Here is a 121,896-nt window from a genome sequence, read left to right as displayed (position 1 = left end):
GCCTCACCACAGTCTTAAAAAGCACCTTGGCCTCTCAGAAGAGGACAGGGACTTACTCAGAGGCTTCCCACTACAACCCCCACCCCAATCAGGCCTAACATGTTCTGTTGAAGGTGCCTGGCTAAGTAAAACAAAACCCCCAATGAAAGACTTTCCCAAAAACCAGCATCTGCTCCCAGCTTCCTATGTCAGTGCAGTGGCACGGCTGAGTCCCCGAGAACCCCAGGCCCCGTACGTCCCCATCCTGGCCGGCTGCTGCTCGGCCTCTCCACTTCACATTCACAGAATCACTTCTTGTGCAAAACAAGCAGTCTACGTAGAAAGAATGCCCTCATAGTCTAATAAAAACTGTAGAAAAAGTTTGCGAGAGAGCCTCTGCTCCCTCTTTATCTGCAGAGTGAGGGCATCTGTGCGTGGACAGGGTAGGCGAGCCTGACGTTGAGAGAGTCGTTGTGCTGCACGAGGGACGTCTGCTGGTAGTGGAGCACCAGCTCCTTCAGGGAGCTGTACAGGTTGTAGGGCTCTGCGAAGCCGTAGCCCCGAGCAGTGCTGTAGATGACGCAGTGCTTCACCTCTCCGTCGGCGCTGCAACGACACAACACAGACACCACGGGGAATGAAGGCAGGGGGCAACATAAAGGGCCCCAAAGACCAGAAGTCTGAGAGCAGTTGCTCTGCAAAGCAGCAGCAGCCTTTCGTCCATCGGAGCTTGTATGATATCATACCCTTGTGTCCCCCCGGCCCCTTCCACACTGGTCACAGAGACACCCTTCACTTCTCAAGACTTGGTGGGGCTAAAGTGGCTGGCTGCGTTCAGTCACTCAGCTCTGGACCTAAATTAGGTAAGAATGCACTGGAGAGGGCAAACCAAACCAAAAAAAAAAAATTTCATGTACAAATCAGTTGTTTTTAAAATAGTCACAAGATTGTGCAACAATCACTACTACTTCCAGAATATTTTTATCACCCCAAAAGAGAAACCACGTAGCCATCAGCATTCACTGTTTTCCTCCCTCCCCTTAGACCCTGGTGACCAGTCCACTTCCTGTCACTATGGCTTTGCCTATTCTGGACATTTTATATAAATAGAATCACACAGTATTACTCAATCTTTTGTCTGGCTACTTTCACTTGGCACACCATTTTCAAAGTTCTTTTATGTGGTATCATGTATGGAGACTTGATTTCTCCTCAGGGTTGAGTAATATTCTATTGTATAGATATGCTACAATTTGGTTATCCATTCATCAATTTATGGGTCACTTGGGTTGTTAACATTTTTTGGCTATAATGAATATTTATGTACAAGTTTTTGTATGGACACATGTCTTCAGTCCTCTTAGATGTATACCTAAGAGGGGAACTGTTGAGCCATAAGTGAAACAAACTTTTTGGGAAATCCCTGGTAGTCCAGTGGCAAGGACTCTGCTTTCACGGCTATGGCCCCGGGTTCAATCCCTCGTGGGGGAACTAAGATCCCACAAGCCACATGGGCATGTACCCCCACCCTGCCTGCCAAAGAAAGTTAAACCTTTTGAGGAACTGCCAAACTGTTTTCTGAAGTGTTACACCACTTTAAATTCCTGCCAGCAGCTTTCTCCACATCCCTGTCAACACTTGTTATTGTCCATCTTTTTGATTACAGTTATCCTTGTGGTATCTCATTGTAGTTTTGATTTAAAGCTCCCTAATGACTAATAACAGAGAAGGCAATGCAGCCCACTCCAGTACTCTTGCTGGAAAATCCCATGGGTGGAGGAGCCTGGTAGGCTGCAGTCCATGGGGTCTCTAAGAGTTGGACACGACTTCCCTTTCACTTTTCACTTTCATGCATTGGAGAAGGAAATGGCAACCCATTCCAGTATTCTTGCCCGGAGAATCCCAGGGACGGGGGAGCCCGGTGGGCTGCCGTCTATGAGGTCGCACAGAGTCGGACACGACTGAAGCGACTTAACAGCTTAGCAGCAATGACTAATAATGTTGAGCATCTTTTCATATGTTTATTAACCATCTTTATATCTTCTTTAAAGAAATGTCTATTTGCCATTGCCCATTTTTAAATTGGGGCAGTTGTCTTTTTATTAAGAGTTCTTTATGTATAGATACTAGTTGATTAGATGTATGATTTGCAAATATTTTCTCCCATTCTGTGGGCTGTCTTTCCACTTTCCCGACTGTGTCCTTTGATGCAGACAGTCTTTAATTGTGGGGAAGTCCAACTCATCTTTTTGTCACTCGTGCTTTTGATGTGTAAGAGACCACTGGCCATTCCAAAGTGACAAAGATTTCCGCCTACGTTCTCTAAGTGTTATATCTTTTAGCCTTTACATTTAGTTATATGACACATTTTGAGTCAGATCTTGTATGTGGCATGAACTGGAGGTCCAAATCCATTCTTTTGCATGTGGCTCACTAGCTGTCCCAGCACCATGTGTTGAAATGACTATTTTTTCTCCTTTGAATGGTCTTGAGAACCTTGTTGAAAACAAACTGACCATAACTGTAGGGGATTATCTCTTGGCTGTCATTTCTATTCATTGATTCACATGTTTAATCTTATGTTGTGCTGTGCTTACTTACTCAGTTGTGTCTGACTCTTTGCAACCCCATGGACTGTAGACCGCCAAGGCTCCCCTGTCCATGAAATTCTCCAGGCAGGAATACTGGAGTGGGTTGCCATCTTCTTCTCCAGGTAATCTTCCCTACTCAGGGATTGAACCCGGATCTTCTGCACTGCAGGATTCTTTACCAGCAGAGCTATCAGGGAAGCCCTCAGTTCAGTTCAGTTCAGTCGCTCAGTTCAATTCAGTTCAGTCGCTCCGTTGTGCCCGACTCTCTGCAACCCCATGAACCACACCATGCCAGGCCTTCCTGTCCATCACCAACTCCCAGAGTCCACCTGAACCCATGTCCATTGAGTTGGTGATGTCATCCAACCATCTCATCCTCTGTCGTCCCCTTCTTCTCCTGCCCTCAATCTTTCCCAGCATCAAGGTCTTTTCAAATGAGTCAACTCTTCCCATCAGGTGGCCAAAGTATTCGAGTTTCAGCTTCAACATCACTCTTTCCAATGAACACCCAGGACTGATCTCCTTTAGGATGTACAGGCTGGATCTCCTTGCAGTCCAAGGGACTCTCAAGAGTCTTCTCCAACACCACACTTCAAAAGCATCAGTTCTTCGGCGCTCAGCTTTCTTTATAGTCCAACTCTCACATCCATACATGACCACTGGAAAAACCATAGCCTTGACTAGATGGACCTTAGTTGGCAAAGGAATGTCTCTGCTTTTTAATATGCTGTCTAGGTTGGTCATAACTTTCCTTCCAAGGAGTAAGCATCTTTTAATTTCATGGGTGCAGTCACCATCTGCAGTGATTTTGGAGCCCCAAAAAATAAAGTCTGACACTGTTTCCCTACCTATTTCCCATGAAGTGATGGGACTGCATGCCGCTCAGTCCTGTCCAACTCTTTGCAACCCCATGGACTGCACCACGCCAGGCCTCCCTGTCCATCACCAACTCCTGGAGTTTACTCAAACTCATGTCCATTGAGTCAGTGATACCATCCAACCATCTCATCCTCTGTCGTCCCCCTCTCCTGCCTTCAATCTTTCCCAACATCAGGGTCTTTTCAAATGAGTCAGTTCTTTGCATCAGGGGGCCAAAGTATTGAGTTTCAGCTTCAACATCAGTCTTTCCAATGAATATTCAGGACTGATTTCCTTTAGGATGGACTGGTTGGATCTCCTAGCAGTCCAAGGGACTCTCAAGAGTTTTCTCCAACACCACAGTTCAAAAGCATCAATTCTTCAGTGCTCAGCTTTCTTTACAGTCCAACTCTCACATCTATACATGACCACTGGAAAAACCATAGCCTTGACTAGATGGACCTTTGTTGGCAAAGTAATGTCTCTGCTTTTTAACATGCTGTCTAGGTTGGTCATAACTTTTATCTTATTTTAGTACTTCACAATTTTAATTACTACAACTGTAGTAAGTTTTCAAATTGGGAGATGTACTTCAACTCTTTCCTGTTCCTTCAGATTATTTTAGCTGCTCTGGATCCCTTGTATTATCATATCAATTTTAAGATCAGCTTGTCATTTCTGTACAAAGCCAGCTGGTACTGTTTATGGGCATTATACCAAACACACAGATCAATGTGGAAAGTACTGCCATCTATGAACACGGGATGTTTTCCCACTTATTTAGAATTTTTTTTAAGTTGTTCCAATGATGTTTCATAGTTTTCACTGTACAGCTCTTACACTTTGAACCTAGGCATTTTATCATTTTTATGCTATTACAAATAGTACGTTTTCATTTCATTTTCAGGTTGTTCACTGCTAGTATACAGAAATACGACTAATTTTTGCTTTCTAATCTTTTAACCTGCACCCTGGTGAATGCATGTATTAGTTCTAATAGTTTACTTCTTCCTTTCTCATCTGGATGCCTTTTCTTTTTCCTGCCTAAATGTCTCAGCTAGAATTTTCTGTACAATGATTAGAAGTGGTGAGAAAAGACATCCTTAGTCTCTTCCTGCTCTTAAAAGTACTCACTTTTTTTACCACTAAGTATGATGCCAGCTGTGGGTTTTTCATGTCCTTTATCAGGCTGAGAAATACCTGCCTATCTCTAGTTTTTTCAGTGTGTTTAAATAAGAGTGTAAAAATACTTCTTCTGAATCTACTGAAATAATCAGTAGACTTTTGTCAGTTGATTTTTGTCCTTAATCTAGTTATATGGTTTATTTACACTGATTTTTTTAATGTTGAATCAACTGGCATTCCTAAGATGAATTCTACTTAGTCATGGTTTATAATCCTTCTTATATGTTGCTGGAGTTGCTTTGCTAGTGTTTTGTTAAAGATTTTTATGTCTATATTCATAAGGAATATGCCCTCATTAAACAAACTGCAATGTATTTGCTCCAATTTTTTGGAAAAGTCTGAAAGAATTGTATTAATTCTTTTTATAATGTTTGGTAGAATTCACCAGTAAAACTAACTAGGCCTGGGGTTTTCTTTGTGGATAGTTTTTTAAATTAGTGATTCAATTTCTTTACTTATTATAGTTCTATTCAGATTTTCTACTTCCTGTTAAGTCAGTTTTGGTAGTTTGTGTGCTTCCAGGCATTTGTCTATTTCATTTAGGTTGTTTAATTTGTTAGCATATAATTATTTATAGTATTCCATCATTTTTTTTAAATCTCTGTAAGGACTACAACGAGTGTCCCGTCTTTCACCCTGATTTTACTAATTTGTGTCTTCTCTCTCTCCCGTGTGTGTGTGTGTGTGTGTATGAGTTTAGCTTTGTTGTTGTTCAGTCATTAAGTAATGTCCAACTCTTTGCGACCCTATGGAATGCAGCATGCCAGGTTCCTATGTCCTTCACTATCTCCTGGAGTTTGCTCAAATTCACGTGCATCGAGTTGGTTTGCTCAAACTCGTGTCTACTGAGTCGGTTCATCTCATCATCTGCCACCCCCTTCTTTTGCCTTCAATCTTTCCCAGCATCAGGGTCTTTTCCAATGAGTCAGCTCTTTGCATCAGGTAGCCAGAGTCTTGGAGCTTCAGCTTCAGCATTAGTCCTTCTACTGAATATTGAGGATTGATTTCCTTTAGGACTGACTGGTTTGATCTCCTTGCTGTCCAAGGGACTCTAGAAAGTCTTTTCCAGCACCACAATTCAAAAGCATCAATTCTTTGGTGCTCAGCCTTCTTTACAGTCCAGCTGTCACATCTGTACATGACTACTAGAAAAGAGGTTATCAATTTTATTCATCCCATCATCCCATCTTCCAGTTTCATTGATTTCCTCAATTATTTTCTATTCTTTTATTTACTTTTGTTCTAATCTTTATTATTCCCTTCTTTCTGCTTGTTTGGGTTTAGTTTGCTCTTCTTTTTTTCAGTTTCTTAAGGTGGAAGAAGGTAGGTTATTGATTTGAGAGCTTCAGTTATAAATTTCCCTCTTAGCACTGCTTTAGCTATATTAAGTAAGTTTCACTATTCTGTGTTTCTCTTTTAATCCAAAGTATTTTCTAATTTCCCTTGTTTTCCTTTTTTAATCTATTAGTTATTTAGGAATATGTTATTTATTGTCCACTCTGTGAATTTCCCAAATTTCCTTATTTTTTATTTCTAATTTCTTTCCATTGTGGTTATAGACAACATATTTTATATGATCTCAACCCTATTTATTGAGACTTGTGGCCTAAAGTGTGGTCTAGCCTGGATAATGTTTCATGTGCACTTAAGAAAAATGTGTGTTCTGCTGTTGTTAGGTGGAGTGTTCTAAAGATGTCTCTGTGTGGATGTGGGTTAGTTCAATTGTGCCCAGCTCTTTGTGACCCCATGGACTGTAGTCCACCAGGCTCCTCTGTCCATGGAATTTTCCAGGCAAGAATACTAGAGCAGGTTGCCATTTCTTTCTCCAGGGGATCCTCCCAACCCAGGGATCAAACCTGCATCTCTTACACCTCCTGCATCGGCAGACTGGTTCCTCACCACTAGCACCACCTATGTCTAGTTGTTCTATAAAGTTTTCAGGTCTTCTGTTTCCTTGTTGATCTATATGTTCTATCCCTAATCAAATTTCTTACGCCAAATGGCAATAACAATGGAAGAATCACAACTGCTCACTACCTAACACATTCATAGTTGGCTACAGGTCTCTAGCCTGAGAAGGCTCTGGAGTTAAGCAAGTCCTTAACTTAGTCCTAAGTAAATTGAAAAATCACTATAAGCAGGCTTTCTATAGCTGCAGTGGCTGGCAAACAAGTGGAAGTCTGTGATGCCAGACTCTTTTGCTTCCAATGTCCCCCAAGGTGAACCCCAATATGATATATGACTGAAGCTGGTTTCATAGACAACAGAAATCCACACTACTGGTCAAGTCTATGGCTAAAGGGAAAGGAAAAATAATACAGCTCCCCAAGATACTCAAGCTGTTCTCTGGTCTCTCAGGAATTACCTGAGCTGCTGAGCAGCACTTTCCACCAGCCAAGTCCACAATCCACAAGGCTGCCACCCAGGGACCTGGATAAGGGTGAGGGGCTGATATACTGGGCTTACTGTCTTCTTTTTAACGTTCTTACAGATCTCAGATCCCACAAGAGCCATCTTCTCCTGCCATTTCCACTCAGATAACTTGAGGATCTGAGCTCAGGTCACAAAGAAATGAAATGTTTCAAGTAGCTCTATCCAGGGATAACACTAATCCAATACCTCCCTTACGTTTTGCCCACAGACACCCCACTATTCATCCTTTCCACGTCCAGCTCAACACCATCTCTTCCACAAAATCTCGCAAACCTTTCTCCAGCAAACTCAGTTTTTCATGCACACAGCCTACTGGTGATACCTATATCACGGTGATTTCATTTATCTTGGATATTTAACTGTGAAATGAAGAAAGTGTGGCGCCGAAAAAACAACAACAATGTGGGTTTTGAAACCAGGTAAAGCTGGATTCAAACTCTGCATGACAGAGATAGATAGCTAAGGATAAGATGATCATGTAAAGCACTCTGTTAATACAAGTGTCTTTTGTCTAGCCTCACCACTTTGTCCTCAAATCATCTGTGATCCTTGCTTGCCTCTGGCATGTCCAGCAGAAGCATCATTATCATAATAATATTAGTAAACAACATTTACTTATTATGTTCCAGCACTGATCAAAGCATATTATATCACATATATTAACTCATGTGATAGTTTAGAAATCTACTTAATAGATATTATTAAGATTATTAATATCTATTAAGTAGATATTATTATTATGCTTCTTTTATAGATAAAGAAACTAGGAAAAGAAAAGTTAAATAATTTACCCTAGGTCACATGTATGGTTAAGTAGTAGTATCAGGATTTGAATCCTATGTATCTGATCCCAAAGCTTCTCTCATGACCATCAATATATACCTCCTCTCTAGGTATGGTCATTGTCAATGAAAACATATTAATAGCAAAAAATATATATATATTCTTTAAAAAGGCAACTGTTTTATATATATATGCTATATAATTATATAATATATATATATATATATATATATGAAACAGCAAAATCTGACTGAGGCATAATTAGTTGTCCCTAGAATTTCACTTTCCATTAAAAAGAAAATAAGCTTTTCCAAACAGTCATAAGAAAACATTCAACATTTTCTATCACTAACTCAAAACAATACTATTTAAGTACAAAACTTAGATAGTTTTTCTTCTGAAGTAAAAACAGTTCTGTTTAATCAAGTCTTCATAATCTGACAATGGAAGCCAAGTTAGGCATGCAGGAGACTATTAAGAATTACGTGATCTTTTCAATTGAAAAATCTCCAATTATTTTTCAGATAACCTGAAATCCAACAACAAACAACTGCAGGGCCTAGCCTGCTTACCATTTAAATTAAAATCCCCCAAATAATTTCAGGTTATATATCTCCTAAAGCAACTAACTTTTCTTTGTACAAATATTAAAGGTCTAAGCCATGGTTACTCATTTTACCATACTTCAACTAATTTGATCTGAACTTTATGAGTGGTTGATTTTCTATTAATCAATGTAGAAGTTTTCAAAAGGTCATATCCCCAGAGAAGACTTACACCACAGAGCAAGCATAACATCCTTTCTTGCTACTCTCACGGATTAAGAATGCACCGTCAGGTTTCCCATAAAGCAAGTCCTCTGCTTGTACTCGGTTGATATCCTCAACAAACCAGGTTTTCTCATCATAATGGGGCAGGTTTTCATCTTCCTCATTGATAAAATAGGTCCTAAAAATTAAATGTTAAAATATTATTCTAACAATCAGTTTACTTCTATCTAAAAGCAAATTCATGAATAAAACTCTTCTAAATCTTAACCACAAAATAACAAAGTGGAATTGCAAGTAGTTGGATTTTTTAAAAAGAATTTCCAAAAATAAGATAAAAAAAAATTTCATTATTTGCTATCATGCAGAAAGCACAAGATTCATGTGTCTCACCCAAGACTCTGACTCCTGACTGTCTAAATAAGCGATGCTTAAGTATCCAGGTTTCATATGGCTTGGCAGGTCTGTGAACTCAAGTGCCTATAGCATACTCATGAAGCAAATCAATTTAAAGAGGTGCAAAGGCCTTGATTCAAATGTCCTCAAATAACAGAGAGGACATTTGCTCAAGTAACTCAGGCCTATGTCTTACACTGGGAACAAAGCCCTCTGACGGAAAGGTACAGTGAGAACTTACTCATCAACATCCTCATTCTTGATTCCCAGCCAGGCATTTAGGCGCTTCTGTCTCACTCCTTTGTGATTGAGCCACCTACCAGAAGAAAGACACCAGTGTCAGCATCGGTGCAAAGTAGACACATCCAAGCCAATCAAACATCCAGGCCCAGGAGCTTGCTTTCCCCAGTGCCACTAAGAATGGCCAGAGATTTCCCTAAATTTAATAGTTTCTCTATTACTTTTCCTTCAACTTTCAGCAAAAAGGCAGAAACAGAAAGCTACTTGAAATTAGGCACGTCCCTCATTTTTCACTTTCCTTTTCTAGGAGGTTATATCACCACAAGCACACATATCCTTGCACTCAAACACCACGGGACAGTTGTTTTTGAAATTGTTTGTTAGGTGAGCATGTGTCACCTTTGCAATCTCCACTGAGCCACAGGATGCAATTCCTCCATGACCTACTGTTAATACATTGAGTTTAAAATTCTAAAACAGAATTTCAAGGTCTATTTTTACACGCAAAGCAAGCCACAAGAAATTCAGGGTAGCAATCTGAGTAATTAATGCAAATTTACTTCATCACCAGGAAAATCACAGTATTTTTAAATATACCAACATTTTAGATGTAAAATGATATAAACCATTTCATTTAGCTTCACTGAGATGGACGATGGCCTAAAACTTGAGTATAAAAACTCTTTCATTCATCATCATCCCCCAACCAAGCCCCTGTTCATTCAGATCTCATCATAAACATCTCCTCGGGGAGGACTACCCTAATTGTCCCAACTAAGGCAGTCCACCAGTCACTCTCTACACTTTTCCTTATTTTCCTTATCATGTATAAAACAATACATTCTAGAGATAAAACCTGAACAAAGCATCATCCAACTAGCATTCTATTACTAATTATGTGGTCCTTTTTTGTTTGTTTATTCTAAAAAAGATATAAAGTTGAAGTTATAACATAAATTCAGTGCACATAAGATGAACTTATTCTCTTTATCTTCAGTTTCATTTTGAACTTAAAATCTCCAATCAAACTATAATTGTGTTTACTATCTACTATGTCCAGTGCAAACAGTGTCAGACTTTATTTTTGGGGCTCCAAAATCACTGCAGATGGTGACTGCAGCCATGAAATTAAAAGGTGCTTATTCCTTAGAAGGAAAGTTATGACCAACCTAGATAGCATATTCAAAAGCAGAGACATTACTTTGCCAACAAAGGTCCGTCTAGTCAAGGCTATGGTTTTTCCAGTAGTCAGGTATGGATGTGAGAGTTGGACTGTGAAGAAAGCTGAGCGCCGAAGAACTGATGCTTTTGAACTGTGGCGTTGGAGAAGACTCTTGAGAGTCCCTTGGACTGCAAGGAGATCCAACCAGTCCATTCTCAAGGAGATCAGCCCTGGGTGTTCTTTGGAAGGAATGATGCTAAAGCTGAAACTCCAGTACTTTGGCCACCTCATGTGAAGAGCTGACTCAATGGAAAAGACTCTGATGCTGGGAGGGATTGGGGGCAGGAGGAGAAGGGGATGACAGAGGATGAGATGGCTGGATGGCATCACCGACTCGATGGACATGAGTCTGAGCGAACTCCGGGAGTTGGTGATAGACAGGGAGGCCTGGAGTGCTGCGATTCATGGGGTTGCAAAGAGTCGGCCACGACTGAGCGACTGAACTGAACTGAACTGATGACATTTCACTTAGTTTGTATCAGTTAGGGTCTTAGCTAGAAGGATAAGGCACAGTCAAACTGGCAGCTGAGGAGAGTTCACTATTTACAAAGGCCAGGAGATGTTTTAGAGAAACTCCCTGGGGCTAGCAACAGTGTGAGGCCAAGGTATCCTAGAATTGAAGAATCGGCTGTAGACAGCAGTGACTTGAAGCCAGAGAGTACCATTTGGGGAGTGCTACCTTTGGTAGAAAATGAGGACACAGCCATCTCATAGGGATCACAAGGGGAAGAAGTTAGAATATAAAATATTCTTACTTTCCTTTCCTTCTGCCCTCTCATCTCCCGCCTGTGCCTTCAAATGGCCAAAGCTAATGAGAAGCCAGAGGGCAAAGAGATCCGTTTTCTTATGCACAGAGCAGGGTAGAAAAAGAAGAACAGAAATTGTGAAGGCAAATGGAAAATTCCAGCACACCCAATGAAATGGATTAACTTTAAGCGGACTTTTTTCCCAGAACCTATGATCCTCTGATAAAGAGATGGCGTCCTGAACTCAAGGACTGTTTGCACAGCATAAGAGGATGGCTTATTTAGGATACATTTTAAGGTAAGATTAAACTAACTTTTCTAGTCACAATCTGTATCTTAACTGAACAATTATTGGCATGGTAATATCCTTCAGAATTCCTTCACACTGCTGCCCCATCTCGCCACTCTAATTTTATATTTGGGAAGTTGAATGTGTAAGATGATATTTATTCAAATTAAGTTTTATGATACTCAATCTGGATCATAGTTTCAATCTCCTGAAATCTTTCTAGTCTCTAATATCTTATCATCTATCTGATCAGCTGTTTCTCCCAGCTTTTAAAAATATGATCAACTGCTAATGACCATCTAATTTTTGATAACAATGTTACTTAGGGCATTGCTGTGGATGGACTGATGCACACTACACAGAGCCTATTCTAGGATGGCAGTAAGTCATAGTTTATCAGTCAAGTTAGACTAAGTTGTATTATGGCAAGTTATTCTTTATTTTGAATTTATGAATTTAGGTTTATGAAAACCAGGAAAAGGAAGCAATAATCATGAAAACTAACTCCTAATGGAAAAGAATTGCAAATGAACCCCTTTTATAAAAAAGGAATTTTAAAGGATTTTAGGAAATTCCCTGGTGGTTCAATGGTTAGGACTTGGCACTTTCACTGTCGTGGGCCTGGCTTCAATCCCTGATTGGGGAACCAAGATCCTGCAAGCCACGGATGGCAAGCAAAAAATAAAATTAAAATAAATAAATAAAGGCTTTTATATTTAAGAAATATTTTATTCTAAAGAATAGCAAGGAGAGATAAGAAAGCCTTCCTCAGCGATCAATGCAAAGAAATAGAGGAAAACAACAGAATGAGAAAGACTAGAGATCTCTTCAAGAAACTTAGAGATACCAAGAGCACATTTCATGCAAAGATGGGCTCGATAAAGGACAGAAATAGTATGGACCTGACAGAAGTAGAAGATATTAAGAAGGGGTGGCAAGAATACAAAGAAGAACTATACAAAATGATCTTCACGACCCAGATAATCACGATGGTGTGATCACTCACCTGGAGCCAGATCCTGGAATGTGAAGTCAAGTGGGCCTTAGGAACCATCACTAAGAACAAAGCTAGTGGAGGGGATGGAATTCCAGTTGAGCTATTTCAAATCCTAAAAGATGATGCTGTGAAAGTGCTGCACTCAATATCTCAGCAAATTTGGAAAACACAGCAGTGGCCACCGGACTGGAAAAGGTCAGTTTTCATTCCAATCCCAAAGAAGGGCAATGCCAAAGAATGCTCAAACTACTGCACAACTGCACTCACACACGCTAGTAAAGTAATGCTCAAAATTCTCCAAGCCAGGCTTCAGCAATACATGAACCGTGAACTTCCAGATGTTCAAGTTGGATTTAGAAAAGGCAGAGGAACCAGAGATTGAACTGCCAACATCCACTGGATCATTGAAAAAGCCAGCGAGTTCCAGAAAAACATCTATTTCTGCTTTACTGACTATGCCAAAGCCTTTGACTGTGTGGATCACAATAAACTGTGGAAAATTGTGAAAGAGATAGGAATACCAGACCACCCGACCTGCCTTTTGAGAAATCTGTATGCAGGTCAGGAAGCAACAGTTAGAACTGGACATGGAACAACAGACTGGTTCCAAATAGGAAAAGGAGTACATCAAGGCTGTATATTGTCACCCTGTTTATTTAACTTCTATGCAGAGTACATCATGAGAAACGTTGGGCTGGATGAAGCACAAGGTGGAATCAAGATTTCTGGGAGAAATATCAATAACCTCAGATATGCAGATGACACCACCCTTATGGCAGAAAGTGAAGAACTAAAGAGCCTCCTGATGAAAGTGAAAGAGGAGAGTGAAAAAGTTGGCTTAAAACTCAACATTCAGAGAACTAAAATCATGGCATCCAGTCCCATCACTTCATGGCAAATAGATGGGGAAACAGTGGAAACAGTGGCTGACTTTATTTTTTGGGGTTCCAAAATCACTGCAGATGGTGACTGCAGCCATGAAATTAAAAGACACTTACTCCTTGGAGGGAAAGTTATGACCAACCTAGAGTTATGACCAATCATATTAAAAAGCAGAGACATTACTTTGCCAACAAAGGTCCATCTAGTCAAGGCTATGGTTTTTCCTGTGGTCATGTATGGATGTGCGAGTTGGACTATAAAGAAAGCTGAGCATCAAAGAATTGATGCTTTTGAGCTGTGGTGTTGGAGAAGACTCTTGAGAGTCCCTTGGACTGCAAGGAGGTCCAACCAGTCCATCCTAAAGGATATCAGTCCTGGGTGTTCACTGGAAGGACTGATGTTGAAGCTGAAACTCCAATACTTTGGCCACCTGATGAGAAGAGCTAACCCATTTGAAAAGACCCTGATGCTGGGAAAGATTGAGGGCAGGAGGAGAAGGGGACGACAGAGGATGAGATGGTTGGATGGCATCACTGACTCAATGGACATGAGTTTGTATAGGCTCTGGGAGTTGGTGATGGACAGGGAGGCCTGGTGTGCTGCTGTTAATGGGGTCGCAAAGAGTTGGACACGACTGAGTGACTGAACTGAACTGACTTATTTTATATTTAAGAAATGAAATCCTGATTTAAGCATTCAAGAATATTCTAGAAACAGTACATTGGAATCTCAGCAGAAGAAAAATCTCAAAAAGTCCTTATGGGCTATATATATAGCAAGAAATCAGAGAAATGGCCACATGCAAAGAGGACTTGATGAACTAATGACAATCTCTTCTTAGGTGAGGCAGAATTCCAACCTATTCCAACTTCAAAACAGGACCAAAGAGAGGTCATATTCAGCATCAGGTAGCAGTACAACCAGTCTCTTCCAGGACTGACTATACAGTTTCAGTGTTAGAGCAGATCAAGCCCATCAATCCTAGTGCTGTCTTTGGTAGAAACATCAAAGCATGGAGTATGGACACTGGACTGTTCTCCCTGAAGCAATGGTTCCAAAAGAGGTAATGGTTTCTGTGTCTCCCTAAACATTCTAGCAGGATATAAATAGGTCATGGCTCAGCACCCATGATGGTACCTAAATTCTATTTTATATTTAGCTTACAGAACTTGTTAAAGGAATTTTCAAGGTCTAGTTTGCCATACTTAGTCATGCATCTAGAAATGGTAGGTTTCTCAATATCTCATCACTTTCCAGGGCAAAGAAATGCTTCCATTCATTCCTTTGGTCCATGACACAGCCTTCTGGGGCTTTTCTTTAGCTTCATCATGTGACCAGAACCATATAAATATTCCAAGAGCAGACACACCCTACTTGTACACAAAGCCACCTCCTGGCCTTGCTTCCCAAGCTCTTCTGATGCTATGTGTGCTTGCTTGACTCTCAGTGGCCACAGTAGCAAACTAAAAGATCTCTAGACGAGTGTTATTAAAAACTACTCAGTAATTGTTTGCTTCTGAAACAATCACCTTAAATTTTCCTCTCCTAAAACTCAACAGCCAATGTTCCAACCTTTAAACTTGTATTTTATCCTCTCCCTCCTTCTCACACGAAGAAACCCTGAAGTCTATAGAAAACCCAGTCAGAGGTCTTTACTCTGCCTCCTCCTGCCAAGGAGTGTGAACCGTGTTATATGCACGAAAGTCACCCATAAACATATTACAAAACAGTCTCTTCATTACCTAGAACTAAACCTAATACAATTTTCTTTCTCAGTGATGATCTCCTTCTATGAAGCAGTCATCTGGCCTAAAAATCTAATCCATATATCTTGTTCTGATAATATATCTTTCCATCTATATTTAGATAATATCCCTATATCTAGCTAAATCATATAATATTCCATCACTCTTCAGGTGTGCCATTTTTCATAAGTGTTTTCAAACATTTCTATTACTTAAATATAGAATTTTTTCCTTAAAAATAAAAACTCTTCAGTGGACCATTCTGTATACTTACTTGTAGGTTCCCACTTTTAGTTTCCTTGCCTGTCAGGGGTAATTTCTATTTCTACAGTTTTTCTAGGTAACCAAAGATTCTGGGTTTTGTGTTTTAGGCAAACTTTAATTAATCTGCACTTTTTACGCTCCATCACTGTTCATTTGTATGGATTACAGCCCTACCTCCTAATCCCCACACACTTGACTTTAGTGGACTGTAACACCCTACTACTAACAGGACCACTCTCCTAAATTCTTACAGTCCCACTGGCCAGGTCTCAATTACAAATCTCTTCTTCTACCTCTAATGTCTCTCATGCAGCAGGATCAGGTGTTGCCGGGGTGTCCTCCCCACAGGCCCAGAATACTCACACAAGGTGCTGATCTCTGATCTTGCGCAGCTGGATCAGGTCAGGTTTGATACTATTCATTTTTTTGTCTATTTCTCGGTTATCCAAAGCTTGTTTCTTCAAATCCTGTTCAAGACGCATTTTGCTATCATGAATCTCACCCAGACGTGATTTCAACTTGTCATAATTCATCATAATTCTGTGAAAATATTTGACATATTAAGGCTAAAACAGAAACCAAGCAGAAGCATTCTACAGTGTGCACACGGTCCTAACACCCTCAATGCGGTGGACATCTGCTGTTTTTGCCTGGCACATATTTATTCTCACCCCTCTGGGAAGAGCACTGTCATGTTCCCTGTAGGGAAGGGCTCCTGTTCCCATCTCAGATTCATTGGTGAAGATCCACACAACCTCTCCTGGCCAAGAAGACTGTTCTGTTCCATCCTACCCCTGCCTCAGGCCACAGTGACTTGTTCAGAAAGCAGAATAATACCCAAACTGACCCAATGACAGTCAAATCTAGGGCTCTTGCTAGATATATTGTAGACAGATTCTCTCTTTCCACTGAGATTGTTAAGTTGTTAACATGTGATTCTAGGCCTCCCAACAGTTTATACTACTGCCTTGAAGGGAAAGCCTGCCTGAGGATGAAGCCAACACAGAAGAAAACTGAGCCAACAGACAGAGAACAAGGAGAATCCTGATGATGTTGTTTGGGCCCTGGACCCAGCCATGAATGAACAAGTAAAGCTGGGTTACTGTGTGAACTAAATGTGCTCATAACATGTGAAAGGACCAAACAGTGTCTGGGACATCTTGGTAAGCACTCAGTAGATGATGACCCTAAGCTTTTCCACCACACAAAGTTTTGCCGTGCTCTGAACCCTAAGGCAACAACTGCCCATTGCTCACTTGTCACTCAATAATAAACAGTTTCCTATTACCATTAAAACTTCATCATGATACTTTAACTCCCTATGCAACTAAACTACAAGTTCTTTTCCATTTCTTCACTATTAATAATGGTCACTTATTGGTACTGTAATGTCAAGATACTCACACACACTCACACATATACACAGCTTTCTCTACCATAAAGTGTATGTGTGTATTACTTAGTCCTCAGAGCATTTCAACAAGATTTTATTCACAGTTTTACGGAGAAAGAAACAAGTCCAGAGAGTTAGTAACTCAATGAAGGCAACACAGCCAGGTGGCGCTAATGGTAAAGAACACACCTGTTAATGCAGGAGACAGGGGTTCCATCTCTGGATCAGGAAGATCCCCGGAAGAAGGGCATGACAACCCACTCCAGTATTCTTGCCTGGAGAATCCCATGGACAGAGGAGCCTAGTGGGCTACAGTCCATGGGGTCGCAGAGTTGGACACAACTGAAGTGACTTAGCATGCATGCACAGAATTTAAGCCCATGGTTTAAGCCATTAAACACAAAAAGAAATGTAAAAAGGCAAAATGGTTGTCTGAGGAGGTCTTACAAATAGCTGTGAAAAGAAGAGAAGCAAAAGGCAAAGAAGAAAAGGAAAAAGATACACCCATTTGAATGCAGAGTTCCAAAGAACAGCAATGAGAGATAAGAAAGCCTTCCTCAGTGACCAATGCAAAGAAATAGAGGAAAACAAAAGAATGGAAAAGACTAGAGATCTCTTCAAAATTAGAGATACCAAGGGAACATTTTATGCAAAGATGGGCTTGATAAAGGGCAGAAATGGTATGGACCTAACAGAAGCAGAAAATATTAAGAGAGGTGGCAAGAATACACAGAAGAACTGTACAAAAAAGATCTTCATGACCCAGATAATCATGATGGTGTGATCACTGACCTAGACCCAGACATCCTGGAGTGCAAAGCAGAGCAGGCCTTAGAAAGCATCACTACGGACAAAGCTAGTGGAGGTGATGGAATTCCAGTTGAGCTATTTCAAATCCTAAAAGATGATGCTGTGAAAGTGCTGCACTCAATATCTCAGCAAATTTGGAAAACTCAGTAGTGGCCACAGAACTAGAAATGGTCAGTTTTCGTTCCAGTCCCCAAAAAAGGCAATGCCAAAGAATGCTCAAACTAGCACACAATTGCACTCATCTCACATGCTAGTAAAGTAATGCTCAAAATTCTCCAAGCCAGGCTTCAGCAATACCTGAACCATGAACTTCCAGATGTTCAAGAAAAGACAGAGGAACCAGAGATCAAATTGCCAACATCGGCTGGATGATCAAAAAAGCAGGAGTTCCAGAAAAACATCTATTTCTGCTTTATTGACTATGCCAAAGCCTTTGACTTTGTGGATCACAACAAACTGTGGAAAATTCTTCAAGAGATGGGAATATCACACCACCTGACCTGCCTCTTGAGAAATCTGTATGCAGGTCAAGAAGCAACAAGTAGAACTGGACATGGAACAACAGACTGGTTCCAAATAGGAAAAGGAGTAAGTCAAGGCTGTATATTGTCACCCTGCTTATTTAACTTACATGCAGAGTACATCATGAGAAACGCTGGGCTGGATGAAGCACAAGTTGGGATCAAGATTGCTGGAGAAATATCAATAACCTCAGATATGCAGATGACACCACACTTATAGCAGAAAGCAAAGAACTAAAGAGCCTCTTGATGAACGTGAAAGAGGAGAGTGAAAAAGTTGGCTTAAAATTCAACATTCAGAAAATGAAGATCATGGCATCCAGTCCCATCACTTCATGGCAAATAGATGGGGAAACAGTGGAAACAGTGGCTGACTTTATTTTGGGGGGCTCGAAAATCACTGCAGATGGTGACTGCAGCCATGAAATTAAAAGACCCTTGCTCCCTGGAAGAAAAGCTATGACCAACCTAGACAGCATATTAAAAAGCAGAGACATTACTTTGCCAACAAAGGTCCGTCTAGTCAAAGCTATGGTTTTTCTAGTAGTCATGTATGGATGTTGAGAGCTGGACTATAAAGAAAGCTGAGCACCGAAGAACTGATGCTTTTGAACTGTGGTGCTGGAGAAGATTCTTGAGAGTCCCTTGGAATGCAAGGAGATTCAACCAATCCATCTTAAAGGAAATCAGTCCTGATTGCTCATTGGAAGGATGGATGCTGAAGCTGAAGTTCCAATACTTTGGCCACCTGATGCAAAGAACCGACTCATTTGAAAAGACCCTGACACTTGGAAAGATTGAGGGCAGGAGGAGAAGGGGACGACAGAGGATGAGATGCTTGGATGGCATCACCGACTCTATGCACATGGGTTTGAGTAAACTCTGGGAGTTGGTGATGGACAGGTAGGCCTGGCGTGCTGCAGTCCATGGGGTTGCAAAGAGTTGGACAGGACTGAGTGGCTAAACTGAACTGAACTTAAGCTATTAAGCTATACTGCCTCACAGCACTTAATACTATTCTTAGGCACAAAAGTTCACTAACACTTTGGTGCTAATATGAGCAATAATTTTGCTTTCCCTTCATGATTCAGGTTTATTATCTACTTTTGCACCTCTCAACCTGCTGTTACTTGGCTCATTTTTTAACACTCCACTAAATTTCCTTTGATAAACGTTCCCAGTATTCTTTTAGTTGCCAGATTCAATACTTCTCATGTTTCTCATTCTCTGTGTCATCTCATCCTTATCATCTACTATAATCTACACACTTTTACCCCTCAAATCCTTTCTGTAGAGTTCCAAATCCAAATAATCAACTGCCTACCACTCAGACAATTCCATTTGGGTTTTCATAAGAACCTCAAAACTCACTGGTTCCCACTCCAAACTCCCCTCATGTACTTCCCATTTTGATGAATTACACCATCCCTTAGTCACTAATACCAGAAATCTAGGAATAATCTTTGGCTTCTCCCACACCTGCCATATCTGGTCAGGCATACAGTCTTCAGCATTTCTATTAACTCTATTCACCACTATGTACTCTCAGACACTGTAACACATTCTGAAGCTATCAAGGAAAATAAGCCACCACCCTCACTCAACAAGCTCACAATTCTGTGAGTGTGACTTTCAGTAAATGTTACAGTAAGGATCAGGATCAGATGCTACAGAAATGGGGACAAAAAGCCCCTAAAACAATCTAGGGAATCAGAGAAAATTTTCTAGAAAGTCATGTCTAAGCTGAGTGCTAAAGGGGTCAACAATTTAGGAGGATGGAGAAAGAATGCAGAAGAAAGAAGGTTCAGCTTGGTACCATTAGTGTGAACACCAAGTAACTCCATATGGCAGGACTGTCAAGTCTGAGGAGGTAAAAGCAGACATGACAGAGATGATTAAAGAAGAAAAAAGTCTTGGCTCACTGATGCACTTGGAGATATTAGGTAGATTTACCGTTCAATTTCCTTTTCATTCCCTTCTTTTCGAAATCGCTCAATATATTCTTTGCTATGTTGTTCTTGTGTATGACACTGCTCTTCAAATATTTTAATTGTTTCATTAAAAGCTTCAATTGCAGTCCTCTTCATCTGTATTTCCTATAGGATAAAAAAAGATAAACACGCTTCATTATCTTTGTATTTCTTTTTGTAACCTTAGTCTTAAAACAAATCTTAAAATTCTAGTTATGATTCCATATGAGATCAAATTAAGGGGGCCAAAACAAGACCCTGCTACCATTATTTATATATGAAATATATCATTAAAACCCTAAAATGAAAGAAAAATAACTATTACTTGAAATATAGCTGAGAACCACAGAAAGGCCTCTGAGCTGCTAAGAGATTAACCCTGCATACCCTGAAGACAAGATCAAGTTCCTCCTTTTTAACTGCTGCAGTACTGACCCCTAAAAAGTGCTGATGGACTGAAGAGACAGAACAGAGTTTGTGCACCAGCATGCAAAACCTTATTTTCCAGAAAAGCCTTATAGAGTCTATTTAGTCTTACTTCATTTCTAAAGCATGTCATTTTCCAAATAGATTCATTAGTAGATTCATCTCATTAGAAGAAGAAAATGAGGAAGGGGAAGAAAGCTGCTAAAATCAGATGCAAAATAAGATGAAAAACTAAAAACACCACAAAACAGAAGCCCAGGAGGCTAAGCCCCTCACACTAGGGTAAGTGGTCCTCCATGTTCCAATGAGCTCTGAGCGTATGTGTACACTTTAGCATCTGAATCATGACTCCCCTAAAATTTTCAAAGAGGGCTAAATTTTGTTTACTTTAGAAAGTCAAGAAAATATGTGTAAAGCTCTAGAAAGACTGCGATCCTGAATGTTTATAAGTTTAAAAGTTTCAATGCTTATGGTACAATTCATCAACTATTCAGCACTGATTAATTCCTTTTTAATAATTCTATGTTTTACTTATTATGTAGTTAATTTTGGCTATGCTGGGTCTTTCGTTGCTGCTTGTGGCAAGAGTGGGCTACTCTCTGGTTGCAGTGTGCGGGCTTCTCATTATGGCGGCTTCTCTTCTTGCAGACCACAGGCTCTAGGGCACGCAGGCTTCAGAAGCTGTGGCAAATGGGCACAGTAGTTGCAGTTCCTGGGCTCTAGAGCACAGGCTCAATAGTTGGGGTGCATGGGCTTAGTTGCTCTGAGGCATGTGGGATCTTCCCAGACCAGGGATCAAACCCATGTGTCCTGCATTGGCAGGAGGATTCTTTACCACTGAGCCACCAGGAAAGCTCTGATTAATTTCACTGATTATTTTCAACAAATTATTAATTGATTAATTTGACTGATTAATTTCAACAAATGATCACTGAGAATCCATTACACAGAAAGTACCATCTGGTGTTAAAGAGAGTCACAAAAGGGGCCTGCCCTCCAGGATTTAGAATACACAGGCAAAATAGATTTCTGAACTCTAATAAGGTTTTGTTTCATGTCATGATAGAGGAAATAAAGTGGGGTAAATTAGTTACTTATTGCTTTACAGAGACTTCATGGAGGAGGCGACATCTGAGTTAGGTCTTAAAGAATTGGGGTAGAAGAAGAAAATTCAGCATTGCACACACATGGCATGGCATGACTTACACAAAATGAAAGTGGATATTAGGGATCTGCAATTGCTCAGTAGGGCTGGAACATAAGGGAATTAGCAGACGAGGGACACTAGAACCTTGTGATGCTTCATATAGCTGAGGAGATATATATATATCTCAAGTAGTACTGTAAACTTATTGGAATCCCTGTCTCTAAATATTTAGCTATAAATTCTACAATTCTCAAATATGGTGGAGGGTTTTGGCTCCCTTGCAGGTTAAGAAAAGGTGGCAAGAATACACAGAAGAACTATACAAAAAAGATCTTCATGACCCAGATAATCATGATGGTGTGATCACTGACCTAGAGCCAGACATCCTGGAGTGCAAAGTAGTGTGGGCCTTAGGAAGCATCGCTATGAACAAAGCTAGTGGAGGTGATGGAAATCCTAAAAGATGATGCTGTGAAAGTGCTGCACTCAATATGCCAGCAAAGTAGGAAAACTCAGCAGTGGCCACAGGACTGGAAAAGGTCAGTTTTTCATTCCAATCCCAAAGAAAGGCAATGCCAAAGAATGCTCAAACTACCACACATTTGCACTCATCTCACACACTAGGAAAGTAATATTCAAAATTCTCCAAGGCAGGCTTCAACAGTACATGAACCAGGAACTTCCAGATGTTCAAACTGGATTTAGAAAAGACAGAGGAACCAGAGATCAAATTGCCAACATCTGCTGGATCATCGAAAAAGAGAATTCCAGAAAAACATCTACTTCTGCTTTATTGACTATGCCAAAGCTTTTGACTGTGTGGATCACAACAAACTGGAAAATTCTTCAAGAGATGGGAATATCAAACCACCTGACCTGCCTCCTGAGAAACCTGTATGCAGGTCAAGAAGCAACAGTTAGAACTGGACATGCAACAACAGACGGGTTCCAAACCGGGGAAGAAGTATGTTGAGGCTGTATACTGTCACCCTGCTTATTTAACTTACATGCAGAGTGTATCATGAGAAATGCTGGACCAGATGAAGCACAAGCTAGGATCAAGATTGCTGGGAGAAATATCAATAACCTCAGATATGTAAATGGCATCACCCTTATGGCAGAAAGCAAAGAAGAACTAAAGAGCCTCTTGATGAAAGTGAAAGAGGAGTGTGAAAAAGTTGGCTTAAAACTCAACATTCAGAAAACTAAGATCATGGCCTCTGGTCCCATCACTTCCTGGGAAATAGATGGGGAAACTGAAAACAGTGACAGACTTTATTTTTTGGGCTCAAAAATCACTGCAGATGGTGACTGCAGCCATGAAATTAAAAGGCACTTGCTCCTTGGAAGAAAAGTTATGACCAACCTAGACAGCATATTAAAAAGCAGAGACATTACTTTGCCAACAAAGGTCCGTCTAGTCAAAGCTATGGTTTTTCTAGTAGTTACGTATGGATGTGAGAGCTGGACTATCAAGAAATCTGAGCACCGAAGAGTTGAGGGTTTTGAACTGTGGTGCTGGAGAAGACTCTTGAGAGTCCCTTGGACTGCAAGGAGATCCAACCAGTCCATCCTAAAGGAAATCAGTCCTGATCATTGGAAGGATGGATGCTGAAGCTGAAGTTCCAATACTTTGGCCACCTGATGAGAAGAACTGACTCATTGGAAAAGACCCTGATGCTGGGAAAGATTGAGGGCAGCAGGAGAAGGGGACGACAGAGGATGAGATGCTTGGATGGCATCACCAACTCAATGGACATAAGTTTGAGTAAACTCTGGGAGTTGGTGATGGACAGGTAGGTAGGCCTGGTGTGCTGCAGTCCATGGGGTTGCAAAGAATTGGACATGACTGAACAACTGAACTGAACTAATTAAAGTTCTGGCCCTAGACCCTCAAAGAAAACACCAACAGTCTGACTGTTGTGTGTGTTGGCAGGCAGAGCAGCAAAGGAAATAATATTTGGTGTCACTGCCAAAGCAGCAGCTCCCCAATAAACAATGCGACTATGCCTACCATCAAAACTGTAATCCATCCTACCCCTTCTTCTCTTCTCTGGGCCTTACCTCCTGTCCCTTCCTCTGGTACTTCATATCATATCAACTAGTCCCTCTCACAACATTCACTCTCCCAGTCTAGGGTTCCTTCTCACACAGGTTCTAATTTAACACCACTTTGAAAAAAAATAAAGTTCCTTAACCCTGATTTCTCTTTTCAGCTTCTTGAAAGAATTGTTTATATGGGCCCTCTCTCTTTCCTCATCTCTCATTCATACTCCAACCAACTCTATTCTGGCTTCTGCACTCACCATTCCACAGACACTGCTCTTTCCAAGATCACCAATGATCTCATGGCTGAATTCCGGTGTCTAATCCCAAATCATCACTAAATCCTATCACTTTGCCTCATAATTATATGTAATCCAGATGTAAATATCCCCACATGCAGCCTATTCTCACTCTGTGCCAACTCTAACTCTGGGTATACCATCTCTTCCCATTCTCTGGGAAGAATCTGATTACACCACAGCAAACTAGATTTTATCTAAAATGAAATCTTTCCTTTTATAGAAAAAGAAAACATGGAGAAGGTCTACAACACTTAGAAACACTGTAACACAAATGGAGGAGGTCAGTTCTTTAAGCTCCCTTTAACACTCATTGTTTCTCCTAAACTGCTAATCACTGGATCCCTCTGGATCCCTCCCTCTCTTCTCCTACCTCCCAAAGCTTTAAGCCTCCAAGGCTCTTCTCTGCGTGGCCCATCTCAGGTCACGCTCTCAGTTCTCACAGAAATTAGCCCTCTTCTAGCTTTGGCCTTCTGGCTTTTTTGATTGCCTCCATCCAGCCCCACTCCCAGTTCCCTAAGCAGGGATTCCACTTCCAGAACCCAGTCTCATACCAGCTGCTCAGCACTCATATTCTGCTGTTAAATATGAGGATATTATTGGGCATGTGTGCAACATGTGGAGTTTTCTCAGTTTTCTGCAGTCATGATAAGAAAGAAATGCAGCTCTACACAAGCCAAAGCCATATGCAATGGTGGCTATTTTTTTCTAATCTCCATTCATAGAAGTGTTAACCTTCCCCAAGACTGTAATCCCCAAGACTGTAATCCACACTGAGATCTGATTTCAGGCTCTTGACAAAGATGGAATGCTTTGGTTCATTATCTTGCATAAATTCATTCAACAAAAAATTGAATGGTGGCTCAGTGGTAAAGAATCTGCTTGCCAATGCAAGATACGTGAGTTTGATCCCTAGGTTGGGAAGATCCCCTGGAGAAAGAAATGGCAACCCACTCTGGAATTCTTGCCTAGAAAATCCCATGGACAGAGGAGCCTGGTGGGCTACAGTCCATGGGTTCTCAAAGAGCCAGAAACAACTTAGCGAATAAACAACAACAACTATATGCCAGGCATTATTTGAAGCACTTGGGATACGTAAGTGAACAAATTTGAAAACTTCTGTTCTTCTGGAACCTTACCACTTTATATTCCTAGTCAAAATGAAAATGTTAACATTTGCTTGGTTTTGTACCTTATAGAATATACTCATATATCTTTTGAATCTTTTACTTAATATTTCTGTGAGATTAAACATAGTGTTCTACATTGCCCTTTAAATAAATTCACCCACACGATTATAGTAACCCATCACTGCTTTATTTGATGCAGAGGAAAGGGATTAAAATTAAAGCATGCCATTTTGACTAATGCACAATACAGTTAACAAATATGTCAGAGCACCTTGCACTTCTGAAAAATAAGGCCTCACTGCTCCCTCTGTATAGCTGGAGTCAAATATCGTTTCCTACCTAGACTAGGTATTCAATACATATTTTTGGATGGTTGCACTAATCTTTTGTACCTGATTCTCCCTCTCTCCCCATCCCCCCTTACGCATACACACAGAGATTACCTTTCTTAAAAATATAAAATGAACTAAACTGGAATTTAGGAGAATTATTTTCTAAAACTGGCTATGTTAGAAACTACTGGTGTCCTATGAGAGAGTCTGTCTATGTTTAAGTTCCCACCCTTTACCTGAGGCTACATCGTTTTCATTTCTGAGGCCATAAGGAATTCCTAAGAAGCATTTAATATCAGTAGTTGCCTCTGGGGAATGGGGACTTCCATGCTGTGTGATCTAATTCATAGAATTCAGCAATATTTATATTTAACATACATACTTATATATAACTTTTGTATGTTTAAAAAATCAAGTTTTAAAGTAATTTCTGAAAACTCTTCTAATAGCTATATATATGTATATGTATGATAATTTCACCATCCCCTAACATTGACCACTTATGTTGATTCAATCTGAAGAAACCTCAGTAACTTTTTCTCCATTCTAAATCAAATACTAGTCTCATCACAGATAATTCACTTAGAAGAGGCAAAGGAACACAGAAAACCTGAAATCTGCAGTGTAAAAAACAGCATACACACAGTCACACCACAGACACAGCACAAGTATCAGATAGGAAGGGGACAAAAAGGTTATTACAGTCCTTCTGAACAACTACTTAGCTAATAGAAGAAAACCTGAAAAAAAAATGAAACCAAACACTTCACAAAGAAAAATGGACCATCACAGTAACTCTGACCACTGTAATCCCACACCTTCCCCTAGTCAGCACTGTATTGCACACCTAACCTGCAATTCTCACAGGCCAATATCTCCTAATAAGCTCCTCCAGTCCAGAGGCTCCTGGTGCAGTCTCTTGCATTTACACTGCACACCACAGACACTAGCTTAGAAACAAGATCAAGGGCTTTGGGGCTGAGAATCAAGAACATTAATTCTAGGGTCAAAACAAGGCACCATGAAGCACAGTAATACTGGAAGAGCTCACAGCTGACTAACCCTTAACAGTTAACAAACTATTAGACAAAGATATTTTTTAAAAAACTAAGTATTTCACAACTGTAATCGAATTGTCAAAACACAAAGAGAGAATCTTGAAAGCAGCAAAAAAGAAGTGACTTGTCATATACAAATGGCCTTCAATAAAAAATAATAGCTAATTTGCCATCCAAAATATTCAGGCCATAAGGCAGCGGGTGGGCAATATTTAAAGCCCTGGGGAAAAAAAAAACTGTCAGCCAAGAATTCTGTAACTAGAAGTACTGTCCTTCAAGAATGAAGAAAGAGAAATTATACAAGACAAGCCCAGAAAGACAAAAGTTAAAGGAGTCTGTTACCCCAAGATTTGCCCTACAAGAAATGCTCAAGAGACTCCTTTGGGGTGAAATGAAAGGACACTAGACAGTAACTCAAAGCTACATGAATAAATAAAGAACACTGGTAAAAGCAACTGCATAAGCAAATATAGAAGCCAGTAGTTTTGTACTTTTGGTTGCATGCATGCTAAGTAGCTTCGGTTATGCCTGACTCTTTGTGACCCTACGACTACAGCCTGCAGGCTCCTCTGTCCATGTTCTATATGTTTTAAAGGACAAATGTATAAAACTATAATTATAAATCTATGCTAATGGGCAGACAATGTATAAAGATGTAATCAGTAGTGATAACAATATAAGGGGAAAGGAATAAAGGAGCATATACAGAGTGTTTAAATCCTACTGAAAACTTTTTCAACACTATGTTGGTACTGGACTTCCCTGGTGGTCCAGTGGTTGGGAGTCCACCTGACAATGCAGGGGACACAGATTTGATCCCTGGTCTGGAAAGATTCCACGTGGTGCAGGGCAACTAAGCCTGTGAGCCACAACTGCTAAGTCCACACACCTAGCGTCTGTATTCTGCAACAAGAGATGGTCCTGCTCACCACTGTTAAGAGAAAACCCAAGTGCAGCAATAAAGACCCAGCACAGTCAATAAATAATTTAATTTAGTTTAATTTTTAAAAAGAGATACTAAGATAGCTTAAACAACAAAGTGAAAGTGAAGTCGCTCAGTCATGTCCGATTCTTTGCGACCCCATGGGCTGTAGTCTACCATGGCTCCTCTGTCCATGGGATTTTCCAAGCAAGAGTCCTGGAGTGGGTTGCCATTTCCTTCTCCAGGGGATCTTCCCAACCCAGGAGTCGAACCCACGTCTCCCACATTGCAGGCAGACGCTTTACCTTCTGAGATACCAAGGAAGCCTAAAACAAGGCCTCACTGTATAACACAAGGAACTAGATTCAATATCTTGAAACAACCTATAATGGAAAAGAATCTGAAAAAGAATTCATACATAAGAATTTATATATGTAAATCAACTATACTTCAATAAATTTTTTTAGTTTAAAAAAGATATCAAGGCAGATAAAGACTATCAAGTGAATTAGGGAAAATAATAATATTATAGAAAATCCAAGATAACTATAAGCCTTACTGCCTACTTACTGGCCTAAACAACAAAAATATACTAACCTGGGATGTTCTGGTATATTCTTCATATAGTCTGTCATATTCTTTACTCTTTTCCTGATACTGAGAGTGATACTCCTGCAGTTTTTTACCGACGGCATCAATATTATCTTCTTTTACCAACTGATCCTATATAGGTAAACAAAAGAAATGAAGAATGTCAATATTTCTAAAACATGGGTTCTTCCACAACTATTTATTTTTAAATTGTATTTCTGCTGTAAGTTTAAGCTACTGTATTAGTACCAAGTATGGGAAACCACTAAATCCTTTTGTTAACACTAAGATCAACCTCTTTAGATCACATCAAAATAGGTAATACTTAAAAAATTTTTAATGACATATAAATAGGAAACACAAACACAAAGATTTTATTTTTTTAATATAAATTTATTTATTTTAATTGGAGGCTAATTACTTTACAATATTGTATTGGTTTTGCCATACATAGACATGAATCTGCCACGGGTGTACTTGCGTTCCCCATCCTGAACCCCCCTCCCACTTCCCTCCCTGTACCATCCCTCTGGGTCACCCCAGTGCACCAGCCCCGAGCATCCTGTATCATAAAGTTAACAAACACATGCAACAAGATATTAAGGAATAGTAGTCACAAAATAAGTTCTAAACATATCTTAAATCTTAAGTGGGAAAATTTAAGCATCTAGCATTTCTTTTTTTTTCCTGATAAACCTGGTAAGTTAGAATCAAATGATTTTGTTAAATGACTTGCTGATTAGCTGTTAAGAGCCTGTGTAACCACAGGACTTCCCTGGTGCTCCAGTAGTTGACTTTGTACTTCCACTGCAGGAATATGGGTTCAATTCATGGTCAGGGAAATAAGATCCCGCATGCCACAGAGCACAGCCAAAAAAAAAAAAAAAAAAATCCCAAACTTATGTAATCATACCTACCTGTTGGTATCTGGACACTGGGTACATCAGTTTCACATCAAGTTTGGGATTGTACTGGGCAAGAGATTCATGATGATAGTGGCTAATGAGCTCCACCACAGAATTAAATGTCAGAGGATCAGAAAAGCCATATTTACCATCTCGATGATAAATCTTTATTAGCTTATTATTGCCTCCCTTCCTGTGAACAACAAGACATAACTGTAGATTTTTTTTCCCAAAAAATTCTGTTGAAGTACTCTTTCACTTGGAGATAGTAAAGCTTGGTGTCACATTATAAACAAGTTTTACTATGTTAACAAGACTGGAATGGGTGAAAAGGCATATATTATATGTGTAGAAGCATACATATTATTTTTACAATTATTTCTTCTGTCTGTAAAGTATCATGGTTACTAAAGGTCAACATACACAACTTTCAGTATCAACAAATTTAACAAAAATAATCACTAAAAAAAACTAAAACAAAAGTAAATTGTATCTTTTGTTTATTTTCTGAACAAATTTTTTTAATGTAAATTCTGTATCAAGAAGAACAGAGACAATCTCTTCAGGATCTAAAGATATGTGGTTGTGTGTCTCTGGAGGGACACAGAAGCAATCTCTATACGAAGAGGGTGATAACCATTTGTCACACATACACCAACATAACACTCAAGCACTCAATTATGTGTGTGCATCATTGTTAATGCACACACATAATTAAGCTCCTTGAATGATTTATAACTGAGCAGTTAATCCAGCACCCTACATTACTTTGTCTTTTAGATTCGCTTATAATACTTGGAAAGACTATTTATTTAGGCCATCACAATATGTAAATGATTCAACTGTCATTCAACTGTTTTACAAAGTATAGCTTTTGAAGAGCTGTTTATATCAGATGCTTGAATAGTTTAGACCACTTTTGTTTACTGAGACATATCCAATGGTCCCTTAAAAGATAATTTATAACCAAAGCTTAAAATGGCCATGTTTTCCAAGTCCCCTAAGGTATAACCTAAAAGCAGAATAGACTGATTCATTATATCATAGCAAAATACTGCACAATTCTCACTCAACTGTTCTTATAGCAGCATACAGACTTAATGGGGGGAAAATATGCTTCTTTATCTCTTTATGCCATGCCATTACACATGATAAATGAAGCACTGGGATTTGTAAAAGGTCAAACACAATAGGTTTGAATCTGTGGACGATTTAAATTTAATGCTTAGATGGTCAGTTTAGATGGATGAAGAACTATCCTATAAAAGGTTACCTCAGAAGGACCTAATCATAAGCAGTTTCTATAGGTGTGTATTCCCATGCATATACCCATAGAGGGTATGGATAATGCAAGCTGCTCTTTCTGCTAGAGGAAAACTAGAAGGTACTTATTCATTCAAAAAAACTTTTTGCACGTCTATTATATGTCCAGACTGTATGAGGCACAGTGGACACAGTGATAAACAGGCCACATACAGTCCATGCTCTCACAGAACTTCCAGTTTAGGAGTGGGCGGAACATATCCCCATTTTTTTAAAGAGGATAAAGAATTTTTCAATAAGATAGAACATAAAAATAAACAACTAGATATATCAACTGGTCTTTTTGGAAAAAAAAAAAAGGCAGAGCAAAGGAAAGAGATTATTCTGGGGGTGGAGAAATGGCTACTTCATATATGTTGCACAAGGAAAACCACTCTGTTCAGGCAACATTTAGCGGAGTCCTAAATGATGTGAGCAGTCTGGCACAGCAGATATCTGGGAGAGAAGTTTTCCAGACAGGGAATAGCAAGTACAAAGCCCTGAGATAGAAGCAAGCTGGGCATGTTCCAGGAACAGCAATGAGGTCAGCAATGCTGGAGCTAAAAAAAGCAAACAGGAGAGTAGTAGGAGACAAAGTAAAAGGAACCTGGATCATATAATCGCCTGTAGATCACTGTAATGGCTTTTGCTTTTGCTGACTAAGATGGGGAACACAAGAAAGTCTGAGCAGAATGATATCATCTATTTTGTGTTTTACAAGGCTCATTCTAGCTGCTAAGTTGATAAGACCATTCAAAGTGGGCAGGGGTAGAAGTAGAAAGATCAGCTGGGAGACTTGTAAAATAATCTAGGCAAGACATGATGGCGTCTTGGACAAGGGTAGTAGCTATGGAGATACTGAGAAATGGTGGGATTCTGAATATATGCTGAGGAGAGAGTTGACAGCATGCGCTGTGGCCTAGATATAGGCATGAAAGGAGACAAAAGTAAAGATGATCTCATGGTTTTTATCTTAAGCAGTCAGAATGGAATTGTCATTTATCAGAAAGAAGAAGGATATATATAAAAGGAACATGTTTAAAGAGGAAAAAAGCATTTTAACTTTAGATTTGTTAACATTTGAAATGCCCAGTGAATATCCAAGAGCAGAGGATCCTGCAGCCTACGTAAAGAATCTAAAGTTCAGGAGCAAGTTCTGGGCCAGATGTATAAAATCAGGAGTTGTCAGCCTATAGATGTTATTTGAAGATGAACATAGCTGAATAAGAGAAAAGGTCCGAGGTCTAAGTCCTGGGGTACACCAATGTTTAGTGGTCAGGGAGATGAGAAAGGAAACCAAGATAGAGCAATTAATGAAGTAAAAGGAGAATTACTGAGCAATTACTGAAGTAAATAGTATCTTAAAAACCTGTTTTTTAAAAAAAACATTTTTTCAAAGAGTATATGATCAACTGGGTAAATGATTTTGGGGTTTGGCAAAGTAGAGATCACTAAGGGGTCTTGACAAAATGGCTTCAATAGAATGGTAAGGATGGAAGACCAATTGGAATGGATTAAAGAGAATGAAAGAAGAGGAAGAAGAAATGCCTACAGACAACTGTCTTGAGGAACACTGCTGTAAATGGAAGCAGAGAAATAGGGAAACAGCTGAAAAGAGTCAGAGGAATTTTCTTTATTTATCATTCTTAAATGAGAGATTGTAAAGCATATAATTTATATACTTATGCAAATGGCTCAGCAGAGACAAAAACTGTTGATCCAAAAGAAAGAACAAGGTAATTCCTAGGGTGATTCCTTGAGTAGGTTAGAGGGATGGGATGGGATCTCATCAACAACGGGGTCCTGGACAAGGAAATGAACAGTCATCACTGAAACAGGAGAAAGGCAGAGTATTCACATTCATGTTGATGGCTGTAGCAACAGGAGCATGATGGAATTAGATCTCTTCTAACTGCTTCCACATCCTCAGAGAAACAGGAAGCAACTTCTTTAGTTTAAAGGGGGTTTAACTAAAGAAGATGTGGGCTGTTGATCTGAAGAGAAAAAAAGAACATGTGAAATTATCATCTAGGAAAAGTAAGAGAGCAAACGGATCGTGAAAATGTAAATTCAGCTGGGCAGTACTAAATGCCCACTTAAGATTGTTAAGTCACAAGCCAACTCATTGGAAAAGACCCTGATGCTGGGAAAGACTGAAGACAAAAGGAGAAGAGGGCAGCAGAGGATGAGATGGTTACACAGCATCACCAACTCAATGGATATGAATTTTCGCAAACTCTGGGAGACAGTGGAGGACAGATGAGACTGGCATGCTACAGTTCATAGGGTGGTAGAGTTGGACCCCTGGAGTAGTAAATGGCAACCCACTCCAGTATTCTTGCCTGGAAAATTCCATGGACAGAGGAGCCTGGTGGGCTGCAGTCCATAGGGTCGCAAAGAGTTGGACATGACTGAGCACACACACACTCAATAAAGAGTTGGACAGGACTTAGTGGCTGCACAACAGTCTGCATGATGTATTTTTCTCCACATTCAGCTGCCCGGGTATAGGCAAAAAACAGATGGAGAGTTGAATTTAACAAGTGTTGGAATACATCAATATTTAGACGACTACTATAAGGGAGAGAGGCACAAGTCTGGAGAAAGGATATACTCAACAAGGTTATTTTAATATTAGACTGTTAACTTTAAAGAGAGAAGGAAGTAAAGACATGAAGGAACTGAGGAATAGTGGGTTTTTAATTATGTCTCTCCCATGCTGTAACCTTCTTAACAGAAGAACATAGCTACTCCTTCTTACATCCTAGCACCTGGTCCAATGCCGGCATATATCAGATTCCTAAAGATTTGTTAACTATCCAGATTTTCTACTATAAATACCATTTGCTGACTTTTTAAATGGTAACTGAATTGAAAAAGCTCTACTTCCTCTCACCTATTGTCTGCAGTCTGATCTCATGCTCTTTTCTCTCATTTGAGGGTCACCAGTGACTTTTTACCAAGTTCGGACTCTGCTCTCCCGCTCTGTCCCAGGCTCAGATTCTTTGCAGTGACTGAAATTTCCACGTTCCCTTTCCTTCCTCCACTCCCACTTCCTTCTCAGTCTTCCATGCTTCTCTGGCTTCTGTGGCTTGCTCTTTTCTCTCAACCTCTTAATCGCCCTTTCTCATCCTGCTGCTACACAGTTTATTCCCTAAAAAAAATTTGCCTTCAATCCTCCACCCTTTTTTTTCTATATAAACTCTTTCCTTAAAATTCCAATTATTCTATGTAGATATGTACCTGAATCTTTTTCTGGCCCTATATTCTCCCCTAAGCATTAAACCTAAATTTCTAGCTGTACTCTAGATATATTTTTACCTGGAAGTTCTGAAGCTAAAAGTCAACTGCTCCTGACTCTCCTATTTCTATAAATGGCACATTCATTCTAAGCCCAGCAGGCTCAAACCACAGTCACTTTTAACTCCTCCTTAACCTCATACCTTTTCTATTATCAAATCCCTTTAGCTCTCAGCTCAACATTGCCTCTTACTTTGATTCTCAACTCCTTTCCTAGAGCCACAATCCTAGGTAATAGTGTATTCAATCTTTTGATCACGTTACTGCCCTGCTTAAAACCTTTTATTTTTTTTGCACTTAAAAATAAAGTTCAAATTCCTTACCATGGCTCATTAGGCTCTTTGCATCTGGCTCTTTCCCACTTTCAACTTCATCTCCTACTACTCTGATTCCCACTGAAAGCCAGGAACATCGGTGTCTGCATTTATTGGATTCACAAAATCTTTCCAAAATCAGTGTCTTTGCATTTTCTGTTCCCTCTCCTTGGAACATTTATCTGGCCAGCTCTTTCTAATACTTCAGTTTTCAGAGGTCATATCCTCAGACAGGCTCTCCTCAAAACTGTTATGTATACATTATGTATTCCCTACATAGCCCTTCATATACTGTGAAATTACTTCTTTTCATTTTTTTTTAATTGAACTATAGCCAATTTACAATATTGTGTTAGTTTCAGGTGTACAACAAAGTGATTTGGTATTTCTTTTCTTTTTTGGCTGTGTCACATGGCTTGCAGCATCTTATTTCCCAACCCCACAGTGAATGCTAGAGTCCTAACCACTCGACCACCAGGGAACTATTTCATTTTTTTTTAATGTGTTTCTTTTGTCTCCCTCTCCCTGACTATTACCAACCCCCAAATATAAACACTATAGACAAGAAACCATTTTTGGCTTGTCCAGTGTTTTCTTTTCCTGGAACACTGTGGGCACTTAATAATATTAAATGATTAAAGAATAAACCTAATTCTAGAACATCATTCCCTCTCAATTCATAACAGCCATCTAACTCCATCCTTTATTTTTTCTATTCAAACACAGTCTAACTGTAAAACATCTCCATTGAAAAATGAAATGGTTCCCCCTGCCTCCATACAATATTAAACACAAATTCCTAAGTTTAGAATTCAAGGCCCTCTTCAACATGACCCTTTCCAACTTTCTAACCCCTGCCACTTTTCCCTCTTCAAATGTTACTCTCTAGCCAAATGGAATTGCATCTCACAGAACAGAACTCTACAGTTTCTCACCTCCATATCTTTGTTTCTGTTGCTACCTAATCCTGCAGCCTCTCTCCAACTTTCTGCATATCCAAACCTGTTAGGAGGTAACTATGAAATATCAAGCAAGAAAATGGTGGCTTAGATTTGGATGGTAGACAAGTGTGAAGAGATTATAGATATAGATTTGGAGGTAGAGTTGGCAGGGCTTGTTTAATGACAGATTGGATGTGAGGAAAAAAAAGATTTTGTGACTCGAGTAGCACAAAACAGTGGTAGTAATGGAGATGGTGGTTCTGCTTCTGAAAAAAAAGGGACACTAGAAGAGAAATAGTTTGGGTAAGGGGAGCCACATTAGGAATCAAGAATTCTGCTTTGACTATATTAAAGTTAGTAAGTGCTCTAGCTATCTGAGTGGCAGCTGGGTATATGCATCTGGAGTCCAGAAGGTCAGAGCTACAAGATAAGGCTCATGAATCATCACTATGAAGATGTACTTTAAAGCCATGGGACAGGACAAGCTCACCTTGGGAGAATGAATACTCACTCTTGGGAGAAGAGAATGAAGCCCAGTTCTGAGCCCTGGAATAATCTCAAATGAGTTAGGAAGAACATTAGGAGAGTGTGATGTCAGAACAGCCAAGACAATAAACTGTTTCTAAGAAGACACGTCTATGACTAATGCTGCTAAGAGGTCAGAAAGGTAAGAAGAGAGAAGTGGCCGTTGGTCCAGCAGTCCGTGAACAGCAGTAGAGACAGAAGCCTGACTGGAATGGGAAAAAATTATGTTGAATGAATCACTGCAGAACACGGATTATTCCTCAGCACAGCTGAAGTCCTAGCTTCATTAACTTCTTAATTTCTTTACCAGAAGCTGATACATAGTAATCCCAAATTTCTAGGATAAAATATGGGATTATTTTTCCTAAAGATGCTAGGCTGGAAAGGCAGCAAAAAGACAAATAAGTCTGAGTTTGAACCTGTCCTCTGACACTTACGAGCTAAGTGTCTTTAGGACAAGTTTCTTAACCAAGTTAAGCTTCAGTTGCTTCATCTATAAAATGGAAATATTAATAGTATTAACAATACCTACCTCATAAGGTTGTTTTGATATAGATACTGCATGTAAAATGCTTAGTACAAGGAAGTTGTTATTGTTGCCATTATTCTTTAGACAGTCCCTTTTTAAAAAACAAAACAGAATGCAAGACCTTATTGTCCTTGTTGCTGTTTAGTCGCTAAGTGGTTTCCAACTCTTTTGTGACCCCATGGACTGTAGCCTGCTAGGGTTGCTATTCCTTCTCCAAGGGGTTTTCCCAGCTTAGGGATCAAATCCACATCTCCGATATTGGCAGGCAGTTTCTTTTATTGTCCTTAGGCTATGTTAAATGTTAAAACTAAATATAGAAATATCTAATACAGTTTCCCTAATCTATTTAATTATACGTCCCATCTTTGTAAATATAAAGACTGATACATCCACCTTATGAGATTCTAATATGTCCACATGGAGGGCATGAAAATTGTCTTATCCTCTACCCATCCTCATCAACCTAAATTATGTTGAGTTTTACTCTCTGAAGTCTAGATTAAGGAAAACAATAGAGTTATTCGAGGGGTGGATTCCCAGCATATCATCAATAACTTTAGGCTGTGCCCATGACTTCTACTTCACTCAAGGTCAACAGTATACATCTTACTTCATCATATTTAGGGATTTTAAAGCTTTTTGTTTTACTGCCACATAAAAATAAAAATTGTTGCCTTTTTAGTATTAAATATTTAAATGTGTAGGAAAAAGATAGCCAAACAACTAAAATTATGTATATAAATTAAATAAAAATATGAAAAAATTTGTATATAAAGATTTAAATAAAATGCAGGCATCTTTGTATACCAGAAATAAATCATGCTAGTAGAACACTAGACAAAATGCTAAAAAATACTCACCGCAAGGTCAAAGTGTAATCTCCCTGCATTTTGGTTGAGGCATCTCTGACCAAGAAGGTACCATCTGGCATGTCCCGTAATTTGTCATTTACCTCCTCCCTGAAGAAAGGAATTATAGGAAAAAAAGTTTTTTAAGTGTTGGTTGTTTTCTTCACATATTATCACTAAGACTAATTGGGAGGTGGGGTCTAAGATTACAGAATCATGGGGCTGTCAGAGGTCATTTAGTTCCTCCCCCAGATATGCTTTTGTTTTGATTTTCGGTGTTATGCAATCCCAGGATGAGTATTTGATTTTTAAACTCTTCCAGGTGTCAACTGTCTGTAGGGAATACCTGTTTCCATTAAGCCTTTAGGGCTTCCTTAGGCAGGTATGAACTTGTAGAGTGTCAGAAAAAAACAGCAGCTGTTTAGAAAGATTAAGTTTAACCAACAGTGGCAGCTGGGTCAGATCAGAGTGATAATTTACTCAGTTCACAATCTTTCAATAATACTCTCCAATTTGAATTTATACTGACAAAAAATTTCTTCTGCAGAGATGGTTTAGGACTTTAAGGAACAACACTAGAAGACTCAAAGAAAATGGCAGGACATCAAAGAACCCTGAGTTACAGAACCACATGGTCTTAAAATATAAATTAAGAAAGTGAAGTCGCTCAGTTGCGTCCAACTCTTTGCGACCCCATGGACTGTAGCCCATCAGGCTCCTCTGTCCATGGGATTCTCCAGGCAAGCATACTGGAGTGGGTTGCCATTTCCTTCTCCAGGGGATCTTCCTGACCCAGGGATCGAACCCGGGTTTCCCACACTGCAGGCAGACGCTTTAACCTCTGAGCCACCAGGAAGTATGTAAATATAGTAGATCCTTTTTTTGTATGTTGCTAAAATTTAAATTTTATGTTTAATATCAAATATATTAAGTCTTTTTTAAAAAATTAGATACAGAATTACTGTATGACCCAGAAATTCCACTTCTGGGTATATGCCCAAAGAACTGAAAGCAGAATCTTGAACATTTATACATCAATGTTCATAGCAGCATTATTCACAGTAGCCAAAAGCTGGAAATAACCCAAGTGTTCATCAAAGCCAAATGTCCATAAGAATGAATAAATTAAAATGTTGTAGGTATATATAATGGAATATTATTCAGCCTTAAAAAGGGAATTCTGACACATGCTACAACATGGATTAATCTTGAAGACATTGTGCTAAGTAAAACAAGTCAAACACAAAGAACAAATGTTATATGATTCCACTTATATGAGGTACCCAGAAAAGTCAAATTCACAGAAAGAGAAGGCAGGTGCTGGGGAAAATAGAAGGAAAAGTGAGTTAGTGTTTAATGAGTACAGAGCTTCATTGTGGGAAGACGACACTTGCAGAGATGGAGGGTGGCGGTGGATGAACAATAATGTGAATGTACTTGATGCCACTGAGCTGTACATCTTTAGATGATTAAAATGATATAGAAAAAAAAGAAATGAGTGCTACTTTGGTAATGGGAAAGAACAGACAAGAGAAAGAGAAGGACAAGCATATTGAGGAATACAGAAGCAATTTGAAATCTGATTTGGCAAAAGTGGATATAACTTTTTAAAAACAAGAAAATACAATGTTGGAATTTAAAATATATATATGTATTTATCTATAAAATATAGATGTATCTTTTTTTTTCTCTTCCTTCTGAGATTTCCAAAACCACATTTTACCCAAAAGGCAAATCTGTCCTAGAGTCCTGTTTCTCAAAAGGAGGTGAAGAGACATAAAAATCAACTGGGGAGGTTATACATGCAGATTCCTGAACCCTACTCCCATTGATTTTTATGTGTGTAAAAGCTGAGGAACCATTACCTTAGAAACAGAAACATAAGGAAAATTAAGCACAGATAAATATTTTATCCCAAAACACATACATCTATCCTAAATGTATAAGTTTCACTTATTCAGAACCCTATCCTCAATACAGTATTAAAAGTAATAACCATACCTACAATCTAAAGATTATTATGTCTTTTTGTATGTGTGCGAAGAAAACCATTTAGAAAATTTAAAAGGTTCTCCTACACAGTTTTTTAAATGCTAATCTTTAAATGACAAGTTGTGGGGCATTAAAAATATTTTTTTAAACTACTAATCTCAAGAATTATTCCTTAAACTCCATTCAACTATAATACTTAGTCTAATTACCTTGAAATATCCCCCCAGTACCATTCTGCATCCTGAAGAGAAACAGAACTGTCCTTTATTCCATTTGTAATGGCTGAAGTCATTGGCTTAGGTGGCTTTGGTGGAAGAGCTAGAAGAGAAATTAATATTATTATTTTGTAATGTAAATTAATATTTGCTTTCTAATATCTTTAAATACAGTTCATTAACCAATGTACATTAAGGTTCCAGATTAATTATAAATCAAAATAAGGATTATTTTATGTTACAGGCTAAACATTAGCCAATGAAAGAATCCTTTTAGAACTCTACCAATAGCAAATGAAGCAACTGACAAACAACTAATCTCAAAAATATACAAACAACTTATGCAGCTCAATTCCAGAAAAATAAACGACCCAATCAAAAAATGGGCCAAAGAACTAAATAGACATTTCTCCAAAGAAGACATATGGATGGCTAACAAACACATGAAAAGATGCTCAACATCACTCATTATCAGAGAAATGCAAATCAAAACCACAATGAGGTACCACTTCACACCAGTCAGAATGGCTGCGATCCAAAAATCTGCAAGCAATAAATGCTGGAGAGGGTGTGGAGAAAAGGGAACCCTCCTACACTGTTGGTGGGAATGCAAACTAGTACAGCCACTGTGGAGAACAGTGTGGAGATTCCTTAAAAAATTGCAAATAGAACTCCCTTATGACCCAGCAATCCCACTGCTGGGCATACACACCGAGGAAACCAGAATTGAAAGAGACACATGTATCCCAATGTTCATCGCAGCACTGTTTATAATAGCCAGGACATGGAAACAACCTAGATGTCCATCAGCAGATGAATGGATAAGAAAGCTGTGGTACATATACACAATGGAGTATTACTCAGCCGTTAAAAAGAATTCATTTGAATCAGTTCTGATGAGATGGATGAAACTGGAGCCGATTATACAGAGTGAAGTAAGCCAGAAAGAAAAACACCAATACAGTATACTAACACATATATATGGAATTTAGAAAGATGGCAATGACGACCCTGTATGCAAGACAGGAAAAAAGACACAGCTGTGTATAACAGACTTTTGGACTCAGAGGGAGAGGGAGAGGGAGAGGGTGGGATGATTTGGGAGAATGGCATTCTATCATGTATACTATCATGTAAGAATTGAATCGCCAGTCTATGTCTGACGCAGGATACAGCATGCTTGGGGCTGGTGCATGGGGATGACCCACAGAGATGTTATGGGGAGGGAGGTGGGAGGGGGGTTCATGTTTGGGAACACATGTAAGAATTAAAGATTTTTAAATTAAAAAAATAAAAAACTATAAAATAAAATAAAAATAAAAATAAAATAAAACCAGCTTGAAAAAAAAAAAAAGAACTCTACCAATAATTGCCTGAAAAAATGAAATATTCAAGCTATCTGCGTTTTTTTCCTTCTTATAAAATACTAACTTCTTGTTGGATGCCTTTCTTCTAGACCAGGGTGGGGAGTAGAGAACATCTGTGCCACCCTTCTTTCAAGGTGGCGCTGTGAATGAGTGGTACTGCTTTCTTCTGTGCCATTGATTGAACCCATGCTCCCTGCAGTGGAAACATGGAATCTTAATAACTGGACTGCCAGGGGAGTCCCCTCAAAATCTGTATCATTAATGCTTCCAGGTATCCATTATCAGTTCATCAGAGTGAGATGAAGTCTGTCACCCTTGCCTTAGGTAGAGGAGTGAATGAACAGACATCACCCAAAATGGCTTTGAAAGTAGTGAGCTGATTCAGCTCAGTTTCCTGGTTCCCAAAAATATGTATTAAAAATCTACCATATGCATGAAAATGTTAAATAGTGGGGATACAGACATAAGGAAGCCATGCACCTGGCCTTGAAGAGCTCACAGCATTGTGAAGATGTTCACTGTAACGGATGTAATTAAGACTCTCCATCTGGAGGATGCCCCCCTTTGTCAGGCACAATGGGGCTCCCTTGCCCTCTTGTTTCTTCAGTCCTGGCCAATCTGTCCCCTATTTTATGTCCCCAATAATCATCATGAACCACCTCGTCTCTAAATTTGAACATCATATCCTATGGATTTTGTTTTTCACAGTATGCTCTTTCTCACTACTTTCCAGTCTTCTCTGTACTTCAATTTCCAGTGTTTTATTTAAACACACTGGCTGGGCACCACAGCCTATGTAGCTGAGGGCTCAGCAGCTTGGTCAACAGGAAAAGGAGCCAGCAAGGCCAGGGAAGCAGGTATTTAGCAAGCTATTCAAGGGTGTGTTTATACCTATGTCTTTAAAATAAAAATAAATAAATCAACAGTGTGTGAACTGTGAACTTCCAGATGTTCAAGCTGGATTTAGAAAAGACAGAGGAACCAGAGATCAAATTGCCAACATGCGTTGGAACATTGAAAAAGCAAGAGAGTTCCAGAAAAACATCTACTTCTGCTTTATTGACTATGCCAAAGCCTTTGACTGTGTGGATCACAACAAACTGTGGAAAATTCTTCAAGAGATGAGAATATCAGATCACCTGACCTGTCTTTTTGAGAAATCTGTATGCAGGTCAAGAAGCAACAGTTAAAACTGGACATGGAACAACTGACTGGTTCCAAATTGGGAAAGGAGTACATCAAGGCTGTATATTATCACCCGGCTTATTTAACTCCTATGCAGAGTACATCATGAAAAATTCTGGGCTGGATGAGGTACAAGCTGGAATCAAGACTGCCGGGAGAAATACCAATAACCTCAGATATGCAGATGGCACCACCCTTATGGCAGAAAGTGAAGAACTAAAGAGCCTCTTGATGAAAGTCAAAGAGGAGAATGAAAAAGTTGGCTTAAAGCTCAACATTCAGAAAACTAAGATCACGCATCTGGTCCCATCACTTCATGGCAAATAGATAGGGAAACAGTAGAAACAGTGACAGACTTTATTTTGGGGAGCTCCCAAATCACTGCAGATGGTGACTGCAGCCATGAAATTAAGACACTTGCTCCTTGGAAGAAAAGTTATGACCAACCTAGACAGTATATTAAAAAGCAGAGACATTACTTTGCCAACAAAGGTCCATCTAGTCAAGCTACGGTTTTTCCAGTGGTCATGTATGGATGTGAGAGTTGAACTATAAAGCTGAGCACCAAAGAACTGATCCTTTTGAACTGTGGTGCTGGAGACGACTCTTGAGAGTCCCTTGGACTGCAAGGAGATCCAACCAGTCCATCCTAAAGGAGATCAGTCCTGAATATTCATTGGAAGGACTGACGTGGAAGCTGAAACTTCAATCCTTCGGCCACCTGATGTGAAGAACTGACTCATTTGAAAAGACACTGATGCTGGGAAAGATTGAAGTTGGGAGGAGAAGGGGACGACAGAGGATGAGATGGTTGGATGGCATCACCGACTCAACGGACACGAATTTGAGTAAACTCTGGGAGTTGGCGATGGACAGGGAGGCCTGGTAGTCCATGGGGTCACAAAGAGTCGGACACAACTGAGCAACCAAACTGAACTGGACGTGAGACACTAGTCCTGACTGAAAGTCAGTTGATTTTGCCTTTGTGATAATTATCAAGGATATGTTTCATTCACATAAGAGTACTTATTTTTCAATTTCTGGTGTTAACACAATGTAAAATACACACCAATTGACACAGGCTAACTTCTGCACTTGATACACTATTTTATCCTTTCCCTACAGGATACAGAGTAAGTACGAACAATGGTCAATTTTGATTTGCAAATGATGCTGAAATAACTTTGGTAGGGCTGGACAGTATTTTGTCAAATGGATGTCACAGTTTATCACTAGTAAAGAAAAGGAAAATGTATTTTGCATTATGGTGCCATTTTCTCTAAAAAAAAAAAAAATATATATATATAGTGGCTCTTTAGGTATCTCCACAACGTTTTCACATTTAGCGGTCATGTTAGGAAAAATGATAATCTACAGAATGAGTAGTTATGTTTTGTTATGACTGATACTTTCTTTGGGAAAAACATTGTATTGAGTCTTTGATTTCAGGTGTGGCTTAAGATGTAAACATATCACATGATTCATTTAAATACAATGATGCCTCTGAAGCACTCAAACAGCATTTGTTTTGGGTTTACAACTAGAACTACAGAAGAAAATCTCTTCAAATAAAATAGTTCTAAATTAGAAAAAAAATAAAATAAAATACTAACTTTGAATTCTAACAGATGTACAAGAAACTTCCCTCTCAAAAGACAACATGAAGCCCCTTCACAAACAATTCAGTCCAAAAGCCATTAAGAAGGGGACTGGTCATGACAGCCAAGAGCTGGTGTCAGAGCCCAAAGCAGGCGCGGGAGGACTATGTCCTCGCATGAGGGCAGCAGCACAGCAAGGACCTCGGAGCTCTGGCGGGTGAGGAGGCAGTCCTCACAAGGGCAGCGTGACACAGAGTGTTGAAGCTGAGTGACGGGCAATGGGCAGGGCCTGGAGGCACAGAGTGTTGGAGACCAAGCCAATAAGGACACAGACCTAGGAGTCAGGCATCCCAACACAGGGAGCCAAAGCCAGATTAGGATGGAAAAGAGTTCCTAACTGGGCAGGGGAAGAGAGGTAGCAGGGGGAATGCAGCAATAGCTATGCAACACTGGGTAAATACAGAGTCAGTTCAGTTCAGTCGCTCAGTCCTGTCCGACTCTGCAACCCCATGAATCGCAGCACGCCAGGCCTCCCTGTCCATCACCAACTCCCGGAGTTCACTCAAACTCTCGTCCATCGAGTCAGCGATGCCATCCAGCCACCTCATCCTCTGCCGTCCCCTTCTCCTCCTGCCCCCAATCCCTCCCAGCATCAGAGTCTTTTCCAATGAGTCAACTCTTCGCATGAGGTGGCCAAAGTATTGGTGTTTCAGCTTTAGCATCAGTCCTTCCAAAGAAATCCCAGGACTGATCTCCTTTAGAATGGACTGGTTGGATCTCCTTGCAGTCCAAGGGACTCTTTTCTCCAACACCACAGTTCAAAAGCATCAATTCTTCAGTGCTCAGCTTTCTTCACAGTCCAACTCTCACATCGATACATGACTACTGGAAAAACCATAGCCTTGACTAGATGGACCTTTGTTGGCAAAGTAATGTCTCTGCTTTTTAATATGCTGTCTAGGTTGGTCATAACTTCTCTTCCAAGGAGTAAGTGTCTTTTAATTTCATGGCTGCAATCACCATCTGCAGTGATTTTGGAGCCCCAAAATATAAAGTCTGACACTGTTTCTCCATCTATTTCCCAAGAAGTGATGAGACCAGATGCCATGATCTTCGTTTTCTGAATGTTGAGCTTTAAGCCAACTTTTTCACTCTCCTCTTTCACTTTCATCAAGAGGCTATTTAGTTCTTCTTTGCTTTCTGCCATAAGGATGGTGCCATCTGCATATCTGAGGTTATTGATATTTCTCCTAGCAATCTTGATTCCAGCTTATGCTTCATCCAGCCCAGCATTTCTCATGATGTACTCTGCATATAAGTTAAATAAGCAGGGTGATAATATACAGCCTTGACGTACTCCTTTTCCTATTTGGAACCAGTCTGTTGTTCCATGTCCAGTTCTAAATACAGAGAAATGTGCCAAATATTAGTAAGCAAAACTACTAAAGATAATAGTGTAAAAAGGAAGTTATAAATACAGAAAGGTAGAAAAAAAGAATGAACCCTCTGGTTTGGACTGCAATTTCAGCTATTGATGTGAACTCATGGAAATCGACAGACAGACAGACAGATGCATGTAAATGTCTATGCTTACAGAAAATACAACTATTTCCTAGTTCTTTCCTCTAAGAGGTCCTAGAACTGGCAAAGTCCTATTATGCACGCCTAACACCCAGTTCTTGGCTTCTAATGCCATTCTCTACTAAAAGGAACCAGGGCTCTGTGGAGAAACGGCTGAGGTGGGGTAAACCAAGTACCAAATGAACTGGGAACATCATGTTGTGACAAAAAGTAACCAAATATTCAAAGAATGAGGGGCCATGACAAAACAACAAAGTAGCCAGCTTGAAGGGGCTCCTACTACCCAATCTGGAATGACTGGAGCATCAATACAAATAACAATAGTAAGGGAATATGAACCAGTAAACAAAACAGGAATCCATGTGTCCACACAGATGTAAACAAATAAATGAAAAAACAGAAAGATTAACGCAGAAGCTTTATATAATTTTGAAGGCCTTCCCACAAATGCTTATTAATCAGGAAAGTAAAAAGATTAATATAATAGTGGAGAAACTAGGGAAACAAACCTTATTCAAGCAATCAAGGTAACTACCAACAGTAATGGTGAGATCACGGGCCACTAACAGGATGCACCAACGACACAACAAATATACATAAACTGAATCTAGTCATAAGGACACATCAGACAAACCAACCACACGTGAAAGACATTCTACAAAATAACTGGCTTGGAATCTTCAAAAACATCAAGGTCGTGAAACTCAAGAAAGACTGAGGGACTGTTCTAGATTGAGAAAAACTAGAGAATCATGCCAATTAAACACAGCGTGTGAGTCTGGACTGGATCTTTTTGTTATAAAGGACATTACTGGGACAATGGAAAAACCTGAATGGAATCTGAGGATGAGACGGTAATAATGCATCATTGTTCATTTTCTGATTTTGATAGCTGTATTGTGGTTATGTTGGAGAAAGTTCTCGTTTGTGGGAAATACAAACATGGACATGATGGACTATCATGTCGGCAGCCTACTCTAAATGGTTCTAGAAACCAAGTTATTTCTACTATACGTTCAACTTTTTTGTAAGTTTTAGATTGCTCAAAAACTTTTTAATTAAAAAAAAGTTAAAGATAATATTGTAGGAAAAAGGGAACAACACAAATATAAGAATGTAGTTGGTCCCCTTTCTCATACTGTACGTATTTAAAAATTAACTCAAAATGGATCAAAGACCTAAATGTTAAGAGCCAAAACTATAAAACTTTTAGAAGAAAATAAGCTTAAGTCTTCATGACCTTGGATTAGACAACAGTTTCTTAGGTATGACATCAAAAGCACAAACAAGAAAAAATAGAAAACTGAATTTCATCAAAATTTAAAATTCTGTCCTTCAAGGGACACCATCAAGAAAGTGAAAAGACAACCCACAGAATGGGAGAAAATCTTCATAAATTATATATCTGATAAAAAATTATATCTAGAACACATAAAAACAAAAAATGACTAAAATTAAACATGCGCAAAGCATCTGGAACAGACATCTCTCCAAAGAAGATACACAAATGGCCCACAAGCACATGAAAATATATTTAACAGTATTAACGATCAGGGAAATGAAAATGAAACCAATGAAATACCACCTCATACCTACTTGGATGATTATAATCAAAGAAACAGATAACAACAAATGTTGGTGAGGATATAAAGACATTGAAACTCTCAATTCACTGCTGATGGACATGTAAAATGATGCAACTGGCTGGAAAACAGTCTAGCAGGTCCTGAAAAGGTTAAATGAAGAGTCACCACATAACCCAGCAATTTGGATCCTAGCTCTATATTTTAAAAGAAAGAAAACATAAAACCATACAAAAAACGGGATACAAATGTTCAAAGCTGTATTATAGCCAAAAACTGGAAATAACCCAAATATCCATCAAAGGTAAATGAATATATAAAATGTAGTGTGTATGTATGTGTGAATATATATATACAATATTATTAGGCAGTAAGAAGGAATCAAAACATGTTGTAACATGGATGAACCATGAAAACATTAGACTAAATGAAACAAAAAGCAATCATGAAAGCCACATATTGTATAATTCCATTGTCCAGAAGATGAAAATCTACAGCAACAAAGTATATGGTTGTGTAGGGTTGGACTAAAGGGGGAAAGGGAATGGCAGCTAATGTATGCAGGTTTTCTTTGAGAGGTAATGAAAACGTTCCGATTGCTTGTGGTGATGGCTGCACAACTCTGTGAATATACTAAACACTACTGAATTATATACTTGTTAAGTGGATGAACTGAATGGTATGTGAATCACATTTCAAAAAAGCTATTATTTAAAAAAACAAATATCAGACTTCTAAAATGACTAGATGGGGAGAGCTTGCTATAATCCATTCTTTTTTCCTAAGTAGCTACTTATTTATACCTATCTTCTTTGAAAGGGATGTGGCATATAAAAGTACCTACAGTTGGAAATATAATTTTACAGAATTTAAAATTCTTCCACTTATAAGGATTAATAGTTTAAACTTGTGCTATACAAAAGAACTGTGCTATTACTATGAAAGGTACAAAGACAAGACACTCAAAAGAAATCTAGAGGGAATGACACTTAGAAACACATGACCATAATTCTCAGCAGAACAAGGCAAATACTGTAATAAAAGTGAAAGTAAGGTGCGATGGAAACCCAGTAAGAGCAACTGAAACCCAGCAAAAAGAACAACTGATTCTCTCCTGGGAAAAGTTCAAACACTGGGCTTGTCAAACCAAGTCCTCACTGAACTGAATGCCATGACCAGCAGGGCCCAACAAGAACCAAATCACTGAAAGGAACCACAAAGACTTGCTGCTGTCTGTATTCCTTCTCTGGAACCACAAAGACTTGCTGCTGTCTGTATTCCTTCTCTGGGGGAGCTCTATACAGAACTGAGTTGACCAGCAGCACAGGGAAGCTGCTATTTATGGATAATGACAGTTCTGTGGTAGCTCCACTACCAAAAAACAGATAATGAACATGTCACCTTTATTACAGAGGGCTGCCCACAGCCTCCTTGTATTTTTTCTCATCTGCAGAAATACAAGTAGAACGAAATGATTACAAAGCTGTTTCTACATAAAGTTGCTAAAAGAACACAATAAGAAGGAATGAAATGCTGGCCTATTTTTACAATCTATCATCATTCCATACGTATGTAACAAGTATTTATTGAATACCTCCTATGTTCTAAGAGCTGGGAATATGGCAATGAACTAGATAGACACAGTCTTTATACTTATGGACTTTGTAATTCAAAAGGATAAACTTCAAGATAATTCATCACTACACCATCTTCTCACTGCTGATCATTCCATTATGTCTTCTGGAGCATCCTCCTAGATTATTCTCCCCATATTCTAATTAAACTATTCTGTAACTTGAATGTCTTCCCAGAAAGTGTTTTTTCCCACTTCTTAGCCATTTCTGAAGTTTTGCACTCCCTAAAGACACTTCTAACCTTGCAGCCCATTCTCGTGGAAGGTTGCTCATTTTCCTACATCTTGTATACTCAAGGCCTCTGTTCTTTCTCGCTCAGTTTTCCCAGAAAGCCCTCTCTTCCTTCATCCATACAACTGACATTTCCTTGACCTTCTTTTAAACTATATTCTCACCTACTCCCATAGCTTCTATCAATAATACCTATACGCTGATCCCAAAACAGTATTTCTAACTATAGCGTCTTTTGTAAATTTCTGATTATCCGATAGAAGACACCTAACATGTGTCAAGCATTGTAGCAGGCACGGTGAATCAGAACAGTACTTTTCACACTTTAGTGTACTTATAAATCACCCAGGGATGCTGTAAAATATAGAACCCTGATTGCTAGGTATGGGCTGGGGCCTGGAATTCTGCATTTCTAGCAAGTTCCCAGGTAATGCCAATGCTGCTAGTCCAAGCTTTTCAGAAATAAGGAGCTTACAGATTCTCTTTGAAAAGTTTTTATGGAGCTAAAAAAAAAATCAGGCAAGTATAGAACAGTAGCTAGAACACAGTAGATTAAATACATGTGATTCTTCAGTCCCTCTATTAATCATTCCGAATTGGCAATAAAATACATATTTTAAAGGTATAAGCACTCAATAGCAAAAGCGATCAGAGGAAACAACATCAGATGATAGCAACAAAACTTTTAACACACGAAGAGCAACCAAATGAATTTGACTTGGTAGACTGCAAAAAACTGAAACCTAAGCCTGAAGAGAGAAAATCCAATAAAAAAGGAATCACACCACTGTACTCTGTAAAGACCAGGACTTGGAGGCACACTGTATCTCTAAAGGGAAAATTGAGGGAAGGGGCCAAAAATAGGAGAACTGACTGAAAGTGTACACAAAGAGCAGCAAGATCCCCAGTTCTCCTCCCCAGCCCCCATGCCATCAAACAGCTACCTCTCCCTCTTCCTACACAAAGGCTACCTGTCAACTCATCAGTTCACAGAAACAGTTACAGAGGCTCTGGACTCGGGGAACACCAAGTGCAACTGGGTCAAGAGACAAATCCTTTACTGAAAACAGCAAAGTTAACGAAAAGTCTACAAAGTAGGTAGATTTCCCAAACCCCTTCCCCATTTCAGTTCTCTAAACAATGAGCCACAGAGCTTCTACCCCAAGGTATCAGTTAGGGAGATTTTTCTCTGGAGAAACTGATAAGATCTCAGCTGTGAAGCCCGTGCGAGAGCCTCATGCTCCAGAACAAGAGAAGCCACCACAATAAGAGAATAACCACAACTATTCTCACCACAACTAGAGAATAGCCTCCATGCAGCAAGATCCAGCGCAGCCAAAAATAATACAGATAAAATAAAAATTTTAAAATATATAAGTAAAATAAGATGCTCTTTAAAAAAAGATATTCATCATCTTAACACCTTTCAGTGAAGGCCTCCAGTTACTAAGTCCTTCCTACTTACATGGAGCTTCAATACAGCTATTCAGTATCTTTAGGCACTTCCCTGGGGGACCAGTGGTTAAGACTCCACACTTCCACTGCACAAGTTCAATCCCTGGTAGAGGAACTAAGATCCCACATGCTGCATGGCACAACCAAAAAATAAAGAGAGAGAGAGAGATAGAGCAAACTCTTTAAAAATCTAACATGCTACACAAGGACAAATCTTGAAGACACGTCTTCATGGAGAGATGAAGAACCTTGAAGAAATAAGCCAGTCACAAAAGCACAAACACTGCATAATTCCTCTTATATGTGGTGCCTGTCATATTCATAGAGACAGAAAGTAGAATAGTGCTTGCCTAGGCTGATAGCGGGGAGAAGGCAACGGCACCCCACTCCAGTACTCCTGCCTGGAAAATCACATGGGCGGAGGAGCCTGGTAGACTGCAGTCCATGGTGTCGCTAAGAGTCAAACATGACTGGGCGACTTCCCTTTCACTTTTCACTTTCATGCATTGGAGAAGGAAATGGCCACCCACTCCAGTGTTCCTGCCTGGAGAATCCCGGAACGGGGCAGCCTGGTGGGCTGCCGTCTATGGGGTCACACAGAGTCGGACGTGACTGAAGTGACTTAGCAGCAGCAGCAGCAGGCTGACAGGGAGGGGGAATGGGGAGTCAGTGTTCAATGGGTTCAAAATTTCAGTCAGATAAGACGAAAAAGTGCTGGAGATGGATGACAGTGATGGCTGCACAACAGTGTCAAAGAACTTAATGCCACAGAATTGCACACTTAAAAACTGTTAAAATAATAAATTTTACATATGCATATTTACCTCAGGGTTTTTTTTTTAAATAAAAAACTATGAGACATATAAGGAAAGTCAACAACATTAAAGAAGACCATAAATAAATAAATAAACAAAAGGAACTTAAGCGTAAACCAAAAATTCAAGAAGAAAATTTCTACAGACCAAAAAAGCGTATCAGAAAAACAAAAGGAAATACTGCATCTATGAAATACAAACAAGATCTATAACAAAGTAACACTAAAGAACAAAGCCCTGATATACTAAAATTATAAAAGAGTTTTTTTAAAAAAACTTTAATTGACAAGCTAGCAAATAAAGTTAAGAAAATCTCCCAAGAAGCAGAACAGAAAGAGAAAGTAATGAAAAATAGGAGAAAAGGCAAGAGAATTAGAGAATAAACTAAGAAGACCCAAAACCTAATTAAAAGAAGTTCCAAAAAACAGAAACATTTAAAATAAGAAAAAAAAAATTCTTAGAAATGAAGGACATACATTTCCAAAAGGAAAGTACCAAGAATCCCAAAAAATGAATGAAAAAGATCCCCATCAAGGTACATCTCAGTGGAATTTCACTTAAGCAATAAAGAGAAGATCTTAAAATCTATCATAGCTGGATGGGGTGGGGGTAACGGGGGAAGGCTGATCACAAAGAACTAAGGCCCGGAATGTCTTTGAATTCCTCAACAGCAATACTGCAAATTAATAATACTGGAGGGAAAACCTTCAAGTTCTAAGGGAAAATGGCTTTTCAACCAAGAATTATATATCCTGCCAAATTATCAATTACACATGAGCGTAGAATTGTCATTTTCAGACATACAAAGTCTCAGGAAACTTCTCTTAGTACCTTTCTTAAGAAGCTCCTTTACAATGTCCTCTAGCAAAATGAAGAAATAAACCTAGAAGAAAATGGTGTAGGATTCAGGAAAATGGACACCAACACAGGAGAGAAGCAAAAGTAATCACTAGGAAAACAAGAGTATCAGGAGGATAGCTGGAAACAATAACTGGGATTCTAGCAAGAGAACAATGGGGGACTAAGGAGGTGTGTTGAAGGAAAAAATTAAAATAATAGATTATCTCATGTTTAACCCCCCTGTGATGAGTTTTATAGTTCTGTCATGGAATATGAGAATAACACTGTCATAAGCACATAAAAAGAATTCAGCAAATGTTTAAAAATTAAGGCAATAATTAATTCCAAAAATATAATCATAACTACCAACGACATGAACGCTACTTACATAGTTATAATAGTGTAAACACTAAAAGACAATTTAAGAAACAATTATAACTGTGATATATCTATACTGGGAAAATGTGTGTATGGCATTTGTTGTGGTTGTTCAGTTGCTCAGTCATGTCAGACTCTTTGCAACTCCATGGACTGCAGCATAGCAGGTTTCCCAGTCCCTCACCATCTCACAGAGTTTGCTCAAGTTCATGTCCATTGTATTGATGATGCCATACAAACATCTCATCCTCTGTCACCCTCTTCCTCCTTCTGCCTTCAATCTTTCCCAGCATCAGTGTCTTTTCCAATGAGTCAGGTATTCGCATCAGGCGGCCAAAGTGTTGCAGCTTCAGCTACTATATCTTATCAACTATGCGTTCAAAGTAATTTACATCTACTTTATTTATACAGCAGAAATACTTTGTGCTACTGCACATCTCTTTCAAACTCTGCATTCAGCATATCACACTGGTAGCTTGAAATCAGCCCCAGGAGTCTCTATATGTCTAGAATCAGCAAATACTACAAATCAGAGCTTGATTTACTGTTGTACTGATTGTGTACCAGGGGTCAGTACATGATGGCCCTTTGCCTATTTTGTACAGTGCAAAGAATGTATTTTTACATATTTTTAATAGTTGGGAACACATACACACACACATAAACCAGGCAATAGAGGCCATAAGTGGCCTACAATGCCTAAGGGCTTCTCCAACAGCTCAGTGGGTAAAAATTCCACCTGCAAGGCAGGAGACACAGTAGCCATGGGTTCAATCCCTGGGTCAGAAAAATCCCCTGGAGCAACCCACTCCAGTATACTTGCCTGCAGAATCCCACAGACAGAGGAGCCTGGCAGGTTACAGTCCAAAGGGTCTCAAAGAATCAAACCTGACTGAGCAACTAAGCATACACAATGCCTAAAGTATTTAATACCTGGCTCTTTGAAAAAGTATGCCCATTCCTGATCCAGACTTCAGAAAGTGATCAAAAAATGTTAATTCAGTGTAATAATCTTAACTCCATGGGCTGCATCCTCAGTGTAACAAGAAATCAGATGGTCAAAAACAAACGTACCTTCCTCACCATGCCTTCTCCTCCTATCTACTCTATGCATTTGTCAAAACTCAGAACTGTACACCAAAAAAAGCAAATTTTACTATATGTAAACTTTAAAAAAATTTATTTAAATCATGTAAAACTTTTTAAATGAAGATGCCTTGGTCCAACTCCCTACAGATTCTGAATCTGTTGATCCAGAATAAGACCTGGGCATCTGTATTTTTTAAACACAACTGGTAATTCTGATTAAAGAACAAAAAAACCCAAAAACAAACTAGGGAAAGAACCCCAGTCCTAATCTCATAAATGCACTCTGACTTCTATCTCTACAGTTCGCTCACTTACTCCAGTTCTCCCCCTGTTCTTCCACTTCTATGAGACTTCCAATTCCTTGAACTCATTACTTTCGATACAATGCTGGTATTCACTCCCTCCTGATCTCAACTAATACTCTCATCTCTTTTATTCCTCCTATTCTCCTAAATGCACCTGGCTGGCAAGACCCCTATCACAGCTCAATCCATTTTCACGCTTTTTCTGCTCTCTCTTTAGGCTGCAAGATGGGGAAAATGCGGACACCGTTTCAGTTTGGTTTTACTAATAATGATCTCCAGTCACACACAGAACCCCTCAATGCAATCCAAAAGACTTTCCCTATATTTGCCTCTTTCTTACTCTTCACTATGGGTATTTTAAACCTTCTCCACCTTCCTCAAACATCATATTCCACCTCTCTTCACTCATCTTTTGGTAGACCTATATAACAGAAACAACAAACATATACTATAAATATATGTTATATATTATATACATTGTATTTATATATTACAAAATAATGTTACATATTAAAAATATACTATATAACAGAAAAAATAAACATTGTGAACTGAGCTACTTCAGTTTCCTGCCATTTACCTATAAATATATATGCATCTGTACCCATTCTTTATCTAAATTAGTCCTTCTACCTAATACTCCAGATCTCATCTCCTTTTACCACCAGAGGGGCAACAGTTCTCCAGCACCCTATTCCTACTCTCCAGTCGCTCATGCTTTACTGGCTCCTTGCTACAAGCTCATAAATACACCCAAATCTCTCAGCTACAGGCCTCCTGACACAAGTGGTTCTTTGGAGTTATAAACTCTTTTGAAAAGCTGATGAAACCTTTAAGACTTCTGTCCAGAAGAAAATGTACACACATACACAGTGTGCATATAATACTGATGGAGGAGGATCCATAAGTCCCAAATTAAGGACTCATATCCTATAACTTCTCTTTCTACCCAACTTTTATCAAAGAGCTGCATACCACCTGTGTCACCATTTAAATTTCCTCTTGAATGCATTTCAATCCTGCCTCCCAACGCCACTGAAACATTTTTGCCCAAGGCAGTGACCCAATTGCTAAACATGATAGACAGTTTTCATTCCTTATCTGCAGCATCTGATACTACTACTAATTCCCTCCTCTTTGAAATACCCTCTTTACTCAGCATCAGAGACCCTATACCTTTGCATGCTTTTTCTATCTCTCTGGTCATTCTTTCTAAACCTGTTACTGGCTCCTCTTCCCAGGCTAGCTGCCTCGTCCATCCCACCACTCTAGACCAAGACATCACAAACTGGCAATCCACAAGGCTGACTTTAGTGGTCAGAACTGTATTGTTTTACCACACAATTAGTATTTTCCCCCCAACTCTACTCCCAGAGTGTTTTGATTTCCCAACACTTAAAAATTAGGGAATTCCACATCAAAATCTAAGCCACAGTCAGTTCCCAGTCTTGTTTCTGCTGAATGTATAGAGCTTCTCCATCTTTGGCTGCAAAGAACATAATCAATCTGACTTCAGTACTGAATATCTGGTGATGCAAAGAAATAGAAGAAAACAATAGAATGGGAAAGATTAGAGAGCTCTTAAAGAAAATTAGAGATACCAGGGGAACATTTCATGCAAAGATGGGCTCAATAAAGGACAGAAATGGTATGGACCTAACAGAAGCAGAAGATACGGCAAGAGAGGTGGCAAGAATACACAGAAGAACTGTACAAAAAAGATCTTCACGACCAAGATAATCACGATGGTGTGATCACCAGACTAGAGCCAGACATCCTGGAATGTGAAGTCAAGTGGGCCTTAAGAAGTATCACTACGAACAAAGCTAGTGAGGGTGATGGAATTCCAGTTGAGCTATTTCAAATCCTGAAAGATGATGCTGTGAAAGTGCTGCACTCAATATGCCAGCAAATTTGGAAAACTCGGCAGTGGCCACAGGACTGGAAAAGGTCAGTTTTCATTCCAATCCCAAAGAAAGGCAATGCCAAAGAATGTTCACACTACCACACAACTGCACTCATCTCACACGCTAGTAATGTTCAAAATTCTCCAAGGCAGCTTCAACAATACATGAACCATGACTTCCAGATGTTCAAGCTGGATTTAGAAAAGGCAGAGGAACCAGAGATCAAATTGCCAACATTCACTGGTTCATAGAAAAAGCAAGAGAATTCCGGAAAACATCTACTTCTGCTTTATTGACTGTGCCATATCCTTTCACTGGGTGGAGCACCAAAAACTATGGAAAATTTTTCAAGAGATGGGAATACCAGACCACCTGACCTGCCTCCTGAGAAATCTGTCTGTATACAGGTCAAGAACCAACAGTTAGAACTGGACAGGGAACAACGAACTGGGAAAGGAGTACATCGAGGCTGTATATTGTCACCCTGTATATTGTCACCCTGTTTATTTAACTTCTATGCAGAGTACATCATGAGAAATGCTGGGCTGGATGAAGCACAAGCTGGAATCAAGATTGCCGGGAGAAATATCAATAACCTCAGATATGCAGATGACACCAACCTCATGGCAGAAAGTGAAGAAGAACTAAATAGCCTCTTAATGAAGGTGAAAGAGGAGAGTGAAAAAGTTGGCTTGAAGTTCAACATTCAGAAAACTAAGATCATGGCATCTGGTCCCATCATTTCAGGGCAAATAGATGAGGAAACAGTGGAAACAGTGACAGACTTTATTTTGGGGGCTCCAAAATCACTGCAAATGGTGACTGAAAGCAATGAAATCAGAAGACGCTTGCTCCTTGGAAGAAAAGTTTTGACCAACCTAGATAGCATATTCAAAAGCAGGGACATTACTTTGCCAACAAAGGTCCGATTAGTCAAGGCTCTAGTTTTTCCAGTGGTCATGTATGGATGTGAGAGTTGGACTATAAAGAAAGCTGAGCACCAAAGAATTGATGCTTTTGAGCTGTGGTGTTGGAGAAGACTCTTGAGAGTCCCTTGGACTGCAAGGAGATCAAACCAGTCGATTCTAGAGGAAATCAGTCCTGAATATTCATGGGAAGGACTGAGGCTGAAGCTGAAGCTGAAGCTCCACTACATTGGCCACCTGATGCGAAGAACTGACTCATTAGAAAAGACCCTGATGCTGGGAAAGATTGAAAGCGAGAGAACAGCATGACAGAGAATTAGATGGTTGGATGGTATCACCAATTTGATGGACATGAATTCGAGCAAGCTCCGGGAGTTGGTGATGGACAGGGAAGCCTGGTGTGCTGAAGTCCATGGGTAGCAAAGAGTCGGACACGACTGAGCGACTGAACTGAACTGAAATGACACAAAATCTTAATTTCAGGCTTCTCTTAAAATACTGAAGGTCTGGAAATTCTAAACCCATATTGCCACAAAGCAAAAACTACTCCCTAGGGTCTCCCAAGATACCTAAGGCCAAGTATCAGCTATCATTTTGATTCTGCTAGTGTAGCACATGTTTAAAACATACAGTCTGCTTCACTCATAGCTACCTGTATACAGTAAGTTTGCAACACTATGTTCTCTACACTTTACAGGGGTAGTTTCATGTTGTAGATCTCCAAATCTTATCTCCAGCCACCCAATTTCTACCTGGTAAATCGTATATGTAATTCATTTTCGACACCTCTTCAAGGAAACTTCTCAAATGCCCTCTCTCTCTCCTGGCAAGACTCAGTGTCCCTCTATTCGATAACCTGCTTGCTTATTCTTATTATAGTACCGGTCAGTCTCTATTAATATCTTGCTCTTTTGTGATTCCCAGTAGACTACAAGCTCCTAGTAAGAAGCGTATACTAGTCATCATTGTAACCTCAGTACCTAATATAGTTTCTAATAAATGTCAGAAGCTCGTGAGTATTTTGTTGAGTTAGTACTGAAATTTCCTGGTATACTATACTTAGTTGCTCAGTCATGTTCAACTCTTTGTGACTCCATGGACTGAAGCCCGTCAGGCTCCTCTGTCCATGAGGATTCTCCAAGCAAGAATACTGGAGTGGGTTGCCCTGCCCTCCTCCAGGGGATCTTCCCAACCCAGGGATTGAACCCAGGACTCCCACACTGCAGGTGAATTCCTTACCATCTGAGCCACCAGGGAAGCCCTCCTGGTATACTAATTTACCCTAAACTATCAAAGCAAACAAACACTACAAATCTTGCTGTGTGGAGCTTATTGAAAAATATTGGGACCAAGATGCCTTTCCAGTGGGGACATATGCTAATATTCACTGAGTGTTTACTTACTATTTGACAAGCATTGTCCTAAGTGCTTTATACATATTAGTTAATCTGATCCTCACAATAATCTTATAAAGGAGATACTATTATTATACCCATGTTACAAATACAAAACTGAAGCACAAAAAGATATATAGCCCATGCCCAACTAATAAGGGTTGGAAGTGAAGTGCAAGTCACTCAGTCGTGTCTGACTCTTTGCAATCCCATGGGCTATATACAGTCCATGGAATTCTCCAGGCCAGAATACTGGAGTGGGTAGCCTTTTCCTTCTCCAGGGGATCTTCCCAACCTAAGGATCGAACCCAGGTCTCCCACAGTGCAGGCGGATTCTGTACCAGCTGAGCCACCAGGGAAGCCCTAATAAGGGTTGGAGCCACATTTTAACCACTTCAAAGACGACCTCTTTCTTATACAGGAAGGAATGATCCTTTCTTAAGAAAATAATCTACAACATGTTTTGGGAGATGCTTTTGAATGAAACTGGTCATCCCTTTATAAGTCAACATCCTAAATAAATTAAAATAGAGAAATGTTTAAATGCAAATGCCAAAATGAAGTTTTGATACATGCCATGAGTCTTATTGGACAGAGAATAAAAACTTAACATGAAATGCCATATACACATATTGAACATAAATTTTTAGATTAACATAAGGACTTATAAAAAATTCATTATTATCCAACAAATTTTTTTCTGTGTAACAGAAAACGCTGCTTGAAAGCCTTATTAAATTGTGGCAACTGGTAACAAAGAACATTCAAACAAAGTGAACTGAGCATTCTAAGAAAATTAATTCATGGTTAATGTATAATAAAGAACTGCTAGAATACAGAACAAAGCTACTGGCCTATGAATCAAACGACTTGGGTTCTAATCCTGGATTTGCCCCAATCAACTGTGACCAAAAAGGGCCTTGGAGTGAATGGCAGTTTGTTTGTTTTCGGTTGTTGACCCAGCCATCTGCCCTTCTTTATAACAGTACTGCACTTTCACATGGTAGAATGACTCCTTCCCTGTACATGTCTTGGTAAATCAAGGTATCCTGTTATCCCCAAGGCTAAGGGATTCAGGGATGGACACGTAATTTGAATAAAACAAACTGAATCTCTTCTCACAGGATTTTGAAACCTGAGTAAAATGATGTAAAAGTTGGATGGGACTGGAGGTTCTAGCCAGAAATTAGGCAAGAAAAAGAAATAAGAGGCATCCAAATTGGAAATTAAAAAGCAAGAGAATAGGGTGGGAGGTGGGAGGGGGGTTCAGGATTGGGAACTCATGTACACCCCTGGCGGATTCATGTCAATGTATGGCAAAACTAATACAGTATTGTAAAGTAAAATAAAGTAAAAATAAAAATTTAAAAAAAAAAAAGGGAATGAAAAAAAAAAAGCAAGAGAATACCACGGTGGTCCAGTGGTTAAGATTCGGTACATTCACTGAGATGGCCTGGGTTCAATCCCTGATCAGGGAACTAAGATCCTGCAAGTCAGGCAGCATGGAAAAAAAAAAATGCAAAACTACCTCTATTTGCAGATGACATACTCTAAATATAGAAAATATCAATCAAAAATAAAACAAAAAACTACTAGAGCTAATAAACAAACAACTCAATCTAAAAAATAGCCAAAGGACATGATAGATATTTTTCCAAAGAAGATACACAAAAGACCAATAAACACATGAAAAGATTATCATTGGTTATTAGGGAACTGCAAATCAAAACCACAATGAATTATTGCTTCATATCCATTAGGATGGCTATTATCAAAATAACAAAATAGCAAGTGATGGCAAAAATCTGAAGAAATTGGAACCCTGGTACACTGCTATGGGAATGTAAAAATGGTACAGATCCTGTGGTTCCTTAAAAAGTTAAACATATAAAATTACCGGATTATCCAGCAATTTCACTTCTAGGCATATACTCAAAAGAATTCAAAGCAAGGGTTCAGATACTTGTACACCAATGTTCATAGCAGCATTATTCGCAATAGCCGAAGACAGAAACAAGCTGACTCCATCAACAAAAGAACAGACCGACAGCATGTGGTATACAAATAAAGGGACTATTATTCAGCCTTAAAAAAGAACATAATTCTGATGCAACCGACAACATGAACAAATCCTGAACACATAACACGAAGTGAAATAAACCAGACAAAAAGAGATAAACACTGTTAACGCAGCTTAAATGATGCTCCCAGCAGAGGCAAATTAATAGAGACAAAACGTAGAGGACCTGTGGGATAGGGAGAATGGAGGAATTACTGTCTAAAAGGTACTGACTTTCTGTTAGGGATGATGACAAATTCTGGAAATGCACAGTGGTATTGGTTGCACAGCATCATGAATTTACTTAATGCCACTGAACTGCATACTTAAAATGGTTAAAATTATAAATCTTATATTTTGTATATATTAGAACAATTTTTTTACCTGCACAATCATAATCATTTCCTTTCATTTTCCTACACAGGACCAAATAAATGGCTAAGATGATTCCCACTAAAATCATCATGACATAGAAAAAGCACTCTTCTGATGACAGTGCAACAGTTTTCAAAGTGTGTTCCACAAACCCCCAAGAGCCCCTGAGACTTTTTTCAAGGAACATAAAAATCAAAACTATTTTCATGTTAGTATTTCCTTTTTTACTTAGTTATGGTTCACTGAAAGTGTATAAGTATACTGGATAAAAGATAAATAAAAGCAGTGGAATTAAACTGTACTATTTTATCATTCTAGTCACTCAATTCTTTATTGTCACACATCTGAGTCTTAAAAAAAAGTCAGTTGGACTCAAAAATGTCCAACATAAAGTAGTAAAATATTTTATTACATCGCTATATTTATTTTATTATTAAAATATATATACCTAAAATTTTATAAACCTTGGCCTTAATATCTTTTTAATATTCTATGTGAAAAAATGAAAAATACATATAAAGCAGTTCTGCACAACATTACATGACAGTAATGTTGAAGAAAAACACTTAAGTGATTGACTTGAAAGCTATTTTCTCCACAGAATTCTATTTTTAACTTTAAAAATGGCTAACAAACTATAATTATTAAGATGGGTATTTGGCAGATATTTTTCTTAAAAATAAAGGCTCTCACTTTACAGAAAACTATGGATAGTATTTGCTGCCATTATAACAAAACTGAGCTTTCAAAAGAATATTACAACTTCTGAAAAACTTGAAAGCTTCCCAATACTTTAAAACTTTACTAGTGAGGTCAACAGTGGTATTAATATGTTTACTTAATATTGCAGAATTAAATGTGAAAACATGTTGGAAGACCTACATAATTAAGTCAGCCAATATTCTCAAAAAAGACCGCTACAGGCTGACTGTGTGCATTGTGTACGACCAGGCCATCCAGTCCCTGCTTCACCTGCACTTTATTCACATGACTTATGATTCCGTGTTAATCATGGAATCTAATCAATCACCTGCTCCAAACCAGCTAGTGATCTTTTCAGTCTTTAAAGCAGAATTATCTCCACTGTGATAGCTTATCAAAGGCCTATCCCCCCTCTGTTGGTTTCCCTGGTAACCAATGAGCCAACATGATGTGAATCACCCACCTCCCCTTCCTCCAGTAGCCATCTGCTGTCTATGTAAGATTCACCCACCTATGAAACTATTGATATCTCTGTTGCTGACTCCAAGCTCTTTCTTTAGTCTTTAAGTGGGGCAAGAACAGGCAGGGCTTACAGGCCTGCAGGGTACAGCCTAACATATGCCCACAAATTTCATATGCTAAACCCTAACTCCCAATATGATATTTTTTGGAGGAGGGGGTCTACTGGGAGGTGATTAGGTCATGAGGATGTAGCCTTCATTAATGGGATCAGGATCCTTATAAAAGAAGACCCCAGAGACCTCCCTTAGCAGTCTAGACCCCCCTTCCACCACATAAGGACTCAGAGAGCATAGCCACCTATGAATGTGAAACTGAGTTCTCACCAGATACCAAATCTGATGGCACCTTGATTATAGATTTCTCAGCCTCCAGAACTGTGGACAATAAATTTCTGCTGTTGATAAGCTACCTTGTCTAAAATATTCTTGTTAATGTAACCCAAATGGACTACAACAATTTATGATGTTTTAAAATCATGCATGGCTAAGAATTCCACTAAAGTACAAGACAGACCAATGGACTATAATATAATAAGAGTTTGAAAAGTTGTTTGATAAGTTTTTATTTTTCAGCTGCGCTGTGCAGCATGCGGGATCTTATTCCCAGACCAGGGATCAAACCCACTCCCCCTGCACTGGAAGCGCAGTCTTAACCACTGAACTATCCGGAAATTCCCTTTAAGATTTATTTAGTTATTTGGCTGTGGTAGGCCTTCGTTGCTGCACATGGGTTTTCTCTGTTTGTGGTGAGCAAGGACAGCTCTTCATCACAGTGCATGGGCTTCTCATTGTGCTGGCTTCTCTTACTGCAGATCATGGGCTCTAGCCACAAAGGCTTCAGTAGTTGCAGCACATGGGCTTAGCTGCTCCATGGCATGAAGGGCCTTCCTGGACCAGGGATGGAATTAGTGTCCCTTGCACTGCAAGGTGAATTCTTAACCACTGGACCACAAAGGAAGCCGGATATGGTTTTTGATTCCACATTTCAACCAACCTTTAAGAAACTATTAAAGTTTTGCTGTAATGTCAAGGAAGAGCTTAAACACTAATATTAATTATGTTAAAATATTCCTCCCTTTTGCAACTACGTATCTGTGTAAGACTAGATTTTTCTTCATAAACTTCAACCAAGACAACATATCACAACATATGAAAGAAGTAGATATAAGAATCCATCTGCCCTTTATTAACCAGAGAGTAAAGAGATTTGAAAAAAAAGAAAACCAATGCCATTCTTCTAACTAAATTTGATTTAGAAATTAAATTATTTTTCATTTGAAATATTTCATTTATGTTAATGTAATAGTTTTGTTACTGTTATTTTTAAATGAATAAAGTAATCATTTTCAAACTTTCCCAGTTTTAGTTTCTAATACAGTAACAATATATATAACTTCCATAAACAAAAATTATTTAGGGTCTTCAAAAATGTTTAAGAGTGTAAAGGCCCCAAACCAAAAAGCTTAAGAACTGCTAATTTAATCAGGCCTGTGTTTAAAAAGGGATTTTTTTTTCTTATCACCACTTTTTGTTCATGTACAAAAGGTTTATATATAACTGAATTATTAAACCAAAAAAAAAAAAAGAGAGAGAGAGAGCTAGGATAAAGAGGAGGCTCAGATTCTGATCTGACACCCTATTCAGAAGGCCAGATGTGTTATACAACAGAACATGCCATGCTCCCAATGCAGGGGCCCTGGGTTCAATCCCTGGTCAGGGAACTGGAGCCTACATGTTACAACTAAGAGTTCACATGCCACAACTAAAGATCCTGCATGCTGCAACTAAGACCCAGTACAGCCAAATAAATAAACATTTTTTAAATGGATTAAACAATCACACATAAGAGCTGAAACCATAAAATTCCCAGAAGAAAACAGAAGGTAAGGTCCTTGACATAAACTTTGGCAATGGTTTTTTGGATTTGACACCAAAGCAAAGGCAACAAAAGCAAAAATCAACAACTGGGACTACATAAAACTAAAAAGCTTCTGTACAGCAAAGAAACCCATCAACAAAATGAAAAAGCAACCAACTGAATGGGAGAAAATATTTGCAAATCATATATCTGATAAGAGATTAATATCTAAAATATATTTACAAGTTATGCAACTCAATAGCAAAAAATCTGATAAAAAATGGGCAGAGGATCTGCACAGCCACTTTTTCAAAAAGACATACAGATGGCTGTTACATGAAAAGGTGCTCAACATCACTAATTATCAAGGAAATCCAAATAAAACTACAATAGATATCATGTCACACCTGTTAAAATGGCTATTATGAAAAAGACAAAGCAGCTTCCCTGGTAGCTTAGTGGTAAAGAATCCACCTGCCAATGCATTAGACATGGGTTTGATCCCTGATCTGGGAAGATCCCACATATGCTACAGAGCAACTAAGCGCATGAGCCACACCACTGAGCCTGTGCTATAGAGCCAGGAGCCACAGCTACGGAGGCCCAAATGCCCCAGAACCTATGCTCAAGAGAGGCAACTACAGTAAGAAGCCCACACACCGCAACTAGAGAAGAAGCCCACGCAGCAACAAAGACCCAGAACAGCCAAAAATAAATGAACAAAAGGACGAGAAACAACAAGTGCTGGCAAGGATGTGGAGAAAAGAAAGCCCTCATGAACTGTCAGTAAGGAATGTAAACTGGTACAGCAACTATAGAAAACAGTATGAAGATTCCTTAAAAAATGAAAAATGGAATTGATGTACAAACCAGCATCTCTACTTCTGGGTATTTATCCAAAAACAGAGAATATTCATTCAAAAAGACAGAAGGAGCCCCATGTACACTGCAGCATTATTTACAATACCCAAGATACAGAAACAATCTAAATGTTCACAGATGGATGCACAGATAAAGAAAACATATACAATGGAGGGAATTCCCTGGAGGTCCAGTGGTTAGGACTCAGTGCTTTCAGGCTTTCACTGCTATGGCCTGGGTTCGATCCCTGGTCAGGGATCTTAATCGCACAAGCCACATGGCACAGCCATATATATATATGTATATATATATATATATATATATATATATATATATATATATATCACACACACACACACACACACACACACACACACACACATATATAATGGAATATTATTCAGTCTTAAAAAGAAAATAACCATGCCATTTGTGGCAACATGGATGGACCTTGAAAGCATTATGCTAGTGAAATAAGACAGACAGACAAATACTCTATGATCTCACTTGTATGTAGAATCTGAAAGAAAAAGAAAAAAACATAACTCCTAGATAGAACAGATTGGTGACTGCCAGAGGCAAGGAATGAGAGACAAGCGAAATGGCTGAAGGCAGTGAAGAGAGACAAACTTCCAGGTATGAAACAAATAAGTCCTGGAAATGTAAGGTACAGCCTGATGACCACAGTCAATAATTCTATATAGTATATTCAAAAGTTACTAAGAGAAAAAGTCTTAAAAGTTATCATCATGAGAAAAAAATCTGTAACTATACATGGTGATAGATGTTAACTAGACTTGCTGTGATCACTTCACAATATATACATATATCAAATCATTATACTGCATACCTGAAACTAACATAATGTTATATATCAATTATAGTCCAATTTAAAAGAAAAAATATGGCATAGAAGCTCTTAGGCCTAACTGCTTCTTTGGGTTTTCACTTCTTTTTTCTGTGACACTCCTGTGCACGAGGGGTAAAACTTTTCCTTTCTTAATCTGGCAATTGTGAATTTAATTTGAAATCCCCAGTAACTGAACATATAAAGGTAGAGAAAAAGGTTTTTTTCTTACCTAGAGGTGACACAGTGGACACCAAAAACATTTATTAGGCATTAACAGGATGTTTAAGTTACCACCAAACCAGACCTAAGTAACATATGCAGAACCAAAAGGCAAACATAAAAGCAGTCATCTCTGTATTTGGAAAAAAGTCCCTAGGATCTCTAGCTTAGTCAACTGTTACTGGCAGTTTAGTATAACTAGAGATGGCAAACTAGTAGATCAGAAACTTTTAACTTAATAAAGACAAAGAAGAAACAAACTACTACTAATTCATGTTTCCTCTTTACATTTAACTAATTTAAGCTAATATTTAGATATTGATTCTGATCAATCACCTAAAAGTCAAAAAGGAGCTTGCAATGCTTTCTTTAAATCTTTCTGTATCAACCTCTTACATTTGTTTTTTAATTCTACCTTCTACAAATATCCTTGACCTAAAAATTCTCAGTTGAAGAAAAATGTTTCATTTATATAAACCTTGGCCATATGTTATTGAGAGTACTGTGTAAATAAAACCAAGTAAATAAAGAAATTATCTTGTGAAGTATTGTCAAAGGCTTCCCTTGTAGCTCAGTTGGGAAAGAATCTGCCTGCAACACAGGAGACCCGGGTTCAATTCCTGGGTCGGGAAGATCCACTGGAGAAGGAAATGGCAACCCACTTCAGTATTCTTGCCCGGAAAATCTCATGGACAGAGGAGCCCGGCAGGCTACAGTCCATGGGGTCACAAAAGTCGGACACGACTCAGCGACTAAACCACCACCTCCATTGTCAAAGGCAAACGATGTTATCAAGTACACATAACAGATCTGAAATATTTCATCAGATGATAAATTCTGACTACCTGAATAAAGTCTTAACCATGGTACTTTAGATGACCATTTTATTAAAAAATTACTCTGAATTTCTGGAAACATGAAAACAGCAGTTACTAACCACTGCTAAGGAACCAGGGAACAAGAGAAAAATTCCCAGTACATGTGTTTGTGAATAATCTGAAATTATACAAGGTTTTAAATACAAAAGTGAGTGAAGTTGCTCAGTCGTGTCCGACTCTTTGCAACCCCATGGACTGTAGCCTACCAGGTTCCTCTGTCCATGGGATCTTCCAGGCAAGAATACTGGAGTGGGTTGCCATTTCCTTCTCCAGGGGATCTTCCTGACCCAAGAATCGAACCTGGGTCTCCTGCATTGTAGGCAGACACTTTACCATCTGAGCCACCAGGGAGGGTAGAAGAAATACAAAAGTAACAAAACTAAATAACTGTATTAAAATTCAGTTCCTAGGGACTTCCCTGGTGGTCCAGTGTTTAAGAATCCGCCTTCCAATGCAGGGGACATGGGTTCAATCCCTGGTCGGGGAACTAAGATCCCACATGCCAAGGGGCAACTAACCCCACGCACCACAAACTAGAGTCCACAAATGACAACTACCATGAAGCCCTTGCACCACAACAAAGATCCTGTGTGACGCAACTAAGACCCAATGAAATAAAAAATATATAAATAAATATAAATAAATAATGAATAGAATACAGTTCCTAAAACTTATGAACCTATTTCATTTTAGAGAACTTTTTAAAAAGAACTAGAACTACTGTGGATGCTGATATAATGTTAGATATAGAAAAATGCTTAGAAAAGAATAACTGGTGGATCAGACTATCCAGAGGAAAAAAACAACTAAACAGAAGGAAGAAAAAAAATTTTACTTAAATCTTCAGCTTTTTGAAAACCTAAAAATAAAATTATGAAAACAGGAGATTAAAAAAAACAAAAACGTTTCATCTTTCTAAAAGAAAAACAATTGACATCTTTAACCAACTTCTTTTTCAAAGATAATGGTTAAATACAACCCCCCGCCCCCAGCTGCCACACTCCAATCCAGACTTCACAGGCTATTTGGCATACAACACTGAATTACAGCACAATTTTGTTCATGCATGAACAAATGCTATTTTTCTCCACTGAAATTTTCTCTCTGTAGCATGCTCATTAGTAACACTGACCCTTTCCTACGTCCAAAAACCAACCTGCTTTGTGAGATAAATTCCAATCCCAAATCAGATGTTGCTGGCAAAACTAATCTCTGAATGAAAACAGTACATAACCCAGTCACAACACAGAATTTCATTCATACATTATTGACATTGAGACAGAAAACTGCAATTTCCAGCAAGTACTTCTAGCTCAGCTTCTTGGCTCAGTAAAATTGAAGTTATGATTTTATCTTTAGAAACATATATATGTTATTTTCTTAAAATTATATTGCTTATTTTTTCTTTGAAAATGTATTTTTTTGAAAGACTGTCTCATACGCAAAAAAAAAATTTTTTTAAGTTAATAGAAGTAACATTTAATTAATAATTAAAAGTTAAAATATCTAGGTTGTGGAGAAGGAAATGGCAATCCACTCCACTATTCTTGCCTGGAAAATCCCATGGACGCAAAGCAGCCTGGTGGGCTACAGTCCATGGGGTCGCAGAGTCAGACTTTGTGACTAACTAGCAGCAGCAGAGACTCTTCTGCCTAGAAGAGCTTTCTGTACTACTTGTTTTGTCCAGAGTTCCAGGTTAGAATTGGGAAAAACAGCAGAACCATGGGTGTTGGGAGTCTTCAGACTGGAAAGATTTTGCAGATATTCAGATTATCTCCTTTGGACAGGAAATCCTTATAGTATTTTCTGTGTGTTGTAAACATAGGCATTTCATACTTTCAAAATTGTTAGTCTGAGTGCTTTCACTATCGAAAGACTCCTTAAAATTGAATGCGGGATTGATCTTCATGTTCTTCTTTTACTCTCATTAGCACCTCAGATAAAATGCTAAATAAACCTCAGACTTTTTTAATATTAAAAAAAAAGATTAGGTTGAAATAGTAAGGTGATTTCTGTTCCCTTTGTTCCTTTCCCCAACCTAGAGACAAGAGTTCCTTCAGATTTCAATTTATTTTGACACTGACTTTATGTTTTTGTCCACTCACATGATATAATGTAGGTAAACAGCAATTCCTTCAGTTAAAATTAACTGCTTTGAAGATTCCAATATCTTCCTGATAGCAATGAATTCATTATATTTCTAAGGACTTCTCCATTGGAAAATATGATGCTTATAACATGATAAGTTTTAGACATAGTCCATTCAACTAAACAGAATACTATTTCTCAGTATTGCTCACAAACACATAGAAAGCTACAGGTCTAAAATAAAATCTTCAAGCTTGGCCATAATCTAGTAATGTAACCTTGAACAATCCTCTTAAACTCTCTGGTCTTACCTATAAAATTTTTTATTACATCTAAATAGTTCCTCCTGTCCTTGTACTTGACTGTCCAAGAAAAACAGTATCTTACGTAGATTTCATTTAAAGTTTGCTGTGTACCATGAATCATACTCCCAATTGATACACTAAATGCAATTATGAAGACTATAAAGTATTTTTAGGTGTTTATTAAAAAAAAAAACAGAACCGAAAAATAGCACTAAAATTTTTGAAGTAACAACAGAACTGAAGAAAACTAGGATTGGACATTAGGGGGAAAGAGGAATTAGAGGAGGGAACTCCTTCCAACTCATTGCATCTGACACCAAGACCAGAAAAAGACAACAAAAGAGAAGAAAACTATGGACCCAATATCCCAATATGAACAACAATATAAAAACCCTCAACTAAATACTAGCAAACCAACTCCAACAAAACATAAAAAGGATCATACACCATGACTAGGTGAGATTTGGTCCAGGAATGCAAGGTGTTCAACAAACAGAAATCAATGACATCATACCTTATTAACAAAATAAAAGAATAAAGGTTTAGTCATCACAATGCATGCAGAAAAAGCACTTGACAAAAATCAAACAATCTTTCAACATAAAAACACTCAACAAACTAGGAGCAGAAGGGATTTTCCTCAACCTGATAATCCAGCGGTCCCCAACATTTTTGGCACCAGGGACCAGTTTCATGGAAGACAATTTTTCTATGGAAGGGAGGGAGGACAGGGAAATATGTTTTAGGCAGTAATACAAGCAGTGGGGAATTATGGGGAGCTACTGGTGGGCTGCTGTCTATGGGGTCGCACAGAGTCGGACACGACTGAAGCGACTTAGCAGCAGCAGCAGCAGATAAAGCTTGGCTTGCTCATTTGTTGCTCACTTCCTGCTGTGTGGCCTAGTTCCTAACAGGAACTTAAAACAAAAGGGTAAACCTCCTATAATCATAACCCCAAAGAAACCACTATTAACAATTTAGTTAGTAAAGAAAAAGTCAATTGAATTCCTATACACTAGCAATTAACAATCAAACCTGAAATTAAGAAAAGAATTCTCTGGCGGCTCAGTGGTGACCAGTCTGCCTTACCAATGCAGTTGACATGGGTTCAATCCCTGATCTGGGAAGCTCCCACATACTGCGGAGCAACTAGGCCTGTGTGCTACAACAACTGAGCCTGTATTCTACAGTCAGGGAGCCATACCACTGAGCCCGCATGCCACAGCTACTAACGCCCACATGCCCTGGAGCCCGTGCTCCACAATAAGAGAAGCCACTGCAATGAGAAGCCTGTGCACCACAACTAGAGAATAGTCCCCACTCACCGCAACTAGAGAGTAGACCCTGCTTACTGCAACTAGAAAAAAGTCTGTAGCAATGAAGACCCAGCACAGTCAAAAGTCAATAAATAAATAAAAAATTTAGAAAACAATTCTACCTAGAATAGCCCCCACAGGGAATAAAATATTGAACAGACATTTCAGCAAAGAAGATATACAAATGTCCAATATGCACATGAAAAATGCTCAACTTCACTAGTCATCAAGGAAATGTAAATCAAAACTACAATGAGATACTACTTCACATCTGCTAGAATGTCTACAATAAAAATGACAGATAACAGTGTTGATGAGGATGCAGAAGAAATGGAACCGTCATACGTTGCTGGCAAGGATGTAAGATCATGCAGCATCCACTGTGGAAAACAGTTTGGCAGTTCCTCAAAAACTTAAACATAAAGTTACCATATGACTCAGCAACTCTACTCCAAGGTATTTACCCAAGAAAACCGGAAATTAAAAATTCTGCACATGAATGTTCATAGCAGCATTCTTCATTAGAGCTGAAAAGCAGAAACAACCCAAATATCTATCAACTGATGAAGGAAAACCAAATGTGTGTTCAGTCACTCAGTCATGTCTGACTCTTTACAATCCCATGAACTGCAGCCCACCAGGATTCTCTGTCCATGGAATTTTCCAGGCAAGAATACTGGAGTAGGTTGCCACTTCCTTATCCAGGATCTTTCCTGCCCAGTGATCGAACCTGTATCTCTTGTGACTCCTGTATTGGCAGGCGGATTCTTTACCACTTAAACAAATGTGGTAGATACATAAAGTGGAATATTACTCAGCCATAAGAAGAAATGAAGTACTGATATATGCTACAAATAGATGAACCTTGAAAACATTTTGCTATCTGAAGAAGTCAAACACAAATGGCTATATACTGTATCATTCCATTTATATGAAATGTCCAGAACAGGCAAATCCATAGAGACAGGAGTAGGTCAGTGGTTGCTATGGGCTTGGGTAAGCAGAATAGGGAGTGACTGCTAAGGCTACAAGGTTTACAACATTTTGGGGGCTGCTCTGTGCTACATGCAGCATGTGGCATCTTAGTTCCCATGTCCCCTGCAGTAGAAATGCAGATTCTTAACTACTGGACCACCAAGGAAATGCCTACATTTTTTAGTGTTCTGGAATCAGTTGGCTGCATAACTTTATGAATATACTAAAAGCTGCTGAATTGTATATTTTAAAATGACTATAACAGCATGTGAATTATATCTCAATAATAAAAAAGAAGGCAAACGAAGTTACTTTTAAAATTCCAATTTAAAACAGACTTATATCAGGCCTTTTTAATAGACCTTCTGTAACCTCATAACAAAGAAAATATAAAAATACACACACATAAAGACCAATCACAGAAAGAGTGATGTGTTTCAATTCAAGCCTTACCTTCAACCCAGTACTACAATTGTATATATGACAGAAAAACTACCTGGTCTTGATCCTTTTCAGTTATACTTAGTTGTATGTCTGGCTGTTGCTTTTCAGATTCCTTGCCAAACTTTTCTTCCTCTGCCACTGCTTTTTGAATCCCCCAAATTCCCTTATCATTTCTCCCCAGGGGCTCCATCTCCTAAAATATTTTGTCTCCTTATAACTTTCAGAAGGAAGAATCACTCCACAGCATTTCACTCTGTACATGTCTGTAAGACGCGTTTATATTAATACATGTGGTGGTGTTGTTCGGGTGCTCGATTGTGTCTGACTCTTTACAACCCCGTGGACTGCAGCACACCAGGCTTCCCGGTCCTTCACCATCTCCTGGAGCTTGTTCAAACTCACATCCATTGAGTCAGTGATGCTATCCAATCATCTTGTCTTCTGCTATCCCCTTCTCCTCTTGCCTTCAGTCTTTCTCAGCAACATGGTCTTTTCTAATGAGTCAGTTCTTTGCATCAGGTTTTCCCTGAAGTATTGGACCTTCAGCTTCAGCATCATTCCTTCCAATGAATACTCAGGACTGATTTGCTTTAGGATGGACTGGTTGGATCTCCTTGCAGTCCAAGGGACTCTCAAAAGTCTTCTCCAACACCACAGTTCAAAAGCATCAATTCTTCAGCGCTCAACTAGTCCAACTCTCACATCCATACATGACCACTGGCAAAACCACAGCTTTGACTACATGGACCTTTGTTGGCAAAGTAATGTCTCTGCTTTTTAATATGCTGTCTAGGTTGGCCATAACTTTTCTTCCAAGGAGCAAACATCTTTTAATTTCATGGCTACAGTCACCATCTGCAGTGATTTTGGAGCCCAAGAAAATAAAGTCTGTCACTGTTTCCATTGTTTCCCCATCTACTTGCCAGGAAGTGATGGGACTGGATGCCATGATCTTGGTTTTTCGAATGTTGAGTTTTAAGCCAACTTTTTTACTCTCCTCTTTCACTTTCATCAAGAGGCTCTTTAATTCCTCTTCGCTTTCTGCCATAAGGGCGGTGTCATCTGCAACTCTGAGGTTATTGGTATTTCTCCCAGCAAACTTGATTCTAGTTTGTAATTCATCCAGCCTGGAACTTTGCATAATGTATTCTGCATATAAGTTAAATGAGCCAGGCAACAATATACAACCTTAACGTACTCCCTTCCCAATTTGGAACCAGTCCAATTGTTCCATGTCTAGTTCTAACAGTTGTTTCTTGACCTGCATACAGGTTTCTCAGGAGGCAGTAAGGTAGTCTGGTATACCCATCTCTTTAAGAATTTTTTCCACAGTTTGTTGTGATCCACATAGTCAAAGGCTTTAGCATAGTCAATGAAGCAGATGTTTTTCTGGAATTCTCTTGCTTTTTCTATGATCCAATGGATGTTGCCAATTACATGTAGCTGTGGTTATTTTCACTGTTCCCTACTACTACATAAATATTCTACAATTCCTTCACTCTATTACTGATGCCTTTTGAACAGTTGGCAGTTTTTTGCTTTAATAAATAATATTGCTACGAATTTTCTCATATTGTTACACATACAAACTCTTGCCCACCTTCTCAAGTTTCCCTAGGGTATACACTATGTCAGATACTTCTAAACTATCTTCTAAAGTGGAGTTTCAAGTGATACTCCATTCCCCACAGCAGTACATGAGAGTTTCCATTATTCCACCTCCTTACCAAAATGACAAGTATAATGTATTATTTGAGGTTTTAATTTGCATTTTCATGACTAAGATTAAAGACTTCTTCATGTTTATACTTCATTTGCATTTCTTCTTCTATGAATTTCCAGCCCACTATCATTACTGGTTTATAAAATATTCTTTGTGTATCTGTATATCAATTCTTTAAAATATATATATTTATTTATTTTTGGCTGTGCCAGGCCTTAACTGTGGCAAGAGGGCTCAGTAGTTGCCCCAAGGCATTTGGGATCTTAGTCCCCCTACAGGGATTGAATCTGCGTTCCCTGCATTGCAAGGCAGATTCTTAACCACTGGACCACCACGGAAGTCCCTATTCATTTTAGTTAAGTATTTTACAAACATTTTCTCCTAGATGATAGGGTATATTTCATTTCATGTTTTCTTTTAACAACTGTACATTTTTTTATTTTGATAACAGATATATTTGTATTTTTCTTTATCATTCAAATTACAAATTATTTCTAAAAGTTTCATATTTACATCTTTAATTACTACAGAGCAACTAACACTTTCACTTTCTTACTTGTATATATGCTGTGAATAGAAATTCCATTATTTTCATATAGATATCCCATTGTTTCATTACCATTTAGACTGTTTAGTCAGTCCATTATTTCCTCACTCATCTGCAAAAATCTCACTGTCATATATTAAATTTCCTTACATGAACAGGTTCTGTTTCTGGCCTCTATTCTGCTCCATTGTGGTCTATTCTGTGCCAGTATTACAGTGTTCAAATAGTATGGTTTTTCAAGTCATACTATCTAAAAAATTCTCCTAATTTTTATCGGCAGTTTGCTCTCCTATGTAAATTTTGGACAGAGGTTGTCAAGTAAAATGAAATATCCTATTATTAAATAGAATTGTACTGAACTTATAAATTAATTTGGAAAGAACTAATGTTTTTTATGATACTGAGTCTTCCTGTTCATTAATATGGTATCCCAATTTATTTAGGTCTTCTCTAATGTCTTTCAATGAAATTTTATAATCTTCTCCATAAAAGGGCATGAATATCTTGTACTGATTTTGTTCCTAGGTATTTTTTAAATTGCTGTTGCCGCTATAGTAAATTATATCTTTTTAAAATTATATTTGTTGTGAAAACAAGTGTCCATCAACAGATTGATAGATATACAAAAAGTAATATATACATGTAAAAGAACAGTATTCAGCCATAAAAAGGAATGCAGTTCTGATACATACTACAAAATGGATAAATCTTGGAAACATCAGGCCAAATGAAATAAACCAGACACAAAAGGACAAAAAATTATGATTCCATTTATACAAAATATCCAGAACATTCAAATGCATAATTATTTTTCTAGACTCTAGAAGAATTTATCTAAAGTTATAATTATCCATGAACGTTTGATAGAACTAACTTGTAAAGTCTGAACTCATAAGTCTGATATGGGTGGCTACTATTAAAAACAAACAAAACAGAAAATAACACAAGTGTTGGTGAGGATCTAGAGAAGCTGGAACCCTTCTGTTGGTAGGACTGTAAAATGGTCCAATGACTAGGGAAAACAGTATGGAGGTACCTCAAAAAATTAAAAATAGAAATACCATTTGAGGGACTTCTCTGGAGATACAGTGGTTAAGACTCTGCACATCCACTGCCAGGGTCACAGGTCAATCCCTGGTCAGGGAACCAAGATCCCACATGATGTGCAGTACAGCACCCGAAAATTAAAAAATTAAAAGGAAAAAATAAATAAGTAAAAAAGAATTTAAAAAGAAATACCATTTGATCCAACAATTCCAATCTGAGTATATATTCAAAAGAATTGAAAGCAAGGTCTCAAAAGAGATACTGGATACCTACCTTCACAACAGCACTATTCACAATTGCCACCAGTGAAAAGAACCCTAATGTCCCCTGAGAGATGAATGGATGAAGAAAATGTGGCATAAACATACAATGAAATATCAGCCTTAAAAAGGAAGGAAAACATGTCACAGTCTACAAAACAGATGAATCTTAAGGATATTATAGGAAGTGAATAAGCACTCATAAATAGACAAACACTGTATGATTCTTCTTATATGAGGTATCTAAAGTAGTCAAATTCATAGTAACACGAAGTAGAATCATGGTTACCAGGTGCCAAGGTGAGGCAGAAAAGGGAGTTGTTTAATGTTGTTGTTCAGATCTGCAAGATGAAAAAGTGCTGGAGATATGTTCTATAATAATGTGAATATCCTTAACTCTACTGAATTTACACACTTAAAAATGGTTAAGCTGGTAAATTTCTAAAGTTTTCTTTTAATTATGATTTAAAAAAATATATGGACCTGGAATTGTTTTTAGTAGGGTATATTTCTTTAATCACTAATTCAATTTCTTTTATGGTTAAAAGACTATAAAGATTTTTTAATTTCTTCTCAAATCAGTAAGTTTTTCACAGTTGTTTTCAAAATGTGCTTTCCCTATGGAAGCTACCTTTACACAGCTCATTAAATTGTTTTATCTTTACTTCTTTGCAGTTACTAGTCCTATATTACAAAGCATCAAGTACTCATTTGAAGCCACAATCTATTACATACTAACTTCATCTAAAAATGAGACAAACTGCAATGGTGACTACTTTGCAGAAATTTACAGACAGCAATTATAGGCATCTCCAAGTATTCAGTTCAGCTCAGTCATGTCCGACTCTTTGCGACCCCACGAATCGCAGCATGCCAGGCCTCCCTGTCCATCACCAACTCCCGGAGTTCACTCAGACTCACGTCCATCAAGTCAGTGATACGGGGATCAGCCCTGGGATTTCTTTGGAAGGAATGATGCTAAAGCTGAAACTCCAGTACTTTGGCCACCTCATGCGAAGAGTTCACATCTCCAAGTATAAAACCTGATAAATAATAAATCCACACAGAGCAACTCCTACTATGAGTAATGTGAGATCATACTTACTAAATCCTTTCTGATGTGTTCTTGAAGATTCCTTAATGTAAAATATTCTATATTCAAATGTTTCTTCCACTAAAACAATAAAAGGAAAGTGTCAAGACTGGAGGAAAGGAAATTTAAACCTACTTCAAGGTTTACGGAATTTTAAACCTTAAAAAGTCCTTATTTTTCACCATTTCAATTCAGCATGAAAAAAAGTAATTTTCGGTGGCCTTTTCATTGTTGTTTTAAGTAAACTGTTTTCTACTAACCAAGGTAAAAATAATACCCAGATAAAAATTATTGTGTAAGGAGAAAAATAGCCTAAGATTAATATGTAGATAAATAGGCTGATTTATATTTATATTTGAAACCTGTCCTAGAAGACCTACTAAGGAGTTCATGAGTCAACTAGCAAAGCTGACTGGAAGCAAATTTCTTCCATTCCTTCTAAAGCAGTCTTGAACACAATACACTTAAGATCTGGAAATTATGTTGAGTCCTTATGACATCTATAGATAGCCTTGGTCTTTTCACTAAAAATAAGCAAAAATATTTTTTTTTAATCTGAGCAAAAGGCCCCCAGAAACATGACATGACGCTGCTGCTGCTGCTGCTGCTGCTAAGTCGCTTCAGTTGTGTCCGACACTATGCGACCCCACAGACGGCAGCCCATCAGGCTCCCCAGTCCCTGAGATTCTCCAGGCAAGAACACTGGAGTGGGTTGCCATTTCCTTCTCCAATGCATGAACGTGAAAAGTGAAAGTGAAGTCACTCAGTCGTGTCCGACTCTTAGCAACCCCATGGACTGCAGCCTACCAGGCTCCTCTGTCCATGGGATTTTCCAGGCGAGAGTACTGGAGTGGGTTGCCATTGCCTTCTCCCAAAACATGGTATACTAGACTATTATAGAGAAACTTTTCTTAACGTGGAAAATGTAAATCAAAGAAACTCCCCCAGCTTCCCAAAAAAAGACTATCCTACGTATCCTTCATGGGCTTCCCAGGTGGCTCAGTGGTAAAGAATCTGCCTGCCAATGTAGGAGGCATGGGTTCAGTCCCTGGGTTGGGAAGATCCCCTGGAGAAGGAAATGGTAACTCATTCCAAGAATACTTGCCTGGGAAACCCCATGAACAGAGGAATCTGGTGGGCTACACAACCCATGAGATCACAAAAGAGTCGGCACAGTTTAGCAACTAAAACAACAACAACCTATCCTTCATAGTCTAAGTTCAAAGATCATTTCCAAAGTCCTTTATCCACCCACGATCTCCCTCTTCTCTTGAACTTCTAAAAGCACTTGTTGGGATCATATTTTGATAGTCATCTATTGCTTATATTCTTACTCTCCTGAGTCTGTTTTCTTAACTGAGAAATGAAAATTCAAGCAATATGGGAGGAAAATATTAAATGACTATTTAAATAAAATAATGCCTGACACAGCAACTAAATAAGTACTATAATAGTTATTACTCTACCATTCACCAAATTTATAACTCTGAACAGTCACCTTTGCTAAATCTCATTTTCTTCACCTGTAAAGCAGATATAATAATCCCTGTCAAATGATTGTCAATGTGTTAACAGGGGCAACCAAGACTCTTGGCTTTGAGAAGTTTTTTCATCATTATGCCTAAGACAACCCCTAAAGTACTACAGTTGATCATTACCAAATCTTTGTACAACCTATAGCACTTTTATTACTTTAATACCATAAAATAAGCACTTTATAAACATAAATTTTAATAACTGTCAGAGTTTTTATAAGAATGTGTCATAATTCACTTATGTCCTCAGTGTTGAGCATCAACCACTTTCTTACCAATATCTCTACCCAGCTCCTTGCTGTTTGTTTCTTCTACCACACCAGCTCACTACATCTCTTCAACCATGGAAAGTCATCCAACCATCTGCTTCCTCTGTTCCCATACCACAACTGCTGAGTGCTGCTAAAGAAAATTACAACGAGCTGGGAATCTGTGCCACTGCAAATCTGTAAGTCTCTAACCTTCACTGACATTAACTATCTTATTAGTAAATCATTTATATGCCTCTGATCAGTGGCCCTTCCCATTCTACACAGTGATTACTCTATACATCTCTTCTATTACAACTGCCTTCTACCAGAGAAAAAGAAGTCTGATCTCACCCAGTTTTCCAACCTACATTGTTCTTCAAACTCATCTTCTTTCTTCTAAGTGTTAGACAAAGGTTGGGTTAACAATTCCTCTCACCTGCAAACACATTACTTTCCTGTTCCATCAAATCACACCCACCCATATATTCAATCTCATCTCTGCTTTACCATCTTCACCAAAATATCACATGTTCAACTCTTCTGCTTTTATGATTTTTAAAATATTTACTTATTTATTTGGCTGTGCCAGGTCTTAGTTGTGGCATGCAGGATCTTTAGCTGGGGCACCTAGTTCCCTGATCAGGGATCAAACGTAGGTCCCCTGCACTGGAAGCACAGAGTCTTAGCCACAGGACCACCAGGAAAGCCCCAGATTCCTCTGTCTTAAAAAAAAAAAAATATATATATATATATGTTTCTCAGATCTGTGTCCCTCTCTTTCGCTACCTCTCACTTCTCCCTCACAGCAAATGTTCTAAGAGTGGTCTATATTTGCAGTCTCTACACTCTCACCTCTCATCCACTCGTCAACCAACTGTAATATGATTTCCAACCCATTCACTAAAGATATGTCTTGTTAAACTCTTCCCAATAACAAAATCCAGCAGAAATGTTTTTATCTTCATGTCACAAACTCACCTTAGGCTTTACATGCTAAGTCACTTTTTTCTTCCTAAAACTTTCCCCAGAGATCCATCTTCTTTTTCTACCTTTCCTGCTGCTTTGAGTCTTTAATCTAATCATACTGCTTTAGCATACTATGTTTCAGGAGTTCTATACTACCTATAAGATCAAGTCCAAATTCTTTGGTATGGAATATGCTGCTACGTCGCTTCAGTCATGTCTGACTCTGTGCAACCCCACAGACGGCAGCCCACCAGGCTTCCCCGTCCCTGGGATTCTCCAGGCAAGAACACTGGAGTGGGTTGCCATTTCCTTCTCCAATGCATGAAAGTGAAAAGTGAAAGTGAAGTTGCTCAGTCGTGTCTGACTCAGCGACCCCATGGACTGCAGCCTACCAGGCTCCTCCGTCCATGGGATTTTCCAGGCAAAAGTACTGGAGTGGGGTGCCATATAAGGGCCTTCAAAGTCTGGCCCTGCTTACTTTTCTAAGCTCATTTTCCTATGACTTTCCCACAGTCACCTTTCACCCTAGCCACACCTAAATACCCACAGCTCATCCAACACGCTCTCACGCCTCTGTACATACGGTTCCCTGTACCATAGGGAATCTGTTTCTCCTCTTTCTTCCTCTCTCCCGCTTCTCTCCCCTCCCTCTCTCTCCCTCACCCTTTCTCTCCCTCTGTCTCCTCTCTTTCCCTCTCCTTTCCATTTACCACCACACTCTCCTATCCAGCTATTTTTAAGACTCAGGTCTTATACAATTTTATCAATGAAACTTTCCATTACACTTTTAGACCTAGGTAAGCACTTACCCCCTCTTTGATTCCATAGAGCTCTGCTGAACCTTTTAACATAAACCTTATTCATTACAGTGCAGCTGTTGACCTGTCTTTGCACTGAAACTGGAACTCCTTGAGGACACACCGTTTCTCATTTATCTCTGTATCTCCAGTGCTGAGTCTCCACTGATACAAGGCCTTCGATAAATATTTGTTGAATGAATGCATGAGATGGTCAGCATTTAGGTTAACCGTGAAGAAATAGGGAAGATTCAAGAATAATTATGCTGAAAGAACAGCAGTAGACTTTTCTTAAGGCAGAAAAAGAAGAGAAGGCCAGTCTGGTAGAGCCAAGCACACACTAGAGTTAGACAGCTTCTAACAAGTAAGATGTGCAGCTGCCTCTGGCAAAACCTCCAGCACAAGCCCCTCACCTTAACCTTGCTAACACTTCCCTACCATTATGTCACAAAAGCACTGAACTGCAAGAAGAGTACCTGCTATATGCCAGATACTAAGTATCAGTTTGTTATATGTGTATATATGTGTGGGTATTTATATTATATTTTATAATTCTTATAAAAATCTTTGTGAATTAAGTATTACTACTCCTGACAGTGGAAACAGTGTCAGAGTTTATTTTTTGGAGCTCCAAAATCACTGCAGATGGTGATTGCAGCCATGAAATTAAAAGACGCTTACTCCTTGGAAGGAAAGTTATAACCAACCTAGATAGGATATTCAAAAGCAGAGACATTACTTTGCCGACTAAGGTCCGTCTAGTGAAGGCTATGGTTTTTCCAGTAGTCATGTATGGATGTGAGAGTTGGACTGTGAAGAAGGCTGAGCGCCAAAGAATTGATGCTTTTGAACTGTGGTGTTGGAGAAGACTCTTGAGAGTCCCTTGGACTACAAGGAGGTCCAACCTGTCCATTCTGAAGGAGATCAGCCCTGGGATTTCTTCGGAAGGACTGATGCTAAAGCTGAAACTCCAGTACTCTGGCCACCTCATGCAAAGAGTTGACTCATTGGAAAAGACTTTGATGCTGGGAGGGATTGGGGGCAGGAGGAGAAGGGGACAACAGAGGATGAGATGGTTGGATGGCATCACTGACTTGATGAATGCGAGTTTGAGTGAACTCCAGGAGTTGGTGATGGACAGGGAGGCTTGGCGTGCTGCGATTCATGGGGTCACAAAGAGTCGGACACGACTGAGTGACTGAACTGAACTGAACTGAACTCCTGACAGACTTTATTTTGGGGGGCTCCAAAATCACTGCAGATGGTGACTGCAAGCCACGAAATTAAAAGACGCCTGCTCCTTGGAAGAAAAGCTATGACAAACCTAGACAGCATATTAAAAAGCAGAGACATTACTTTGCCAACAAAGTTCCATACTGTCAAACTTATGGTTTTTCCAGTAGTCATGTATGGATGTGAGAGCTGGATCATAAGAAAGGCTGAACACCGAAGAATTGATGCTTTTGCGCTGTGGTGTTGGAGAAGACTCCTGAGAGTCTCTTGGACTGCAAGAAGATCAAACCAGTCAATCCTAAAGGAAATCAATCCTGAATATTCATTAGCAGGACTGATGCTGAAGCTCCAACACTTTGGTCACCTGATACAAAGAGCCAACTCATTAAAGACCCTGACACTGGGAAAGACTGAAGGCAGGAGGAGAAGGGGACGACAGAAAACAAGATGGCTGGATGGCATCACCAGCTCAATGGACATGAGTTTGAGCAAGCTCCGGGAGATGAAGGACAGGGAAGCCTGGCGTGCTGCAGTCCGTGGGGTCACAGAGAGTGGGACGCGACTGAGTGACTGAACAATTCCCATTTCATAGATGAAGACTGTTCAATGTCATGCAGTTGTTAAGCAGACAAAATTCAAACCAGTCTTCTAAAAAAGCACAATCCTCTCTCTCAAGCCATCAACTACATGAAATATGACTTAAAAGTTTCTTTCATATCATGTTTAAGGCTACCTTTAAGCTGTCCCTCTATGGCAGATGTTGTCGAATATTCAAAATTAAGATAAGACATTCATCCAGCTTCTTCTCTGTTAATAAGGGTTCTCTCTATCTGTACTTATAATTCCCCATTCATCAAAGCCTAAGAAACAGGGATTAGTGAACTTTTTATTCTCAATTTTCGAGTCTACAGTAGATAGAATAAGGGCCCTCCGAGGATGTCGACATCCCTAAAATGTCCCTGCAACCTGTGAATATGTTACATTACATGCCAAAAGGGACTTTTTGTAGATGTGATTAAGTCAAGAATATTGATATGGGAAGATCATCTTGGATTATCCAAGTGGGCTAGAGAAATCACAAAGGTATTCATAAGAGGAAGGCAAGAATATCAGAATTAGAGAAGGTGATATGACAACTGAGGCAGAGGTCAGAGAGAGAGAAAGCTTTGAAGATGCAATGCTACTGACTTTGAAACAGAATAAGGGACCAGGAGCCAAGAACACAGACGTCTTCTAGAAAGTGGGAAAAGCAAGAAAATGATTTCTTCTCCAGTGCTTCCAAAAGGAATACACTACCAACACCTTGATTTTAGAATTCTCACCTGCAGAACTGCAAGATAACAATGTTTTAAGCCACAAACTTCAAGGTAACTGGTTATGGTAGCAATAGGAAACTAATACAGAGTTTCTACATAACAATGCCTGAGAGTAAGAGCCAGCTTCAAGGTTATCTTTCTGAAGATTAATTTTTTTAACTTAACTGTAGTATCTACTCGTAAATCTTTTCTCTTTTTAAATATACTTTTAGGGACTTCCCAGGTGGCTCAGAAAGAGTCTGCCTGCCAACCCAGAAGACACGGCTTCAATCCCTGTGGGAAGATCCCACATGACGTGGAACAGCTAAGCCTGTGCGCAACAACTACTGAGCCTGTGCTCTAGCGGCCAGGAGCCGCAACTACTGAAGTCGAGGTGCCCTCATGCCTATGCTTCACAAAAAGAGAAGCCACGAGAACCGCAACTAGAGAGTAGCCCCCGCCCACCACAGGCAGAGAAAAGCCCGTGCAGCAAAGAAGACCCAGCACAGCCAAAAATGAGTGAATAAAATTAAATGTACTTTTAACATTGCTTTTGATGTATAATAACAAATCTAGGACAAAATCATCCACAATCCTATTATTACTCTTTTCATTTGATCATATTCTAGTTCTTTTCCTTCACTGTATTCCATTTTTACATATTGGTAGCAATAGCAAGAAATGCATATTATAGCCTACACTTTAATAATATTCCATGAGTTGTTTTTTTTCATTTTGCTTCGTTTTTTTTTCAGCAATCCTTCTACCCCTCTCCTTTTCAACCTCACATAAGCTTCCTTTGTTGCTCCTGCAACATTTCGAAACTACTTCTAGCTCAAGGTCTTTGTATGTTATTGCTGTTCATTCGGCCTGTAATACCCTTCATTCAACTATCCCCATGGCTCACTTCTTCATTTCCTTTAGGTCTCTGCCCAAAATGTCACCTTAAAATATTTGCATACATGTAATAAATAAGAACTGAGACTCATATTTATAATTCCTACAAACCTAAGAAAAACTAAACAATCCCATAGAAAAATGGGCAAAAGACATGAAAAGGTATTTTATAAGAGGATAAACAAATGGCTATAAAAGATTATAAACGTTATTAAGAATAACGAAAATGCAAATGAATCTAAGGGATTTCCCTGGTGGTCCAGTGGTTAGGAAATCACCTTCCAATGCTTAGGATGTGGCTTGATGCTGGCTAGGGGAACTAACGTTCCCCCAGCCTCATGGATCCCACATGCCATGGAGCAACTAAGCCCACGGGCCACAGCTATTTAGCCTGTGCTCTAGAGCGTGGGAACCACAACTACTGAGGCTGTGAGCCACAGCTAGAGAGAAGCCCACACGCCACAACTAACAGCTGGTGCCACCAAAAATAAATAAATAAATAAATACGTTTAAAAATAAAAGAACTACAATGAGACACCACTACACACTTATGAGATCTGCAAAAATTTAAGGGTCTGACAATACCAAGGGTTATTGTAGATGTCGAATAACATATACTGTTACAGAAGGCAATAATTTGGCATTCTCTACATATATTCTATAAACCAGAATTCTGAATCCAAGAAAAACAAGGAAGTAATTGCATTACAAAGTCAAGTCAAGCCAACAGAAATTTAATGTATGGCTCAGGAAACTCAAAACAGGGGCTCTGTATCAACCTAGAGGTGTGGGATGGGGAGGAAGATGGGAGGGAGGTTCAAAAGAGGGGATAATATGATCTGATAGAGTGCCTGATGAACTATGGACGGAGGTTCATGACATTGTAGAGAAGACAGGGATCAAGACCATCCCCATAGAAAAGAAATGCAAAAAAGCAAAATGGCTGAGTAGGCCTTACAAATAGCTCTCAAAAGGAGAGAAGCAAAAAGCAAAGGAGAAAAGGAAAGATATAAGCATCTGAATGCAGAGTTCCAAAGAATAGCAAGGAGAGATAAGAAAGTCTTCCTCAGCAATCAATGCAAGGAAATAGAGGAAAACAACAGAATGGGAAAGATTAAAGATCTCTTCAAGAAAATTAGAGATATCAAGGGAACACTTCTGGAGAAGGCAATGGCACCCCACTCCAGTACTCTTGCCTGGAAAGTCCCATCGATGGAGGAGCCTGGAAGGCTGCAGTCCATGGGGTCACTGAGGGTTGGACACGACCGAGCGACTTCAATTTTATTTTTCACTTTCATGCATTGGAGAAGGAAATGGCAACCCACTCCAGTGTTATTGCCTGGAGAATCCCAGGGACAGGGGAGCCTGGTGGGCTGCAGTCTATGGGGTCGCACAGATCGGACACGACTGAAGCGACTTAGCAGCAGCAGCAGCAAGGGAACATTTCATGCAAAGATGGCTTCAATAAAGGACAGAAATGGTATGGACCTAACAGAAGCAGAAGATGAAGAAGAGGTGGCAAGAATACACAGAAGAACTGTACAAAAAAGAGCTTCAGGACCCAGATAATCATGATGGTATGATCACTCACCTAGAGCCAGACATCCTGGAATGTGAAGTCAAGTGGGCCTTAGAAAGTATCACTAAGAACAAAGCTAGTGGAGGGGATGGAATTCCAGTTGAGCTATTTCAAATCTTGAAAGATGATGCTGTGAAAGTGCTGCACTCAATATGCCAGCAAAGTAGGAAAACTCAGCAGTGGCCACAGGACTGGAAAAGGTCAGTTTTCATTCCAATCCCAAAGAAAGGCAATGCCAAAGGATGCTCAAACTACCGCACAATTGCACTCATTTCACAAGTTAGTAAAGTAACGCTCAAAATTCTCCAAGCCAGGCTTCAGTAGTACATGAACCGTGAACTTCCAGACATTCAAGCTGGTTTTAGAAAAGGCAGAGGAACCACAGATCAAATTGCCAACATCCACTGGATCATCGAAAAAGCAAGAGAGTTCCAGAAAAACATCTATTTCTGCTTCATTGACTATGCCAAAGCCTTTGATTGTGTGGGTCACAATAAACTGTGGAAAATTCTGAAAGAGATGGGAATACCAGACCACCTGACCTGCCTCTTGAGAAACCTATATGCAGGTCAGGAAGCAACAGTTAGAACTGGACATGGAACAACAGACTGGTTCCAAATAGGAAAAGGAGTACATCAAGGCTGTATATTGTCACCCTGCTTATTTAACTTATATGAGAAATGCTGGGCTGGAAGAAGCACAAGCTGGAATCAAGACTGCTGGGAGAGATATCAATAACCTCAAATATGCAGATGACACCACCCTTATGGTAGAAAATGAAGAGGAACTAAAAAGCCTCTTGATGAAAGTGAAAGAGGAGAGTGAAAAAGTTGGCTTAAAGCTCAACGTTCAGAAAACTAAGATCATGGCATCTGGTCCCATCACTTCATGAGAAATAGATGGGGAAACGGTGGAAACAGTGTCAGTCTTTATTTTGGGGGGCTCCAAAATCACTGCAGATGGTGATTGCAGCCATGAAATTAAAAGACACTTACTCCTTGGAAGAAAACTTATGACCAAACTAGATAGCATATTCAAAAGCAGAGACATTATTTTGCCAACAAAGGTCCATCTAGTCAAGGCTATGGTTTTGCCAGTGGTCATGTATGGATGTGAGAGTTGGACCATAAAGAAGGCTGAGGGCTGAAGAATCGATGCTTTTGAACTGTGGTGTTGGAGAAGACTCTTGAGAGTCCCTTGGACTGCAAGGAGATCCAACCAGTCCATCCTAAAGGAGATCAGTCCTGGGTGCTCATTGGAAGGACTGATGCTGAAGCTGAAACTCCAAAACTTGGACCACCTCATGCGAAGAGTTGACTCACTGGAAAAGATCCTGATGCTGGGAGGGACTGGGGGCAGGAGGAGAAGGGGACAACAGACGATGAGATGGCTGGATGGCATCACCGACCTGATGGACATGAGTCTGGGTAAACTCTGGGAGTTGGTCATGGACAGGGAGGCCTGCGTGCTGTGATTCATGGGGTCGCAAAGAGTCGGACACGACTGAGTGAACTGGACTGGACTGAACTGAACTGATGGGTGATTCATGTTGAGGTTTGACAGAAAACAACAAAATTTTGTAAAGCAACTATCCTTCAACAAAAATAAATAAATAAATAAATAAATAAATAAGTCAAGTCAATGGTTACCTCTGGTAGGGAGAAGAGAAGGGGTATATAAGTGGAAAGGGGTACGCTTTTGGCTTCTGGGAAGTTATCATCAACATCTTTAAGTGATGGTTACAAAGTTGCACACTATACGAAGTCAGTAACCTGTACATTTATGTTTTATATACTTACACATTTTATACAGTTATTCAAAGACATACCTTTTCATGTCTTTTGCCCATTTTTATATGGGATTGTGTATTTTACTTCACAATACGAAGGCTAAATCACCATACCGGTGAGGCCTTCTCTTGACTACCCAAAATAAAACAGTAATTCCTTCTCTGATTTCCATCTCCCTAAGCCAGTAGCCATTTTGTTTTGTTTCTCTCATTTTTTTGGCTACCCTGAGCTGTTTATGGAATTTTAGTTCCCTGACCAGGGACTGAAGCCAGGCCCTCCGCAGTGAGAGTGCAGAGTCCTAAACACTGGACCACCAGGAAATTTCTGAGCCAGATTTTTTTCTTCTATAGCCAGTAGATTTTTTTCTTCTTTTTCTTATTTCTTTGTTTTCACCTAACATAACCTATGTATCTACTTAATTTACTGTCATATTTCCTCCTGCATAAAGCAAGGACTTCATTTTGTTCATTGCTATACTCCCAGCCATTAGAAGAGTACCTAGAAAAAAATACACCTTTACACGGGGTTGCCATTCCATTCTCCAGGGGATCTTCCCAACCCAGGGATCGAATCTGGGTCTCCTGCATTGCAGGCAGATTCTTTAACATCTGACTCACTAGGGTAAAGCCCATTTTTCACACATGCTCCTGGCCATGAGAAAAGCACCTAGAATAAAATACACCTTTATACTTTTATCCATATGATCCAAGCCTAACCTTCATCTTTATTTATTTTACTAAATAAATTTTTGGCTGTTCTGGGTCTTCATTGCTACACGGGTTTCCTTCAGTTGCAGTGAACCGGGGCTATTCTTTGTGGCAGCACAGGAACTGCTCGTGGAGATGGTTTATCTTGGGGAGCATGGGCTCTAGGGCACTTGGGCTTCTGTAGTTGCAGCACCCAGGTTTAACTACTCCATAGCATGTGAGATCTTCCTAGATCAGGGGTCAAACCCGCATCCCCTGAATCGGCAGGCAGATTCTTAACCACTGGACCACCAAGGAAGTCCCTGTCCTTCCTCTTTAAATTGGGTCTCTTAGTTTATGGTACCACCATCTCCCAAGCCAGAAAACTAAGTCTTTGATTTTTGAGAGTCTTTGATTTTTCTCAAGATAGAGACGTCTCTAAGTCCCATTATTCTACTTCTTAAACAACTCTTCCTCTTCATTCTCTCTGCTACTATCTTCCTTAGGCTTTTTTGGGGGGTGGGGGGAGAGGAATTGTCATTTCCACTCATTTGTTTTTAAATAATTAGAAGATAAAACAGAAGTACAATCTCTGGTTATAAATCTAACACGGGCATAGATGAAGAACTATATGGGTTGGTAGTTAAGATTAGCTATCTGCATGAGCCCACATGAACTGCTGTGTACAGATCTCCCCACCTCCATGCTGTTCTTTTTTTTCTCCCCTTTACCTTAGGCTTTCATAACATCTTTCAACTGTACTGAAATAGCCTCCTAGAGAGTTTACCTTCTTCAATCTGGCTTTCCTCCAATCTATTTTTCACTTTGCAGCCAATATATTCTTTTCCCTACTTGAAACCAATCAGTCAGTAGCTCCCCAACTACCCATAGGAAAAAGATCCAACCTCTAAGTATAGCATTCAGGGCCTTTCATGAATTGGCCCTCACCTTTATCTCCAGATGCACTTACCACCACTTCCCACCTCATACTTGTTTCAGCAAAACTGAATTAGTTATAGTTCCCCAAATATATCAAGTTGTGTCCATTCATCCAGGCTGTTACCTCTCTACTACCTGACCAGTAAATCACTCCCTCTTCTGTTTATACTTTTTGATTACTATACTTAAAATATTCACTTAACCAATATTTACTGAGCGCCTCTATATACCAGAGACAGGGCTACGTATGGGAGACCCAGCAGTTAATTACGGACTCAGCCCTTATCCTCAGGAAATTTATAATCTAATGAGGACTAAAGACACTCAACAATTAATAGTAAGTGTGGTTAAAGATTATAAAGTGGGTAATACAGTGTATAATGGAAATGTATGTTAGCTGATAGCCATGAGAAATGGAGGAAGTAATAAAAAGAAGTCTACATGCATTTGTTTACAGGTGGGTATTCCTTAATTACAGTCTGAGCTCCTTAAGGATAGGGATTATGCCATCTTTATATCACTAGCTAGGACAGTAAACAGTAATGTATAGTAATGTGCATTGTATACTACAAAGATCACTGACCTATTAACTCTCAGACTAATCCCTTTGGCCAAGTGAATGCAGTGTTCTTATTGACCAGACCTGGGTCATGTGCCCACCCTTAAAGCCAATGGATTAGATCAACTCTACATAAACCACATTGACTGCAAATGGGGGAGGACCGGTTCCAAAACAAAAATCAGGAAGCTTGTTACCCAAATAAGAGGGAAGGTTAGCTGGACAGGCAAAAACAGCAAGCAGTCCTCTTTAGCGGACACTGTAATGACCTCAAAACATATCTTGTTCCTTCCCCACCCTGGTAAGGAGTTTATATGGCACTGACCCCTTCCCCAGCTCCAGGAGTAGGCCCTGATTCCACACAGCAGTGGTTCTCAAAGTGTGGTGTGCAGACCCGTCAAAGCAGTAACATCTGGAAACTTGTTACAAATTTTTAGAACCCAAATCCAAACCTGCTGCTGCTGCTGCTAAGTCACTTCAGTCGTGTCCGACTCTGTGTGACCCCATAGATGGCAGCCCACCAGGCTCCCCCGTCCCTGGGATTCTCCAGGCAAGAACACTGGAGTGGGTTGCCATTTCCTTCTCCAATGCATGAAAGTGAAAAGTGAAAGTGAAGTCGCTCAGTCGTGTCCGACCCTCAGCGACCCCATGGACTGCAGCCTTCCAGGCGTCTCTGTCCATGGGATTTTCCAGGCAGGAGTACTGGAGTGGGGTGCCATTGCCTTCTCCGAACCTAGTGAATCAAAAACTCTGCGGGTAAGGCCTCTGGTTTGTTTGTTGTTGTTGTTTTTTTCACAAGTCCTCCAGGTGGTTCTGATGCACTCTCAAGTTTACGAGACAGAGAAAGCTATAATTAGTAATTCAAGGAATCCCGATTTTAAGACAGTGATCTTTTGGGACACAGGACAGTCCAATTAGTGACAAACTCAGGATCACTGTGTTATATTTGTGGGAAGCATCCTCCCTACCCCCGACCCAACTCCAAGAACTGAGGAAACATGCAATCCCAGGAGCCAAGGCAGTCATCTTACACTACCAGAGAAGCCAGCCTGAGGAAAAAGCTGATATAGGGGAAAGCCAAAACAAATGCAGAAAAACTGGGCCAAAGTCTGACAGTCTTGATCAAACTTAGCCAGGGGCTCTCATTCCCTTTTTTAAACTGCAGTATAGTTGATTTACAATGTTGTGCTAATTTCTGCTGAGCAGCAAAGTGGCTCAGTTATACACATCTATACATTCTTCTTTTATATACTTTTCCATGGCGTTTATCCCAGGAGATCGGATATAGTTCCCTGTGCTATCCAGGAGGACCTTGCTTATTCCCTCACTCCCTTTGAACTTTTCAATTACACAAACCCATAAATTCTCTTTGTTTAAACCAACTTGAGTTGGACTTTTGCTGCTCAATCTGAAAACTATTCTGATATTAATTACAACAAGTTACATGTCTATTCCTACACATCTATCTCCATGGGGAGAATGTACTAAGAAATAGTGTTTATTCAACTGTCTAGCCTCTCTCTAAATTAGGCTTGGCAAATTAGCAAATAAAAATACAAGACACCCAGTTAAATTCGAATTTCAGATAAACAATGAATAACTTTTTAATATAAATATGTCCCAAGTATTTCATGGGGACATACTGCATATATTTTATCTGGCAATGCTACCCTAAATGCCCACTGTTGATACCTAGGAATCAAAAGAGAGGCACAGATCAGTTTCAGTCAGACAGCAGTGATAACGGCTCTTACACAGTTTAGGAACAAGAGTAAACTCCAAGTACTGAACTACGTCCTACTATAGGTCTGAATCACCTGACTGTCTTAAACTTCTTCCTAAAAGTCAAACATGTCAAACTCTCTGGCAGGTAAGTGTGACAAAATCAAATATGTTCCTATATGAGTACTCACAGCTTCTTTTCTTTACTCCCTTGGTTCCTGGCCCTTATTATACAGATCACAGTAAGCAAACAGGCAAAGGAGAGAGCTGAAAGGGCTGGTCCTCCTGGAAGAGAAACTAATAAGTTTGAGAAAGTCAGGAAAGAAGCAAAAACAGTGACTGTTCAAGTTGCTACAGACTGTTCAAGTTGCTCTCCAGGGGTCACAAACTAGTAGACAGGGATACAACTGGAAATCAAAATAATCTGAATCCAGAACCCCTAAACACTGAGCAACACTTCAGCAATGTCTATGCTCAGGCACTTAATCACTCCACTAATACGTAAACACACAAATATATTTTCATTATTCTGAAACACCAACAACTTTAGCACATAAAGTAAAATGATACATATGTGGCATGGCTTCCTTCTCTTTAATTTCTCCTCCCCTTCATAGCCCACCACAGAAACTTACAGTTTCAAGATAATTTCCTTTTCAAAGTTACTTTTGAAAGTAAATTATAGTACAGTCTAGATTTATTCAGTAATGTTTATCAAGGCAACTCATGAGTAAGGCTTCATCAAATAACTAAGGCCACATATTATGCTGCTTTGCACTCATGTCAGAGATTAGAAACCATAACACTTCAAAGATAGAAAAACCCATCCAAAAATATATAGATTGACATCATTTTAAAAGCTAAATCTTTTAATTACTAAAGCATACCTAAAGCTAAAAAATAGAAAATAAGTCAGTTTAGAAATGACAAGTTATATAACTAGTCATAATATTCAGAATCCAACTACTTTTCAGTCTCCACAGCATCCACCCTTGTCCAAGCCACCACCACCCCTCAGCCTGTTTATTGCCGTGGCCTCGTAACAGTTTCTCCACTCCCATCAGCAACCAGAATTGTCCTTTTAAGCCAGGAATCATAACACATCCTTCTTCAACACACTTGGATGGCTTCTCATCACAGTCAAGCTTTTTCCTTCATTAAAGCATATTTGATATATAATATTATATGTTACAGATGTACAGAAGAGTGAGTCACAGCTTTTAAAGGCTGTGCTCCATTTATATTTCTCAGTCAAGTTTTAAAAGCCCAAGTTCTTACAATGTCCTATATAGTCTTCCCCACCATCCACATCATTACTTGTCTTTGAAATCTTACTATATAATAGTTTCCCCTCACTCCACTTCAGCCACACCGGCCTCCTAACTGATCCCTGACTGCCTGACACGCATGCTCCTGCATGTCACCTGGTATTCCCTCTGCCAGGCATACTCCCTTACCCTCTTACCTCCCATATATATACCTGACCAGCACCCTCACTTCCTTCACGTCAGGCCCTCCTGTCCTAGTATCTAAAATAGCTTCCGGGGGAAATCCATGGTGGCCCAGTGGTTAGAACTCCGCTCTTCTACCGCAAGAGAGCATGGATTTGATCCCTGGTTGGGGAACTAAGATCCCGCATGCTGCATGGCCTGAATGAATGAGTAAATAAATAAATAATATTGAAAACAGCAGTTCCCTCACCCAGCACTCATATTTTTGTGCTCTGCTTTTTCTTCATAACATTTATCACCATCACTATGTATTCCACTTATGATTTTGTCTATTCTTTGTTCTCTCTCCTCCCTTAAAAATGTATACTCCATGAATAAAGGGAGTTTTGCTGTTCTATTGAACGCTATACCTGCCTGGCAATCAAATATTTGCTGAAAAACATGAATTAAATTAATACACACGAACAAAAACATTTTTGGATGCTTAATATGGTCTGGGCATCATGTTAGCTGCTTTACAGTTGTTAATTCACTGGATTCTCAAAACAATCTTATTGAAGTAGGGACAACCATCATTGCCATTTTTAGGTAAGGAAACCAAAACACAGAAAACATAAGTAAATTGCCCAGTGATATATGCTAGGAAGTGGCAGAAGCCAACATGAACTCTGGCAATCTGATTCCAGAACCCTCTCTCTTAACAGCCCCACTATACTGCCTCTGAATTTCTAACTAGTTAATACAATCTAATTAAAAGATATGATCTATGAGTTACTTTAAGTGTCCTAATTTTTAAGGTCAGTCATTCAAATCATAAATCAAGTCTTGGGCTTAATTTATCAAACTTAATTTACTAAACTTTGAAATATGAAATTTATAATTTTATAAATGCTTTCTTACATTCATTTACCAGATGTACTAATTTACTCTATTCCAACACCTACAAGCCTCAGATAAGGAAACTGTCAACCAGAGATGTTAGCTTCCTCATCTTCTAGAAAGCAACTGGTAAGACAGGAAATGGCCTGTCATATTTAACTCTCAATACTATGTAACCCTGTGAATTCCAATTTATAAAATAAAAATGGGCTTCATAATACATCACTGTACTAACTAGATTTTAGTTTTGAAAAAGAAAAAAAAATTAACTCACTAATTATCTTTATTTCCAAACACAGAGACAAGAACTTTGAAAAGAGCTATGGTTCTCCAAATTACTTTTTAAGAGTGGCCACTGTTGTTTGCCAACCTAGAATTCATCCCCTCCTCTTCCTTCCTAACAGAATCCTTCCCCTGATAATGCCTCAGAGGAAGTCAACACCACTCCAGATTCCACAAACACGGTTATTTCGATAGTAATCACTACTGAACCACTCATGACTGGTTCAGGAATGGACATATGACCAAATTCTGGCCAAAAAGCTGTGAAAGAAGCCTGCTAGAGGCTTTTGGAGGAAGTTTCCTCTCTCTAAATACAGTGGCACAGAAAGAGACCTCTTCCTGTGGGAGGGGAGCTCAGGATTGGGAACTCATGTACACCCGTGGCGGATTCATGCCAATGTATGGCAAAAACAATACAGTATTGTAAAGCAAAATAAAGTAAAAATTAAAATTAAAAAAAAAAAGAGAGAGACCTCTTCCTTCTTTCAGAAGTTTTGTGTATGGAAACAGGAGCCAGTTCCAGGGAGAGTAGCAGAACTGGGCAAGGCAAAGAATATGGGTTTTTACTGACATTGTTGAATTTCTGTAATCAACCAACGCTGAAGCTTATTACATGAGAAGATAAAACTTCTTATTTCTTAAGCCATGTTGAATGAGGTTCTGCTGCTTACAGATGAAAATATACTAACTATATACTTTTTTATGAAACATATCCCAGGACGATCAGGACGAATCTCAGGAAAAGAAGTCTGTAGTTCATTTCACAAATCCTTGTTAGAAGTTCAATATGAATTATACCATACTGAGTGACTCTACTGTACAGTTAGAAAGCTAAGAAGGATACATGTGAAAGAATGAACTCTAAAGCAGTATTCCTGTAACACATTTTGATACGGCCTTCTCCAAAATAATTTATACACAAATTTTAAATTTTGACTCATGATTTATGTTTTCCTAAATTAAAAAAAAAAAAAAAGAAACTAGGGAATTCCCTGGTCCAGTGGTTAGGATTCAGCACTTTCACTTCTGTGGCCTGGGTTCAATCCCTGGTCAGGGAACTGAGTAATATCTGCAAGCCACCTGGTACAGCCAAAAAGAAAGAAAGAAACTATAACAATAAGTACCTAAGATCACATAGCCTGGATTTGTTGCCCTATACTCTTATACACAGGTAGACAACTAAACTGGTCCACAAACAGAACATCGGACAAGAAATCCAAGGCAGGATAATGGTGGATGGTATGACATCATAGTGTTGACTTTGGCTTTGTGTTGGCTCATAGTCCCAGGGCACAGGGCAGTTTTTACACTGACATGGGACATGCAAAATGGTATGATCTAGCAGGCTATACCTAGTCTACTGCCCCTTTTATTAAAAAAAATAAGATAACCCTCTCACTTCATATGAACTTACAAATAATGCACAAGGAACCAAAAAATATACCATGGGCGAACAATTTGAAAACTGATCTTATAAGGCTCTACAGCTGACCTTACCTTGTTATCCCAAGTCAAGTTCTACACAATCTAAATTTAATTGGTATAGTAACACATTAAACAACTATATTTAATCCAAACTTTCAGAAACTTACTGTTCATTTTTACTACTTCAAAATTTCAAATATGACTTTTATGCAAAACCACAAAATTTTGCTGATAACACTATGTATTACATTTTTTCATTATTCCTTTTGTTACAATAAATTATCTTTATAAGTTTAAAGATCACATGTTGATAATAAATAATACCAACATTTTAAAATGAGTCACAAAATAAAGCTGGTTGGGTCCACAGGCCTAAGATTTAACAAAATATTTAGACACTGGGTGTTTAAGCTTATCTTGTTGGGGAAATAAATTACATTTGCAAAATAATTAATGCCAAAACAGAAAGTGATTTTGTGTCAAAATAACAGACCACAGCCCTAGATAATTAAAGGGGTTCAATGCTGGAATTTTTAGAGGAAGAAAAGGAGGAAGAAGGACTTACAAAGGATCCTGATTTAAAGATGGGGTAGGATAGGCATAATCTAACATAAGAAGCAGCATAAGCAAAAGGCTGGAGATGGAAATAAGCAAGGTATAGTGAAGTGATAAGCAAGGAATTGGGCAAGAAAAAAAATGGGAATAAAGGATTAGTAATTAAGATGGAAATGTAAATTGGTACCATATTACTAAAGATTACATATGTCAAGTTTAAGAGTATGGCCTCTGCTTAAAATAAATGGAGAGTTGCTAATAGTTTCTAAATAGAGCTGTAAAACAATGAAATTAACATTTTAGTAGGATTAATCTGGCTGATGAATTCAGGATGAATTTATAGGGGAGGGGAAAAATAAATTAGAAACAAAGAACCAGTTAGGAGGTACCAGTTAAGAACCTGGGCGCTGGTTAGGCAGACAGACTTGCTCTGCTACTTGCTGACTATGAGGAACTGAATAAGTTAGTATACACATTTGTCTCAGTTTCCCCATCTGTAAAGTGGGATGATAATCATGCCTATTTTATAAGGTTGTTGTGTGGCTAAAAGAAATAATACATATGAAAGCATTTAACATAGTGCCAGGTCTACAGTAACTAATCAACAAATGCTGCCAACTGTTACCTTATTACAAACCATTTCAAACGTGAGGTGATGAGGAACAAAGGCAATAGAAACTAAAAAGAAAGGATGATTTGAGTGATATTTCCATAGACTCATGAGAGTCTAGAAAAGACCCTAGGGAATTCTTCCAAAAACAAAATGGCTCCAGTTTAAATGTCAAGGATGAAGAAAAGCATGCAGCAAGATATCTCAAAAGGTTTTGACTGCAAGAATATGCAAAGAGATAGAGTTAACTGAATATTAGCAATATGCCAGGATATAAGCTACGATGAATTGAGTACATTACATGTGCCAAAGGGCTTCCAGGTGGCTCAGTGGTAAAGAATCTACCTGCCAATGCAGGAGCTGCAGGAGATGTGGGTTCAATCCCTGGGTCAGAAAGATTCCCTGGAGGAGGAAATGGTAATCCACTCCAGTATTCTTGCCTAGTCATGGACAAAGGAGCCTAGCTGGCCATAGTCCATGGGGTTACAAAGTGTCGGACACAACTGAGCAGGCACACATGCAGCACACAACATATGCCAAACACTGTACAAGATATTGATATCGTACTTCTAATCTCCAGAACAACTGTGAAAGGGATGTATTAATCCAATCCTACAGAAGAGAAATGGATGCTCACAGCAAAGAAAGAAGCAAAGCTAGGTTTGGGACCCATACCATCTGTTTCCAAAGCCTGTGTTCTTTCTACTACATTCAGGCTGCCTCCTCCTTTAATATCAATAAAATTATATCACATAGACATATTTGTCATTATTTTTCTATATACTTTGTTAAATATGGTGACCATAAAGATGTCCAATATTTTCTATATTCTAAGAAAAATATAAAGCATGAAAAAAACAATGAGAATAAACCTTAAAAGTATTACCAAGTAAAGACTTACCATACTTCTAATGAAACATACTTGGATATACTATAAACTATAATATATTAAAATGAAAGCAATGACTAATCTTTTTCAATAAGAAGATGCAGAAAAAGTTGGCATGGTTTTTTACATCATTTGATTATATAAACATTCCTTCCATACTACAATATCGTTAAAAAGTAACACCTAGCTCATAAAAGAAATATCTTACGATACATACAGGAGAAGCATTTTATGTAAGATGAATCCATCAAATGTTCAGAGTTATAAAGAAAAATTCAACCACACAAGCAGGATGCCCAATTTGCTAACGGTAAGGACCACACAGTGGCAGGTGACCTATTTCTCCAGTGTGTTTCTCAGCAGACATTTTCTTCAATCACACGCCCAATATGTTAGTTCTCCACCAGAATGTTACTTAATCTAGAATTTTACCAGGATGAAAATACCAAGTATGCCCAAAAAAGTAAGTTTCCTGAAACAACCTTTCATCTGGCTCCAAAAATACTTCACTAGGTTGGCCATCAAACTATGTAGTCAAGTAACTACTAAACCAGTATTTCTCTGAGTGTAATCCAAAGACCACTGAGGGTCCCCAAGACCTTTCAGAGGGCCCAAGAAGGTCCAATTTTCATGCAATTTTTCAGAGTGTTACTAAGACATTATTTGCCTTTTCTACTCTCATTCTTTCACAACCGTGTAGTGGAGTTTTCCAGAGGCTATGACCTGTGATATCTCAACAGACTGAATGCAGGAGACATGGGAATTTATATGCCTTCTATTAAGCCATACATTAAAGATTAAAAGGCCTGACATTAAGTTATTTGCAAAAACATAAAATGATGCCATTCTTCTCACTTTTTTCGTTTGTTTCTGGGGAAATACAGCTATTTTCTCATTTTAAAGTTATGTTAACATGCAATGCTTTATTATTTCTAAATGAATTAAATACTTTTTAACTTCTCAGTTTTATTCTAATATACAGCAAATTTCAAGAGAAACAACCCACTTAAACAGAAACTCTTTGGGATCCTCAATAATTTTAAGAGTATAAAAGGGGTTGTTGTTGTTTAATCACTAAGTCGTGTCCAACTCTTTGAGACCCCATGGACTGTAGCCCTCCAGGCTCCTCTGTCCATGGGATTTCCCAGGCAAGAACACTGGAGTGGGTTGCCATTTCCTTCTTCAGGCGATTGTCCCAACCCAGGGATCAAACCTGGGCCTCGTGCATTAGCAGGTGGATCCTTTACCACCGAGTCACCCAGGAAGCCCATAAAAGGGGTACTGAGATTTAAATGAGAATCACTTTTCCAGACCTTCCTATATTTATGTTTTGCCAAGCAATTAAATTTTTAAAATTTTCTAATTATCACTGAAGAGATTGCTGCTGCCCTACAGATTCAGAAATTTGTTCTTAATAAGAAAAAAATAAGAACAAAAAAGTCTACAATCTTAAAAAGAACTGTATGTTAGTCTAAAAAAGAAATGATTTATTACATCTTCTCAAAATAAACACAATGTCAAAACTGAAGTGCACTCTTACAGACCACTACCTATAAGCTTTGGGGATGAGTTTATGATCAGCTGCATATTGGCAATCTTCCAATAGCTCTTATCCCAAAAACAGGGCTCTCTGGGGCTTCCCTGGTGGTCTACTGGTTAAGAATATGCCTTGCAATGCAGGGGTCAACCAGTTCAATTTCTGGTCGGGGAGGATCCCACATGTTGCTAAGCAGCTAAGCCCAAGCCCCCAAGTGCCATGATATCAAAACTACTGAAGCCCCACACGCCTAGAAGAGTAACAAGAGAAGCCACCACAACGAGAAGCCAGAGCACCACAACAAAGAGTAGCCTCCACTTGCCGCAACTAGAGAAAGCCTGCACACAGCAACGAAGACCCATCACAGCCAAAAAATAAATAAATAAATCTAAAAAACCAAAAAACAGGGCTCTTGGAAAGGACACCAACTGTTCTGTTATGGAATAATCCTGATTTCCAAATCACAAGAGGACTAACCAAGATGCTTATAAGCAATTCTCTGTACCATAATCTTAACATTTCTGAAATTAAAACGTTTTATACTCCATCTAAACAGTTTGGTATTTCCCAGTATTTCTGGGAAACATATAAAGATTAAGACATCAAAGTTTCATTTGGATCCAACCCTTACATTGTCAGTAAATTATAATAGATGTAGCAATCCAGCCAGTTATTAGAATCTTCAGGATACATGGTAATGGTAGTTTTTGAAAATACAGGCTGGAAAGAAAGACCTTCGAAAACTAGTTTTTGAGGCTGCTGACAGCAATAATAGACAAAAATTTCACATTTACATTTCAGACTAAAATTAAAATGAAAGTCATATTTTAAAAACTGTAATATTAATATTACAGTTAAGGACCCTAAGTCAATAACTGTGTAATTTGAAAGTTACTTAAACAGAGGCTACTGCAATAGCCAAGAAATGAAGTGACTGAAGACCTTAAGTAAAAAAGCAGGTAAAGGCTAGAAAGAAACAACACTCCTTAGGCATTCGTTAATTCAACACATATTTATTAAATTGTCTACTACTTGCAAGACCTTGACAAGCTAAGAAGCTCATAAACTGGTGGGAACATAATTCCAAAGGGGGAAGTATACATAAATAAATGCAGAAACTACTCTAGGCAGAATGGAAAAAGTTCTATCTGAGAAGTGCTAGAAGAGGGAGGAAAAAAAAGGAAGGATGTCTCCAAACAGTAGGGATCAGGGAACACACATTCTGGCAAAGAAGTCATCTAACCAGGACCCTTAACATGTACGAGATTTCAACCCAAAGTGAAAGGCACTCAGGAAGAGGGAAAAGCACACAGTCAAGGAACAGCAAGTATAAAACAGCTTCCACAGAACTTGTGATGGACTCCAGGAGGAGAAAAGACTGGAAAATTAGGTTGGAAGCAAAAATAAAGGGACTTATACTACAGGATAAGCAAGATGTGGCTTTTTTCAGTAGGCAAAGGAAAAGCGCTGGAAGGTTTTTAAGTCATTGGAAGGTTTACCATTGGAAGATAAATCACTACATGATACTTTAAGAACACTGTGGACTGGACAGAGTAGAAACAGGGGGAGAACAGTTAGTGCACTCACACACCAGTCCAGGAGCTTGATCTAGGATCCTACGATAGGAACTAGGAAAAGGATGGATACAAGACATGTTGCAACCTCTTCACTAAAAATTTACTTCGTTTTAAACATCTCAAAACTTAATTTATCACACAAAACAAGGCTGTTCACATTATTTACATTAAAAACCTTTCATTTCATAGGCAATATTTTAGCATACTCAAGTATGTTTCCTTTTCAAAAAGCTGTTAGAAATAACTAATTGTATTCTATTAATACATTAAGCCTACAAATGGGTAATGAACAGTATACACATACTTCTAATATTCTGACTAGAATCTCAGTATGCAAAATTTCATTTAAGAATAAACATTCTAAACTCAAAAGTTTATTTCCATGGAATACACAAAGTTTGGATCAGAATTTTCTAAACAACCTTTTAAGACCCACAGCACTGTATAATGAAAACAGCTGACTTTTCTTAAAATCATTTTTGGACAAGTCAACTCAACTCAGTCTATATTTCTACTAGGCCCATGTTTTTCAAATATTAGTGCCTTCTTCATTTTCTCCCCTCCTCCCCACTCACCTCTCCGCCCAACAAATTCCCTTTGTATGTCTGCAAGGCCAGATATTAAATGAACATAGTATCATTCTCAGGCAGTCTGAATATATGATTCTCACAGTAACAGATATCTAGAATTATTAACCTTACTTTTTAGAGGAGAGGAACCAATGATGTACTAAATTTCCATTTATGTGAATGACAAATGCATCTAGTAGAAATGATGCTTTACCATTAAGGGGAAACAAAGAGGGAAATACACACAATAGATGGGTGGCAAATCTTAAAAACTTTGCAAAATACAAGCTGTATCTGGATTGCAGTCACAATTATAAAAGCAAATAAAGAAGGCTCCAAAATGAAGGGAAAGAAAAAAAATTCTAAGTGATCATTGAGAGCAAAAAAGATTGATTCAATATTAGTACTGGCTCTTAATATAACATCATTTAACACTCTATCACTCGATGACTAATTGAAAAAAACACAAAGAGGAGAATTCACTGTTCACAAGGACACAGGAAATAATTTCTACATACATCCTGTAAGACAGTTATACTTCATTACACTTTCATGGGCTCAGATCTTTTCAAAGGTTTCCAAAAACATACAGTCTTATGATAACCGAGATTCCCCAATGACACAATTTATTCTGTAGGCTTGGCTATAACACATTTTTAAAAGACATAACGAATTCATCCTCAACAAAAATAGTCACAAAGGCCCTCTACTTATTTAAAATCATTACATAAAGCACTGTCTGTAATTGCAAACAGGATTTGAAAATCTGACAGCTGATAATCAGGACATAGACTTAAAAGAAAAAAAATAACCCAACTTTTCCATTTTCCTTCCTTTTCTTTTCCTACCATATACACAAAATGTCTGTAAGGATCTCAGACAAAGCTCTAAAGTAAAAATAGAGTCTATGTACACTTTACATTATGGGGACTCAAACCTATCACATATATGTACACATCACGTATATTCACACAAAAAAGGTTCTTCCTCTTTTTACGCTAAGAATCGAAGTTACATTAAATACTATCCCATAAATTAAGTTAAATCACCATAAATTAAAGAGTAATAAAACAGTGCACGCAGATCTCTCTGAGTGACTATATTCTGAAAAGAAAAACCTCAGACTAAGGCCATGACTGAATAAAAAAGCCCAGCCCCTGAAAATCACTAACCGGCACTCGGTTTCCACGAGAGAAAAGGGGGTCTTTAAAACGAATAATCACATAGGCAAGCCCAGTTTCAGAAGTTAACGAAGGTAAAACACAGCGAGCCAAACGTACGAAATGACAAGCTTTAAAGAATTCCCCTAAAGGGAAAGACTGACTTTAAGACTGGGATATAAAGCATCCTTTGCAGGTAGAATCTTTAACCGAAACGGGGAGGGGGGAAGGGGGGGTGGAGGGTACGACGAAAACCTGAACGAGAAGCAAAGGCAAAGTAAAAGAAACGGGTCCTTCCTCCCACCCCCACCACCCCAGCCCCCACCCCCACTCTCACAGGACAATAGGATCGGGGTCCTAACTGCAAACTTTAAACGTGTAAACCAGAAGCAGTTTTTACTGCAGCTCTAACTGCAAATCTGCCCCTCATCCCGAACCTAGAGCACCCAAGAATACTTCTGCCCGGAAAACATCACCAAGGTCTTGTTAAACACAAATCAGACCCATCACAAGATTCTTTTTTTTCTCCCAAGTACCTGGAGGATCCATTTCAATATAAAATATCAGTTCTGTCGAATAGGGCATCATCACCTCCCTCCAGTCTGCGTCATCGCGGTCCATACTCCACACCGTATTGTACATCGCGCTGTCAGGGGCAGGTCGTCAGAAAATATATAGAAAGCATATATATTCTTTATCTGCTATTTTAAAAATTTAAAAATATATATCTGTAAAAGTCCCACTGGAAAATGTACTTCGGGGTTTCCAACGGCCGGTATAAGTCCAGCCAACTAACAGGACGAGGACGGGGTCCTTCTCCCCTGTCCTCCGGCATCAAACAAAATGCCTCCGGAATGTTCAATCTAAGGGCTTTTCTCTTCGAAGGGATAGAGAGAGGCTTGGGGGTGGGTGGGGGGCGAGGCCAGAGGTGTTAAAAAGCGGTTTTCCAAAAATCCCTTCTACACAGTCGTTCTGCAAAGAGAAAAGCTCCTATAGCCTTCAAATCTTTCCCCGGCAGCCACTTTCGTGTCCTTCGAGAGGGAGAATGGAGAGGGGGGAAAAAGAACGCGTTGCAAGAAAGGTGGGGAAGTGACAAAGGAAGGAATAAAAAGGGGGTTGGGTATTGCGTTCAAGTTTCGGGGTCCCACTGGTCTGCGAGGAGAGATCCCCTCAGAGGCCGGGACCCGAGCTTCGTTCCGTTCGGACTCGGAACCGAAGCTGCCGCAGCCTTGGGATGGGGTCCTGTTCCAGAGTCCAGTTATCTCTGCTTGGCCGGACGCTGCCGCCGGGCTGTAAGCGAGCCCGCCAGCGCCTGATCCCCTCACGCTCTGCCCTGACTCCAGCCACTAGAGTTTCATTTTAACGGCGCGGAGGGGGACACCCTTCCCCGCCCCCAAGCTCCCCCGCTGAGGCGCCACCCAACCAGGCCGAGCAGGGGAGACGGCCAGCATCGCCAGTGCTCCTCCCACTCTATCCCGCCTCTAAGTGTTGGGGTTTCTGTCAGGTGCCTGAGACAGTGTGAGTAAAACTGTCCTCTGCCTCAGCTATCAGTTCTCCCGATCGCTCCCTAGGCCTCGGCTCCTTAACCCACCAACCTCTTCCCCCCCAAGCCTCAATCAGAATGGTAGGGCCCGGGCGCTGGCTGCTCGCCAGGAGTCAGTGCCTGGAGCACGCGAGCCGGGCCGGGAGGGAGAGGCGAGCAGGGAGGAGAGGAGGGGGGAAGAGAGAGTGAAGTGGCTGGTGATTGGCTTAGCCGGGTTGCCGGAGCCCGGAGCCTGCGTCTTTTGTCTGCCTTGCTCCAGCGAAGGAGCGGGAGACGACTGCGCGCCCCAAGCGGGCCAATCAGGAGCCACCCGGCGCCGGCCGGTGTGGCGGCGATTGGTCAGAGCCTAGTTACTAAGCGGGACAAAGGCAGAAGGGGGAAAGAAAAGAAGAGGAGGAAAAAAAAAAAAAAGAAAGAAAGAAAGCGCAAACGGCGGTTACTGACAGGCTGGGCGAGCGCTCGGGGGCTCAAGCTGCCCGGAGACAGGCGGGGCTCCCGCTGAGGCTCGGTCCGCTCGGACGAGTAGAAGAGGGGGAGGACGGGCTGGCGCGAGACAGCTCTGCCCGGAGACTGGCCGCGGGGGAGGGGAGCGGACCGAGAGGGGAGCGTGCTGTCACTTGGCGGGACGCGCGGTCTTCTGGCCCTTAGGATGTCCCCGGGCAGAGTTCTTCCCCCACGGACCTCTTCCCCTTGCTAGGACAGCCCGCTCCACCTCACCCACCCCCCGTGATAAGTTGTCAGATAAAGCAAAGGTCCCTAAAGCCAACTGCTGGACCGTTATTGCTCAGTGAGAGGACATGCCCGTGGGCCCCGTGCAGCAGTCCCGGCCGCTAACCTGAGCCCGGCCTCGATTTCTTCCCGTGAGCAGTGAGGCACTTCTTAAGGAGGCATTTCGTAGTTCCTCTGTGCTTTCCACATCGGGACTTTCGAACCCAGGGGGAACTCGCCACACCTGAAATTAATAGTGGAGCACCGCAGCAGGCCCCTCAACTCGAGTGCTCTAGCCGGGAGGGAAAAAAAAAGAAAACAAAAACAGAAAAGCCTTGCAATTACAGCGCGTGTGTGAGTTTCGAAATAAATCACAGGTGGAATCTCTCCCCAAAAGAGCTCTATTCTGTCCCCCCCGACAGACCCTCTTCCACGTATACCCAGTCCCTCCCCTCATTCTGAAAGTATGAAATGCTAAATACTTTGACGCATTTCAGAAACTGCTAATTAACTTGCTGGGGGTCGGGGGTACAGTAGCCTCTCTTGAAGGTTGTGCCTGGAATTGCCGCTCTTCATACTCTTCAATACAGTCAGGAGGCCAAAAACTGCTCCATTTCCTCTTTACACAGGAATAACAAAGCCCATTGTGTTTGGGTTGACAACCTGATTTAAGCCCCAGCAAAAACTACCATGAGTGGCTCTGCTATATTGACATGCCTGTGGGAAAGTTGCCACGTTTCACCCTCAACCTCCTCAAGTGGTTCTGCCTTCCTTAAAAGTGCTCTGACTGTGAGTTGAGACAGTTCCTGGGAGCAGACAGTCAAAATGTGTATAGACTGTGTATAAAGAGCCAGGAAGAATGAATGGACCGGACTGTGCTGAAACTACATATCAGGATTCTTAACAGACTTACTTTCTTACATTTCTGAAATTCAAATGCAATTCAGAAGGCAAATCTATCTGGGACAGGGCGCATTAATTTGAATGTCCTGGACCATTCATCAGATAGAAGATGCTGGAAGATCAACTCCCAATTTGTGGCTGGCTTCCCAGCAGACTCTTTACTTCTTGCTCTCTGAGAGCCAGAAGTACTCACATTTGATAACTCAAAAAGCAGAGCAATCAGTCAGGGCAGGTTGCTTTATTTTTGTTCACGGGTGTCCCTGTGCATTCCCAAACAAAATGAAGGTGAAGAGAGGAAGTGTGGAAAAGATAATGTCTTAGAGATTTCCATAATAGCTTTTGTGTGGACCACTTCTCATGGTTTGGTGGTGGGGGTTCAATTTTCAATACACAGAACAATCACCCAGGCCCTCCCCACAACTAAGCCTTCAGGAGATGTAGTAAAGAAGCAGGAAAGTGTATAATATGTGCTCCAAACTGACACACACAGTAAAGCTGTGTGATTCAACCTTGCCACCTAAGATCATATGACCCAGCTGCCCAACAAATAAACCTTTGAATAGGAGGCCTCTGAAGAATAACAATGATGCAAGAGGTAAGGATGAATCGAGGGGAAGCACACTTCTTTCAGATGGACTTGAACCAGTGCCCTGCCATGGTGGGAAGTGCCTGTCATATGATGCTGGCTTTACTTTCCTTCAGTTGAAAAATAGAAGTGAGGTTCTGACTACTTGTCACCAAGCTGCCTCAGGCTTTTTGGCAAATGTTAGCTCTGGTGCCCTGGACCATTTCCATCCTGGAGAATTATATTTGGCCTGGGTGTGGATTAAATTCAGCTCTAAGAGCTCAAACTCCTGGGTCACCACCGGCTACTTTGAGAACTGGTCTTTTCCCATTTGCCGCCCTCCTTTCTCTTTTAAATTTAAAGTAGTGTTAGGTAAATCACAAAATCTGCCTTGGAGATTACCTTCAGATTTATGCAAGCTACTTAGTTTATTGTGAAACACTCTGAAAATGGAAAAAAAAAAAAAAAAGCCATTTAAGTACTTTGAATTAATAGTACCTTTCTGTGATTCCAAATGGACCAGGTGTCCTTCACGTTTCACCCTGGTCTGGTCTTGCTGTGAAACAGTTCTAATATGCTCCGTTTCCCCTCTGTATTTCAGAGATGGATGAAATATGTCTTCTATGCACTGAATATAGGCTATGATCTCAGAGCTCTCCGTGCCAACAGAATCAGCCTGGAACTCAGCCAAAAGTTCTTCGTGATTAAAGGTGCCATCTGAGCGCACAATATTTTTTTTTAAGTCTTGCAAAATGGAAACATACTCTTATTATTTTTTTAAGGTCACTGGCTTTAACACAAAACTGGCTTTAGCCTTCGGGGAAGGATCACTGGACTCAATTCCCCTCTTTTTCTTCCTTTCTTATTATTTTCCCTTGACCACATGTCTTCTGATAAGGCCAAGTCCATGCAGCTAAATAAACTCAATAAATGGAATTCCAAGAAAATTACAAATTAACAGTTGCAGATTTCAGGACCTCCCCAACTGCATGACTTATAAGTTAGGGATATATCAAGTTTTTGTGGAAAAGCTTGCCTTTAAAATGTAAAAAATAAAAAGCAGTGCTAGTGGATCTTCTAGAAGGACATCTTCGCTAGGGATTGATCATAATCTCTTGAGATGGCAGTGCCTAACATCTTGTCTTTCCTTTCTTTTTTTTTTCAGAATGATACTCCTTTTATTTGGCATTTGTAGTTTTTTTTTAATCTCTCCTCTACATCTGTCTTGAAACTTGGGGAAAGGGTTAATCCTTTCAACCCAAAGCAGTGAGAAATTATGACATGAGATGAATGAGTGATTTTCATAGAAGTGGCATTTCTCCAGATGCTGCTCAATTCCTGAGTTTATAGGGCTCTGTTTTAGGGCTTCTTCAGACTCAACACAGGATATAGATCTCCCACTTTGGGTTCTTTTTCAGCTTTGGGGATCACCAAAAACAGCAGGTCTCTCTCTAGCCTAACATGCTCGCCTCTTTTTGGTGTCTACCCTACTAGCAACACAATGTCCACCTGGATGATGTGCTATGCTGCTGCTGCAAACTTCCCCTCCATCAAGGCAACAGTTTTCAGTTCGACTCTCACCAGGAGAACGAGAGCAAATGAGATCCAGATGACAGGAACAATAGTCCAGGCTGTTTCACGAGGGCAGGGCACAAACAGGGCAGGCAGCTGGTGAGCTCTGTTATCTCGTTGAATCTCCATAACCCTGAGAAGGGCTGTATTTTTATTTTCATTGTGCGTGTGTGTATCTGTGTCTGTGTTAGTCACTCAGTCATGTCCGACTCTTTGCGAGCCCATGGACTATAGCCCGCCAGGCTCCTCTGTCCGTGGGGATTCTCTAGGCAGGAATACTGGAGTGGGTTGCCATTCTCTTCTCCAGGGGATCTTCCCAACCAAGGGATCGAACCTGGGTCTCCCCCATGGCAGGCGGATTCTTTACCGTCTGTGCTACCAGGGAAGCCCCATTCTCATTTTACAGATGAGGAAATTGAGACCCAGAGCAGTAAGGAGACTGGTTCAGAGTCACACAGCCACTTAGTAGCAGACCCAGGATTAGAGCCCCAGGACCCGACAACTAGCTCAATGCCTTTCCCACTACATCACACAGCTTCTTTCTCCCCTTCATTCACTTAACAAATATTTACTGATGCTTCTAAACACTGGGGATAAAAAAATGAATAAGACAAAATGCCTAACATTGATTCCTCCAGATTCCTCAGAGCAGGAGTCCAATTATATACCTGTAATTATAGAATTACACTATAATAGAGAAACTGACAAAGTACTCTATGAGCCCCCCAAACAATGATGATCTCTGCCCACATGCAGCTGAGTAAAGGCTTTCTAGAGGAGGTGATATTTAGCCTGCCCTAAACTTACATGGTGGAGAAGGAAATGGCAACCCACTCCAGTGTTCTTGCCTGGAGAATTCCAGGGACGGGGGAGCCTGGAATAGGGGCTGCCGTCTATGGGGTCGCACAGAGTCGGACACGACTGAAGCGACTTAGCAGCAGCAGCAGCAGCAGCAAACTTACATGGTCTCTTTACTTCTCAGTTTGTCAGATCCATTTGATTAGCTCAAAACCTGAAAAAGTTTCACTGAAAACTGACCCAAAGATCAGATCAGCAGTCTCATTATTTTTAACTGGACTGCAATAGCCCTCATAATCTCTCTGCCTTGCTTCTTCTGATTCATATTCTACAAAGTTAGATTGATGGCTCTAAATACAAAATCTGGACATGTCACTCCCTTGCAGAAACTGCCCAGTGCCCTCAGGGTACGGTTTCAGTCTCTTAGCCTGGCGTTCAAGGCTTTGGTGGTCTAACCCTTGCCTACCTCTCCAGTCTTCTCACACATTTATTTCTTCCCGTCCCTCCTAAGAACTAGCTATATTGAAATACTGCAGTTCTCAGAACAGTAGGAAATTTCTCCTCCATACAACACCCTCCACTTCAAAGTGGCAAACTCCCACTTGTGTGCATCTGATCTTGAAGACTGTGCTCACTCAGTCCCCTGCATTGGCCTCTGTGCAGCCCTTAGCAGACCACACTCAAAGTGCCTGTTTCCAAGTCTAACTCTCCCCTCCGGCTCTTGGAATTCCTCAGGAGTGGAGAGCATGTCCTCAAACCATCAGTGCCCTGCATCAGGCCTGGTGCACAGTGGGCAACCAGTGAATGCTCTTTGAGTGAATAAACGAAAATCACAAGAAGAAACAAAACCCTCCAAGAAGGTTCTAGGGCAGTCTAAGTTCAAGTTAGCCTGATAATCTTTTCTGTAGTTCCTCAATTGACTCTCATTTATTTAAAAGGACAAAAAGAAAAATTTTGATTGTACAGTTCTTGGTTATAGAAGTGCAAGGGGCAGACGGTGACTCCCTGCTGGGTGCTTCTCGGGTCTTCACTGGAGACACTCAGTTCCACTGCCCTTTTATTTTATCAGCTGTGAATTGTTTGCAAAATTCCAAGCAGCTTGTAGGAAATTCAGAAAAACTCAGCAGCAAGAAGAGAAGCTGGTTTCATTTTCCAGTCCAGCTCATTTCTGAAATGTAACACCATATAGGGCTTTAAAGTACGCTCACTTTCTGTGGTCATTATTTCAATAGTTTGAAACAATTTGTAGTTCATGTCTGCTTTCTGGAATGTGCAATAATCTCCCTGTAATTCTAGGGTCTCAATCTAAAAACTGTCAGATATTTCACTGTTAGAGGGCAAAATCAGTCTAGTTCCCATATTGGACAATTTTGGTTTAAAAAAAAAAAAACGAAAAACTAATAGCATTTTTCATTGATTCTATGAATCACCTCACCTCTATGAACAATAAAGTCACAAACAGCCTTCAGAAATATTTTATAAAATATGTATATTCAAAAAAAGAGTCTTTTTGCAGCCTCCTCAGACACCTCTAAGGCTTCCCTGGTGGCTCAGATGGTTAAGAATCTTCCCACAATGCAGGAGACCTGGGTTCGATCCCTGGGTTGGGATGATACCCTGGAGAAGGAAATGGCAAACCACTCCAGTATTCTTGCCTGGAGAATCCCACGGACAGAGGTTGCAAAGAGCCGGACATGACTGAGTAACTAACACACACATACACACAAACACTTCTGCATGGGCATCTTGGGAAACCTGGGAAAATGATGCAACCTCTAGAGCTTAAAGATCACCATTTGAGTAATAAAAATACCAGCATGGAATGTAAAAGGCCTGGTCATGTGTGTGTTCAGATCTAAGAATTTGATTGAAAAATGATATAATGACTTTCTTTTAATTCGAGAGTGGAAACTACCTTGTATTCTGCTCATCTTATGCTTTTTGCAGAGGAATCAGTCTACACAAATCACTATTATTCCCCAGACTTCATCCAGGATCCTGTTTCTCCCTCTCTCAATACCAATGTGTGAAATTCTAAATTATGCAGTCTTGTTCAGTCACTAAGTTGTGTTCAACTCTTTGTGACCCCATGAACTGCAGCATGGCAGGCTTTCCTGTCTTCACCATTTGCCCAGGTTTGCTTGAACTCATGTCCATTGAGTTGGTGATGCCATCCAACCATCTCATCCTCTGTCATCCCCTTCTCCTCCTGCCTTCAATCTTTCCTAGAATCAGGGTCTTTTCCAATGAGTCAGTTCTTTGCATCAGGTGGCCAAAATATTGCAGCTTCAGCTTCAGCATCAGTCCTTCCAATGAATATTTAGGACTGATCTCCTTTAAGATCGACTGGTTGGATTTCCTTGCTGTCCAAGGGACTCTCAAGGGTCTTCTCTAGCACCACACTTCAAAAGCATCAATTCTTTAGCCCTCAGCCTTCTTTATGGTCCAACTCTCACATCCCTACATGACTACTGGAAAAACCATAGCTTTGACTAGAGGGACTTTTGTTTCCAAAGTGATGTCTCTGCTTTTCCATATACTGTTTAGTTTTGTCATAGCTTTTCTTCTAAGGAGCAAACGTGTTTTAATTTCATGGCTGCAGTCACCATCTACAGTGATTTTGGAGTCCAGGGGAAAAAAGTCTGTCACTGATTCTTTGTTTCCCCATCTATTTGCCATGAAGTGATGGGACTGGATGCCATTATCTGATGTTTCTGAATATTGAGTTTTAAGCCAGCTTTTTCACTCTCCTCTTTCACCTTCATCAGAGGCTCTTAAAAAAAAAAAAAAAAAGAGGCTCTTTAATTCCTCTTTGCTTTCTGCCATAAGGGTGGTGTCATCTGTGTATCTAAGGTTACTGATATTTCTCCCTGCAATCTTGATTCCAACTTGTGATTCATCCAGCCCAGCATTTCACATGATGTAGTAGACATATAAGTTAAAAAAGCTGGGTTACAATATACAGCCTTGAGGTACTCTTACCCAGTTTTGAATCAGTCTGTTGTTCCATGTCCAGTTCTAACTGTTGCCTCCTGACCTGCATACAGGTTTCATAGGAGACAGGTAAGGTGGTCTGGTATTCCCATCTCCTTAAGAATGTTCCAGTTTATTATGATCCACACAGTCAAAGGCTTAAGTGTAGTCAACGAAGCAGAAGTAGATGTTTTTCTGGAATTCTCTTGCTTATTCTGTGATCTAATGGATGTTGGCAATTTGACCTCTGGTTCCTCTGCCTTTTCTAAATCCAGTTTGTACGTCTGGAAGTTCTCAATTCACATATGGTTGAAGTCTAGCTTGAAGAATTTTGATCGTGTGAACTTGCTAGCATGTGAACTGATTGCAATTGTGTGGTAGTTTGAACATTCTTTAGCATTGTCCTTCTTTGGGATTGGAATGAACACTGACCTTTTCCAGTCCTGTGGCCACTGCTTAGTTTTCCAAATTTGCTGGCATATTGAGTGCAGCACACAGGATTTGAAATAGCTCAGCTAAAGTTCCATTGCTTCCACTAGCTTTGTTAATAGTAATGCTTCCTGAGGCCCACCTGACATCACACTCCAGGATGTCTGGCTCTAGGTTAGTGACCACACCATCATGGTTATCGAGGTCATTAAGATTTTAGAGCTAAGTGTGTGGGCTAATTCACTTCAGTCATGTTCTGACTCTTTGCAACCCTATGGACTGGCGCCTACCAGGCTTCTCTGTCCATGGGATTCTTCAGGCAAGAATACTATAGTGGTTGTCATGCCCTCCTCTAGGAATTTTCCCAACTCAGGGACTGAACCCCTATCTGTTACAACTCTTGCATTGGCAGATGAATTCTTTACCACTAGGACCACCTGGGAAGTAAAGGCACCTAAGTTCCTGGGAATAGAAGTAAAAGCACCTTAGATATTCCCAGTATAAGGAACTGGGAGTTCAAAAGCAATATATTTTCATATAGTGAGCAAGAGGAAAAAAAGAAAATATAATCATGAAACCATTTGGATGTTGTTTTAGAGGCTGTGAAGAGCTTCAGTACTATAGTCCTTTATTGTTCAGTGCAGAAAAGAAGTCAGAGAGAAGCAAAGTGACAGATAAGAAATGATTTATTAGAACAGGATGCTTGTGAGGCTTATAAGCAGGCAGGCAGTGGGGTGCCATGCCCCCAAAACTTACTGGGCTATAGTTTTTTTTTAGTTTAAATTTATTTATTTTAATTGGAGGCTAATCACTTTACAATATTGTATTGGTTTTGCCATACATCAACATGAATCATCCATGGGTGTACACTTGTTCCCCATCCTGAACCCCCCTCCCACCTCCCTCCCTGTACCATCCCTCTGGGTCATCCCAGTGCACCAGCCCCAAGCATCCTGTATCCTGAATTGAACCTGGACTGGCAATTCATTTCTTATATGATATTATACATGTTTCAATGCCATTCTCCCAAATCATCCCACCCTCTCCCTCTCCCACAGAGTCCAAAAGACTGTTCTATACATCTGTGTCTCTTTTGCTGTCTCACATATTGGGTTTTCATTACCATCTTTCTAAATTCCATATATATGCGTTAGTATACTGTATTGGTGTTTTTCTTTCTGGCTTACTTCACTCTGTATAATAGGCTCCAGTTTCATCCACCTCATTAGAACTGATTCAAATGTATTCTTTTTAATGGCTGAGTAATACTCCATTGTGTATATGTACCACAGCTTTCTTTTGTTTGTTTTGTTTTGTTTTGTTTTGTTTTGTTTTGTTTGTACCACAGCTTTCTTATCCATTCATCTGCTGATGGACATCTAGGTTGCTTCCATGTCCTGGCTATTATAAACAGTGCTGTGATGAACATTGGGGTACACGTGTCTCTTTCAATTCTGGTTTCCTCGGTGTGTATGCCCAGCAGTGGGATTGCTGGGCCATAAGGTGGTGCTATTTCCAGTTTTTTAAGGAATTTGCACACTGTTCTCCATAGTGGCTGTACTAGTTTGCATTCCCACCAACAGTGTAAGAGGGTTCTCTTTTCTCCACACCCTCTCCAGCATTTATTGCTTGTAGATTTTTGGATCGCAGCCATTCTGACTGGCGTGAGATGGTACCTCATTGTGGTTTTGATTTGCATTTCTCTGATAATGAGTGATGTTGAGCATCTTTTCATGTGTTTGTTAGCCATCTGTATGTCTTCTTTGGAGAAATGTCTGTTTAGTTCTTTGGCCCATTTTTTGATTGGGTCGTTTATTTTTCTGGAATTGAGCTGCAGGAGTTGCTTGTATATTTTTGAGATTAGTTGTTTGTCAGTTGCTTCATTTGCTTGGGCTATAGTTTTATAATCAAAGGAAAAGTGGGGAGAAAGAGAACTTTGTCTTTCTTTAGTAGACATCATGCTTTCATCATCAGCTTCTCCTCAAGGTTGGGCAGGGGAGTTTTTTTGTCCCTATGTTGTCAAGCTAGGTCCACAAATTATTGTTTTTTATGTGTGCAGAGAGCATGTCCTGGGGATCATTAACTTACTGAGCTCATTGGGCAGGATGTAAGACTCATGCCACCATTGTTTTATTGTTTGGGAGCGTTCTTGTGCTTCTGTTGGATGGTTGGTGCTTCTGTTGGTTGGTTGCTAAGTAAGCCTACTTGGTTTTGTGGTTAAGCAAACCTGCTTTCTTGAGTAATTGTTAACTTATAGGGGTCTCCCATATTTTTTCTACTTATAATCCCCTGGGGAGATTTACTATTTAATCACCTACTTTGCCTCTTTATTCTGTTGATATCATTGCCCCCTTCAGGTGTTCATCCTTGTATGCTTAAAAGAGGGTAAGGGGCAATGATCACTCATTAGTTACTTCCAGCTGAGATGAGGCATAGGCCTGCCTAGGGAAGGAGTAAAGCACCTTGCTGACTGTCCCTTCTATACTGGGAGAATTTCAAGTCAATGTCACTCTGGTTAGCATCATCCTTTTAGCCCTCTTAGATGTTAAACACTGGAGGATGAGTCCACAAAAGAGATACAAATGAGAAGAAATACAGCAATAAGCATTAGAAAAGTTGTTAAAGGAGATTATATCCATGATTTTGAAGATCTAAACCATTTCCCCCATCACTTAAGGCCTCAATCTGTTATTGGTTAGTCTCAGAATCTCAGTGTTTTATATTAATACCTTAGGGTCTATGGAGTCTTTTATTTCAGTTATAGATTTAATCTGTTTAAAAAATTTTTTTTGTTAATATCCTTTGGTGATAAGGGTAGCTTCCTTGTCCCTCGAGACACAAAGTGGCCCCTAATCTAGTTAATAAGTCCCTTTCATTAGAGAAATAGGACAATCAAGCACAAACAGAAAGGAATAAAGAAACAAACAGCCATTGATATGGCACAAAAGGGGTCTCAGGAAAGTGTGCCCTTGTCTCTTTCTTGATACTCCCATTACACATTTCTTACAGTTGTTAAGGTTTCCAATACTTTGGGTTAAGACCAAGAAGGTTGGACCAGTGTCTATGAGAAATTTTCAAGTGGTTCACCCTTTCAGTGTCCACATGAGGCTCAGCATTAGTTATGTAGATGGCCCCACTAGGCAGAGCCACTTTTGGCCTTGGGCCTCATTAGTATTTTGATTGTGAAACCATTAAAGGCTGAGGGGCTCCCATTGCTCTCTGGCATCTGGGGCATTCCCTCTGTCAATGTCTGGGCTATTTGTAAAGAGCACATTGATCATAATATTTCCTCCAGCGTCCTTTCTGTCCACGCAGGACCAGCTGATTTTGTCTGGGTACCCATGGGCCTTGTGGTCTACCACAGCCAAATGGGCCTGGTAAAGCCAGCCTCCCCTTTGGTGGTCTCTGAGTGGAGAAAGCCATTGTCATCATTTGAGCCTTTCATTTATCCCTCTGGATGCATTCAGCCTTTTTGGCCATATCCACATTATTTTTTTTCTTTTCTTTTTTTTTTTTTAATAGTTTTTTATTTTTTTAATTTTAAAATCTTTAATTCTTACATGTGTTCCCAAACATGAACTCCCCTCCCACCTCCCTCCCCATAACATCTCTGTGGGTCATCCCCATGCACCAGCCCCAAGCATGCTGTATCCTGCATCAGACATAGACTAGCGATGCAATTCTTACATGATAGTATACATGATAGAATGCCATTCTCCCATATCATCCCACCCTCTCCCTCTCCCTCTGAGTCCAAAAGTCCATTATACACAGCTGCGTCTTTTTTCCTGTCTTGCATACAGGGTCGTCATTGCCATCTTTCTAAATTCCATATATATGTGTTAGTATACTGTATTGGTGTTTTTCTTTCTGGCTTACTTCACTCTGTATAATCGGCTCCAGTTTCATCCATCTCATCAAAACTGATTCAAATGAATTCTTTTTAACGGCTGAGTAATACTCCATTGTGTATATGTACCACAGCTTTCTTATCCATTCATCTGCTGATGGACATCTAGGTTGTTTCCATGTGCTGGCTATTATAACAGTGCTGCGATGAACATTGGGGTACATGTGTCTCTTTCAATTCTGGTTTCCTCGGTGTGTATGCCCAGCAGTGGGATTGCTGGGTCATAAGGGAGTTCTATTTGCAATTTTTTAAGGAATCTCCACACTGTTCTCCATAGTGGCTGTACTAGTTTGCATTCCCACCAACAGTGTAGGAGGGTTCCCTTTTCTCCACACCCTCTCCAGCATTTATTGCTTGCAGATTTTTGGATCGCAGCCATTCTGACTGGTGTGAAGTGGTACCTCATTGTGGTTTTGATTTGCATTTCTCTGATAATGAGTGATGTTGAGCATCTTTTCATGTGTTTGTTAGCCATCCGTATGTCTTCTTTGGAGAAATGTCTTTTTAGTTCTTTGGCCCATTTTTTGATTGGGTCGTTTATTTTTCTGGAATTGAGCTGCATAAGTTGCAGCTCAATTCCAGAAAAATAAACGACCCAATCATATCCACATTATTGAAAACCAAATAAGTCCATTGGAGCAAATCTCTCTTAGGGGGTCTGAGGACCCACAGTTGTTTTTTGAATTTTGCACCGGATGTCTAGGGTAAACTGAGCTGTAAATGAAATGCATAGCTGAAAGGGCATGTCTCTTGGCAGATTAGGGATCATTTGTATACTTTTTAAAAGCTTCCTTTAATCTCTCTTGAAAAACATAGGATTTTCAGCTGGTCCCTGTTGGACTTTTTTCACTTTTTCATAATTGATGTTTCACTGTAAGTTTTTATACCTGCTGTTAAACAATTAACCATATAGTCCCGTCTATCCCTATCATAAAATTTGTCCGGTGATTCCATTGTGGATTTGCCTCAGGGACAGCATTATTCCCCATCTGGTGTGCTCTATGGCCCTCTGGGCTTGGGCTACCATTTGGTTCGCATGGGTTCTGGCTGTGGTATCCTCAACTGAAGCCTTGGCTCCCACATTTGAGATAGCCCTTGTTGGAGCAGCTGTTTTTATGCATATAGCAGCTTTCACTGGAGCAATAGCTACCTGTCCAAAAGTTTCTTTCCCATGTCAAAATCTACCATGTAATTTAATCAAGGTTTATATTTGCAACTTTAGATGTATCTCTTCCAAAGTAGTCTCCCAACGAGGTGTCAATGCCTGAGAACCTGATGCAAGGGAACAGGACAGAAGGACAGAAGGTGCCCCAGTGGTGGTGACAGTGAATGAGAACTGGTCTGGCTGCAAACTGGAAATAAAGGGTCAGCACTTGCAAGAGCTGAAAGGAGAGGAAGACTGACATCAGGGCTCAAGGAGTCCTCCATGGGGCACTTTAGTAATTGAGGGGAAAGTACCTTAAGTCTTGGAAGTTGATTCCATTTAGTTTTCTTGGGCATGATATACTAAAGAATACCTGATAAGAGGTTTTTTATCTAGGTGGGACACAGTCCTTTAAATGATTTCTTTTTCTAACATATAAGTTCCCTGATTATAAATTATAAGCATTTAATCTTTATCCAAAGATAGATTACAGTGATCAGCTTCAGTAACAAGCTTAAAATACCTTCTTAATAACTCAGTTAAGCTTTATAATAATATAACAACATAGAGCTATTTGAAAAGTGTGTCTTAGACAGTAGATATGGACCTCAAGCAGTAAAACTAAAATGCATTATCTATTAAAACATAACTTTTTTCTCTAAAATTACCCTGAAAGTGAAAGTAGCTCAGGCATGTCCAACTCTTTGGGACCCCATGGACTTTAACCTGCCAGGCTCCTCTGTTCATGGAATTCTCCAGGAAAGAATACTGGAGTGGGTAGCCATTCCCTTCTCCAGAGGATGTTCCCAACCAGGGATCAAACCCAGGTCTTTCACACTGCGGATGGCTTCTTTACCATCTGAGCCACCAGGGAAGCCCAAGAATACTGGGGTGGGTAGCCTATCCCTTTTTCAGGGGATCTTCCCAACCCAGGAATCAAACTGAGGTCTCCTGCAGGTGGATTCTTTTCCAGCTGAGCTACCAGGGAAGCCCAAAATTGCCCTTATTTTTTTACCAAATATAGCCAAGTTAAGATTGATTTGTTTGTAAAATAAATCTGGTTAATTTATCACAGAGGCTTGTATAATTTGTCCAACAAAGTGGGTGCCAATTTACAGCCTTTCTTATTTAATACTGAAACTGTGTAACCCAGATTAGGACTTGAACTCACATAACCCAAAACTCCAACACAGCCATAAGCCAGATTGGACTTGAACCCAGGGTCTTTTAATTGGAACTTACACATCTAGTTTCAAGACTTAATGAAGTTTTGGTTTTTGATGTCTCATCATAGAAAGAAAGAATTCAGTGAGAGACAAAGTCATGAGTATTTATTTAACGAGAAACTCTTCGTAGACAGAATGTGGGCCATCTTGAAAGGCAAGGGCCTTGTGAGAAACACATAGTCTTGAGTTTTAATCACGTATAGAAGAAAAATCTCAGAGTTTAGCTGGTTTCTTGCCAAATAAACTGAGAGAGAAGAACGAATTTTTCTAGTGAATGTAGTAAAAAGTTTTCTGGAATTAAAAGGAAAAGAAATGGAACAGAAACAGATACAGAGCATAGAAGGAAAACCTCAGAGTGAAAGAGCAGAGTATAGATGACTAAATTCTGTAATATCACGGAGCAGCTGGCTTTATCCCAGGCTTGCTGTTGGATGTGCACAAGCATAACCATCTCACTGCTGTTTTATGTTTCCATGTGGCCAAGATTCAAATCTGACCAAAGCAAGCCAGACTGTGAAATTCCTTCCTTTTCACATTCCATTTCTCTTGACCCCTGCAACAACAAACAAGATCACTTCGGCATCTCTAAACATCCACACCACCTTTTTATAGCAACTCATGCTGATTGCCACCGTTCCTCCAGTTCCCTGTCTTTTTAGACATTCATACCATTCATTATCTTCCTGGCCTGTACCTGGGAACCCAGTCAGAGCCCCAAAGCATTCATAGTGGATCGGGCTGACTGAAATGGGCTATCATGGGTGAACCGTCCTCCCTGGAACTCCTAGCCCATGGCATCCCATGCCCTACTAGGACCCGAGCCCTTATTCTTTCCTGTCATGCTCACTATTTGACACCGTTTTTGGTGTCATTTCAGGGGGATCTGAAGAGCTCCAGTACCATAGTCCTTTATTGTCTCAGCACAGAAAAGAATTCAGTGAGAGGTAAAGTGACAGATAAGAAGTGATTTATTAGAATAGGATGCTTGTGAGGCTTACAAGCGACTGGCGGGGTATCGTGCCCCAAGAACTTATTGAGCTATGGTATTATAATCAAAGGAAAAGTGGAGAGGGGGAGAACTTCTTTGTCTTTCCTGAGTAGACGTCATGCTTCCATCATCAGCTCTTCCTCCAGGTTGAGCAGGGGAGTTTTCTTGTCCCTACATGGTCAAGTTAGGTCCACAGATGATTGTTTTTCGTATGTGCAGGCAGCATATCCTAGAGATCATTAACTTACTGAGCTCACTGGGCAGTATGTGGGTCTCACGCCACCATTGTTTTATTGTTTGGGGGCATGTTTCATGCTTCTGGAATATGGTTTTGTTGCTAAGCAAGCCAGCTTGGTTTGCAGTTAAGCAAACTTGCTTTCTTATTTTAATTTTTTTAAATTGGAAGATAATTGTTTTACAGTGTTGTGGTGGTTTCTGCCATATATCAATGCAAATTAGTCATAGCTATATATATATATATACATACATACACACACACACATATATCCCCTCCCATTTGAGCCTCCCTCTCACCCTCACTGCCATCCCACCCCTCGTTACAGAGTGCTAGGCTGGGGCTCCCTGTATTATACAGAAGCTTCATGGTAGCATTCTATTTTACACATGGTAGTACATACATGTCAAGGCTTCCATTCTCTACATGTGTATCTCAATCCTTCCATGCAGATAGGGTTGTCAGTACCATTTTTCTAGATTCCATATATATGCATTAATATATGATATTTGTTTTTCTGAACTTGCTTTCTATAGTAGGCATCAACTTACAGGGGTTTCCAGTATATTTTTTATTTACCGTCCCCTAGTTGGATTAACTCGGAGAAGGCAATGGCACCCCACTCCAGTATTCTTGCCTGGAAAATCCCATGGGCGGAGGAGCCTGGTAGGCTGCAGTCCATGGGGTCGCTAAGAGTCAGACACGATTGAGCGACTTCACTTTCACTTTTTACTTTCATGCATTGGAGAAGGAAATGGCAACCCACTCCAGTGTTCTTGCCTGGAGAATCCCAGGGACGGGGGAGCCTGGTGGGCTGCCGTCTATGGGGTCACACAGAGTCGGGCACGACTGAAGTGACTTAGCAGCAGCAGCAGCAGTGGGATTAACTATTTAATCACCTACTTTGTCCCTCTACTCTGTCCCTATCAACTGGTCATCACATATATCAAATATGTAATATGATAATTATACCCAAAGTAGATTTATTAAATGTTAAAGGTAGAAGGGAAGAACAATCCAATATGACAAGCTCTTTCAGCTCAACTGAAATCCTTTCATGTTCTAGAGTTTATGCTGAGTACTCAACAAGAGCACCAAAGAACTGATGCTTTCGAATTGTGGTGCTGGAGAAGACTCTTGAGAGTTCTTGGATTACAAGGAGACCAACCCAATCAATCCTAAAGGAAATCAACTCTGAATATTCATTGGAAGGACTGATGCTGAAGCTGAAGCTCCAATACTTTGGCCACCTGATGTGAAGAGAGGACTCATTGGACGACTCTGATGCTGGGAAAGATCGGAGGCAAAACAAGAAGAGGGCAGCAGAGGATGAGATGGTTAGATAGCATCACCAACTCAATGGACATGAATTTGAGCAAACTTCAGGAGATAGTGAAGGACAGAGAAGCTGGTGTGCTGCAGTCTGTGGAGTCAAAAAGAGTGAGACACAACTTAGCAACGCATGAACAACACTTAGTAAGACACTATTCTGTCCCTGATGAACCCATCATCTGGTAAGGGAGACTCATGAACAAGTAGTAATACATTCACCAACCCTTGTGCTTTTTTCATTTTTTAAAAATCAAAGTATAGTTGATTTACAATGTTTCAGGTGTAAAGCAAAGTGATTCAGTTATATGTTCCCTTTCAGATTGTTTTCCATTATAGATTATTATAAGATACTGAAGATAGTTCCCTGTGCTATACAGTAGGTCCTTGTTGTTTATCTATTTTATGTATAATAGTATGTATCTATTAATCCCAAATTTCCAATTTATCCTTCCCTCCCAACCCTTGTGCTTTTAGACTAGCTAACTCTCCTGAGGCCAAAAGGTCAGGGCAAGACAGCGCACTCTATTTACTCTCTTCATCTTCTTCTGCAATAGCTTTACTGTTTAGCCTCCTCCTGATCTCCTTGACTATTATCTTAACCTCACGCTCTTCACTGATTCTGTTCTTGCAGCACTGATTTCTGGCTGCGTTCCCTAACCACAACTCAAATGTTTCTTGTCTTCTTTTCCAGGGCAATGGAGGAATCTAGCTCCATATCCTACCCTGATATAGGGCCTTGATGTTTCTTATGAGTTCTCCCAGGACTCTGCAAATGAGAATCATATGATACTATACCCATGAATTGCTCTTTATCTGAAATCTCAGCTCAGACAACTCTCTCCAGCCCTCCCTGACCTCTTTTTTTTTTGACCAGGCATAGGCATTGGAGGAAAAGGACAGCCATCTAATACCACTGTAGTGAATAGTGGCCCCCAAAAAATATGTCTACATCCTAACCCTTCAGAAACTCTGAATGTGGTCTTATTTGGACAGAGGGTCTTTGCAGACATAAAGATCTTAAAATGAGATCATCCTAGATTTAGAGTGAGTGCTAGATCCAAAGACAGGTACCATAAGGAAAAAGGCAAGGGGAGATTTGAGACACAGACACAGAGGGTAAGACAGTGTGAAGCACAGGCAGAAACTGGAGTGATGCACGTCCAAGCCAAGAAGCACCAAGAACTGCCTACAACGACCAAAAGCTGGGAGAGGGGCATAGAACAGATTTTCCTTCGGAGTCTTTAGAAAGAACCAATACTGCCAACAACTTGATTTTGGACTTTTAACTTCCAAAATTGTGATAGAATATATTTTTGTTGTTTTAATTCACCCAATTTGTGGTTATTCATTATTCTCGCCCTAGGAAACTAATACATTGCCCAATAATTTATTTTTTAAGACATTTTAAAAGCAAGATATAGAAAGAATATAACTTCAAAGTAAAGGACCAACCTGCACAAGAAATGTTTGCAAGTCACTTTATTTTTCTTTTTATTTTACTTGTTATTTATTTTTGGCGGTGCCAGGTTTTCGTTGCTTCGTGGGCTTTTCTCTAGCCGTGGCAAGTGGGGGCTACGCCCTAGCTGTGGCGCTCGGGGCTTTCATTGAGTTGGCTCCTCTGGGTGCGCAGCGTGGGCTCTAGGGCATGGGGGCTTCACTCGTTGTGGCTCATGTGCCCAGCAGTTGTGGTTCCTGGGCTCTAGAGCACAGGCTCAGTAATTGTGTGGGGGGGCTTAGTTGTTCTGCAGCATGTGGGATCTTCCCAGATCAAAGACCAAACCCATGTCTCCTGCATTGGCAGGCAGGTCCTTACCACTGAGCCACCAGGGAGAACCCTGTAAGTCGCTTTGAATATGCTATTCAAATGGATGAAACGTTGTCATAGGCTAGCCCCAGTACCAGGAACCACAGGCCGGACCCAAGGTGTATCTTTTTAACAATTTTCTCCCAGTACCTGCAATTGTCTCTCTTCCTTGTCCTTCCAAAAAGTCACACTGCCAAAGCCAAATTCCAGATCAAAACATGAGTCCTCCTTCTGTTCTTACACTCAGGCAGCTGGGCTTAGATTTAAAACAGAAAGAAAATTTGCCAAGTTCTTTCTGGGCTGGTCTCTGGCCATAACTTCAGTTTCTTTTACTTATCCTCAAGGCGCTTTCTCAGACGTTCCAAACCTTCATCACTTATCACAAATGACTGTCTTTCACCCTCAGATCAGTAAGTGTAACCTGGCCTTTTATTTCACAGAGATCATCAGGCTTCACGCCTCCCTCCTTACATCCCCTCCAGAGCTTAGCAACTAGTACCATCCTTGTCTTCCTCGCCTTCCTCTCTGAGGGAGTATGTCTTTCCTCCAGTTGAAAGCTAGTCACCCTTTCTGACCTCTAGGTAGCACCCTCATCAGCCTTCTAAAGTATTCTTACTTCTGTCTACCCAAATGCCTATTAGATAGCCCCAGAACACCTCCAAATCATCATGTAGAAGCCAGTTTCTTTTCTAGCTGGGTGACAGGGCCAGATGGGAATGTAGGCCCACAAGGAGAAGAGCATGTACAAAGGCCCAGAAGAGAGCGTGCGTCTCTTGTGTGCATGTTCAGTCGTGTTTGACTCTTTGCGACCCTATGGATTATAGTTCACCAGGCTCCTCTGTCCATGGGATTTTCCAGGCAAGAATACTGCAGTGAATTGCCATTTCCTACTCCAAGGAATCTTCCCAGCCCAGGGATCTGTCCCATGTCTCCTGCATCTCCTGCATTGCAGGCAGATTCTTTACTGTCTGAGCCATGAGGGAAGCCAGTGTCTCTTGGGGACCCTGGAAATTGTGTCATGAAGGAGGTAGAGGATGGTGAGGGATGAAGCACAAGGTAAACATGAAGAGCCTTGTAAGCCAAGATTAGGAATGCATTGTTTTGGGGTTGTTTTTGGCTTCACCACAGAGCTTGCAGGATCTTAATTCCCCTACCAGAGGTTGAACCCTGGCCCTCAGCAGTGAAAGCACAAAGACCTAACCACTGGACCACCAGGGAATTCCCAGGAACGCATTCCTTATGTTCAGACCAATGAGGGCAGATCTGTATTCAAGAATCATT

General features: G+C 39.7%; 1 protein-coding gene across 1 annotated transcript; it reads right to left on the bottom strand.

Moving 5' to 3' along the window:
• Window positions 1-324: 324 nt before the first annotated feature.
• PIK3R3 (phosphoinositide-3-kinase regulatory subunit 3) lies at window positions 325-101,127 on the bottom strand. The gene is made up of 10 exons (XM_052636708.1): window positions 101,022-101,127; window positions 38,888-38,996; window positions 36,699-36,797; window positions 28,940-29,120; window positions 28,029-28,154; window positions 20,055-20,197; window positions 15,741-15,917; window positions 9,234-9,308; window positions 8,607-8,777; window positions 325-585 (listed from the first exon to the last, which is right to left on the bottom strand). Exons 1-10 carry the CDS (start codon window positions 101,125-101,127, stop codon window positions 387-389), a joined length of 1,386 nt encoding a protein of 461 aa, XP_052492668.1. The 3' UTR covers window positions 325-386.
• Window positions 101,128-121,896: the final 20,769 nt, after the last annotated feature.

Source organism: Budorcas taxicolor, chromosome 3 (genome assembly GCF_023091745.1).
Source record: "Budorcas taxicolor isolate Tak-1 chromosome 3, Takin1.1, whole genome shotgun sequence".
In the NCBI taxonomy this organism is placed as follows: domain Eukaryota; kingdom Metazoa; phylum Chordata; class Mammalia; order Artiodactyla; family Bovidae; genus Budorcas; species Budorcas taxicolor.
This window is presented reverse-complemented; position numbering and strand designations above follow the sequence as displayed.

Excerpts from the sequence above, each read along its gene's own strand:
- PIK3R3 (XM_052636708.1), bottom strand. The coding sequence starts at position 101,127 with ATGTACAATACGGTGTGGAGTATGGACCGCGATGACGCAGACTGGAGG. Across the intron at positions 9,309-15,740 it reads ATCAGAGATCAGCACCTTGT|GTGGCTCAATCACAAAGGAG; the intron begins GTGAGTATTCTG and ends TTCTTCTGGTAG. Across the intron at positions 586-8,606 it reads TGTTATGCTTGCTCTGTGGT|CGCCGACGGAGAGGTGAAGC; the intron begins GTAAGTCTTCTC and ends GTGTCGTTGCAG.